The sequence below is a fragment of the Canis aureus genome, chromosome 30, assembly GCF_053574225.1.
Source record: "Canis aureus isolate CA01 chromosome 30, VMU_Caureus_v.1.0, whole genome shotgun sequence".
Classification (NCBI taxonomy): domain Eukaryota; kingdom Metazoa; phylum Chordata; class Mammalia; order Carnivora; family Canidae; genus Canis; species Canis aureus.
In genome coordinates, this window is record NC_135640.1 from 32,089,233 (window position 1) to 32,205,286 (window position 116,054).

General features: G+C 39.4%; 2 protein-coding genes and 1 pseudogene across 14 annotated transcripts; 1 reads left to right on the forward strand and 2 right to left on the reverse strand.

Moving 5' to 3' along the window:
• Positions 1–7,455: 7,455 nt before the first annotated feature.
• CFAP298 (cilia and flagella associated protein 298) lies at positions 7,456–16,540 on the reverse strand. Its single transcript, XM_077879024.1, has 7 exons — positions 15,865–16,540; positions 13,183–13,350; positions 11,920–11,987; positions 9,770–9,928; positions 8,912–9,043; positions 8,034–8,129; positions 7,456–7,749 (listed from the first exon to the last, which is right to left on the reverse strand). Exons 1-7 carry the CDS (start codon positions 16,001–16,003, stop codon positions 7,639–7,641), a joined length of 873 nt encoding a protein of 290 aa, XP_077735150.1. The 5' UTR covers positions 16,004–16,540; the 3' UTR covers positions 7,456–7,638.
• Positions 16,541–18,764: 2,224 nt separating this feature from the next.
• SYNJ1 (synaptojanin 1) lies at positions 18,765–110,100 on the reverse strand. 13 transcript variants are annotated; one of them, XM_077879020.1, is made up of 33 exons: positions 109,967–110,100; positions 108,765–108,910; positions 86,579–86,665; positions 84,831–85,098; positions 81,193–81,418; positions 80,023–80,106; positions 74,424–74,485; positions 71,889–71,985; positions 70,521–70,690; positions 69,279–69,360; positions 66,673–66,825; positions 63,521–63,677; positions 61,021–61,044; positions 58,080–58,271; positions 56,188–56,272; positions 51,224–51,364; positions 50,759–50,951; positions 50,163–50,321; positions 48,832–48,988; positions 48,021–48,138; positions 47,705–47,920; positions 43,752–43,830; positions 40,260–40,422; positions 36,643–36,852; positions 35,623–35,763; positions 35,021–35,059; positions 33,062–33,109; positions 31,747–31,785; positions 31,542–31,612; positions 28,913–29,021; positions 28,457–28,674; positions 24,504–24,527; positions 21,670–21,807 (listed from the first exon to the last, which is right to left on the reverse strand). In XM_077879020.1, exons 2-32 carry the CDS (start codon positions 108,886–108,888, stop codon positions 24,507–24,509), a joined length of 3,933 nt encoding a protein of 1,310 aa, XP_077735146.1. In that variant the 5' UTR covers positions 108,889–108,910; positions 109,967–110,100; the 3' UTR covers positions 21,670–21,807; positions 24,504–24,506. The 13 variants fall into 13 exon arrangements, with proteins under 13 accessions (XP_077735135.1, XP_077735139.1, XP_077735136.1 ...); XM_077879019.1 differs by having other exon boundaries at positions 24,504–24,524; positions 63,521–63,686; XM_077879017.1 differs by having other exon boundaries at positions 63,521–63,686.
• Positions 48,475–48,607, forward strand: LOC144302108 (U4 spliceosomal RNA; annotated as a pseudogene).
• Positions 110,101–116,054: the final 5,954 nt, after the last annotated feature.

A 116,054-nucleotide genomic window follows, 5' to 3' on the forward strand; every position in this document is an offset into this window, starting at 1 on the left:
ATGCTAGACCTTCTTCTAGATCCTGTTGTAGCACAATCATATGTTCTGTGCTGCTTTCACATCATTACTTTCTAGAAACTGTACAGCTTTGGAGGATCTCCTATCTCTCAAGGGGTTAGTGTGAATTTGTGGTTTGCACTATGATCAGGAAATGCTGTTTGTATTAATTATACTTTGGGGATTTTTTTATTTTTTTGGTGACTTTTCTATGTGTGAATCTATGTGTGAAACTTTTTTTTTTTTTTTTTAAGATTTGATTTATTGACTTGAGAGTGAGTGAGCTTGCAAGCAGGGGGAGGAGCAGAGGGAAAGGGAGAGACTGCACTGAGTGTGGAGCCTGACAAGGGGCTCCATCCCATGACCTCAAGATCATGGCCTGAGCAGAAATCAAGAGTCAGACGCCTAACCATCTGAGCCACTGAGGTGCCTCTGGTAAAACTTCTTTTTTTTTTTTTTTTTTTAAAGATTTATTTATTTATTCATGATAGACATAGAGAGAGAAAGAGGCAGAGACACAGGAGGAGGGAGAAGCAGGCTCCATGCACCGGGAGCCTGACGTGGGATTCGATCCCGGGTCTCCAGGATCGCGCCCTGGGCCAAAGGCAGGCGCCAAACCGCTGCGCCACCCAGGGATCCCAAAACTTCTTTTTTTGACAAAAAAAAGTTACAGAAAAAGTGATGTCTGGGCATTTCTTTAAAAGATTTCAATAGGGGCCACTGCGAGAACAGATTGCAAAGCATTGATCAACAAGGCACTGATAATTTTTGTAGCTGAATGGTGGGTACTTGGGAGTTCAACATGGTTTGGGTTTTTTTGTACTTTCCCAGTAAATTGCAATTTTCATGACAAAAAATTTTTAACACCTTCTCTCTGGAAGACGGTATTTTTTTTCTTAGAAGTTTATTTTTTGGCTAATCTCTACATCCAGCACGGGGCTCAAACTCATGACCCTGAGATCAAGAGTCACATGCTCTATCTTCTGGGTGCTTCTGGAGGATGGTATTTGATTTTGAAAATGTCCCTCCCCCCCCCCCACCTTAAATAGGCATTTTAAAAAGTCATGAAGAGCAAACCTGATCATTGGGTTCTGATCTAAAACCAGTCTGGGCTCCCGGGTGCTGGCTGGTGGAGCTTCTGCTCACCAGGAGGTCAGGGCTGCAGGGGCCCACAGGTGACTAGAAGTGGCCTCAGGGTGGGACAGTGCAGAGATGCATGGTCAGTGAGGTGGCCCTAGGAGGACAGGGCTAGAATTCAGCTGGAGTGAGGAAAGGCCTAAAGGAACAATTATCATGCAGCACACTGGCTGTTGTGAGGCCAAAAGGGGGCTCTAGGACCCCAAACTCTCTCAAGTGGAGGGTGCTCCATCCCGCATTTGGGAGATACAGTCCTGAGGGGGGGGGGTAGTGTGGGCGTCTACCTATCCAGCTTCACACGTCCCACCAGAAGCTTCTTAGAGACACTTCTCTTTTCCTACTTGCCATTTTTGCACGAAGGTTTGGTAGCTTTTCTGTTTGGTAGAATTTCTGTGGCCCTTCTGAGACACACAAAACCGGATGGAGGCCTCCAAGGACAGGAAGACCCTGCCCCATTTGGAGCTGTGTTGGGTGGCATGGATTCACTAGGATGCTGCTTGTTTTTTTTTTTTTTTTTTAAGTTAGCTGATCTCTTAAGGTGTGCTCTGTGTAGTAATAGGATTTCCTGGACTCTGCCAACGATTCCTCCTCTAAAATGCAGTTATGATCGTGTGACCACTTCCCCAATCAAGAAGGCTTTGAGACTGACCTTCCCTGAGGAAGTCTGCAGGCCTCCAAATCGGGTTGTGACAATGGCACACACGGTGGGCCAGAAAACAGCGCTCCACTAGGCACAGAGTGACCCACACTCCACCCTGCACCAGGAAATCCCACCTCAGCCACAGCCTGTGGAAGCAGGAGCATCCCTGACCCCGGCACGTGCTGACTGTGGACCGTCACTGACCTTGGAGCATGACCTTGTGGAGAATTTGCATCTCTCTCCCCCCTCCTAGCCCCATCGCTCCCTTTATCCCTAAGGGTAAAGGCAAAGCAGCCCCTGGTTGAGGAGAGAAGGCACCATCCTTTCACTGGTCCTGACATCAGCTTTGTCTTCTTTACAAGTGTCACAATACTTGCTTCTGAGGGAAAAGAACTAAATCTTAAGACAGTGCCCTGCCTCCAGAGCTCCCCGTCCGTCCAGGGTGACAGCCATTTAAGGGGACTACAATGACTAGCAGCCTGGAGGGAGGATGGGAAAGTGTAGCAGGCCAAGTGCAGGGACATTGGGAGAGGGGACAGAAGCCACTTCTCAGCCTCACTTGGGCTGGGGAAGTTAGGTGACAATCAGAGGGTTGTGTTACGTAGCTGATGCCTCAACTGAGAAAAATATTATAAACGAGAAGTATTTAAGTTTATAATTTTAAAAATATACTTACAGGCTGCCTTTGTAACTCTGGTGGCTCCCGAGTGAAAACTCGCAGGCTCGCTTCGCTGTCAGCCTCATGGACATCACCTTCTCAGGTAGCTGTGGGAGCACCGAGGGCCTGAGCTAAATGTGGGGCTCCTAGGAAGGTGTTTTGGTGACACAGTTCAATGGTTTCAGCAGAGGTTTCCTCTTTCTGGAAAATTCAAGGCAGCCTCTCTTTTAAAGAAATGCTCCCTAGATTTTTTAAGTAGGCTCCACACCCAATGTGGGGCTCAAACTCAGGACCACGAGATCAAGCATCACATGCTCTCCCAACTGAGCCAGCCAGGCGTCCCCCTTACCTGAAGGTTTTACTTTAAAAAATACATATATAAAATTCATAGTTTTACAAATCATGTACATGTCATCATCCTAATACAATTTATGATTTTACAAATTACAGAGAATATAATTTGCTTAATTTTGAAATTATATTTTGACAATGGCATTTCGGAAATGTAGTCCACTTTGAAAGAAAGAAAAATGTCTGACACTTTCTCAGTCTTAGATTTTTAAGTGTTTCAACAAGGACAGGGGATACACACACCCTAAAAATTCTGTTTTTTACCCCAAGCAAGTTGTTTGTTAAGCCAGGTAGGTTTCCTATCCTTTTCCTCCATCTCAGCTCAAGGCCAATCTTCCAATGTAGACAGCTTGGGTGAAATTTTCACAGGCCAAATAATCTTTGCTAATCAATTCGTGACATTTCTCTTCTATAGATGTCCACCAATCAGGGGGTCCCTATAGCATAAAGCTATTAAAATCCTATATTCAATCACGTAAATCATATTTACTTCCCAGGCAAAATCAAGAGCTATCCCCGCTCGAGAGCTCTTTCATCAGCTCAGTGTAAATTGCCTCTAGAAATGCCAAGAGTTTTCCGGCCCCGGAAACAGTTGCCAGAAAAGGTGGACGTGTGTTCATGTGAGCGGAGTTCATTTTGTGAAGGTCTAGTAGTTAAACTCAAAGCAGCTCTCCGGTTTGCGGCTTTGCTTTGCATATCAATGCCCTTAATTGTTTTATTTCCATTTCTTTTACTTTACAGCATAAGTGATTTAGTCATACCACCGGATTCGGATCAGATCGAAAGAATCAGATCAGATCGAAAGAGCTGAGTGCATTTTGTAGTTTGCAAATTTATCGCTAAAACCCAAATTGCCCTGAGCCTATGGGATCCATTCCAGCACAATGCAAATGGGATAACAAGAAATGAGAAGCCACAAGAATGAATAATGCTGCTATTGTGTCTGCCCAGTGTTGGGGGGGGTGGAGGGTTGGGGTGGGAGGGGCGATAAGCAGCCAGGGAGTCCAGGAGGCCTGTGGACATTTACTGCACCATGATCATGTCATCCGTGTCGCTCATACATGGCCTCGTCTTATTTCAGGAAGATGCAGATGGAGGGACAGAATGAAGGGCTCGGGTGTGTTCTCACCTTCATCAGCCTGGCGCTGACGGCCGCTGGGGTGCCCAGGGCATGTGGGCCTCTCCATGAGCCAACATAGCCAGCCATGGGATCGGGGACTCGGGTGACAAAACTGGTATGGGTTTCTTGGGTGCTTTCATTTTGTGTTTCAGGATGATCCTGCCTTGTGGTGGAAACAGCAAGACAGACGTGGCTGTTGGTTGCTTGGTCTGAATGAACAGACTTCAATCTATTCAAAGCAATGATGGGCCAGGACTTGGCCCGTGGGAATCTGTTCATCGCTGGCCTCTGCACCACTCTGGTGTGACCCAGAGTCCTGTGCGCAGTCTGTCTTCCAGCCAGGACATAACCCCTCACTCTTCCTTTCGTTTGGGGCGGCGGTTTTCCGAGTGGAGTCCAGCTTCTGTTTTGCTTATACCATTTTGATCAAGGGTGGGTGTGGGCATCTCTCCTCTTAAGTGACAGGTGAACCAGAGCGGTCTCAGGACCCACAGTCCCCCAACTGTTGCCTGAGGCATGAAAATAATTGCAGGTTGCCCTGTGTCCAATCAGGAGGGCCCCTCGGCTAGGTCCCGCACAAATGTGTGTTCCCTGGATGCCCCCGGCCTGCTGCTCACTAGCCCCTGGTTTCAGGTGTCAATAGAAGCTTCCCGTTAGAGCTAACACAGACTCTGGGACAAGCAGGTGGGGTTTTAGATCCTTCATCTTGGGCCAATGAACCTTTCTGGGCCTTGGTTTCCTTGTTTGTGAAATGACAACCATCCTGGTTTCTTCCTAATGTGGCTGTTGTGAGGTGTAAATGAGAAAATGTATGTGAAGCACTTAGTGTAGGCATCTGGGAAACAGTAGGGTGCCAGCGGCGGCTACCATTACCGTGACGTCTCGTACTGGACTTCTACTGGAAGTCCCACCATCTCTCTCCTTGAACTCAGGCCAGTAGAGCTTTCTGCAACAAGGAGTGATGACCCCAGGGACCTCCTGGCCATCACAGCGTGGTAGGGGCAGTTTTGGAGGCTTTGCAGGGGACCTCCACAGTGTGCGAGGCCGCTGTGCTCTAAGCATGTGGCTGTTAATTTCAAGCTTGATGGCACATTCTTTGCAGAGCAGTTGCCAAGGAACGCAGTAATCCTGTGACAGAAATACTGCCCAGAGTTTCAGTTTGCTAGTCCAAAGGGTTTTTAGGTGGTGTCAAATTTTATTACTAGCATTCCTGGTCTCCACGAAATAACCATATAAGAACACAAGTTACGTAAAAGGACAAAATTATGGGCCCAGCTTAGCATTGCAGTCAATAGGCACTTGGTTTCCTTTGGATACTGGTCTGAAGATGGGTTAAAAAAACAAAAAGGTAATAGCAAGATTGAGTTTGTAGGGTGGTCTGTAACCTCCTGTCTGGCCAGGTGACTTGCTGATAAACTGATTCCTGAGCAAGTCCTGAGTATGACCCCTCGGCTCCGCCCTCACTAGGAACGTGACCAAGGAGGACTCAGGTCACTGTCTCAGATGACCGCCAGCCTCCACGGTGGGTGATGCACAGTGACTGACTCCACATCAACACGGTGGGCACAGAGTGGGCACCAGTGACCGCCAGCCCCCTTGCTTTATGGACAGCTGCCAAGGGGCTGCTCTGTCTGAATAGAGAGCCTGGAGCTATTGAAGCAGCGAAGGGCAGAGAGGAGTGTTCTTTCTAACATGAGTATCCAACACAGAAGTGTAGTGTGATGTAGAAGTCTAGTGATTTCTATACCCCAAAGTGAGTGACTCTTTGGCTAATAACTTTGGATTATGTGAAGCCATAGAGTAACTATCATGGCCACTAAAGCATTTATATCCCATTGAGTCAATAAGAATTCCTAATGATGTAGAACAGTAGTTCTTGGAAAGATCTAGTATGATTGTGTGGCTTGCTAACATTTTTTTGCAAGTCTGGCACCGATGCAAAGCACATGAGCCATACATTGTCAAAGGCAGGATGCTCCTCAAATAAAATCATAGGATCTCATTGCAAACTTCATGTCATCCAATACAAAAACTCTTCATGGAGACGCTCAAAATTATAATCAAAAGGAAGAAGATACAGATTTGATTTTATGAAATTTGACAAACAGAAGAGTGAGGTGCAATCAAGACTTAGGGTGGGCTACAACCCACTTTAGGAAACTTTGCTTTGGGAACAGAAGGAACCTCAGGAGCCAGCTTGGGGGCAGCAGCTCTAAGTAACTGGAAATGGTGGGGAGGCTGAACATTTTGGGAGAAGAACCTGGATAGATGCTTGAGGTCCTTTCTGCTCTTGGGAAGCTAGTCTCTGCCAAGGACCCGATCCTTGCCTTGAGGTGGGAGCAGCGTCTTGGAGAATCTTGCTGCTGGAGATGGGCAGAGGGGGAAGTGACTAGCCCTGCTCTCCCCTGCCCCCCAGAAGCCTGCCCCTAAGCAGGTATAAAGCATATCCTCTCCGCTCGCCACCCCCCTTGCCATCTCAGCCCCATCTCTGTGGCCGACGGGGAGGAAGAGGAACGGTGGGCACAGGAGGGCCAGAGCAGGGGAAGTCCCTGTCACTTCGCAATTCCTCACGGTGAGCACACTGCAAGTCCTCCAACTAGGGGAACGGTCTCCTACAGACCCAAAGCTAAGCAGGACAGGATTTCTAGGCCACCCTGGCTGCCCAGGCAGTCCCAGAGATGAACTGAACTCAAGTCTCAGGGTCTGTGGGGATGATGGGTCGGGGTTTAAAATCAAAGGTGTGTTGGGCAGCCCGGGTGGCTCAGCAGTTTAGCACTGCCTTTAGCCCTGGGCCTGATCCTGGAGACCAGGGATCGAGTCCCGCATCAGGCTCCCTGCACGGAGCCTGCTCTCCCTCTGCCTGTGTCTCTGCCACTCTTGCTTTCTCTCTCTGTCTCTCTCATGAATAAAAAAAAAAAAAAAAAAGATTAAAAAAAAATAAAATCAAAGGTATCCTAGAAAACCCATCAGGATGGGTGGTCACCGACCCCAACGCCACTGTCAGCCTCAGGGGAAGCCTTGCCCATGGAGAGCTGCAGGCTGAGGCCACAAGGGACAAGCATCTGTTACGGGGTTTGCATTCGTTTTCAGGAAAAACCCAGCAATGCCAGAACTTGTTTCCAGGTCAGACAAGCTTGTTACCTGGTTTCCATCATGGGTGTAGCCTATACACCTGGAAGGCAAGGCCAGTCAGGTGTCAGCCAGGAGGCGAGCTTTACCTTGGAGGCTGGGCGATGCCTGGTGACTTACACTCTCAGTCAAATCACAGACACGGTGGATGGATCCGGGCTGCGGGTCCCACAGGTCGGCCCAGAGCAGCGAGCGGCAGGTGGCGGGCGGCCTCTAGTGGCCACTGCCGGCCAAGCTCCGCGGCGCACGCAGGGCTCGCAGGGAGAAGAGGAACTCCATCTCCTCCCCAAGGCAGTGGTGGTGAGAATATAAAACAAAGAAGTCCGAAAACCAAAAATGTTTGTCATTACATCCTTAGGACTCAGTCAAAGAAAAACCTCAGATACTAAATGGTTGGTTTGAAATAAAAATAATTGAGGCTGATTCTTCTGAGGATGTATTTATTAAGTTCTGAAACGTTGAATAATTTTTAAACATTCAAACTGAAAGAAAAATTAAGAAAACTAGAAATTCAACACCTTACTACCATTACTATTATTATTATTTTTATTTTGCTCAAATGAAAGGTGAGCTAGTATTTCTGACAGCATCGTCAGCTGGAGAACTTCATCTTGGCCTCCACTTGATGTCTTTTACTCCGTGGAAATGTCTTTTCAAAGCAGTGTTATCTGCCCACGGAGAATTTAAACAGGAGTCATCGTCATTTTCTTCCAATTTCTAGAAATAAATATGTTTTACTCAGGAAGGCATTTCTGCAAAGTGTTTTGCAACATAAACACAGGCTGAGGAAAGAACCTGTGTCGAAACTCCCACTCCCCGCCTGCCCAGAAGGGCGCTCCCAGACTCGGATGCAGGTGGGATGCTGCCAGGTGGGGTCCCCACGGCACTGGAGAGCTGGGAGCTGTAGCAGTGCCCCCTCCCCACATCCTGCACTTGGGTAAGGCCAGGGGGTGAATGCCCCTGGCGCCAGCTCCGCTGAAAACCTTCTGCCAACCCGATACCTTGAGCTCCTCTTGTCTTCTCTGATAGTACAGCATCAGCTGTTTCTGCTCCTCACTGCTGATCACTGGTTCTCGGGCTGGAGCTCCTTGTCCTCTCTGAAAGGAGGAGGGTGGAGCAGACTGTGGATTACAGCATTCTCACAGGGGCAATCAGGAGGTCACAGAGAATGTTTTACGACTGCCTTCGCCGACTGCTACACGGTGATCCATGCTGATTGGCACGGGAAGGTCTGGACTCCAGCAGCCCCTCGCCCTGGGCCCTCATGGTAGACGGAGACCAGAGGCCGGGCAGTGCTGTGTGCCGTGGCCATTCCCCAGGCAGCCACTGCAGGTCCAGTGGGGAACGGAGGGAGATCATGGAGGATCCCGTTTCCCCCAAATCATAGAAAAATGATTCATGACAGCATGTGACCAAAGCAGCCTTGTGGAGATACAGCTCTAGGCTACCTACATCCGTAAATGCTCCTGTTCACAGAGTATCAGTACTTTGAAAACTTGAAATCAGTCCTCTAGGCTCTAGTTTTCATTTCAAGAAACTGACAGTGTCCCCAGCTGGAGAACTTCATCTTGGCCTCCACTTGATTGAGGAAATATTTTTAGTTACTTATAGCCCATTTCTACAGTTGAAGTCAACAAGGCTTATCTACTCCCCTCCCCCACCCCCCGTTAAAACAAAACAAACTCCAGACAGTGTCAATCAATAATCCATCCACAGATTCTTGCAGTTTTCGCTGGTGCACAAAGAGTCTGACTTTAAGCCTGGACTAGTGGGATTCAAGTATTTGCAACTAGGAGGTAAAGTCAGACTTATTCAACATGTTTATCAGTTGGAAAATAATTAGTAAAAAGTTGTGACATGTTAAAGCACAAGTACTTACTTGCTGAATCTTGACGATAATTTTGGTTTTTTCATTTTTGCCCACATAGTCGGAAAGCGTCTTTGTTCTCCTTAGCTCCTTGGCCACCCACCACAGTTGGGCCTCTGATTCACGAATGACATTCAGTCCTGCCTGGGGCACAGCAAGAACCGGCTTTAAGGTTTATCAGGACACCGCCCCAAGTGTGTGATCCCACCCCTGATGTGTGCGCAGCCTGGCTGGTGCTCCCTGCCAGTGTGGGGCTGGCATTTCCACCCTCCACGTCCCACTCCCCACACAGGAAGAACCAACCCCTCCACCAAGTCAGACTGCCCTTTTTTTTTTTTTTTTTAAGAGGGGGAGAGAGAGAATCCCAAGCAGACTCAGTTGTCAATCTCACAACCCTGAGATCATGACCTGAGTTGAAATCAAGAGTCAGACATTTAACCAACTGAGCCCTCCAGGTGCCCTTGCCGTTGCTCATTTTGATGCCAACTCACTCCCTGACTCAGTTAACTTCTGGTTCTGGGAAGGGGAGAGTATCTGAGCTCATCTGCACCCTTCTCTGTGGATGGATTTTTAGGATACTGCCAAGAAGGAACATTGGAATCCTGCTGGGTTTTAAATACAGGCATAATGAGGCTGTTTTTGTGCTTCTGCATATACCACCTGTTTAAGGTGGCTCAGAGCCACGGATACTGCCCAGTAGGTTAAGAAATAAATGAGAAAAACAAGAAAATAACATGAAGCAAAAGGTAAACCGCAGCAGGGCGGGGGGGGGGGGGGGGGGGGGGGGAGCTGCATACAGAGCAGAATGCTATACCCAGAGGGGTCAAATGGGCGGTGATGCACCTCACAGAATGCCCACGAGCCACATACCTGAGTTCCAGACAAGTCTTCTTTATTTTCAAATTCCTTCCGGATGGGATCATAGGGAGGCAGCCCCATGGGGTAAACAATCATCACAGCACCTCGCAGCTGGTCCAGGGCAGCTTCCACCATCTCTATGGTAACGCAGACTCCAGCTTCCACTTGTTTCTGAAAGGACAAGGCCAGGCCTCATTGTTCACAAGGCGGCTAATCCATTCAGTAAATATTTAACAAGCTCTTTTAGGAGACTCTTGCCAGGTACTGCCAGCGTGACAATAAGGACTCCAACAGTGCTCGCTACCAAAGCCACTCCGTCTAAGTCTGGGGCTTCCATGCAACCACCATGGCCTAGACCATAAAGCTGACTCTGAGTGGGGCTCAGGACACTCAGCAGTACACACTGAAAGTCAGGCAGCACCTTGAAAGGAGGCAGCACAGGAGCAGGAGGGGTGAGTGACGGGGTGAAGACGGGAACTGAACGGGGTGCTGCGGGCCCAGCAGAAGCAGAAGGAAGCAGTGGAGAGCAGTGGGCTGTCTGCAGGGGGTGGAGGGACGGGACAGCCAGTGTTGGCCAGGGAGCTGGGGCTCAGGCCGGAAGGGCCATGGAGGCCAGGGTGCCTCTCCTGGGAAGGAGGGGGGCACCGGGAGCCTAACCTCATCTTGGGTGAAGAATGCCCTGGTTCAGGGAGGGCAGGTGGCAGGCTCAGCAGAGCTCAGGAGAGGATACAGTGGAGGATACATCTGCTCTCTGGCCCTGTTCTTGGCACAGGGGCTTCAAAATCCCCAGGGATTTCCTGAGTGGTAGGAATGTCTGTTGTTATTCATAATGAGTCCCTTTGGAGGCACCAGAGTTTATGCTAATGAGGTGACGGGGCGGGGGGGGGGGGGGGGGGGGGGGGGGGGGGCTTAGTTTAGAGGGAAAGGCTGGCCACTGGCCACTTGGGGGAGACCAAGCTGGGATTAGAGGGTTAGGTTAGAACTTCCATATCCAACCCCCATCACTACTACCCGCCCCTTGGGGGAGGGGAGAGCTGGAGAGGACTTAAATCACTGGCCAATAATTTGCCCATGTAATGAAAGTCTGATAAAAATTCTGGGTATTGAAGCTCAGTAGAGCTCCCTGGTTGGAGAACACACTGATATTTGAAGGAGAGGGTGGGGAAGCTCTGCAAGCCCCCAACCCCCCCAGACTTTGCCTTAAGTATCTCTTCCACCTGGCGGTTTCTGAGTTGTACCCTTGATACAAAACTATACTAGTAAGTATGCACTTGCAGTGTGTTCTGTGAGTTGTTCCAGCAAATTGGTGCATGTAGAGCGGGGGTCGTGGGAACATCCACATTCCACATTTAGGGCCAATTCGGAAGCAGTGTGGGCTACCTGGCGCCTGAACTAAGTGTGTGTGTGGGGGTCCTTCTGGGGCCTCGTCCTACCACTCGTGGGATCCGAGCTGATCCCAGTAGTTAGTGTCAAACTTGAACTCAGGCCACCTTGCTGGTGCCTGAAAGGCCTGCAATAAAACTGGCTGAGGTGAGGGACAAGGAACTGGGTCGGACAGGCATCCTCATGGGACCCACGCTGAGGCACCGGGGGCTCTGCTGCCACCAGGGGGAAATCTGCGGGAAGTGCTTCTTCCCGGGTCCAGAACACGGGGATGAGCAAGAAAATCAATGAGCTGTCCAGTCTAGGAGAGCTGAGATTGAAGTCCCGGCTGGCGGGCTTTCAGGGAGAACCACTTAGGAACCAGGTGGAAACTCAGGTGCAAAGGAAGGAAGGAGTCAGGGGAGGAGGCAGATCTGAGTTACCGCAGAGGTAAGCATGCATCTGGCAGAGGAGGGAAAACACTGAGAAGAGTAGAGAGGAGGGAGAGGAGGACCAAGGAGAAAGTTCTGTGTCTCCTAAATACTAAATGTACAAGGCAAGAGCAAGGACACCCAGGGGAGCTGGGAGGGAAAGGATAGGAGGATCCTCAATGTGCTCAAAGGCATCATCAGTGTCATCATCGCGGGAAGACAAAGCGAGGGGCCGCCCCAGGCATGCCGGTCTCCCTTGCCTCTGGAAGGCTTAACAGAAATCAAAGGCCGGTCCGAGGAGAACTCTGGAAGCCAGGAGTAGAGTCTGTTTCAAACGACAGGCTTTAGGGCATCATTTAAAAAGCTAACCTTCGATATTATTGCTTTGGCCTCTTCTATAGTCTTCTTTAAAATTTGCTTCATTTTTTCATTTGGAGCTGTGAAAATAAAACAGGGAAGAGGAAGAGAAATGGCCAACTTTAAAACGATTCTTAGTATCCTAATCCCTCCTGGCTGAGTCAGGGAGCAGGGAGATGAGAGAAGGACCTGCGTGGAATTCAGGTGAGGGACACGCGAAAGTGGACTGTGAGAAGTCAGGTAAGACTACCTCGAAGTTTAACTTCTTAATGAATAAAAGTGCTAATCAGGCAGTGCAAATGCTAGAAACCTAAAGCCCTGTTAGAGTAGAAATGGCTAATATAAGACAATACTGGTTTAAAGGTGAACCACAAACCATATTAACTGATTCTTCTGAGACACTATCACTATTATTTTTCTCACTGATGCAATTTCTTCTATAAAGCAAAGAATCTCTCCAAACTGACAAGGAGCCTATATACAAAAAGACGTGGAAGACAGCCAACCATTTTCCAGGCTAAAACTCAACGGAAATAATACAATTGCTATTATCTTCAAAATTTTTTTGCAAAAGTATTTTTTGAGGGTGTAAAGTCCTTGTAGGGACACTTCTCTATTTCTTTGGCTCCTAACAGTGTTTTAGGAGCACCGCAGATACTTAAGTGTTTGCTCAGTGATTAATTAGTCTTCTAAATGGAGCTTTCTCACAGGTTGAAAGGGATAAGCTATCAGAACGGGTTACCATCTTTCCTCCTTGAAATTCCACACGACCAAGCACACACTAAAGGGGGAATAATTTCAGAATTCTCTGACAGGTACTGAGCTGCTCTACGTCATGGAGAGGCATGCCTTCAATTCAAGGGGAGACCCGTGTGGCCACGTTAATTTCCTTCTTTCTCAAGGAATCTCTAAATAAACCCCGTTATCTGCAAAACCAAAACAGAACGGAACCTTCAATACATTTGCAATGACTTCCCCCAAAGGCAATTAGGTTGAACCACATGAAACTGCTGATTTTCACCATTTGTTACCTACAATAATGGTAGCTTCCAGTGGTTCACCTAACAGGTTTAAAAGCTAGCAGTGTCTTAGTAAAAGCAAGAAGACAGACGCTTCCTCTACCCGCCCAATTCATTCTGGATTTGCACTGCACCACAAGGGCTTAGCTACCCAGTGCAGCAGCATCTCCTAGGTTTGTACAGAAAACGGAGGTCAGTGTTTCAATGTAAAGAGCTGCTTGCACGTTGTGCCCACAGAAACAGCAGGCTGGATTACCTTGCCCATTTCTTCGGCCAATGTTGTCCTTTTTAAATACTGAGCCCCCACTGGGTACACACTTTTCACCCCATTCGTCCCTTAATTTCAGTTCTTCAATCTGGTCATCGGTCAGTCCTTGCATATTAGGAGGGAGAAATATGCCATGTTCTGCTAATTCTTCCATTTCTTAAAAATAAGAAAAAGTTAGACAGTATGTATCATGATTATCATCACAACACTTCGTACCCCAATGAAATGTAAGCTCCCTACAGGTCACCAGTCTTGCCCATTGGTTCCCTATTTAACATTAGATACCACTTGGTTTGTGCCAGACCTGTCCTTGACCTTTGACAAATGGTCATGGCTATGTCCTAGGTCACCAGCAGGACAGAGAATGTAGGAGCTCACTGTGGTCACAGGCAGCAGGGCTGCAGGTTCCTTGCTCTGATCCTCTGCTGGGTTGTACTTCCTGGCATTCAGGAGGCACAAATTAAAATTCACCGACACTCTGAACACACATCCACAAAGGGCGTTATAATTTCCAAGTGTGTTCACACTGATTTATTTAATTTCACCTTGTGAGGTAGGTGTGAGGTAGGCAGGTTTTTGGGAGAAAAACCATCAACATCCTCATCTCCCCTAATTTACACCTCTATCATCTGAGGCTTGTTCAGCGTTGCTATTTTATATACACACTTAAAAAATAATTTGGGTAAATCTGATTAGTGGGGAGGACTTAAGGCAGTTCACAGCCCTTCCAAAGTGGCTCTGGGACAAGACTTTGGTTTTCTAGTATCATGTTCAGTATTCAAAAGCATGGCTTTATACTTTTCCTATCCCATATATATTTACCCCAAAACTAATCCACATTTTATTTTCAAAAATATTTATTTGAGAGACAAAGTAAGCAAGCGAGAGAGCACACAAACAGGGGCAGAGAGAGAGGGAAAAGCAGGGTCCCCCGCTGAGCAGGGAACCTGATGCAGAGCTTGATCCCAGGGTCCTGAGATTGTGACCTGAGCCAGCAGGCAGATGCTTAATAGACTGAGCCACCACCAGGGCACCGCCTAATCCACATTTTAACCTTGCAAAATTGCGTGCACTTCCTTCCTTCCTGTAGAAAAGCACACAGATCTAGGTCTTCCCACAGTGCTGTAGAGGACACCAGATGGCGTGTAATAATACAGTACTACAAAACAAACGGTGTTAACTTCACGGGGTCTTTACCGTCTCTCTCCCCGCCAGAGTCTAAGTAGCTGGGGAAGGGGCTGGTCTGTGGCAGGCATAGCACTGGGGCCTGCCTGAACCGCAGTTGACAATGGGGGCTGCAGAACACATGAAGGAGTCACTGACATGACAATTAACATCTGGCATGTTTTTAACTGATTATTTTATAGAAAAAGAAATTGGGAGTCCCTTTTCTCCCCCAAATGCTTTAAGAAAAAAACAAACAAACATGTAATATTGAGCTTGTTTTGGTATCAGTAAATATCACCAAGAAACTACGTGTCTGCCTCCTAAAGGTAGACACCAAGACCCTTAAGGAGTTCTCCAGGGCACAAAAATCACAGAGTTCTAGAAACAGTAACATTCTAGATCACATCTGGAGTGTACCGTCCTGTCAAGTACTGTGCTGTCTACTGTGGTAGCTACCAGCCGGCACTCAACTCTTTTATTTAAGTCAAAATCGGGGCAGCCCGGGTGGCTCAGCGGTTTAGCGCCGCCTGCAGCCCAGGGCGTGATCCTGGGGACCCGGGGTCGGGTCCCGCGTCGGGCTCCCCGCGTGGAGCCTGCTTCTCCCTCTGCCTGGGTCTCTGCCTCCCTCTCTGTGTCTCTCATGAATAAATAAATAAAATCTTAAAAAAAAAAAAGATTAAAATAAAAATCGGGGCTCAGTCAGCTGGGCATCTGCCTTCAGCTCAGGTCCTGATCCCAGGGCCCTGGGATGGAGCCCCATGTCTGCTTCTCCCTCCGCCGCACCCCCTGCTCTTGCTCGCTCCCTCCCTCTCCAACAAATAAATAAAACCTAAATGAAAAAGAAATGCAATTAAAAACGCAGTTCCTGGGGTCGTGCTCGGCGGCCACACGTGCCAAGTGGGTGCCTTTACCGGACACACAAGTAGGGATCACCACCCTCCGGGGGGGGGGGGGAGTCTCCAGGCGGCGCTGCTCTAGATCATGGACAGAAGTGACCAAATGCTGTAATAATGAGAAAAAAGCTCGGGTTTCCTGGAGAAGGGCAGGGAACACCAAGCCCTGGGCCGGTCTTCCCACCCTGGGGGGCAGCATCCTGCAGGGAGGTGCTTCCCCCGCGCCCCCGGCGGGGGGGGGGGGGGCGTGCTCCACTGAAGTCTCAACCCGGTGCATTCAGGCTTTTTCAAGTAGGCTCCACACCCAGCGTGGAGCCCGGGGCAGGGTTTGAACTCCAAGCCCGAGGTCAGGACCTGAGCTGAGATCCAGTCCGACGCTTAAGGGACTGAGACGCGCAGGCGCGCCGCAGGTGAAAAGGCCCGGGGGCCGCCGCCCCTGCCCGCCCGCGCAGGTCCCGCGCACGCGCTCTGCCCAGCCTCCTCCTCGGGCACCTCGCGGGGACCCCGGCGATCCTTTCCAAGCCCGCCAGCCGCACGTCTTTGCAAATCTTTGCAGACCTGACACCCCGCCCCCGCCGCCCACTCTCCGCGTCGCGCCGCCGGGCCGCACCTGAGCAGATGCGCTGCACCTTGAGCCGCGCGTTGTAGACCTGGGCCACCCGCACCGTGATCTCCTCCAGCTTCGCGCTCCCCGGCGTCTGCAGCAGGAACTGGCTCTCGTCGCCCCGTTTCACGTGCAGCAGAACCATGGCGGCCCCGGAGACCCCGCCGCGGCGGCGAGGAGGCCCGGGAGGCCGTAACCCGAGGGGGACCCGCGACCACCGACTAACCGCTGCTTAGAGACCGGAACCCGGGGCTCGCGCGCCCGCCGCGGAGGGACGCGGAGGGGGGCGCACTCGCTCCCGGAAGTGGCTGTTGCCAGGAGCAACAGAGAAACACAGAGGCCCCCGCTCCAGTCAGAAGCGACGGTGGGGAGGCCGCAGGGCGCGAGGTCCGGCGTCGCGCTCCCGGAAGCAGGTGCTGCCTGGCAACGATCCACACAGCTCGACGCCGAGCCCCCCTTCCGGAAGTGCCTGTTGTCTGGGCAACCGCCCAACACAACGCAAGCCGCGGGAGGGGGACGCGGGACGTCCCGCCCGAGGTTCCACGCAGGGAGCTGGCTGCGACGGGAGGAGGCTGCTAGGTCGGGAGTGAGTGGGGCGGTGAGCACCTCCGGGCCCCGAGCGCCGCAGCGAGCCCCGTCCCCGTCCGCGCAGCACCGCCTCCGCCGTCCGCCCCACCACTTCCGGAAGTGCTGCCCGCGGCTTCCGGGCTGGAGGAGTTCGGGAAGTGCGCGCGGGGGCTGCTGGGTATGGGGCGGCCCTGGGCCGGGGCTGTCTCGGGGCCCGGTGCTGGGAGGCTCGGGCGGCTGCTGCCGCGGCGGCCGTCCCCAGACTGTCAGCCAGCCGTCGCCCGACAGGTTCCTACTGAGCGGGCGCTGTTCCCGGCGTCGCTGCGGTCCTGGAGCTCACAGTCCAGGGGAAGTGACAAAGAGAAAACAAAATACGGGGACAAGGCAATTCTCACAGGAGTCTAGAGGAAACCAAATAGGGCGACTGGCTCTTTAGACCTGCAGGGCCCCGTCGGGGAGGACGCTTGCACCGAGCCTGATAACGGTGCAAGGTTATCTCCTTCAGCGGCTGCCGAATAGGAATGGACTGGAAGGTTGCACCTGCTGCTTTGCACCTGCTGCTTTGTGTTCCTGAGACTTGGGCGCTCACCGTGGACACTTCATCCCTGGGGGGTGGGGGGGGCGTGCCGCGCGGGTGGTGTGTGACCGTGGACCCAGGGCCTCCCATGAAGAGGGCTACAGTGATGCTGCTCAGACAGCGTATGGAGCCCAGGGAGCAGAGGAGTTTTCATGTCCTGGGACGTGCACCAACGGCCAAGGTCTCTCTCCCCAGAGGGGGAAGGGGGCCTGCTGCGGCATCTGAGCTCCTCACTGCTGGCCATAAGGTCATCCCCCTGTTTATCCTGAGTCCCATTCTGTATCCATCAAGCCTACTGCTCAAAACCTGGTTGACAGTGAACTAACGTTCACACCAAAAACCTGTACAAGAATGTTCCTGGCCGCTTTATTTATAGCAGTCCCAAACCAGGAACAACCCAGATAGCCTTCAGTGGGTGGGTGAATGGTTAAGCCAGCCGTGGTACATCCATACCATGAGATACCACTTGGCAATAAAAAGGAATAGACAAAGGGCACGTAGGTGGCTCAGTGGGTTAAGGGTCTGACTGTTGATTTTGGCTCAGGTCGTATCTCCGGGTCCTGGAATCAAGCTTTCCACTCAGCGCAGAGACTGCTTGGGATTCTCTCTCTCTCTCTCTCCTTCTACTTGTGCTCTCAAATAAATAAAATCTTAAAAAAAAAAAAAAAAAGGGAATGTACTATTGACACATGCAGTCTAGATGAATCTCCCAAGGAATTATGCTGAGTAGAAAAAGTCACTCCCAAAAGGTCATCTACCACGATTCCATCTATATAATGCTCTTCAAGTGGCAGAATTATAGAAATGGAGAATAGATTGGTGGCTAAGGACAAGGGAGGGGAGATGGGATGCGACGGGAAGGCAGCAGGAAAAGGGCAACACAAGGATCTTTTCCCAGTGATGGGAATGTTTTGCATCAATGTTCACATCCTGGTTATACTATAGTTTTGTAAAATATTACCACTGTGGGGAACTGTGTAAAGGGTTCATGGAATCTCTCTAATATTTCTTACAACTGCATATATAGATAAATAGATATCTCAATCATCTTAAAATGCAAAGTTCCTTTAAAAAGCCTATTATTCTCTATAACTTCTTAGAGGTTAATGAACATAATCCAGTGGTTTAAGGATCAAGGTTAGGGGTGCTTGGGTGGCTCAGTTCGTTAAGTGTCCGACTCTTGGTTTTGGCTCAGGTCATGATCTGAGGGTTTTGGGATCAAGCCCTGCAGGGACTGTGCTTGAGTTTCCCTCTCCTTCTGCCCCTCCCCCACTCACGCTCTCCCTCTAAAATAAAGTCTTTAAAAAAAAAAAACAAGGTTTCTGTTCTGAATAGCAATCATGTAGTGCTGCATAAAGGCAATACTCAAGGGATCTACTGGCCTTGGCCTTGGCCTTTGGGTTCCTCAGGTCAGTGTCCTATGTCTGGCTGTCCTTGAGCCTATTTCCTTTCTACCCCCACTTGTTTATTTTGCTGTGGGTTAGAGAATCATCATTCCTCCTTCAGTGTTGTTTTCAAGCCAACAAGACTTTGAATGAGGGCCTGACAGAGTACATGCATGGACTTCTTAAATGATGATTTGTAGTCTCAGAATATCTTAGAGTATTATATAGAGAAGTGAAATGGATGAAGCAAGGTCTTGAATCAAAACACCTGACTTGACAATGAGTTAATTCCCAGATATCATTAAACTTGGATATAAAAAAGTTCAAGGAAAATGGCTTAGAAAAATTCTTCCCTCTTGAGCAAAGCAGTCAACACGGTAAAGACAGGTATATTTATTTCATATGACAGCACATTTCACAGGATATGTACAGAATGTTTGTATACCACTGACTTTAATACTGTACTTCTATAAAGTATATAGTTATAAATATTGTATGCCACATAAGCAATAAAATTCTTACATATAAACAGCAATCTACTATAGAGAACAAAGAATTCACAAAGAGATCCTTAGTGTCTAATTGCTCTGCTTTTAACAGAGCTGGTAAATATTTTAATAACACAGAATAATGGCTAGTTATTTGCAGCATACCTTTAACTTTCCTAACTCTGTGCCCTTTCAGCAACTTGCCAAATAATTTTCCTGATAAAGGCTGAGCTGCTGCACGATATGTATATTTTAGACAGTAGTTTATATTCAATAGGAAACATTGCTCACACAACTGCAATCTGCACTAGTGAAGTTTATAATGAATTCTTCTGCTAATGGACAGCAAATACCATATACACTAATCACATAGATGTTAAAGCCACAGTTTCAACAAGTTAATTCACATTCTGAAGCACACTGCTTATAGTAATACTGCTGTTTAAAATATACTACTGCTGAAATGATTAGAACCCCCAAAAAGCACAATATAAAACTCACAAGAGTTACTTCTAACAGCAAATCTGGGCTGTTAACAGAGAGGATTACTTCTATAAATATAGTATTTTGATAACATTTGAGCATTTAGAAAAGTGCTTTTTTCCTACTGGATTTGCTTTATGTATTTAAGTGCAATGCAGTTTGCTGTGCTTTTCCATTTTACATAATCTTAGCCATGAACTCTATTTTCTGATATTCTCCCAATGCACATCTCTAAAGGTTAAATGTGGACAACAGAATTTAGGTGGACATATACAACTCGTTTTATAAAAGCAACGTTAATATAACTCTTAACGGGTAAAGATGATTTTAACTAAAACCGACAACAAAACAACTACTGCCCGAGGAGTTTTCTGTTTGGAATTATTTAATGATATCAAAATACTACATTGTGTAAAAATTCTGTGAACTTCATAAAATTAACAAAAGCAGGATCAGTTGCATATTGGCAGTGCAGGAGACAAAATCCACAGCTGATTTGAGGGACGGCCTCTAAATATGTAAAGCAGCATCACAGATGTGTTGCATAGCCTCTCAAAGGGACAGAGCACACACACTTGAGTAGATCCCCAATTCCAAGCATTCTGAGGATTGCTGCCTTCCCTGCTAACGAAGTTCTAGAGTGGAAGCAGCAAAGACCAAGTGTGCGGTAGAAATGGGCAACATACACTTTAGTGCAGAGAGAGGGGAGTACATTTAGCTCTAATATTTCTCTTTGAACTTAGAGGTATGTGCCTTCCTGACAGATAAGGCCATAGTGCTTTTTTGTAAGGGCTGGAGTGTCCATCCACATCACAGTGTCCACACAATAGGCTGCTTCCAGCTTCAAGAACCTCCTCCCAGAGAGAAGCATATGGAAGTGTTGGAGGGCAAAGTAACATAGATGTGCATTATGTATGTGTTTGGGGGAGGGGGATGGAATGCTAGGAAAATCTGGTCTGTGGTGAGATTCTAGTTTTGGAAAGAAAATTAACAAAATGTCCAGATTTCAATTATAGCCATCCCTTTAATAAGAAAATATTGAAAAGATAACTCTGTTAGAACTTTTAGGTAAAATTTTGTCTGACTTATATCCTAGAATTTAATTTAGGAGTTTTACAAGTAGGAAGTGTATGTGTATATATATATATATATGCGTGTATGTGTGTACACACTGTACACACACGTTTTTTTTTTTTTTTAAAGCCATGCCTTTCCAAAATTGTTTCAGTATAACTTTGATAGCTCTTTGGTAAATACTTGGAAACACCAATTGTTAACAAGCACAAAAGAGCCGGCAGTAATGTCAGCTGGACATTATTTGGGCTTTTTGAGATTCTTCAGAGAAGACTGCCAATTTCTGAATAAGGACTATTTTCTCAAGTAGTTTTGAGCACGGTTTATGGCTACTACTCTCTCTGACTTATCCAAACAGAAACACACCAAAAACTCCAGTTAATAATGAGAAGGGTTTTTCCTTATTTCCAATATACACATATTCCAACTCTGTACACATTAAATAGTGGTATTTCATGACAACGTCAGTGCACTTAACAATTACTTATTGCACGTTATGAATAACTAATGCCCAATTTTTTTGGCTCTAACCTGCCCAACCTAAAAAACCAACAGTTTTCTACTGCGTTACTTATCTTTCTGTGAAGTCTAGTGTGGGTGATGCCTTAGATGCCAAGGTTGTGAAAGGAGCTACGGAAGGGGTGGTGCCAGATGGGAGCAGAGTGACAGGAGGTGGAGGTGGTCTTCTTGATGGCTGCACACAGAGAGGAACATCTGTACCTTTATTCCAGTCATCATCAAAGGTCATGCTGGAGCCAGAAAGTGAACTTGGCTGATGACCCAGTATGTCTAAGCAAGACGACTTTGACTTTCCTTTCACACCAAAGTCCTCTTCTTCCTCGAACGTTACCCATCCTTTTGGGTTGCTGACTTTTGCCATAGACTGGCCCTGCAGATCAAAATTGTCCTTAAAACCATCAAATGAAGATGAAGGCTTGCTATTGTTATAACCAAGAGGCTTCAGAGAAGGGAAAGGACTGTTAGCAACAGGCTCTTCTTTGGAAAGCCATGAAGTTAACTCAGATTCTTGAGACTCAGCTCTAAATGGGTTTCCAGGAGCGGCAGTCCTGTCCGTAAAAGGATTTGTGCTGGTCAAGCTCGTAATAAATGGGTTTGGAGAACATCGCATATTTTCCTGGGACTTACTCCGGGCTGGAATTGGAGGCATGCAACTTACAGAACTCAAAGTACTCATGTTACTTTGTGTTGCAGAAGGCAACTGAATCAACCCTTTTGGGTTTGGAGTTAGAACAGATGATGTTTGAACAGATAACTGAGCCTTTGATACAGCAAGCAGATTAAATGACAGATCTTCAAATGGGTCACTCTTTAATGGTGATTCCAGTCTGACAGCAGAGATTCCATTTGTTTTTACCTGAAAAAGAGAGCACTCAATAATAATAATAATAATAATAATAATAATAATAATAATAATAAAAGGTAATATATTACTTTTAACACCCCCCACTATGCTTCCTATCTCAATTATTCTTCATTTTGGGGGGAGACAAGTATACAAGTTTGAAAGTAAAAAGCAGCTTTGTATAGTTTGTTACTCTAGTGGCTTAGGAAAAACAACTAAAACCTTACTCTTTAAAAACTCCCTACTAAATAAACCCTTTTATTAAATACATTTTTTAAATCCCAAAGAAATTAGAAAGAGCCCATTTCATTCATGCAAGTTTTAATATGGTAAAATGGAGAATTTTACAGAATTAGCAAATGACTTTTGTTCATGCCCTATTCTATCAAATGTTAGCATGAACTTAAAAAAAACCTATACTCAGAACTCATGCTAAACTTATATATTAGACTTCCAACACCCATCTATGATGATGATGATGTGGTTTCATTTTTCTTTTAAATACACTTTTATTTAAAGTTAATGTTACTATGGAAATTCAACTTTATGAATGAAAATAGATTTCATTAGTATATTTGTATTCATAAGCTAAAGACAATGCATCTTTTCCTTTTCTACTTGGAAAAATGAATTTTCAAAGCATTCTTTGCCTTTTAAGTTCTCCTTACAGACTGAACTTTGTGAATAATGTGACAATATTCTTTAACTGACCTTCCCATCTTGTTAAAAAATGTTTCTAAACAGATATGCTTATTAATAATCATACACAATGATTGTTTGAACCCGGAGTGGGGGGCGGAAAGCCATTTTCTATTTGGTGTATTAATTCTAAGAGATGAGTGGGACAGTCCTTTCTATGTGACAGGGTTGGCAGTGAACTCGTAGGAGAGTGTTCTGAAGGACTTTATGGTCATAAAAAGTGTGCACTGGGATCCCTGGGTGGTGCAGCGGTTTGGCGCCTGCCTTTGGCCCAGGGCGCGATCCTGGAGACCCGGGATCGAATCCCACATCTGGCTCCCGGTGCATGGAGCCTGCTTCTCCTTCTGCCTGTGTCTCTGCCTCTCTCTCTCTCTCTCTCTCTGTGACTATCATAAATAAATAAAAATTTTAAAAAAAGTGTGCACTTAGGGTCTAGTCCATAGATGAGCCAGCTGGAAGTGGAGTGTGGCTGTGGGACTGAGCAAAGCCAACTTCTCTTATGGGAAAGAGGATGCTGGCTTTATGAGCAAATTAGTTCATATGCTTCATTTCAATTTAAAAAACCCCAGCAATTGTACACAATTATTGAAACTAAATAGATGACTTGGATATTGAGGCCAAATTTAAAGATAAGACTAATTTTGGGTTGGAAAGGGCAGGGAGGGAGAAATTTAGCTCAAGACCTACAATGTAACCAAATGGAGCACTACCCAAAATTAATTCACATAGTTGTTAAAGCAAAATAGCTACATGTTCATAAGCTGTGTTGAAAAAAAGAGCAGCAGCTCCCCCCTAAAGACATACTTGCATGTTATCAAGTATTAACTTGCTACTTTAACAGGGAAAACTGTTCATTTGTACAAGGAAATGGTGCATAACTTCATTAAGTGAGTAACTTTCAAGTGTCTGATTGTTTTATTCAATTGTCCTAGAACATACTTTATAATTGAATAAACAAGTATATTTTTCAACTGAATATGACCATAAATTTGTACAAAAATAGAATCTTTAATAGAATCAAAACTGTAGTCTAAGTGTATTGAAGGTAAGCAGGTTTATATATGGAAATCTGCCTAAAAGATCTATTATTGAATAAAAAACTACAATTAACTCTATATTACCAATAATCTCTGGATTATTTATGATTAATGCAACAAATGAAGTACCTGATTAGGTCTGGAACCCAATTCTCCCACAGCAGATAGAACAGTCCAAAAACACTGACACTATTTATAGGACAGGAGAATTTTATGCATTGCCCAACTTAGAATAGCAGGCCTTTGGCAAATAAATGCTATTTGTTTAAATACCTTTATTTTCATATAAAAAATTTTGTTTTCAAGAGATGTCAAAGGCAATTTGATTGAAGCAAGATCATTTTTCCCAATCAGACTTGAAATTACAATGAAAGCCACACCACTATTCACTGTATTAGAATTAATTTGTAATCTAAGCAGGACTTGTGATGAATTAACATTTTTTAAATGATGGTATCTTTACAGAGAAAGGTGTTGGAAGGACCTTTAAATAATCCTGTAATAGTATTCACTTTTATCTTTCCAAATCATCAGTTCTTCCTTACCAAAAATAATCTTGTTACTAAAATTCTTTGAAAAAAATTTCCCAAAAGAAACCTAAGAAAAAAAAGTTGAATTTTGTATTTATGTAATTATGCTATCATTAAAACCAGGACAGGGTTGGGTCTTGCCAAATAGACTTTCCAAAACCTAGAGCTTACCTTTTTGAAGTTACATTTTTTAGTTTTGTTAATTTTAATAAAAAAACAAAGCAAAAAATAATAAAGCATTAACAAGAACTAAAATGGTTCCTAAAAATTTGAAATACTAAGAAAAAAAAGCAAGTTTATGGTATGATAATAGAATTTATTAATGTGGACAGGTGGTTTTAAAAATGGGTGAAACCTTAGATGTATGAAGCCAAAAGATTCATACATCTAATGTGCTAAGACAGATGAAAAGCACAGATAAGATTGAGAAAGAATCCAATACCTGTTACCCTGATGGTTGCTCCTGCTTTGAGAAAGGGAACACAGACATCAAAGGAAAGAGTTAGGAGAACAATCTGAGACCAACCAGCAACCCTAAGAATTCTGTCTTCAAAATACTTTTATTTCTAGATTATACACAGAAGCTAAGCGTAGCAGTTATTTGTAGATCAAACCAAACCTTCAAGAGACAACTCCAATTTCTTTTGTAATTTTGAATAAAAAATGTACTGTTGAATTAGGGCTCAAGATTTAATTTTGTCAGAGGTTGATAACTATCTACTTCAAAGAAGTTTTTTACTACAAAAATAATATTCCAACTAGGTTTTTGGAGCTCTAAGATATTTTCAGCAATCTTTTACGGACTGAATGTTTGTGAGTCCCCTACCCTCAAATTCATATGGTGAAGCCCTAACCCTTAATGTGATGATATTTTAGAGGCATGGCCTTTGGGGGGTGACTGAGGTTAGATGAGGTCAGGAGAGTGGGGCCTCATGAGGGATTAGTGTCCCCTTGAAGGGACACATCAGAGAGCTTTCTCTCCCCCACTGGAAGCATGGAGGAAAGAGCATGTGAGCACACAGTGAGAAGGTAGCTGTCTGAAAGCTGGGAAAAACCCTCACCAAAACTCAGTTGTGTTGGCACCCTGATCTCAGACTACAAGCCTCCAGAGCTGTGAGAATACACATTTCTATTGTTTAAGCCACCCGTTTTATGGTATTTTTGTTATGGTAGCCCACGAAGAGTAGGACACAGCCACAAAGTAGCCTATGCATTTAGAAAATGTACAAAATGGCACCACTTTGCAAAAGCAGTACCCTACTGAAAAAATCAGTATTTATTTTAACAAAATGATCAGGAGCCAGGCATATTCCGTATCATGCAAATTTTCAGAAGTCACTATCACGACTTCACCAATTTATTAGCTGGAAGGTACAACAAAATAATGGACCCTATTTTTTGTTGTTTAAAAATGAAATCACCTTTCCATAATATAGCAGTATTTTTTTTAACACAACAGTCTCAAAAACAGTTTTGACCAACTCTTCCCCAATGTCTAAAGCTTACCTTATTTTAAAATACCAAAATTCAGTTTGACAATTGAGGGGGTCACATTCAGAAATATATTAAGCATGAACAGAGTTTCCTGCCTACGAACCACGAGATTCCTGAATTTAAGTGAATACTTTCTCGATGACGTCAGGGTTACGTTTATCAGCTTTGGTACTAACAGACAGAAGGTAAGAGGTATTGAACAGATCCAGAATGCTGAGATTTTCTACATGATCTCTTCCCTCTCCCTCTGTCAGCTCTCACAACGGTACAGCACTGAGGCTGTTCCTTTATCTTTTGTTGACTCTCCTAACTTCGGGTCCTTAGATGACAATCAGATGACTAAGATGCTACACGTCAGGCAGAGAAGTGAGGCATTTCTACATTTTGTACATGTTATATAATCATTTGAATTGGATGACTCCTTTTGACATAGAATTATAGAGTCAGAGAGCACTTAAATAATAATAAAAAGCAAAGCTGGGCCATATATGTTTTTATGTTTTAAATACCTCCATATTTTGGGCAGAATTAATAAAGACTTATAAAAATTGTTAAGTATGCAATTCTACGACGACTTCATATATCACCAAAATAGCAAATATATCATATTTTAAATTCTTATCCTTTTCAACCCAAGGCTCTGGAAGATATTTAAATTTTAGATATTTATTATTTTTTGAATAGGCATTATTCTTATGGTTCAAAATTCAAGAGGCACAAGAAGGTAAAATGCTGCCCTTCCTTCCATCCCTCCAACACTACTTAGAGGAAACTGTCAAACCACTCTGTGATCGTTCCCAAAGATGGTCTGCACACAAACAAGACCCCCACTCCCCCAAGAAATAAAAGTGTGTATGTAATGTTTGGAGGAATCTGATATCAATGACTGAGGTAAAAAGAATATTCAGAATTTAAAACGAACATCTTTGGTAATTTCAGTGAAGTGAATACTACAAGATTCGAGAACATCCTCTACCAAGCCAAACACAAAGCCCATGCTGTCGTCCACCAAATCACTACACCCATTCCAATCAAAAAGAGAAACCAAAATAATGAAAATGGCCTAAGAAAATGATAATGTGGTAGTCATGGGAATATTTGTCCTATAATACTCCTGTGTTAAGATTTTCTGTTATGATTTCCTACTGAAAATTGCAATCTTACTGGACAGTTGGCTCTTTCTCAAGTTTTTCAGAGTATTCTATGTTCATGTTGGTCTAAGAATACTTAAACCATTACAGACTTTTAGGAATTAAGGTTGACTTTTACATGAAATAGATGCTCCCTTTCTGTCTTAAAACAGTAGTAGAAAGCAATAGATGGCTAGGTTGAAAGTTTTTTTGCCTTCCAATTACATTAAAAATTTTTCTTAAAAGATTATTTTAGAGAGAGAAAGAGGCAGGAGAGGGGCAGAAGAAGAGGGGGAGAGAGAATCCTCAAGGAGACTTCCAGATGAGCATGGAGTCCGACGCGGGGCTCCATCTCAGGACTACAAGATCATGACCAGAGCCGAAATCAAGAGTTGTACACCAATCGACTAAGCCACCCAGCTGCTCCACCCCCCAATTACATTAAAAAAAAAAAATACAATAGAACATACAACAAGAATATTAGAAGAAAAAATCATGACTCACTAAAAGTGGATTGGCAGAAAGAAAAAAACAGTGGACATTTACTGTTTGAAGGATTTCTACAATTTTTATACACCACCAACATCCTCAATTTTCTGAACTAAAAAACATAGAATACTTTCTGATGTTAATCAGCTTATGAGAACATTTCATTTCTCTCAATTATGTATCCTTCTTCAGTTTTTACAAATGTGACCAATCATCTGAGAAAGTGCTAATTGCTAACAATATTCATTTTTAAGACTCATATTTACTCTATTATCTGTTTTTCACTATATAGAAGCATAAGAAGCTGTTAACTTCTCCCTACTAGCTGGACATCCCCAGATATCTGTAAAAATAGATATAAACTATTATTTATAAATGTGCTTACGGGGCATAGCCAATGTATAGTATCTGTGTATTTTAGAACTTTACAAAGTTAAAAGCAGACTCATAAAACTGTACACATTTCTTTGGCCTTGATGGCATTTTCAAGTTAAAACATCAGGATAAAATTGTGAGGTTATACAAGAAAAAAATGTTCTTACTAAACATAAATTTTATATTTACAATTTTACTAGAATGTACATAACAAAACAAAGTAGAACAGCACCCAATAAAAACAATTTAACTTGCATGACCATTGCTATATTAAAATAACTCTGTATGTATATGCTGAAGTTCTTCCAATATGAGGTCACACTGGCATAATAAAAGTCCTTATGATCCTATGATTTCACCCACTAAGGTAATGGCACTGCTTTCTGTGCAACACTAATGAGGTGACCTTATTTTTTTGATGGTTTCTACCAACCATTTGGCATAGCCAAACCATTTAAACTGGACCAATGACTGTCACGGAAATACCTGAGGATCCTAGGACCAGCTCCACCTCAGAAAAGAATGACTGCTTGTAGCTGGAGGGATAAAAGGATTATTCTCTGTTTACTGGAAATTGACCATACTGCCAATAGTGAGGAATTTCTCTCCAGGAAGTAAAAGCCAAATCTAATATATTAGCTATGAATGAGAAAAATAAACTATTGTTTATCCTCATATATTAACTGCCCAAAGTAAATTGTGCATTTTAAAAAAATGAAAAAGTTACAAACACTTTAAATGTAACCAAGATAAAACCACCTAGGAACCATTTGGAAAGTCCCTCAAGAACCTGGTTTTAGGCTCACTCTCTGAGAACCCCTGATCTCAGCAGAGTTAATTAAAGTAAGTCTGTTCAGAGACTACTGAAGGCATCAAAGATACTATCTTGTTCACAAGTGGGACTTACCTGTGGTTGTGATGAAGGCTCTGAAGGCAAGCTGTGGGACGACCGGCTCCGAGGGGGTGGCTGTGGCGGGGTTTCCAAGTTCGGCTGGGGGGCAGACTGAGGCAAAGGTGCTGCCACAGGGACAAGAGGCTCCTGCATCTTCTGAACAGGTGGGGGCAGAGAAGCCTGCACAGGAAGGGCAGCCTGAGGCTTCAGTGGTTCAGGAAGAAGAACTGGACCTAAACAATGAATTTTCAGATGTTAGGTATTTTCTTGAAAGCCACATTCTGTTCTTCCTTTCAGTGAGCTGTTGGGAGATTCTAGTCCCCTACTCCTCCACCTAGCAGCCTCATTTCTCAAGGCACATGGAAGGAAGGAAGGCTCTCCCTCCTTGAGTACATCGTGGAAAGTGAGAGGAGGGAAAAAGAGAAGTGAAAAAATTCAGAACAAAACTGGTATTTCTACAATAGGGTCTACCTTTTGGGACTTCTGATGGTTTGCTTTGGCTTTCAGGAGTCAATCTTCCAGCAGATGCCCGAGCATGGCTCTGGGGGGCACTGATCACTCCTGCACGGGGTGGAACAGTCTGAAAATGGGAAACATAACATTTGAGACATTTATTTATTTTTGATAGATAAGATTTTATAAATACGTTTGCTTTTGTATCTCATTTAGTCTCCTTTCTGGCATTAGCTCCCATCTTGTCATTTTAATTGCTTTCTATTTATAGTCAGATAGTTTTAAGTTTTAAAACCTTCCTTTTGGGGATCCCTGGGTGGCTCAGCAGTTTAGCGCCTGCCTTTGGCCTAGGACGCGATCCTGGAGTCCCGGGATCAAGTCCCACATCAGGCTCCTGGCGTGGAGCCTGCTTCTCCCTCTGCCTGTGTCTCTGCCTCTTTATGTCTATCATGAATAAATAAAATATTAAAAAAATAAATAAAACCTTCCTTTTTATTTTTGACTGTTATTTTGACTTTTTATGTGGCAAACATGATGTTAACTAAGCACTCTATATAGGTATTTCCATTTCATCTTCAAAATACCCCTCGAGATAGGTTTAGCTTCTCCATTTTATTTATTTATTTTTATTTTTTTCCATTTTATTTTGTTTTATGATTTTATTTCTTTGACAGGGAGAATGAGTGAGAGAGCCCAAGCAGGAGGAGGAGCAGAGGGAGAGGAAGAAGCAGGCTCCCCATTGAGCAGGGAGCCAGATAAGGGGCTCTATCCCAAAACCCTGGGATCATGACCTGAGCTGAAGGCAGATGCTTAACCAACTAAGTCACCCAGGTGCCCCTATCATCTCTATCTTATTTTTTTTTAAAGATTTTATTTATTTATTCGTGAGAGACATACAGAGAGAGGCAGAAACACAGACAGAGGGAGAAGGAAGCTCCGTGCAGGGAGCCTGATGTGGGATCGATCCCAAGACCCTGGATCATGACCTAAGCCAAAGGCAGACGCTCAGCCACTGAGTCACCCATGTGCCCTTACCAACTCTATTTTAAATTAAATTAAGATGAAGAAACGTATACAATTTTCTCAAGGCCACAAAGCTAGGAAGGAAAGCCAGGACCGGAGCTCAAGTGTCACAAATGGCAGGGCCACACCCTTCCCCTAAGCAATACCTTGATTGGAGCCAGGGATGCTGTGAAAGCTCAAGAGGAGATGGAGATACACAACTAAGACACTTAAGAAAATCCACACCCTGATATTTTTTTTTTTCAAACACAGATGTAAAAACTCCTGAATGACTAACTCAATGTGCTAAATTAAATACATTAAGACAGACACTGGTGAGAAATACGCTATTTTAATAAGTTTGCTGGAGGCGCTAAGCCCTCAATGGTTCTTATTTTTGGCATAAGTTATTATTGTAATCACAAAATCCTGACTTACCTTCCCTATTCTGATGGCATTAAACAGAATACATAAAGTGCTTGTGGGAAGTGGCTGGCAAAGTCAGTGAAGAGTGACTTTCCCTTTCTGAAAAAAGGGGAATGGGTAACAGATCCTCTAGCTGTGTCTGTATATCTGTATCTGTATCCCACACTTTATTTTTATTTATTTATTTTAGAGACAGAGATCATGAGCAGATGGGGAGGGGCAGAGGGAGAAAGAAAGGAAGAGAGAATTTTAAGGAGGCTCCACACCAGTGCAGAGCCTACCATGGGGCTTGATCTCATGATCCTGAGATCACAACTTGAGTTGAAATCAAGAGTCAGGCGCTCAACCAACTGAGCTACCCAGGGGCCCTGCTAAGACACTAATGTGGAGAGTAATATTATGTGGAGTAAAGGACTTTTAGGGTGGATGTTAACTAGACAGCTACAACAGGAAAGACAAAGATTTCTGTCTTAGAAATGTTATGACCATTTCTTATTAGGAATTAGAAGCAGTTTCATTAGAAGAGGCCCCTGCATTTCTTCTGAGAGTACCAGCTCCTGCTTCCACTCTTCAGCTAGAGGCACCTCGCTGGTGCTCCACCCCACCTCCTGGCATCCCAGGCGCCACTGGACAAGCCACTGATTCTGGTTTCCATTTTCTTTTATTATTTGTTAGATCCCAGAGAAAATTTTCATTTAGGTAAACATTAGAATAATTATGTATATAAGAGAAAATACGATAAACACAGAAAACCATAGATTTACAAGGAAGGGAGAAGCCCTGAAATGCCATCTGCTCTCCTACTTTTACTACCTTGAGAACCAGGTTTAGTATACGGACTCTTATTATAAACGTTTTCCCTGCAATCTAGTTTTTAAATCTTTCTTATTAAAGGATGACTTTATATCCTCATTAATTACTCAGATACTAAAAGCTTAAAATGCTGCCCAAATACATTGCCCTCTCATAAACTTTGAGATTCTAAGTTGCTTAGTGACCATAATTACTTAAGTATATCACTTTTATTCAAATAATAAAGTATATTTCATTCCTTTGAAGAGTGTGCTAAATGTTATAGTTGAAAGGTACCCTGGAGGCATCAAGTGCCATGCCCTCATTTTAGACAGGCCACAGGATTTCCCAACATAACACATATGACTAATAGCAAACTGGGACCTAGAACCAAAATGTCTTGGCTCATAGGCTAGGTGTTGCCTACCGGTCTGGCTGCACTGTATCCAGCAGGTCCTGGGCTTGTGAATCCTGCTTGAGGTGAAGGCTGATTGCGTCCTGAAACAAAGACATCACACCATGTATTTAGGGTATTTTTTAAAAAGAAAGAAACAAGAAGCCATGCACTTATATCCCCAAGTGTCTACATGGTCCAGTTTTAAAGTTAAGTAGCTAAATTCAAGTGTTTTTACCTATAGTATCTTTCCGTGTTGTTCCAGGGCTTTTGGGTGCTTTGAAGCAAGAAGGGGAAAAAAAAAAATGAGTCATAAGTAAACACTCAAGCAACACTGTGTAATATCCGTTGGCTGTTCTGTATCATTATCAGCACAAATGGGGGCGTGAGATGGGAACCAAAGGTACACTGCTTTGGATAATGATGAAGGCTATTATCAGCCCTGAAGAAAATGTCCCCAAAGAGAGAAAAATTAGTAGAATATGTAGAGTGACATTTATGAGAGACGACTTAGGTCTCAGGCTGATATATCAATCACAGAGCTACTTCTAAGGTGACCTTTCCAGAGTTCTCTCCTGTGAACCTCGAAAACATAAGGTCAGCTTATGTGAATGGTCATGAGACGGGACACGACTGCCTCTCAGAGCTTGGCAGACAAACTGCTCCTGAGCAAACAGCATTTTCCAAGTTACACAAGGGTGCTCCTAACAACCCAGTTTTAGAGCTTCATGCTCTAGATATCACTATGGATTAAGTAATCTTAAAAGGAGGTATTTCAGATTTCTGCAACAAAATCCTGTGACTAAGGTAGAAGGTAGGCATATCTTACAACTAAGTATTTGCCTTATGGGCGATAGTGTTAACACGTGGTTCAAATTCACAAGAAAGGTAATGGACAAATGAAATGAAATGAAATAAATCACTCCGGGGGTGAAAAGGCGGAGGGGGGCTGTTAAAGGTAGCATCTCAAATTTATTCTTTTTAAAAGGAAATTTAAGTGCCATTGTTACATTGAATACATCAGCCCTCTGGCAACTATAATCTTAATGAATGGCTTTGTCTTAATGGTCTTTTAAGCAAACTTAGTTCAGCATCATTATACATAAAAATTTATGTTATTTGAAATCACCCCCAAAGTACATAGTCTTGGGCCTGAATTAATAGGGTTTAATTATAAATTTTAATTAATTTGTAAAACTTCAGAGTTGGCATAGTACATTTCTAAACATCTGACTTCATAAAGTATTTTGAAAGGCATTCTTCTTAAAAAAACATTGTACAGTAATTCCACATCCTAAGTAGATATGAAATATATACAAAACAGAGTGCAAAATGACATAAGAATCGCAGGGAAATTAAATGGGGAACCCGTTAGAAACTACCCACAACACAGGATGGAAAGAGAAGAAGTACAAGATTACATGGTGTACACAAGAGAGGTGAGGAAGTTTACAGGTAGACTAAGGACAGGTTTAGTGTGCCTTTACACACGGGGGGCTGACATTTACAAGTGAGAGGAGAGGTCCATTTCTATGGTGTAGAAGTCTTGTTACCTTCCATCTCTCGCCTAGCTGCCCCAGGACTGGGAGGGGCTCCAACACCTTTTTAGAGAAAGAACAGAAGCTGTATATTGTTCAGGGCCCACAGCACAGAATGAAAGGCAGGCACACAAAACAATTTCTGCGTTCAACTGACTTTTGCAAAAAGATTCTTTTACTCCTTTACATTTCTTCAAAGATATCAATACAAACCAAAGCGACTTTCGATGCCTAGCCCAAACCCCAGTCCTCTCTTTCCTCAAACAGGATAGGAAGGGGATGACACTGTTCTTTTCACATCAGATTCACATAGATTACTAGCTGTACAGAATTTTAAAATATCTTAATGAAAGCTTTGGCTCTATGATCATCACATTATATTCACAGTTAAATCACTAATGAAAGCTCTAATATTTGACAGTCAAAGGTAGAAAAATCATAGTTTCAATTTCATTTTAAATTTCTATGAGACAGGGGCACCTGGGTGGCTCAGTGGTTAAGCATCTATCTTTGGCTCAGGTTGTGATCCTGGGATCAAGTCCCGCATCAGGCTCCCCACAGGGAGCCTGCTTCTGCCTCTGCCTATGTTCTGCCTCTCTCTGTGTGTCTCTCATCAGTAAATGAAACCTTTAAAAAAAAATTCTATGAGACTATATTAGTTTCTTAGAAGTTAGTTTTTGATGGATTATTTTAAGAAAACTCTAAGTAGTATAATGACTTTCTCTTAGTGACTGCCTTAGAAGAGTTATTGGTTTATAGTTATTGGTTATAGTTTAGTTTCAAAAAAATATGCTGCAAACATCCCTACAAAAGAATTATGAAAAGAAGCAACTTTAAAAAAATTCAGTCAGATTTCTAAGTTTGATATAATTTTTCACAAATTCACTTAAAAGTTTATTTTCTGTAGTTTTTTCTTTATTAAAGGAAGGGGATAAATAGAACTTAACATAAAAGTATAAATAAAAGCAGGAGTTTAAAATGGGAAAAATTAATTTTTTTGTAAGTTAATGGAAAAATTATCATCCAACAGTGTTCTGCAGAAGCTGTCATGCTAAAATAATCAAGCTATACTTTTCATACAAAGTCCTTAAAATCTATATACAAGCAAAGTCAACCTGTGATAACATGTGAATTGGCCAGCAATGGCATTAGGTAGCCAGAGCTGACATAGAACAACCACACATGCATAGTGAGTGAACCTTAACAATATTAATAGTGGATTTATAAATCTGTTCTTCTGCAGATCAATGATAATCAGCCTCAATCTCTCTTGAGAATTAGATTAAATGAACTTGTCAAAAGTATACCTCCAACTGATTTTTATGAGAAATTTTCATGTAAAACAAATGAAGTACACTTTTTAAAAAAGTGACCCATTTGTTAATAAAAATTTCCTTATTAAAAAAATTTCCTTATTGAAAAAAAATCATTGTTAAAAAAAGTGAAGCATGAGTTTTATGACAAGTTACAATAAAGCCATGCAAAATGAAAGATATATTTCAGATAATTATAACTTTAAGTTGCATTCCTAGGAAATTTTGCTAATCACTATATTTGCTAAGCTTCTAGAAAAGGAAAGTACCAGTGCATCACTAATCAAATACTTGGAAAATATTTACCATATTTACTATACCTGAATTCCTTTTAAAGTTAATGTGATTTGAGGGGAATTATATTTGCGTAACCAAACTAACTATATTTATTAAGAAAAAGTGTATCAGTCCTTGATGAGTAATTCAACTACGTCTACTCGGAGAATGGAAGCCTTTAATCAGTTCGGTTCACTAATAAAACTATAATCTTTTACTCAACAGGAATATAATGGAAGTTTGGCACTATTTTTAACTTGGAGTATAAATATCATTCACTTTGGCTTTTATCAAACAAATCTAAAATGTCTTTTCATTACACGGATCAAACTCTAAAACATAAATGAACCAAGAAGCATGTATTAGAACAAATATAAATGGTTACCTCCGAATTCTTTTCTAGCAGGTGCAGGACTCCTAGCCCCTTATAATTCATAAGAAAATATGCAGCAAGAAGGAAAGGACATTAAATAAAGAACTGTCAAATATTTACTATAGTATTCATGATGTTAAATATCATGTGGGAACTACATATTAGTATCTTGGTACTGTAAAAAAGCTATTATTTAATGCAAATACTTCTAACAATTTAAGTTTTAACTATACTTACTTAAAAAGAATATTTAAGCAAACATATAAAACTTGATCATAAATAAGTATATGTATGTTTGTTCCTTGGTTCTAACTATATATTTTACAGAAATTAGTACAACTACATCAAATTAGCAAAAACAAACCAAACATTTTGTGCACACCTGTAAGAAGGCAGCTAGAAAAACCTAATCTCTGAAATCCAGTTGGGAAACACTCTTTTTACCTGTTCTGTTGCTCCTACCACATTCCTGAGAGAAAAGCTCAGGTAGTAGCAACAATGACAGAAAAACAACAAAATCTAGAAGCTCGGGTTTGAAAAATGCAAGACTTTTTAAAAGAGAATGGAGGAATATTTTCCAGTCTGGCATTAGTGGAAATCAAACGGTTTGTTACCTGAAGGTGGAGGTGGTCTCTGGGGGGGCGCAGGGCGTGCGGGGGGAGCAATCGGGCGGGGAGGAGGTGGCCGTTTGGGCTCAAGGGGCTGGGAATCTCTTTGCTGTAGCTGTGTTGCTGGGAGAGTGTCGACAGGAGAACCTAGAAAAGTATGTTAAGTAAGATCAGATTCTACGTGGGTGTGAGCACAAAGATATGGTACTTACCAAGACATATGATATATTCACAATTTTGATCATTTTCTCCATTGGTACTATAGCACACTGACATGCATTTTTATTACCAATAACACAAGCAGTTCTGCCATTAAATTCCCCTTCGAGACCACAGAAGCAATAGCGCTAGCTAGCTCCATATGGACACCTCAGCTAGGCCCCAGGAGCACTGATTTACTGAGTGGCCCCATCAAGAGGGCAAAAGTGTTGGTTCAATGAGGTCATTTGCAGCCTGCTGGCCTATCCAGAGAAGAAAAAACACATCTCTTCTTTTCCCTATACCTATCTAATGAAGCCAGTCCTCTAAGAGTAGTAGTATGGAGAACTGGAGAAATTTATGAAATGGAAGACATTTTCTGGAGATGTTGGTAAGCATAGAACAGTGATTTAGTGATAGGATATAACAACTTCCAGAGACAAATCTTCCAATTTTGGAGGAGTAATGACTCTTAAATTTGAATTCAAAAAAATTCTTTGTCTCTCCTTGCTTCATACTATAATACAGGTTATGCATAGATAGATAGTTAAGCCCAGGTAGTTATGAGATCTTAATATACTGACCAAAAAAACATTGATTTTAAGATATGGATAAACCTAACCTCACAGAAGAAAAGGTTTAAGAAAAACTCTCATCTAATGAAAGCGATGATGAGTTTCCTTTCCATTCAGGGCTTACCATCTACAAGTTTCCTCTTTTGCATGCACAGAAAACATGGGACAGATCCAAAGGCATCAGAGATTTGACCACCTAAAATCAAATAGGTCAGCTAGGGAAAGTTACATAGAACTTTAAATAAATACCCACTTTGTGAGCTCGGGTGCCCAGGAGTTCTTGATGGTGCTCGGCTTGGTCTTACAGGAAGGGAAGGTACAGGGCCCTCCGATATGGTCGGTGACTGGCAGGGACTGGTCCGGGGTGAAGAGCCTGGGGAAGTGCCCAGGCCAGAACTTGAAGATGGCTGGAGGTGCTGGGGAAGAATTTCCTCCACTTCAGCACTGTAGTCATCGACATCACCTAAGGAAAGGAGGTTGTCAAAATCACCACCATTTTAACTTTCTCAGAGATTGTTTTCACCAATCCAGGTTTTAAGAGGTTCAATACACAAAATAAACGCTAACATTATGACATTGCAAACACGTACAGGTTAAACATGTAGACATATATGAAAAATGTATATGTATAGAACTAGAATGAGTATATACGCCCTTACAGAAAACTGTAAAGATAGCCCATTACCTCAGAGCAGAGGATGCCAGCAGTGCCTAACATCTGGAGCTGGGCTAACATGACGACTTTCAATATTCCACTGAGCAGCTATCTCAGTGCTGGCTGACTCAGAAGTTTACTACTCTCCTTCCAAACCTTCTTACTTGCTCCATGGAACCACTCCTTCCCCATTGCCCTCAGCTCCACTCCAGCCCTCACAGCCATGCACCCTTCGTCAGGTCTCCTCACCTGAGGCCTCCCAATCTCTCCACCTTTCCTCAGGGTTGGAGAGTAGAGGCAGGGTGCCCTTTGCAACCTGGTTCCAGTTTCAGAACACTAATCCTCCAATTCTGAACAAAAAGGTCTACTTCTTTGAGGCTATGCCAGCAGGAATTTATGTTAACGCCCTCCGCATCCCCTAGCTGCCATCATCTCCAACCTCCATCCTTCCAGTGACTTGAATCCACTCATCAAGGACTAAGCAGAGAGTAGGATGATGGTTGGGTCCTACCATCTTTCTGGGTGACCTCAAAATCCATGGAGACAGGACATCAACAACCATAATACCTTGGTCTTGTCCTTACATCCTCTTCCACTCAAACATACACAGCCCTCACAACTGCCCTCGCTCTGAAATAATACTCAAAAAACACTTCATTCTGATCACTACCTCCCAGCCTGCCAGTTCTCTCCCTCAGTGACTCTTGCCCCTTGTGACTTTATCAGGATCCAGGCCTTTGATCCCTCTGCTTTTGGTCCCTATCCCTTTCTGCTTCTCTGGATCTGTCCTCAGTTTCTATGGCACTTCACCTCGGCCACCCTCACGCACTACTCTTCTGTCCCAGCTGCAGCAGTTCCACTTTTAACCTCTCCATCACTGCACCAGGGCTGCTGAGTGCTGCTGCTGCTGCTGGAGAGAATCCCGTGGTGCCTATGATTGCAGTTGTATTAAATTTGCAATATTTAGCCTTCTCTGGGATCCCAAAGCTGCCTGGCAATTTCATGACTGGTTCTCCCCTGACTCCTTCTCAGGGGCTTTATCTCAAAGCTTCTCAACTCTCCAGACACTGTGGGTTATCCTACTGCCACAGATAACCTCAACTTTTAACACTTCTCAGAGGAAAAAGAAGTCCTAAGATGGGACCCCTATCCCCTTCAACAACCTGCTGCCAAGCTGTGTCCAATCCCACAGCTGCACTCAGGTCTTGTGGTTCTGCCCACCCCCGTTTTCCCCGTGACCTGTTCTATCACCACTTCTGCCCCGCTGGTCCCTAACATTGTCAGCCAACTCTCAAGCTTCTTTCATTTCAAATGGCACTCCCTGGATCCCCAATCTCCCTGGAGCAAGTGCCTCTCTCTCCCCAGCCCCATCTTCACTTCCCTAAAGAGCTGTGTAGAGACACACTCTCCACTTCCTCACCTTCTCTCCACACCTCAATTTACCACCATCTGCCTTCATCGCTGCACTGAAAGTACTCTCATGAGTGTTGCCAACAGCCTCCTTCATTGGTATTAAATCCAAAGGGCAAGTGGTGGTCTCCATATCTTCTCATCTCTCTGTGACACAGGACTCCTCTGACTATGCCTTCCTTGTTATCAGTTCTTTCCTTGATTTTTAGGCCAATCTCTTGGCTCTTTGACATTTATAGTTGTTTCTTTTTCATTTTCCCTTTGTGAGCGGCTGCCTTTTTCCTGACCTTAAAATCTGTTCATTCCCAGGACCAGTTTTTTCCCATCTCTATACAGTCCTTTTTACCAAGCTAATGAAAAAGCATGCCTTGAACTGCCATCAGAGCTGCCCTGTGAGCCCAGAGGTCTCTGCGGAGCACCAGGTCCACATACCCACAGCCTATATGTGGGCCCAGAAGGCTCCAAAGACACCTCAGTCCAACATGTTCCAAACCAAATTCATCTTCCACTCCACATCACTCCCCCCCCACCTGCTTTCTTTTCTCTCCCTTTATTTCCTCATGAGTGGAATACTTATGCAAGAACGTTAAGCCTTTTCCTCTTTTGGTTCCTGTATGTTCCTTCTTCCTGGTTCACTCTCTCTCTCTCCTTCATCTAATTCTCAAATTTCAATTTCTCTGGGAAACCTTTCCCAACTTCCCAAATCTGAGGTAGGCAACTGTCCTGTGCACTACCACAGCGTTGTTCATTACTGCATCTCTGTCACTAATTCTCACTGCTTGGTCACTTGTAACACCACTAAGCTAGGAGTTCTGGAAGGGCAGGATGACAGCTGTTGAATTTCTGGCACCTAGTATGCACTTGGCACATACAACGTAGGATATAAATGTATGGACTATGCCAATGAATGAACAGAGGAACGTGAAAGCTGGAGTTGTAAGGATTCAACTTTTAATTGTGTTAACTGGATATACATGGCCTCACAGTATGATATATTGTCATTTTTTAAACTAAGGGATGCACTGTCATGGGAAATATGCTAGAATAATACAGCATATAGCATGAGAAGGCACCTTCATTTCTTAATCACATTTAAGGAGGGACGCCTGGGTGGCTCAGCGGTTGAGCAGCATCTGCCTTTGGCTCAGGGCCTGATCCTGGATTCCTGGGATTGAGTCCCACCTCAGACTCCTTTGCATGGAGCCTGCTTCTCCTCCCTCTGCCTGTGTCTCTGCTTCTCTTTCTGTGTCTCTCATGAATAAATACATAACATCTTCAAAAAAAATCACATTTAAGGAAATTATTATCCAGATAACTGGATACTAAACACTAAATTTGAAATGGCTACATTTATATGGATCTATTTAAATGCATGTGTTCCTAGCCTTCTTGAGAATCCTTTAAAAATTACTTTGAAAAGGATCTTCTTTTGTTGTAACTACTTAGAACTCATTTCTGTTGTTAGAACACCCATTTTGAACTTCTACTTTTCTACCGTAACTGCAACTAGTAGGACCATAACCCCATACCAGAAATACCAATTCGTGCTCCTAGCACAGAAGGACATAAACCTACACTTGTAAAGATCTTAACCTTTAAATGGAAGAATGGCCAATACATTTGCAATCTGAAGTCTAGGTACAGGCAAAAGAGACACAATACAATGCAAAACAAATTTAATTAATACTGCTCTGTGTGTGGCGAGAAGATAGAGATGGATAAACTTGGAGACTAAGACTTCACCGATAGGAAGGACACTTATCTAGAAGCACAGAAGTCAAAGTCAATGTGTTCCATAAACAAACCTTCCATATCAAAATCTGCAGTGACCTCCGCATCTTCACCAAGCAGGGTGGAGCTTGTCGATGATGGCAATGCAACATTAATTTTCTCTAAACTCATTTCTTCCTCCAAATTTTTGATCCAGTCTGGACTTTTTAAAGTAATAGTTATAGTCCGACCCAATAACTAGTTGATAAAAAGAGATGGAAAATACAAAATCATTGGCATGAAAATTATCTTGGAAAAAAGCAACTGTTTTAGTTACACTATGCAATAATCTAGACTTCATTCAGCTAGATTCAATACAATGTATACTGTCTCATATATACTGAATTTTTAAGTACCTTAAACATTCCCAATCTTCGCTCTAAAAGACCGTGTTGCTAAATCTAAGGTCTTTCTTCTAAGATGCACACAGATCCAGGTTTCCTTTGCTGTAGCCAGTATCTTTCCCTGGCCAGATGTAAATTCACTGACGACTTTGCTACATAATTTTATACTTCCTTTGATTCTGATCCACAGGTTAAGTAACTGTTCTTACATGAAACAATTCTAGAAGAGAAGAATTGGCATTCTGCCTTTCCTATAACTGTGAGTGGCTTTTAGACAAAAGTATAATCTAAAACAAACACATTATAATTAAGTCACACCAGCCTGTTGATGTATTTAAAAAATAAATCTCAAAAAACTTGTAGACAGCCACAGACTCCCTGGTCTCAAACAGAGACGATGCACCAGAAAACCATTCTCATTTAAAATTCATACCATGTAACAAATTTGCTTTTTAAAATGTAAGCTCTCTCCTACATAGTTTCAACTCCCTTCATTTAAAGAGCTTCTGGAGTATATAAAATAAGTGAACTTTTCTGGTATTTCCAAATAAGCTGTGTAGCTGTGACCAACATGCTGAGAAGACAGCCGGCACCTCTGTGGGTACAGATCTTCCTTGGCTCCAAGTGCTATCGAATTAGAATTCCTTGAAGGCACAGAATGGAGACACTGAAAGCTGTTGGCCGGAGTGGTACGGTTTTTAATAGCAATTTAGAATCCACCCTGAGCTTTGAAGTTAGTGTTATAAGAAGCTAATCATCCTTCACCTGCCTATCAGAGCAAATCAATTCCATTTCAGAACTTGGCAACACGCGTCATAGGTCTTTCAAGAACATGCTCAAGAAGGTCATCTTTGGGGGCACCTGGGTGGGTCAGTGGTTGAGCATCTGCCTTTGGCTCAGGTCATGATTCATGATCCCGGGGTTCCGGGATCGAGTCCTGCATCAGGCTCCCAGTGAGGAGCCGGCTTCTCCCTCTGCCTATGTTTCTGCTTCTCTCTGTGTGTCTCATGAATAAATAAATAAAATCTTTAAAAAAAAAAAAAAAAGGTAATCCTTTAGGTTTACCCCATTTAAACTAACTTTTTCCAGATCCTCCCCTGGAATGGAAGAACTCTTATGATCTACATCCTAAAAGATCTGGGGCTGAAATAATGTTATTAACAAAGGCAGCAGACTAGACATTTGGAAATGTCTAACTTTCAAAAGGACAAATTAAACATTATTATGTACTTTCCATAAACATAATTTTTACAGAATTTTCAAAATATTTTTAGGGAGCTAAGAGAGGGTATTTCCTAAGAGCATAATGCAGATAACTAGATTTAAAGGTGAGAGGGCTGAATTAGAGGGGAAAAAATAAAACAAGGAAAATTAAACTATCAGAGAAAGGCAAAAGAAATACTCAGCAAGGGAGTAAGCTGGCAAGGTCAAATTGAGAGTTGCTCTTAAATATTTATATCCTTGGGGATGAGGACATGCTTTTGAAGAAACTAAAGCTAGAAGTTAAAAAATCTGTAATTTTCCATACAGTTAAGACACAATAAAGTTACAATACTGACAGGAATGTCTGCAGCACAAATGGAAAGGGACTGAACTTTACACCAAGGCTGCTTCAGAAGATGAATAAATACCCCAGGGAAAAATGGGTTAAGGACATAAACAGCTCATTTAGAAAGTACCAATGGCCAATAAATTAAGATAACCAGCAATCTGAATCTTCATGGAAATGACATACTATTTTTGGTTTTCTAGGTTGTCAAAGTTAGAAATTACCCAGCATCAATCAGGATGCAGATCTTAGGTAATCTGAGGCATTATATAATTAGATCTACACTTTCTGAAGAGCAATTAGGCAGCAAGCACCAAATTTTAATATGTCTATACTTTCTAATATAGCAAATTTAATATTTAGGGATTTATCCTAAGGTCAGGAATAACAGGAGAAGCACACAAAGTTGTAGTGTACACAGGATTTCCCTGGAGTGGTTTTAATAATTAAAAGTTGGATAAAATCTAGCTATTAATAAGAGTTTGTTAAATAAATTTATGTATTTATCCACATAATGAAATTAATGCAGACATTAACAATGACATATTTGCTCATAGAGAAAAATGTCCACGACATAGTCTCAAGTGAAGAGGTAGTGAGAAAACAGCATTTACAACACAATCTTGTTTGTGTCTGTGCATGTATGTATATGTGAACATGTATATCCCACTTGTGTTAATACACACACAAATGTATATGTAATCCCATTGGTTTTTATATACATGCATCCATGAAGGTTAAGAGAAATTATTTTGTAATGGTTGGATTAGTGTTCTTCTTTATCTTTCTTTACAATTTATTTTGCTTGGGTATGACTATTACACTAGGAAAAACTAGCATATAAAACCTCTTTCAAAAGCAATATATGTGTGGAAATTTTACTTTTATTCCAAGGAAACTCAAGTAATGTAATAGAAGAGGAAGCTCAGAGAAGTCCTTATGAGTTGCCTGCTCACTTTTGGGAGAAATTAGGCCTGGATTTTAGATCATCTAGTCTAGTGACCATATACTTAGTAATTTAGGATCTATCCAAAAGCATTCAGAAAAAATAGACACAGGACTTTATAGAAGTAAACTATTCTTGGTCACTGATGTAAATTTCTTCCATCAATAACATTTTTAAATCATAGGTTAGGAATACCTCCACTAATTGAAAGTTTCCAAAAATATTTCAGGGAGATGGATTTGTCATCTATGGGAATTATTTTACCTATACCTGAATAAGGTATCTGGGTACCATGATCTAAGCCAATAAAACAAGTTCCTAGGAATACAGTATATCTTCTTCCCCATGTTTTCTTGTAAATAAAGCATTTTCTTTATTTGATAGAAATCTTTCCTACAATGAATGAGCCACAATATGTATCTCAATTAATAAAGTTTCCATATAATAAAAATCCAATTAGGTGGTAAACACGTTTTCTTCTTAGTCTCTTACCAGTGGTTAGTATCTTTAGGGAGGATCAAAGTAATTCCAAGCCAGTCAGAAACCTAGTCTAAATAATAAATATTAAAACACACCATAAGGCTTTGTACTGGAAATACATTTAGATGATTTCGCTGCATGTCTATAAAAACATAATCTTCAGATACCTTATTTCAAAATGGTTTAGAAACAACAAATGTTACCTTACCTCTTTACCATTTAGGTTCAGAACACTCAAGGCAGAGCTTCCCTCCAAAAATGTGACCCACATTTTATCTTCCACAAATCTTCAAGAAAAAAAATAAACCATAAAAAATAATTAATACCTTATATATAACTAGCCCAATGACTATTGATTAATGTGCCCATAGAGGCCAGGAAGTGAAAAACAATGGGGAGAGCAACAGGATCACTGATGATCTGAAGAGGGCACTCTTCCTCTAAAAGCTTTCAAATTCAAATTTGTTTCAAATATTATGCTAATAAAGCAGGACCCGTGGACCTCCCATTTGTGATCCATGCTAATCTAATCCTTCACTTCACTGACAAGGGAAAAAAGGGCCAGAGGTTCTAAGTGGCTTGTTCAAAGTGACTCTAGAAGGATAATGAGTTACAGGGCTAGAATCCAAGTCCCCTATCCCTGTAGTCCAGAACTATATATTTTCACGGTCTCGATGACTTCCCTGAAGCAAATTTCCGTTGATCAAGAAATAAGCTAGGGAGTTGTCATTAGAATGTTTAAATCTGACTGGCCCTGAGCTGCCTTAGTTTGTTGTGGTCCTTGCCTTTATTCACTGACAGCCATTTACTCTCTTGGGACTTCAGTGGCCTTTGCTATGATTCTAAGTTTGTAATTTTGAAATAAACCCCAAAAGAAAAAATAAAAAGGACACTAAACAAGTTCTGAATAAGATGATCACTGACATGTAATAATGTTATGGTTTTTAAAAAAGAGGAAAACAAGAATAGTATCAGTCTTATTCATAGAAACAATTTTACACATTGAGCGACTCCCAATTATACAAATCAAGACCAGAAATCCCTGCAGATTTTTCAAAGGGGTAAATGTGTATATATGTACACGTGTACATACACACACTTAACCTAGGATTCAAAAGTATGGCCGATGTATATCAAGAGGAAGAGGCTAAAAAGCAGAAACATGAATAAGTACTTTATCCTGTCTAAATCAGAGGGCTGGAACAGATTCTACAATCACCCAAATATGACCAAGATAAGTGACTTAATTTCTTTGGCATAAAGTTACTAAGCTACAGGATGCCATCATTTGAAAGACACAGGGACATCATTCCCATCTGAATACCTGAATACCTCCATGTTGCCAATGGAGAAGATCCCTCCTCCAAAGGTTATACTCCACTACCATAAAGTTGCACTTATGCTCACCAGTCCCCCAACCTCAAACATTACAACAGCTCTCCTTCTATCCATGGGGGATACATTCCAAGAACCCCAGTGGATGCCTGAAACTGCAGATTGTACCAAACCCTGTCTATACTATGTTTTCTCTACATACATACTTACAATAAAGTTCAGTTTATAAATCAGGCACAGCAAGGGCTTTGCAATAATATTAAATAGAACAATTATGACAATATACCGTAATAAGTGTTATATGAATGTGGTCTCTCTCAAAATATCTTATTGGATTGTACTCACCCTTCTTGTGATGATGTGAGATGATGAAATGCCTACATGATAGATCAAGTGAAGGGAATGACATAGGCATTATGGAATAACATCAGGCTATTACTGACCTTCTGACCCTACCTCAGAGGGAGGATCATCTGCTTCCAGATCACAGATGACCTCACGTAACTGAAACCATGGATAAAGAGGGGTCCACAGTGTTTGTTCTTTGGTAGTAGAACCAAATCATTTGTGGTCATATGGCAAGGCTCATTTCTTGATCCTATCCTTAATTAGCAATGTGCTCCTTATGCATTTTTAACTTTAGCAAGACATTCTAGTTCCTTTTTTTCCCCAAAGATTTTATTTATTTGAGAGAGAGAGAGAGACCAAGCAAATGTGAGTAGGGGGAAGGTGGAAGAGGGAGAAGCAGGCTCCCTGATGAGCAGGGAGCCCAACATGGGGCTTGATCCCAGGACCCTGATATCAGGACCAGAGCTAAAGGCAGATGCTTAACTGACTGAACCACCCAGGTGCCCCCATGATTCTGGTTCTAATAACCATGGGCTTATGTAGATCTTTTCAGAAGCTGTGTTTTCTTCCTGTTTTCTACTACTAGGGTAAAAGCTTCTAGATTTTTCTCTCAATTAATAAAAGTATCTAAATTTGCCCGGTTTACATTTCCAGGGAATCTCTTATTTACAAATAAATGGGTTTACAGACTTTGGTCACTCCTGAATGGTTGTTTTATTCTAGACCAAAAGATAATGGTCAGTCTAGCTTTACTGGTGACAGTAGTCCTCTCCTTGTTTACTTCCATGTCTGCTCTTTCTATTCTAAGTTGGTTGTCCACAGGTATAACAATGAGAATATTCCATGTGTGGAGGAAATGCATAGTTTTATAATGTTAGGGTAATACCTTGTTTTGTTACCAATATTTTTTCTAATGATGACAAGTACTTTGGAGAAAACTTTTGACTCCAAATTTAATACCAAGTTCCTTTGAGACTGGGTTATAAAGAGGTTTTTCTTTATCAGAGTCTTTCATCCTTTATGTACACTTTGGATTCTTTTACGTTTGCTCATGAGGACACTTGTCTGCTACAATGCTGCCCACATGGCGCTCCTGATAATTTGGCTTTCTGTACTTGGCAAAGCTTACTTTCATCTGTAAACTTGGGAGATTTTACTACGTACTACCTAGTACCTTAGGATTTTAGAAATTTTTGTTTTATTTTAAAGCTCTGGGATGGATCTTTGTTAAAAAGTTTTGAGGGACATATAAATGCAATTTCTTCTCTATTTGCTCCTTTACTCTCTGAAAGGGCTCTAGGTTTCTTGGGCATTCTTCTTGCTCCACAGAAAGCACACCATCCTCAGTCTGTGGAGTACTTTGTTTAAGATCTAGGGAAGCCATTACACAATTCTGGTCTTCCCAACTAGATTATAAGCAAGAATAGTCTTCAATTCTCCTCTGCTCTTCCACAGTACCTAATACAGAGATCTAGCATCCAAATAGCTATAAAACATACCTAAATGAGTAGATGAAAAGCACAGAAAGGAATCAAACCTCTTCCCCATGAAATTCAAACACATACATGTCATTCAGTCTCTCAAAAACTGCTGAACACTTGGAAGAGAACATTTTTTTAAACAAGGAAAGAAGCATCTGGTTCTGCAAAAGGCAGATGGTTAAGTCAAGCCGGAAATGAAGACTGGAATGGATGACTCCTGACTATTCCTCCTGTGGTGCTGTTTCTCTGTTAGCTGGAAATTAAATGTACTTAAAATTTCTTAAAACATCAGATTTCTTAAACTGAGGGAGGAAAAGTCACTCTGCTTTACTCCTAGCTCTCCTAACAAAAATAAAACAGTGATCGTAGCTCCATTTTTGCCATGGGGTTGTGTTATACATTAGATTGTATGGGAGTCTTAAGATACCATATCTAAATGCGTACATATTTTTGTCATCAATTGTTCACACAAACTTTTGTTACTCAATTGCAAAGCTTTCTAACCACAATTTAGTTTCAAAACCTATGAATCCTTTGAATAACATTTCTATAGTATGATATTCCTGTAGTTTGGAAATAAAAATACAGTTGACCCTTGAACAACACAGGTTTGAACTGCACATGTCTGCTTATGTGGATTTTCCCCGATACATACAGTACTGTGTTTGCTCTCCTCCTTATGATTTTAATAACATTTTCTTTCCCCTAACTTACTTTATTTATTATAAGGATATATGACATATAACATATAAAATATGTTAATTGACTGTTTACCTTACTAGTAAGGCTTCCGATCAATAATAGGCTCTTAGTTTTGGGGGAGTCAAACTTCTTAGTGGATTTTTGGCTGCCTGGGGGTGGTCAGTGCCCCCAAATCCCACACTATTCAAGGGTCTACTATACTCCTATGCTATTCAAACAATAAAAAGGTAATTTCTGATACAGAAAAATACTCATGAGTCATGAGCTGCTTTTGGACACTAAATATCTTACTCACCTTATGAGGATAACTTCACCAAAATTTGTAAACTGCTGCAGAAGCTCATCAATCAAAGCATCATCGAAAAAATTATTTTCTTGGACAGAACTTTTGATTGAGACCAATACTGTACCATCTGGTGGGCCCTGAACTGCGATTACTTCTTTATAAATGTTTTGCCTCTCTTCAGCTTCAACTTCAAATATATCTATATCAATCAGGGCAACGACAGGCCTTGAGGCATAAAGGAAGATGAGTGTGTTAGAAATGTTTAAGAAAGGATGTATTTCAAATAAATTTCAAGCACCATTAGAAGTACCAAGACTATTTAAACCTATGGTCAGAAGTCTTCAGCTCAGCTCTTCCATAGTGCAGCAAAGTGCCAGGAGTCCATGTGTACAGGATTTTGCTTCCATCTTGAAAACTAGCATTTAGAAGATCTAAATCTTCAGCTGTAGTCAGAAATAAAAAGTACAAACACACACACACACACAAGAGAAGCTACATGAGCATGACAGATCATGGGGAGCAAGGAGCTAGCTGCTTTGCTTTATTGGCCTCAGTCACCCAAGGCTGGGATGCCTGATACACTTGTTAGTCAGCAGGAAGTCTAGATACCTTTAAGTTAGAGAGGTGTTTTGGTTAAATTATCATTGTATGCTTTACTTAGTAAAAATTAAGGCTTTACTTCTGAGATTAAAGGCCTGTGACCATATAGTGTTTCATAAGTAATTCAACAGACAAATGGCAGTTCATTATATTTATGAACCATATTAGTTATTCAAATTAGCTTTGCGCAGTGGCAGTATTGTAGCCAATGAGGTTTATCCGAGGTGCGATTATTGCTGTTATTCAAATTAAAAACCTTCATTAGCACTCCATTGAGATTTTCATAAAAATTTCAGAAAAGTGTTTCCTTGTTTCTTTTTATATGAATTTATGTCACTGAAAGAAAATAGACTAAAAAATTAAATTTTTATAAACAAGTCTGAGAATATTTTAAAAATTGTTTTATATTTTATCTCTTCTATTCTAGAAACCTTTGTTGAAAAAAAGCAGCCCTCCTCCCTTAACATTTATATCACTCCCTTCTTCCTCCTAAAATTCGCATTAGCAAATTTAAATGAGGAAGTCCATGTCCGAACCTGATCTGTCAAAAGGCCACTTCCTTCTTCTCCAGAGGACACGGTCTGTCCAAGCAGGGGTGCGGCACTTTTCACTGGTGTCATAGTCGTCAGAAAACAAGTCATATTTGTATGTCGGAGCAAAGGTCACTTTTCCTTCTAAAAATCCTCTAAAAATCTAAAACAAACACACGCAAAGTAAATTATTTGAAAAAAAAAAAGTTCTGTTTTCATTCAGACAGCCATTCATTAAATGTTTATTATGCGGTGGAGATTCACACAAAATTTGTGTCCATTAGATAAACACTTCTAACTGAATGGAACAAAGGTTAAAAAAAAAAAACAAAAAACCTAGGACTTGTTCATGCCACTTGTTTGACCTTTGATTAAACAAAGTACAAAAATGTGAATAAGGGAATTCTATCAGGCCTTTGAGTTCTAAGAGACAATTAAAACTATAGTGGATTTTTAGAAATCATATAGTCTGACATCTAATTATCAAATGAGGAAGTAAAGCCTAAAAAGTTAAGTGGGGCCCAAAGTGTTAGAATTTAAATCACATGATCAGAAAGGAACCATTTCAAGTGGCCTCGATTACCTCTTACTTAAAAAAAAAAAAAAATTATTTTAACCTTTTAAAATTTTGTGGCTGTAAGTTTTAAAAAACAGGTTTTAGAAATCTTTAGATGATATTAGAAACAAAAGAATAAAGTAGATTTTCACGGGATCTTAAAGGCAAAAAACTGGCTCTAAAGACTAAGATTCTAAATTCACTACTATTGAAAAAAGAAAGAACCAAAAATGTATACTCTTCTACTTGAAGGTGAATGTTACAGAGGCTTACCATATTTTTCCTCCTGGGAAATATGTGTCTTTTTTCTTTTCTTTTTTTATTCTTTAAGGAAAGGTAATTCAGTGTATGTTAAACTAGAGACATGTATTTAAGTATGAAGAGACTCCAAGAGGGGCACCTGGGTGGCTCGGTCGGTGAAGCATCTAACTCTTGATTTTGGCTCAGATTATGATTTCAGGGTTGTGAGATCGAGCCCCACTGTAGGGCTCCATACCCAGGGCTTGGGATTCTCTCTCTCCCTTTCCCTGTGCCCTCCACCTTTTCTCCCCCTCTGAAAGAAAGAAAAGAAAAGAAGAGGAAGGAAAAGAAGAGAAAAGAAAAGAAGAGAAAAGAAAAAAGAGAAGAGAAAAGAAAAACTCCAAGAGAATTTAAAAAAGGTGGGGAGGACACTATGATTAAGGAAAGCATGTCTCGTAATAAACGTCCCCTTCTTCTCAACACAAGAATCTTCTTTTTTTTTTTTTTTTCAACACAAGAATCTTCTTAAATATGTATGTACCTGTCCAGCATTTTTTTGATTGATAAGCTGATCTCCTGCTATAAGAGAATCCCAATTTTGCTGTCTTATGAGCTCTTTAACTTCTTCATTAGGGAGATCAATCCGATAGTTGAAATCACCACACCAAAATACGTAGTCATGGGAAAACAGCATCCTTCCCTGAAGGCAAGGAGAAGGGATTTTAGGTTCAAAAAAGTCAATCTAAAAAATGTTTTACAACTATTTCTTTGCTTCAGATATGCTTGCCTTCCTCTGGCCAGGCCCTATTTATTTGCCCCGAGACTAGTAACACATGAAACAACTATTTAGGTGACCACTGTTGATGTTTCTAGGAACTATCTTAAATTTTTAAAAACTGATAGAGAATTAGGGATAAATTAAAGTGCATTTCAAAGCTTCATCTTCAGGGAACCTGGATGGCTCAGTGGTTGAGCATCTGCCTTTGGCTCAAGGTATGCTTCTGGGGTCCTGGGATCACGTCCCATGTCGGGCTCCCCTCAAGGAACCTACTTCTCCCTCTCCCTATGCCTCTCATGAATAAATAAATAAAATCTTTAAAAAAGTTTCATCTTCAAGAACAATCAGTAAGAGCTTACCATTGGAAAACTCAACTTCCGTGCAATTTCTACAAAATCTTCATTTCTTTCTTTGACTTGTGATTGCCCTGCAGCAAAGTGGCTACAGACGAAGCAGAGGCTTGTTGTATGGAATAGCATTCGGATTGCAACTGCTCCCTTATTTCCAGTGGCACCTCCCATTCCAGTCTTCACAGTATCAACTGCAACATCCCTTTAAAACAAAGGACTCTAAATCAAAGATCAGAACTTCCAATATTTCTGTGCACATAAGAAATTAGGAATGTCTATGACATAAATATAAAACTAACAGTTTGAGAACAAGGCTGGGCAACAATATGGTAAAACTATTAATGACTCTTTAATTAAAAACACATTTAAAACCAAGATTCAAGAGCGTTTTCTCTGAAGCAACAAACATTCCAGGTCTTTTTCTTGTTACATGATAGTAGGATGTAGCCTTCCAAGAGTGCAGTGTTTACTGACCTGATGAAAGGAGCATGCTGTGGTCTGATAAAAACAAACAGGCAGACGCCCACCAGCTGCTCAGAAGCCAGCAGCACATACTTGTTGTCTCTGGAGATGGTCTTCTGCAGTTCCACAGCCCAGAGCTTCTGATTGGTTGTGCTACCAGAAAATATTAAAAAGGGAATCTTTTAATAGACATTTACAACACAGCCTACTTTATAAGGCAATTGTCAAATATATCTTTATATACTCAAATTTCATAAGACTACATGAGATCAAACAATTATGAGATCCATACCAACAGTGAAATATTTATGTAGGCTATCTTTTGTTTCCTTTAAAAAGAAAAACCTAAAATTTAGCCAAAAGAATAACATACTTCAAAGTCTATTACTCCTTTACAAAGAAAATCTGAGCATACTTATCAAATGAGTGCTCACCATTTGAGTAATCTACAGTTGTACTTTTTCCTTTAGTTTTCATTAGGATAACAGAGAAGTACATGCTTCCAGACATGCTTTCCACCTTTTTATTTTCCATACTATAATTAATATCTTTTTAAAACTTATCATGGAAAATTTTAAACATGTACAAAAAAGAGATAATCGTAAGATATAGCACCATAAACTTATTACCTCGCTTCAACAAGTAACATTTTGGCAATCTTTTTTCTTCTATCTCTCCTCACTTGTGTGTGTGCTCATGTGTATACACATGCATGAACCTAGAATATTTTAAACTAAATCTAAGACACATGCCATTTCACCTATATATACTTTAGTATGCACCATCTAATGCAATGGACATTTTAATTTTTACATAATCACAATTCTATTAGGATTAGGTCATGGTCTCAAGGTTGTGAGATAGAGCCCCGCATTGGGCTTTGTGCTCAGCAGGGAGTCTGCTTGAGCTTCTCTCCTTCTCCCTCTGCCCCTTCCCTCTCTCATATAAATAAAATCTTCAAGAAATAAAAATACAAATAAAACAGGGTCCATACAGGGCCCACACAATGCATTTGCTTGTTATATTTCTTGAATCTTTAATAGTCTCTCAATCTTCCCAGATCCATCCCCTTTCTAATGCTATTTATTTTTTTAAGAAGTTGGGCCATTTGTCTGTGAAATGTTCAACAGTCTGGATTTGACTGATGTGTCTTCACAGTATCTTAACTTGTTCCTCTAACACTCGTATTTGCTTTAAACTGGTTAATGCAGAAGCTTAAGGAACCCATTCAAATTTATTTATTTGTTTTGGCAAAAATAACCTAATGGCAAATACAGTCACCCTTGCATCAAAGCAGGAAGTACCTAATCTCTGTGCTGTTAAACCTGATCTGCTATGCAGACTCTGACAATCTAATCAACTCTTTATAATGAAAAGTTCTCCCATTAATCCTTTTAAGGTTTTAGTGTCTATTGATCACTGCCATTACTTCATTAAGGGTTGCACAATGTTGATTTTATAATTTCAGCATTCCATAGGCATTTGCAGTAAGTTAGAATTCTTCTATAAAGAACTTTTCTCAACTATTCAATTAGTCTGAAACACAGTTCATACAGAGAAGGTAGCATAAATGCTGGGGTCTTTATAGATTTTCAGAGTAATAAGTCTGAATCTCCAAAGAATGCCCAAGAACCTACAAGGAGAGCAAAAGAGTGTGTTTTTATAGTTCCAGGCCACACACATTATAAGTGGTGAGCCAGAACATGACCTCACGCCCATTTATCTAATCTAACCCTGCCATACCGACCCCAAAATACAAATCCAGCACATGGATTCTCCTCTACTACCTACCATAATCCTACCACTACAACTTGGATTCTAAGAAGAGAATGATGACTTTCTTCTATTTATCCAGCTCACTTCTCAGGTCCAGTGAACCCTACCCGATCATTCCATTGAAACTGCACAACACCACATGGCTGACCCTCTTTACTTCTGTTTACTTTCCATTCCACTTATCATCTTCTACCATGCTACATATAAGCACATCTTGTCTCACTGTGACTTGCTTTATTGTGCTTCCCAGATATTGTGGTTTTTACAAATTGAAGGTCTGTGGCATTCCTGTGTAAGCAAGCTTATCAGTGCCACTTTCCCAACAGCATTTGCTTACTTCCTGTCTCTGTCACATTTTGATAATTCTCACAATATTTCAAACTTTTCTTATTTTTATTATATTTGTTATGGTGATTGATTACAACTAGTGGAAAGCTCAGATGGTGACCAGCATTTTTTAGCAATGAAGTATTTTTTAATTAAGGGGTGTTTGTTGTTAGTTACACATAGTGCCATTGCACAGTTAGCAGACTATAGTATAGTGTACACTTAACTTTTATATGCATTGGAATTTGACTAGGTTTATTGTCCTATTTGCTTTAGTGCAGTGGTTGAGAACTGAACCTGTAAGATCTCCAAGGTATACCTGTAACTTAGTTACTACAGTTATTGTTTATTGCCTGTCTGTTCCACTAGAATAGAAGATTCATGGAAGTAGGGGTTCTTGCCTATCTTATTTACTAATATATCTTTAGTACCTAGAACAGGGCTCAATAGATACTGGTTGAATGAATGAATAATCACTTTACTTCAGAATAATTTGATTAGGGGCACCTAGGTGGCTTAGTGTTTGAGCATCTGCCTTTGGCTCAGGGTGTGATCCTGGTGTCCTGGGATCAAGTCCCCGCATTGGGCTCCCCTCAGGGAGCCTGCTTCTCCCTCTGCCTGTGTCTCTGCCTCTCTCTGTCTCTCATGAATAAATAAATAAATTTTTTTAAAAAAGAATAATTTGATTAAACTCACTTAGACAACCAACTGAACAATTTGGTAGTAGAAACTGTAAGAGTATGTTCTATTTTAAGACCTGAATATCTGTTTTCTTTTTTTTTAAGATAGATTTATTTATTTATTCATTCATTCATTCATTCATTCATGAGACATTGAGAGAGAGAGAGAGAGAGGCAGAGACATAGAAAGATGGAGAAGCAGGCACCACACGGGGAGCCTGATGTGGGACTCGATCCCCTGACCAGAGATCATGTGCTGAGCCCAAGGCAGATGCTCAACCACTAAGCCACCCAGTCGTCCCTAAAGATTTTTTTTTAATTACTTGACAGAGAGAGAAAAAGAGAGAACACAAGCATGGATAGTGGGAGAGGGAGAAGCAGATTCCTGTGGAGCAAAGAGCTAGAGGCGGCATTCGATCCCAGGATTCCAGGATCATGACCTCAGTCAGAGGTAGACACCTAACTGACTGAGCCACCAGGTGCCCTGTAGACCTGAATATCTATTTTCAAAAAAGAGATTCCAAACAGCAAAATGAATGAAATTGGACTTCTACTTCCCTATATGAATGCTATTCACTGCAGCTAAGAAAAAAAATGTAATCGTTTGCAAGATTGATGACTATACCATACTATTTCAGCCTATAATTTTATTCTGAAAATCTTAAAAAATGTCACAGAAGATGGGCAACTGCTCATTTAAAAGCAAGCATACTTTATTAAAATAAAACACTCAAGCTTTAAGTTCCACTTAAGTAATTTGCATTTGTAATAAGATTTCAGAACAATAGTTCTCAAAGTGTGGCCTGGGGTTCCCCCAAATCAATGAGGTCAAAATTATCTTCAGAATACTACTAAGACTTTTTTGTCTTCTTCAGTGTTGACTGACATTTGCATGATGATGCGAAAGCAACAATGAGTAAAAGTGCTGATGTTGCAGATGAATCCAGACACCAAATCGTACTAGGATTACATCAGTCTTCACCACCATGCACTTACATTTAAAATATTATCATTTCACCTCAGAATATCCTTGTTGAAGCAATAAATGTTATCAATCTGATCAAAGCTCAGTCTTGAGTCCTATCTTTTTCATATTCTATGTGATGAATAGGAAATACACACAAAGCACTTCTGCACAGATGGTTAGAAAAGCACTGGATAGTTTGAGTTGAGAACTAACTGCCACTCTTTTCATGGAAAAGCATTTTTATTTGAAAGAACTAATGACAAACTATGGTTATGCAGACTTAGAAGTTATTTTGACAAATATTTTTCAAATGAGCCAACATTTTTAAGGGAAACAACCAATAGTATTTATTTCCAATGATAAAAGTTGAATTTTCCAGCAAAAATTAGAATTTTGGAAAACTTGAATCTGCTACTGTGATCTTGGCAGCTTCCAAATATTTGAAGAATTTGCTGATGACACTGTAACGAGACTAACCAATATGATGCTTTGATATACAATGAAATGTGTCAAAATTTGGAAAATTTATATAACTCAGTGAACTAATATTTTCAAAATGACCAATACATGATGTTTCAAAATCATGCAAGGGTAAAAAATAGACCAATGAATTTTAGTGTAACAGAACACAAAAACAAGTTCATTGATGTGGTTTCAGACTCCATATTGAACTAACCTTTAAGAAACTATTTGTTGAGCTTTGGTGTAGCATCAGAGAAGAAAGTATCTGAAAAGGCTATTAAATTAGTTCCATTTCCAATGAAATATTTATATGATTTTCTTCATACACTTCAATCAAAACAACATACTGCAACAGACTAATATAGAAGTAAATGTGAGAATTCAGCTGTTTTAAGTCAGATATCAAAAGACTTGCAAAGGGGTGCCTGTGTGGCACAGTAGATTAAGCGATCGACTCTTGGTTTTCACTCAGGTCATGATCTCAGGGCTTATGAGACTGAGCCCTGAATCTGGCCCATGCTCAGTGTAGAGTCTGCTTAAGATTCTTTCTCCCTTTCCCTCTATTCCTATCTCTATCTATCTATCTATCTATCTATCTATCTATCTATCTCTATCTAAATAAATAAATAAATAAATAAATAAATCTATATCTCTTTAAAAAAAAAAAGCACCTTTACATATATTATCTCAATCTATCTTTGTAACAACTACTTAGTTATCTGCATTCTATGCCCCTCAACTAGACAATTACTTTGCTGGCTTACCTTGCATTCACGATGTTTCCAGCATTTAACTCAACCATTTCTTCAAAACCAATTGCAAATATATCTGTTGGCTTACTTCTTTTATCTACAATTAAGCATCCAAGAAAAACTTTTAAAATACAGCCTTAGTCAATTGGCACCCCTCTCACCCACCCAGCACAACTAAGATCAACACCAGATCTCATGAAAGTCCTTTTTTGGGTTTTACATTTAACCAAATTCAAATTATAGGCAAAAAAAATGATTGGGAAAAGTTATTTTAAAGTGAGCTTATATTTAGGCCTAAGTTTGCTTTTTTAAGACTGTTATTCATCAAGATCCTTAAGTTCTTTAAGAAATAATTTTCAACAAATTCTCGCTAAAGTCTATACCAAGGGTATCAGAGAAACAAGCCACTTCTCAAAGGCTGAAGTGAATAGATATTGGATAAAGGGATTCTTCTGAAAAGGCACAAAGTGGCTGTGCCTATCTCAAATTAGATAACAGGAGGGATTTTTCACATCCAAATTTGAAAACCAGAGGCTTGACCTTTTCACTATTTCCTTTTTACTATTTTTCTACTATTCCTAGAAGAATCCAAGAAAATTAATAGAGATCGAGGGTTTAGATATGCCCCCCTGTTTCAGCCATTCGCTCTCTCCTAACAGACAAGTAAAGAGAGAGAACAGAAGCTACTTGAGATAAGCAGCCCAGGGGTAGTTGGGCGGCCCAAGTATTCAGTAATGAGAGTAGCTAGAAAAAGGCTTATAAATAATATGAATAGAGAAATAAAACAAAAATATTTATTGACTGCTAATATGTGCAAGGATTATGCATGCCTCGTCTCATTTGCAACACACTTTATAAGAGATTATTTTTGTCCTTTAGTTACAGAGGAGAAACTGAGGCTTTGAAGAACCTAAGGAACTTGCCCAGAAATTTACGCAGTATGGCACAATGACCCCAAAACAAACTGCCTGAGTTCAAATCCTGACTTGCCATTACCAACCATGACCTTGGGCAGGTCACTTCCTCTGCTATGTCTCAGTTTCCTTATCTGTGAAATCAGAATAATAATAGTGTCTGTGCAGGTCTGTTATGAGGAATAAATGACTAGATGTGCACACTTAGAGAACTGTGGTGTTAGCTGTTATTTTACTACTATTACTACTATTTACTACTATTACTACTACTACGTATTATTTAGTACTATTATACTACTACGTATTATGACAACTACGATTTCAATTAGGTTCAATATAAGTGAAAAGGAGAATTTTAATAAAAGTCTGGGGAAAATCTTAGGGTTTAAGATGTGACTGATTACAGGTAACTAAGAAAAGAAAATCTGTACCTCACAATTTTTTCTGTGTATGTCACCTTTAAACATAATACTTGCTAGATGTGTATCATTTGAAAAGGAATTCAAAGTGAATTTTAAAAAAAGAAGGCAGCCTTAAATTTATGATTCTAATCAATTCTTAAAAGCATCCTCAGCTCAGTGTTTGGTTTGGGCTATTAAGAGGTTGGTGGCTGAATGGCAACTGGGTTTTTACAAGGATAAATCAGTACTGTTAAGTTATAGAGTACCAACAAATGTCACAACCAGTTTTGTAAGATTTTTCAAAATCCACCCCAAATTTCTTATCTTTGTAATTAACTAGAGAACTAGATTTAAAAAATGAAACACACTAGGCTTAAGAAATTATCAATTACAAAATAAGCTTGCTTTGTGTCAGTTTAAAAGAACAGAACCAGTTTTTCTTATATGTGTGGTTACCTATAAAGATTTGGCCTTCATACTTATAAATCCAAGTTTCTTTTATAAGGTAATGCACATTGTGAGGTGTTTTATAGACTAATAAAATCACAGTCAGGATTTATTAAGTGAATCCCTACTATAAAAAGCAGACCTTGAAATTCCTGGATGCCAGCTAACTTAGGTGCATCAAGAAGCCAGTCGGTGAGTGTCTGATTCTTAAAAGCTATACTGCGAAACTGCTTCCCACCATTCACGTTCCAGGTTCCAACACATACTCGAATTTTCTTGGGCTTTGAATACTTGTAGAAATTCTCACACATGCTCTTTAGTACTTTGGAAGATGCTAATCAAAAACAAAACATAACAAAATTTTAGCTGCATTAAACCACTTTTAGAAATTGAGTTTTATACCTGAGAAATAATGCTTGGAAAGTACAGCTATCACCATACACAAACAAGCAGAAGATACATGCAGAGCCCAGCATAATGCAAGTAATCAACACAATTTTTTAAAAAATTTGACATTTAATACAATAGTCATGGTAAAGATGCTCTTACAAAATTATTGCAACAACGTAAAACATGCAAAACAGTTCTGTTTCAGTGAAGTAAGTATACCATTTTTATAATGTACAAAACTAGAGACTACATTTTTAGGAATATAGCGATTGACTTTCATATAACTTTCATTTGAAGGCTGGAAAAAAATAAACCTATTTATTTCCAAACAAAAACATTTAAGAACCCTTACACTTAAGAATCTAGCTACTGACAGGTCGCTTGAAGAAAAATGGCTCCCTGACAAAAATATACATTATGTATGCTAATGAGGCTTCAGAGATTGAAGTCACTATGAAATTCTTTCCATCTCAGAGTAGAAGCCAAAGTCCTTAACAATGGTCTACAAGGCACTAAACAACGTGCATCACCATTCTGTCCTCATCTGTCTTCCCAGCTGGCTCACTGCAAAGCTGCTGACTCCCTGCTGTTTCAGTAAGAGGCCTGCCTGGTCCTACCAGGCGGCCTCTGCACTGACTTGCATGGACTGTCTCCACTGCCTGCAGTATTCTTTCCTCACCACCTTCCAGTCTTTACTTTCCAGCAAGGCTTTTCCTCACCATCTTCTTAAAATCTGCATTCTTTCCCTAACCTTCCATTTCCCTTCCTTGTTTTATTTTTCTCTATAGCATTTACCACCATTTATAGACTGCGAGTTTTATTTATTTATGCTGTCACTGTCATCTCCTGTCTCAAGAGTGGAGACAGACATGGAGAAGATCCACAAAGGCAGAAATGTTGGTCTGTTTTGTTTACTGCAGTATCTCTAGTGACTATAGAGTGCCTGGTGCACAGTAAGTGCTCAGTAAATCACTGTTAAATGAATGCTCAATACATTCGGATCTTCAATCTCTTTCCTGCATATTTTTTGACTACCATCCATCTTCCTTCTAAATCACACTTCATTTTGATTAAATTAAATTCTCGGCACTTAATGTAGCTAGAACCTTAACAGGACTTCAATCTAAAAACAGAGAATGAATACTTAATTGGTACTTAACTGGTAAGAGGAAAAGGAAATCACAATGATTCTCACCTTTTTATTATTCTCTATCAATGATTTTATTATTATTAATTATTTTATGATACTAAGAAACAGCAGACTTGTGAGAGAATGAAAGTGAAAAGGCAAATAGCATCCTAATATTAGAATGAAAATAGTTTGACCTGTGAACCTTCCGAGGGAACTGCTGTAGATATAGGGCCCATCCCACTGTTTCCAGGGACAAACATGTAGACTTCTAGTCTCTTGCTATTTGATCTGATTACTTGTATAAGGTGTTGGGTGGTAATGGAAGCAGATGATTTGCTCCGGTCTTTGGTATAGTTAATTGAAAGCTGGCTGTACCTAAAGAATCATTCTCTGTCTTTAGCACTGCCATTGCTATTATTATGAAAACTGCCTCTGTGATCCATTCTATATCAAAACACAAGTTCTGAAATGATTTAACAGCTTAAAATACTCAGCAAGACAAATAATGAATTGTGTGAAAACATGTTGCCATGTTGTGTGAATAAAGTCAAATCGGTTTATAAATGGAATAAGGCATTTTAAAAATTTTCTAGTGTATTCTTAACAGGCACCTTAATGTGCAGAAAGAAATGAGTCTGTGTTCAAGAAGATGTCCATTCCTAAATGCCATATCATTTCAGAAAATGGATTTCATTACCTAACTCAAAAATATATCCAAGTGCTCTCTTCAATCCTTCTCACAAGAATAACCAATAATGTCTTAGAACATTCTAAACAGTAAATAAGCAAAACAAATCTCAAGTGATACCAAATCTTAAGTGAAGGGAAGAAGAGATGTCTTTTCCTGCTAAATTTCTGGAAAGAGTTTAGCCTTTTTTTTCCTTTTTCCTGATTCATATTTAAGGACAAGTTCATGAATCTTGTCCAGAAAAGGAAGGCATGAGATTCTTAGAGGTAGGAAATGTGAGAAAAATAATGACCTTTAGGTCCTAATTACTTAACTCCTCTAACTTGGTTAGCAATCTTGATGCTTTTTAAAAGAGTTCAGATCACATTTTAGTGCAGGTCTTATGGTTACAAAAAAATAATTCCTCCATTGTATGAGAAAACAAGTCAAAGCTTTTTCAAATAATAACGTGTGAGAAATGCTGCTGAACAATCATCAATAGCACAGATAGTACTCCGAAATTAATCCCAAGTAGCCTCGTCTGGGTTTTTTCCATTAGCCTATTAAGAGTATAAGGTAGAACACTAACAATGTTTGTTCAATGAAATATAAAAGTGAAAATAAAACTAGATGAGCTATATTTAATTAGAATTAAGCATTTGCTACAGGAAGATAGACAGCATTACATATTTTCTTCTAAATGAGGTACTTAGTTTTCTCAACCTTAAAATTTTTTTCTCAGATTAAAACAAGATATTAATTTATCCTGTTAGAATCTGAGGGCAAAATAAGAGAAAGTTTCCATTTATATGGCTCTCTATATTTACAATACCAACTTTAGAAAAAAATAAAGAAAAATTTGCTTTTATTTACAGATCAGTTTCTATACTGTACCTGACTGTAATGTCTGTTCAGAAACTATGGATGCATCAAGAAGAAAACAAAGAATCATTAGTAAAACAACAAGTTACAATTAAAACCTAGAGTGTCATGACAATACATTCTAAGATGGCCTCATTTTTTTCTTTTAAGTCAATTTGATGCCTTTCGGACACCAAATATTAGAAATATATGACAATATCTGATGCAAACCCTCAGCATCTTAGAAAGATCCTACAGTGATTCAGTAATGTCCAGAGTTTCAATCAGGAAGTCCTTAGCCTGCTTTTCAGACTGCTCCTGTGTTTGTGTGTGCGCATGTGTACATGTGCACATACATGTGAGGGAGAGTACAAATCTGAAAACCTACTGAAATAGAGGATATTAAGCACATGAAAGATACTACCCTAATATCTACCTTTTAGTATTCTTTCTGGGACTCAGTTGATAAGTACAATCAGTTCAGTTATAATAAAACTATATACATTCCAAAAAATAATCATGCAGCGCCGAAATATACAAATTCCAATAGCCACAGAGCTTAGGGGGAAAATGGGTTTAGGGCACAGCACTCAAAACCTTCCAACAGAGACATACTAAAAAAGATGGGAACCTAATAAAAATAGTAGTACAGTTTTACACTGTTAAATAGCTTGAGAGGTATGAATTTAAGTATAGCACTTTGTGTTGAAAAAGACCTGAAGTTTGCTTGTAGAAGTGGGCATCAGGAGGTAGAGCTTGTAAGTAAGCTGACCCTTGAACACACAGGTCTGAAGTGCACCAGTCCAATCAATATGTAAATTTTTTTCAATAACTACAATGTTATAAATGTATCTTCTCTTCCTTGTGATTTTCTTAATGTTTTCTTTTTTCCAACTTATTTTATTGTAAGAATACAGTATATACTACATATAACATACATATAACATATATAACGTGTTAATTAACTGTTTATGTTATCAGTAAGGCTTATAATCCATAGTAAGTAATTAGTAGTTAAGTTTTTGAGGAATCAAAAGTTATACATGGATTTTCGACTCTAGGGGTGGGCACCTCAAGCCCTGTGTTGTTCTAGGGTCAACTGTAATTGTGAAAGATGGAAGACGGTTCTCTAAAATTGGGATGGTAATTGGTAATACCAGATGTGAATGGGTACATCTCATAACACATGTGGGGAACTGAGGTAGAGAAAGGTTTTAAGTGTATGCATTAGTCTATGTGTGCTTTGTATATTTCTACTCCTCTAAATTCTGCTAGGTGAAACCATTCATAAAATAATGCAGAACTGACATTATGCTCCAAATGTTCCCTCGTAGAGCGTCCATGTTGGAACAAATTCCCATTCTCAGAAGCATTATAGCGGAACTGACTGTACTTCTTTTTAAGCATATTTAACACATAGTAAAATGTGCAAGGATATTAAAAAAAAACTTATGATCAGGTTTGGGAATTCTTAACTTCCTTGCTTCTCCTCTTCAATTGTTTACTTTCAATTGTTATTTAGTAATGCCTCCATATCAAAGTAGGCACAGGAAAGAAGTGGTAAAATGCAAATTGGCCAAGTCTCCACTGCTGGGAGCCAGGAAGAAAGCCTGAAGTTAAAAGTGGTAGCTAAGATCAGACTTTTTTAGAGCTTTACTAGGGTCTCAGTCTCCCAGCTAACTGTAATCAACTACCAGTGCCATGCAGAATTCTGGAAGAATCCATGATAACCTATTTGACCAAGTAATTATCCAAGAGTTCATCATCTGACGGGGAACAATATCTCTTACATGGACAGGGAAAGGTTTGGTTTGGGGATAACAGAGAAGTAAAAATGCTCAAAGTGCTGAAAAGTTAAGACAGAAAAAATATGGAATTAAGGAAGTTAATTCACTAGTTCTACAATAATGCTGTTTTCCTGTGATACTAAATACATACTCAATGATATGAGCTCAGATTCATTTGATTTTAATAAAAGACTCAAAGATTAAAAGCCGCCCTGAAAGCCATATATTTATGTCAAATATTAAGCAATATTCTAAATTATTAATTCATATGATTTAATGCTTGTTCAAACAATAGCAAGATAAGATCAAGTTATAGAAATCTGGGGTTAGAAATTAGCAAAATAACCAATATAGGTACTATTTTTTTTCAATAAAGCATTTGTTTTCTACATAATTAGGTTATTAGATGTCCTGTTAAAAGGACTAAGTGAATATTCTATGAAATTCTGCCTTAGATATAGCAATACTTAAACCATATACCCCCTAATTATAGCTGTAAAGGAAAACATGCATGGGCCTCATTTTATAGTTTAGTAATACCATTGATGATAAAAACATTTCAAAAAAGATCAATTTCCTTTAGAGAATACAATTTTAAAAAATTACATTAATAGAAACTTCTCCCATAACTATTTTAATCAACTTGATCTAAAAAAATATTTATGTAAATAAATTTACATTTATTTCTTGGACTTTTAGAAGGGATATAAACAACATAAAGTAATCAAAATATAAAGTAGGCATACCACGCAAACTTCCTGTAGTTAGAAGTGCTCGAGCTTTGTCAGCTAAATCACTATTTAGAGTATTTCCCAGTAGTAAAACATCTATGGCCTCTTGCTTGGAGCTGTCAAAGAAGTTATTCTGAATCGTTCTAGTAACAGAACGAGCACCATCTTTTAACTTTCCAGCCTGTTGGGGAAAAAAAAAAAAAGAGCATGGATTTTTGTTATAAATAGTGTTGATTTTACTCACTAGGCATTCGGAAACTTTAAACCAGTTTTAAATGACTTTACTGCAATAAAAAGGACCTAATCATTCTATTTTGAATATCATATCGTCTTATTAAAATGGCTCAAGATGTCATTGTTTCTTCCTTTTGCGTAAGAGCTCTGCACAAAAAGATGTCAGAAAAAAAAAGCTCAATACTATAACCCCATCCACTAATGACATCGAGAGCTGTATATGTTTAAAATTGTTTACTATAAAGGAAATAAAGTGAAGTGTACTTATTTAAAACAAGAAAATTACTTTTTACACTGTAACTTTCAGAATTGGGGATGGCATGGGTGGGTGAAAGCAGAGGAGATCAAGGAGGATATGGTGTACTCACATGCTCTCAGAAAAACTTCAAAGTACTTTAACAGAAAACTAAAATTGGAATTGTTCCTAAATAATTCACATTAGTTAAAACCAAGACTGAATGAACACACGAATGAAGGACTAGTCTAAAAAGAAATTTATAATTACAGTTCATAAATAAATATTAAATGCAAACTAGTTTTTATATCTTAGGTCATTTATTTATGTAAATATAAATAATAAAAATAATAAACTGAAGCCCATTCCTACAGTGAGAGAGTTGATTATAGCTACTTTTTTGAGGACAGCTGATACACAATGTTATATTAGTGTAAGTGTCTAAAAGTGATTTGACAAGTTTATGCACTATGTTGTGTTCACTACAAGGGTAGCTACCTACCATTTGTCATTATACAATACTATTACAATACCATTGACTATATTCCCTATACTGTAGCTTTTATTCCCATGACTTATTCATTCCATAACTGGAAACCTGTATTTCCTGATTATAACTTTTAATGAATACATATTTTACTTAGCATGTTAGTTACCATAAAGATTTCCTTCCCTCTTACATATTTAACGACTGTTTAGAAAAAAAAAAAAAACTCTTGCCTTTTAGAAAAATACGTGTTTGTAATATATAATTTTCATTCCTTAGAGATTAGTAATTTGAAATGTCTTCCACATGACAACACAAACAAATTACATTATTTGAAAAGACACTCACCATTCATATTATCAGGCAATTAATCAAAAGGAACCCAGAGAAAGGAAAAGAAAGAGCAGTTCAGATGTTAGAGTTTAGTTCAATTCAGGCTATATTTAATACATGAAACTTCATTTCTATTATGTTAGAGACAAAAGACCACTGAAAATATATGTAACCTCTGTATATATATATATATATATATATAGTCTTAGTCACTCCAGAAACAAGAAGACAGAAGAACATAAAAGAATATTTTAAGCAACAGTTGTAAAGAATCGAGTTTTAACAGTAAGACTTAATATTTTCTATTTTAAAGGAATAATAAATGAGGTTTAACAATTTCAGGTTTTCAAAAAATAGGGCCCATTTAAGAAGCAAATATTTGTAAATGTCAACAAAATCACTTCTGTGAGTTGAACAAAAGAAGCTTTGCAGGTAAGGCCAATACCTCTGAACAGAGAGAGGCATGGCATTTTATGAGACATAGAAGAGGAAAAAGATTTAGACATTAAAAGAAGACTTAGAGGGATGCCTGAGTGGCTCAGTGGTTGAGTGTCTGCCTTTGGCTCAGGTCATGATCCCGGGGTCCTGGGATCAAGTCCCAGATAAGGCTCCCTGCAGGGAGCTGCTTCTCCCTCTCCCTATGTCTCTGCCTCTCTCTGTGTGTCTCTCATGAATAAATAAATACAAATCTTAAAAAAAAAAAAAAAAAAGACAACAACAACTTAGAGATGCAACAACTTAGAGATGATGCAACAACTAAGTGCAACAACTTAGAGATGATGAATGGTTTTCAAAGAACTTCAGGTACTGTTCTGAGGAGGCTAGAGAACTATAAAAATGATAAATTCCTTATTTCTACACCTGAGGTAATCTGAAGAATTGTAGGAATTTAAAAGTTAATAAAATCCAACCAAGAACAGAAGGCTTAAAAAGACAGTATGTAAATATATAAAATAATGAAAAATATCTCTAGTATGCTTTCAACATCCCTTAATACTAGAAGAGAAAGTGATCTGTAGATAATGCCAGTAATTAAAAAGTAACGATAAGGCACTGAATTATAAGTAAGTCCATCTCACACCTCGGTACATTTTGATAGCCTCCTTTTCAAGGTAAGATAAATAAAAGAATAGAAACTTAATAACCAAGCTCTAAAGGTATTGGGCATATAGTAAGTGCTGCATAAATTGTCAAGGGACTTGTTCATCCATCCAGTAATTTGTCACAATTCTAATTAAACAGTAGGCACTGCATCAAGTGCTAGGAGCACAAAGCCAAATGTGATAGAATCCTTTATTAGGATGACTATGGTTAAAATAAGTCATATTTATAATCCAAATAAACAACATAAAAAGTAAAATAGATATGTAAGGGAAAATCATGAAAAAAATTCAAGCAATACATACATAGGCCTAGTGGATTATCACTAAATGACTAAATACAACATATGTAATGCCCCCCAGACCGAAGGAAATAACTCTCTTCCATCCAATGACTAGTATTCGCTACAGAAGGAAGTACTAAAGAGGATATGAAGGTATGATAAAATAGAATTCTGAAACAGATACCTAAAAAACCCAACTATTAATTAATTTTTTAATGATTTAATTATTTTAGAGTGAGAGTGTAGGCAGGGGAGGGGCAGAGGGAGAAAATCCCAAGCAGATTCCCTCTTGAGCGTAGAGCCTACAAGGAGGGGTGTGTGTGTTGGATCTCAGGACCTATACGATCATGACCTGAGCCAAAACCCAGATTTGATCGCTTAACCAACTGAGCCACCCAGGCGCCACCAATTATTAATTTAAAAAGAGATGATTTAAAAGCTTATTAAAAGGAAAATAAAGACATTTTATAACATTATGATAAATCTATATCTACCTTAGCCTTTCCTTCAAGAGCTCCAGTCCCTGCATATATCTTACTGATGGAATCACCATTCACAGACCACATTGACCGAAAAACTTCTTGAAAGCGAGTCACCAACTGAGGCTTTTCAGCCAAGCCGAGAGCTTCCAGCTGTTTAGCTAGCATCTAAAACAGCAAGAGAAACTTTTATTTTTTTAATTTATTTTATTATTTTTTTAATTGAAGTTCGAGTTGCCAACATATAATACCCAGTGCTCATCCCTTCAAATGCCTCCCTCAGTGCCCGTCACCCAGTCACCCCATCCCCCCACCCAAAGAAGAAACTTTTATAAGTATATTAATACATTGTGATGTGACTTTTTAAGAACTACAAGAATCAAAATTTATAGTTTATAGCACTACATGGGACTAGATTCTGAAAATCTACCAGTTTACCAAGCTGTGTTCTGTCTCACCATTTCAATTTTAAAGTAAATATCACATCAGTGAAGCTTACAAGTACCTTAATATTCCCATATAGCAATAAGAACTTCTTTCTGGTTAAATGATAAAATTAACCTTATTAAAAAAAATTAACCTTATTAGAATGCCTCTATAAATCAGACTGGCTTACCTTGTTCACTAAAAGAACTGATTATTCAACTGCATGCAATAGGGCACAGAAAATATCTACCTAGGTTATTTAAATATATATAGAAATAACTAATTTTCTTTATTTTTTGGATTGGTTTCTACACATTTGGGTGATTAAAATCAGGAAATTATGAGAAAAGTAGAGTTGCTCTTGAACTGTCACAGAATTAAATAAATTAGTCCTATTTCTGAATAAAGTCATGACCGTCTGATTTAATGCATAAAATCTATATTGGCAAAGTCTATAAAGGGAAACTAGAGGGGAAATACATCATGCAAGAATGTATGGTCTTTAGGCTACCACAACTCCTTCATCATAGATAACAATAAACGTGTTTAGAAGAGTCATTGGTCTTTGTATGAACTTTGGCCTCTGACAGTCAAACCAATGCATAATTCTCACCCAGTCTATGTTTTATTTGGAATCCAGTCATATTTTATGCCTTGTGTTTTTACTTACCTCCTTCCCGTTTGTGTTTCTTTTTATCTATAAGTATCACGATTATCCATATTTATAGAGAGATTAAAAAAAACTAAAATAATATAAAAAAACCACTAAACTAGGTTCATTTGATTACCTAAGGACTGATCCAGAGCTGTTCTTCATTAGTGTGAAGAAAACAATATTAGCCTCCAGGACCTCCTTTATCATTTATGGGTCCCTCTCTTCAAGGAAAAACTAACTTTCACTCCTAGTTTGGCTTTGCCTACTAGCAGTAAATTTCGTAACCAGGCAACCAATTGCTATTTTAGAGGGAGTACACTCTCACACCTAACTACCAACAGTGGATAGTCACCTAACTCAGATTCTGAGAACTAATACTTGTTATACGTTTCATGAAGACTTTTAAATAAACATATTCAGCCACTTAAAAACACAACTCAAAACAAATCCAAGCCATGTGGTAAATGCCATTCAAATGACCAAAAGCTTTTCACTTTTCTTGTCTCTGTCATATTTTCTATATAAACTATAATGATAAGACTCAATGATAGAGTTTTTAAAAAGGCAAAACAGTAAAATTCATTTAGCTACATAAGGCTGCATTTCTGTAGCAGAGAAGAAATGCAGAAGAACTCTACACCCTGTGTTCTGCTTTTTGAGATAGAAAGGACCTCAGCTGCAAAATAACTAATTAACCAATGTCCTGGCCAAATTTAAGATCATTATCTAAAAGAAGTAAGAACATGTTATTTCCTATTCCTGTTTTTATAGTATTTGAGAACGATGCTAAGTTCCTATGTAAGTAAATGAAGACCCAACGGCAGCCTTATGACCCCTATTGCTGCATAACAGGAAAGACTTAGAAAGCTCAGCATTGTAAGTTTGTCATATAGTTGAGACTATATTACACTGAATAGCATAGGTGGTAAAGGAAAAGTTTTAAACAAAGACGGTTACAGAAGCCGAGTCTCATTCACTTTCATTCTCACTAACAAAGACATTTTCACTGATCCTGGTTTTTGTAGCTACTGATTTGAATACCATGCAAATTGTACTGGGTTACAGACTCTCAAAACTATAATCCGATAGATTTGCACATGTGGAAAAGATCCTCCCCAATTCTGAAGAAATTACACAAAGAACAAAGGCCAATATATAAACATTGTGTGTGTGTGTGTGTGTATATACCCATATCTATATATATTTTATTCTTCCAAAAGGCAAAAGAAGTAATTATTGGAATAGTATAAATAGCAGTTTTTAAGGGAAAGTGAGGGAAAAATACAGTGAAATATCACCTATCTAAAAAGAGTATTTGAAACAAGTAAGGGAATTATTTAAATGAAAAGGAATTTTTTTTTTTGGGGGGGGGGGGACCCAGTAAGAGAAGAAACGCCTTTACTGAAGCATAATTTCATTTTATGAAAACCAGTAAGAAACATGAATATTACAAGAACATTGAAAGAAAAGAGGCTTTTGATACAAGTCACATACATACATACATTTCAACTTTTTTTTTTTTTTTTTTTTTTTTTTTTACCTCTAAGCCAAGGAATGCCTGCACACTATTTGTTCTATCAAGACAGTCCAAGCAGTTTGTTCGAACAGTACCACTCTGGCATCTGCAACAAATTCAGTAAAGTTTAACAGCTAGTTTCAAACAAAAATAATGAAGCTAAAACAAAATGAGAAAAACTAAGGTGATTAAAATATAGCATCTACTTTCTATCCCCAACTTTTTATTACCACAATTTCAAACACACAAAAAAGATGAAGGAATTTTACAGCAAACATCTATAATACCCACCATCTAGATTCTACAACCAGTCATCTTCTGTCATATATTCTTTTTCACATATCTGTTTTATCTACACCCACTTATTTTTAATTAGGTCAGTAGTCAGGAGCTAAATATGTATTCAGATTTATAATCCCATAGCTCTTTGCACATAAAAGATAAATATTTATGGAAGAAAATTTAAAAACCTACGATCTGTTCTCTCTACTGACCTTTACAATTTCTATGGCATTGATGCTAAATATTTCACAAATTGAAAAAAAATGAAAGTTTGAGCTTTATCCACTAAAGTTTACCTCATCCTATACTCTGATCTTAATTTTTTCAATACTTATTTTCCTCCTCTACTTCATAATAAAAAACTGAAGATTTAAATTATACTAAAGCAGACAATAAGCAATGTCTTTCACTTCTATTGGCATTTTTAAACGTCCTTACTGAGGTGAAGAAATAATGAAGATGGTTAATGGTATCTGTGCCTCCCAACACTGGGAATGTCAGCATGATGAACTTGGTTTAAGAGAAAAATAGTGTTAATAAAATTGCAGCTTGCAGTTAAAAAAAAAAAAGAAATATTAAAAGATTAGTTTAAAGAGAGAAGTGGGAATACCTCTCAGAGCATGAGGTCTGGAGCCAGATAATCCTAGCTCTAACACTTCTTAGCTTTGTGATTTGGGCAAATTATTGCCTATGCCTCAGTCGCCTCAAATGTAAATGGAGATAATATAGTACCTACTCCTACAATTGTTGCTATAAATAGATGTAAAGACTACGTACACTACCTGGCTCATAATATGTGCCCAATAATATAAGCTATTATTAATATTACTTGTTCAACTGTAAAGAAAAACAAGCCTAAAAATCAAGTATAATATTTTATTTTATTATAAACTTTGATATAAAGAAAATTTAAAAGTTCAATGTTAAGAATAACTTTTACAATAACCAAAGTGCCAACTCAAAGAAAAGAGAAATAGAGCAAACCTTTGGACTTCACTTCCATTGAAATAAAAAAATCCATAATCTACAAACTTTTGGACTTGAGGTTTAAGAACACTATGCAATTTTTCTGCCTTTCCTCCTTTAACCATTTGATGATAGTCAAAATTCACCATGTGGATATCAGCAACGTGTTCAGAAGCTTTCAAATGACTCTGAAAGTAAAAAAGGCAAATACTCATCTAAATGTTAACTAAATATGACCTTACCAAGTAACATTAAAACAGAACCTTACATTTTATTTTTTTATTTTTATTTATTTTATTTTTATTTTTGGAACCTTACATTTTAAATTTAAAGCTCAGCATTGTCCCTCGAAACCTCACTGATCGCACACAAAGCTTGCATCAATACTAGCAGTAAAATGGAAAATTACTTGCTGATATCCAATAACATCTTTTTTTGTAAAAGCTCACACATTGCCCCCGAGAGATGAGGTGACATAATTAACATCAGAGAACTTAAATAATATTCTCATCTGGTTTAGAAAATTAAAAATTATTTCTAACCCTAGCACTTCATTTTTTACAATGTATCTGTTATAGAATCTCAAAATAAAGTAACTGATTTCAGACAAAACCTATTAAAGACTTAAAAATTCATTTTTTATAATATAATATCATTCAAGTGTTTTAAGTCATTCTCTCAAGTATAATCTGTTTATTAACAAGATTTATTTCACAAACTTAAAACAGAACAGTCACATAATTAAGTTACTTCCAGACTTCATTAGATTGAACTTCAGAAAATACTCTCAAACCATTTTTAAGCTTACAATCTTATTACACCATTATTTACATTAATTCATTATTGATTCAATAAGTATTTATGAAGAATACTTTGGTTTTAGAAGTTGGACATATAAAAAAAAAGAAGTTGGACATATCTTTGGATTCTTTTTTACTCGAAATTCTCAGGTTTTCTCTCATCAATACAAGAAGGCATAGCCTTGCAGTTATACAAATGCATTATTCACCATTTCATTTCAGGTTTAAAACAATGACGATGGTTTCTAGGAAATAGGCAAGGCAATGAACAGATGAAGGAGGAAACTGCCTGGTATCTTTTTATCAGTGACAGATGAATATTTTTCAGAGGGGAGGATATTCTTCTGCTTCTCCACAGCATAAATAAGCATATTTCAGAAAACAGCTTCAATTGCTTTGAAAGCTTTCCATATCCCAATTTCAGCAACATTATACAAGACTGTTTCTTAGTAGCCCAAAGAGGTAATGGTTCCAACAAGTACCCAGTCTTTTTCTAGAAAGTAATTTCATTATTGTATTATATTATTTTTAAATATTGTTCTATATGTCTGTGGGCCAGAACAGAAGAAAAAATGATCATGCCTACCTGGAAAGCCTTACTTAGCATATGTTCACCTTCCTTAGATCCAAGCAAATTTACTATTATTTGTTTACCATATAAATTCTTAAGTGTTCTAAAATGCCTATTAAAGAAAAAAAGAAATAAGCATGTATCAAGTGATAAGCTTAATTTTTAAAAAAGATTTTATTTATTTGACAGAGAGAAGAGAGAGAGAATGAGTACACAAACAGGAGGAGCACCAGACAGAGAGAGAGGGAGGAGACTCCCCACTGAGCATTGAGCCAGAGGTGGAGCTCAATCCCAGGACCCTACGATCATGACAGAGTCAAAAGCAGATATTTAACCTACTGAGCACAGGGGCCTGTAAGCTAATTTTTTTTTTTTTTTTTTTTTTGGACAATCAGAAATCCATTAAATAGAAACTTCAAGGCAGTTTTCTAAACTCCTAGAATTGGCAAAACTGGATACAAATTCATTGCACCAAATCATTCTTCTCAAAACTCTGAATTTATGAAAATTCAGTTAATGCCCATTTCCTCTGATTCATCAATGCTGAGACTTCCACCTGTGCTGGAGCTGCTGGACCCACCCTCTTCAACATGTGAGGCTGGTGCCAGACAAGCACAGAGAGAATACAAGCCATCCAACTTGGGGATGGCAGCCACTTAGGAGGGTTGCACCTCATATGTGAGGACATCACATACCCCATGGGTATTCAGGGAGATCTCCTTAACAGTTCTAGTCTTAAGAAAAATAGGCCCCAAATATGAGGGGTTTTTTCTCTCTAGCTTCTAATCATTCCAGGTGCTATAGAGCAATGCCATCCTAAGGAAATATAACAGGAACAGACATAATTACAAACATAATTTTAAATTTTCTAGAAGGTACATTAAGAAAAGCAAAAATAAACAATGAAAATAATTTATATTTTTTTATTTAACCCAATATAGCTAAAATATCATTTCAATATGTAATATATTAATAAGATATTTTACATTTTGCATTTTTAAAAATATTTTTAAAATTTAAATTCAATTTAGTTAACATATAGTGTAAGTATTACTTTCAGGGGTAGAATTCAGTGACTCATCAGTTACATATAACACCCAGTGCTCATTACCATCAAATGCCCTCCTTAATGCCCATCACCCCGTTACCCCATCTCCCTACTCACCCCCCTCCAGCAAACCTCAGTTTGTTCCCTAGAGTTAAGAGTCTCTTATAGTTTGCCTCCCTCTCTGTTTTCATCTTATTTTTCCTTCTCTCCCTCTATGTTAATCAGTTTTGTTTCTTAAATTCCACCAGTGAAATCATTTGGTATTTTTCTCTGACTGACTTATTTCACTTAGCATAATACCCTCTAGTTTCATACATATCACTGCAAATGGTAAGATTTCATTTTTTGGATGACTAATATATATATATATGTTACCAAGTATATATACATATAACATATATTTATATTTTTTATATATATGTAATATATATAAATATAATCATCACACCTTTTTTATCCATTCATCTGTTGATGGGCATCTGGGCTCTTTCCATGGTTCGGCTATTGTGGACATTGCTGCTATAAACACTGGGATGCATGTGCTCCTTTGAATCACTATGTTTGTATCCTTCGGATAAATACCTAGTAGTGCAATTGCTGGGTTGTAGGGAAGTTCCATTTTTAACTTTTTGAGGAACCTCCACACTGTCTTCCAGAGTGGCTGTACCAGTTTGCATTCCCACCAACTATGTAAGAGGGTTCCCCCTTCTCTGCATCCTCACCAACATCTGTTGTTTTCTGAGTTAATTTTAGCCATTCTGACTGGTGTGAGATGGTATCTCATTGTAGTGTTGATTTGTATTTCCCTGATGAGTGATTTTGAGCATTTTTTCATGTGTCTATTAGCCATTCGTATGTCTTCTTTGGAGAAATGTCTGTTCATGTATTCTGCTCATTTCTTGACTGGATTTTTTGTTTTGGAGATGTTGAGGTTGATAAGTTCTTTACATATTTTGGATACTAGCCCTTTAACTGAGAAGTCATTTACAAATATTTTCTCCCATCCTGTAGGTTGCCTTTTAGTTTTGATGACTATTTTCCTTGCTGTGCAAAAGCTATTTGGATGAAGTCCCAATAGTTCATTTTTGCTTTTGTTTCTCTTGCTTTGGAGACATGTCTAGCAAGAAGCTGCCGTGGCTGAGGTCAAAGAAGTTGCTGTGCTCTAAGTCTCTGAAACCTAGTTTGTATTTTATACTTACAGTACATCTCAAATTGAATTTCATGTGCTCAATTGCTATACGTGGCTAGTGGCTACCCTATCAGACAGCACATCCAAAGATGTGGCTTTAAGGCCAGGAGATCAAGACCACAACCTAGTGGTACCAACCCCAGAAGTCCAAAACTAGGTATCACTTTCTTCTGATTAAATTAGTAGTCAGAAAAAATTCTACTTACAGCCAAAGCAAGCTGAAATGAATCAGTAAAATATAATAACTAGATTTGCTGTTTAACAACACTTTTAATCAAAACTTATAGCATTATGTAAAAATAATCAGTTTTACCTATCAAAAGCAGGTGCATTGGCTTCAAATCCCCTTGACATACGAACACGATGAGATCCCACCTACACAAGAGAAATACATTTAATTATACTAGAAGCCAACATGTAGACAAAGGAAAACTGTTCATAATATGTAGTAATTCATTTGCTGAACATACAACAGTAAATTGAATAATTGATTTTCATTCATATTATTGTTTAAAAAAATTCAAAGGGTTTCCTTTTCCTTTATTTTTAAAAACATGACTTCTCGGGCACCTGAGTGGTTCAGTTGGTTAAGCATCTGCCTTTGGCTTAGGTCATGATCCTAGAATCCTGGGACCAACCTGTATCGGGCTCCCTGCTCAGTGGGGAGTCTCTTTCTCCCTCTTTTCTCCCTAGCTTGTCTGCCCTCTCTCTTTCTCAAATAAGTAAATCTTAAAAAAACAAAAACAAAAACAAAAAAAAACATGATGTTATAAAAAAAAAGAAGTTATAAAACACTTACAAAATAACAAGAATTTTTACTTATGAAAGATATTTTTAAGAGGTCTTTCATATACATTATCTTTTTTAAAACTCAAACTATATGCCCTGTGTAAGTTAACATATTACTGCCATTTGGGCAATAAAAAAACTGAAATTCAGACAAGTGAAATAACTTGTCCTCTTAGGTCAACAGAATTCCAAAAAACAATTCACATGGGAATTTAGGTCTTCTGAACTAAATTCCTACTCTTCCAAGCTGACTACAAGTACAAGGTCTACAAATTTCTTTGTTACACTAAATGCTTTATTCACTTCACCTACATCAAGTCAACAAATTAAAAACAATACTGTACCTGGAAAAACTGGCTTTCCAAGGCAGTCTCACAGTCACACACACACACAGAATCAGAAAATATGGGTTAAGAGAATTAAACAAAATGGAAAATATCTGCCTTTCTGTTTTGTTACAGTTTTTCTGTTCTCACAAAGGAGAGTAGCAGAAAGATGAGAAAAAATTAAGAAAGATACAAGAGATGCCAAGACGAAATATAAAAGTAACACCAGATTATTTCCCTGAGCTTCACTTTTAAACATCTCCCTCTGAACCTCTGAGATCAAAGTTCCCCAGAATTCATTCTCCCTAATCTGGACAAAGTGACTTTAAAGGGGCATGGGAACATTAGAAACAACAAATACCCAGCATTTGCTTCATGTGGATGGAACTGGAGGGTATTATGCTGAATGAAGTAAGTCGATCGGAGAAGGACAAACATTATATCGTCTCATTCATTTGGGGAATATAAAAAATAGTGAAAGGGAATAAAGGGGAAAGGAGAGAAAATGAGTGGGAAATATCAGTGAGGGTGACGGAACATGAGAGACTCCTAACTCTGGGAAACGAACAAGGGGTAGTGGAAGGGGAGGTGGGCGGTGGGTTGGGGTAACTGGGTGATGGGCACTGAGGTGGGCAGTGGAAGGGATGAGCACTGGGTGTTATGCTATATATTGGCAAATCGAACTCCAATAAAAAATCAATCAATCAATAATAAAGGGGCATGGGAAGAAGGCTACCAAATCAGTCATGCAGTTCAATGGATAAAATCAGAAAATAAATTCTAACACGCTCATCCAATTTGAAAATTAAATTAACAGTATTATTCATTCATCATTCTTCTCTCCTGATAAGCAAGACAACCTACTAACTCTCCTGATAATCAGTATCCTCTCTTTAATGTTTTTTCTTTTTTTAAAGATTTTTAAAATTTACTCATGAGAGGCACAGAGAGAGAGGCAGACACATAGGCAGAGGGAAAAGCAGGCTCCCTGTGGGGAGGCTGATGCGGGACTGAACCCCAGGACCGGGGGATGCCAGGACCAAGGGTTCACGACCTGAGCCAAAGGCAGACGTTCAACCACTGAGCCACCCACATGCCCTTTGTTTTTTCTTTTCAATAAGAAATAGATTAACCTAATGTTATGCCTATATTCAATTTTACTTTATAGTGCTTAGTAGTCTTCATGAAAATTTTAAAATTTGAAAGATGTGTACCCCAGGACATTAAGCATTTTAGACTGGAGAAAATTCAGCAGAAGTCGATACCTCTTCATTGGAGTACTCTCAGGTAATTGCCTATAACTCTGTAAAAATCCAAGACTTAGCATTTTGTCTATTGATTAATATTTATCTTGAACAGTACTGCCAACTATCAGGAAGGTAAAACAAAATACAAGTTCTGTTTTTCAAGCAATGGCTGGGGTTGTTCCCCATCATCCTGCTATAACACACAACTAGCCACACATCATACTCTAATAGTAATATATTGGTTAAACTAGATTGATTTTATTACTAAAGTTTTAGGACAATTGCCTAAAAAAATTCTATAATAAAAGAGCTCTTATATTAATTATGATAAAAGTAGTACTCCAGAAAGTTTTAAGGCTTAAAATAAGCACAAATTTATCCAATTTTTTAAAAAAGTTGTATCAAAGATATTTTTTAAAAAAACATTTAATTGGATGGTATGGGACATCATTTTCCATCAATATTATTGCTTCATGTTCATGTATTTCTAAAACTTCAATTCGACCAAAAATCGTTGCACACTCAATACTAGACATAGATCTGATGATGTTTACCATCTTTTAAGGCTAATTTAAGCTAGAACATACTGTCAGAGTAACAGTGTAAATTGTAAATGTTAAATAATTTCAAAGAAACAAAGTCATAAGTAAAATGAATGAGTTGCTACCACTTAAAATATCATTCTTACTTGTGTAGCACCTTATGACAACTCCTATAATTCCTCTAATTCATACTGACATTTGCTTTTTCTATAAAAGGCCTGCCTCTCCAAACAGATGGTAAGCTCTCTCTGAAGCATCAGTACAGTCTTTGAATCTCTCATAGTATACAACACTATACACTATACACTATTCTATACACCCAGTATAGAATAATATACATCGGGGAAGTATTAAGTATTTAATGAAGAGATCAGTGTGGAGGGGGGACTGACTCCATTCAAGGAGATCTGAATGGCCTATATTGAAGGATGACAACTTTATTTGGGGAGCAAAGGACACCTGTTAGAAGACAGGAAGGCATGAGGTTAGATAGGTAGAGGAAAGCAGAGGAAGACAGATTGTGAAGAAAAGGGCATCTTGTAGATCTGATGAACATAATATATCAAAAGCCGGGAAAAGTGCCAGAGAGCTGGGAGGAGACCAGTTAGAAAACTGTGAGAGTCTTCTGGGCAAGAAGAAATGAGAAGACCCTAACTGGGATGATAGCAGTGGGAACTGAAAGAAAGGGAGAGTCCCAGTGCCTAGGAGAACGCTGGGCTAAGTGTCACAGGGCAGGCTACCTTTGCTGGTTCAGGACTGGCTGTTGGAACAGATAGGCTTGGAGCTGCTTGAAGGTCAACAGACCTTAGAGATGCTTAAAGAATAGCAGAATAGCATCATGTACACAGAAGTTCTCAAATGTGAATGGTAGGGAACCTGGTTAAAAATACATATTGCTGGCCCCATTCCAAGAGGCTCTATTTCATATTTCAGCTGATGTGAAGTTGAGGCCATGAAAGGTGATTCCTTCAAAATCTTACAATTAAAAAACCTCTGAGGAATTAACTGTGGAGGATAAAAGGCAAGTCAAGGAACAACTCCTAAGGATTCTCTGCCCGTGCCTTCTGAAGTGGGACATCTCACTAGGTAACACTGACTTCAAGGAACCCCAAAATTAATTCCAGTCTTGAGAATACACAGGATACCTAACAATCGTTTTCAACCAGTCTCTGTCAAAAGCCGTTCTTTGTCTTCTAAGGGAAAATAAATTTGGGGACTTGGCATTTTTTTATTTTTAAAAATTAATGTCTATTTTTCAGTTTTTAAAAATTGATAAAATATTTTCATTCCTCTATTACCAATTCTTAGAATGATGGGGAGAATGTTTTTCTGTAAAAGATACTTATAAAAATAATCCATTTCTGTTCCATAAAAGGCTGACTTTAAAAACTACTAAGCTAAATAATTGAGAATCACTTAGTCCTCAACTCAAGACAATAGGCCAGCTCCATGACAATTTAGTAGAACTGCTGGACTGTTTCAACGTCTTAAAAATTATTATTTCTATCAAGAAATGCATAATTTAAAAATCCACAGTTCTCAGCCCATAAACAAGATGACATTAGCCAGACAGAAACTGTGTGGGCCAGCCACAGATCACAGCAGGAGGGAGGAGGGTAGCCTCATCCATCAATGTGACTACTCAACATCCGACCATCTTGAATGGTCAAACACTGTAATTCTGAGCTTCTAATAAAATATCACAGAGAGTGGCAAATACAGAGCCCATAAATAGATCACTACCATTTCTTATACTCCTCTGTCTCTAAAGCAAAAGCATTCACCTTGCATCAAAACAAGGCTTTAGGAATGTTCTTGAATATTCTAAACACCCATCGCTGATCACAAAGGTTTAGAGGAAGTGGAATAGGGTTGGGATTCTTTCCCAAAAGAGACTTGGCGAGAGATATATCTACTTAAGTTATCCCTACATGCCAAAGAGAAAACCTGCATAAGTTAAAATTCTTGACAAGAACTCAGGAATTGTAACTGCTTTTAATCCTTGTTAATTCTTGGCCTGTCTTATATAAATTGCAGTATTGCAAAGGTTCAATTGGCCTGCAATCATTCTCCATAACAGCCATCCTAAAATGTGAGCTAAAAGGAAGCTGTGAGCTAAAAGGAAGCAAGATTTTTTTCTGTCCATTTTCTTAGTACTATAGGCTAAGGCATAAAACTTACTAGACAATACACACTAGAAGCCTAAAATGAAAATAATGTATACTTTAGGGACTAAATATTTTGTAATAAAAATAAAATGCAAAGTCACGCTATTATGGGCAATCTAATGTTATGAACTTACATGAAAAAAATCTTTTATTTTAAAGATTAGATATTTATATCAACAAAATTAAAAAGAAACCATCAGGAAGCAAACCAAAGAACATACTACAGATGATTGGTCCCTACAAATCATAAAGTAAAATTTCAGTATCAGATATATTACTGATTACGACAATAGCTAACCCTTACAACAGTGTTGCCTGTGGGTACCAAGCACTGGTTTTAATATTTTTCATTTTATCTTTACAACCCTATGAAGAGGAACTACTAATATTATCATTCCCATTTTACAGATAAGCAAATTGAGACACAGAGGGGTTAAACCACTTGCCCATGAACACACAGCTAGTAGTGGCAGAGTAAGGATCCAAACTGAGAAGTCTCGTTTCAGATGCCTTTTTAACTACTACATTCTCCTACCTAAAGGGGCAAAATTGTTATATAAAGATACAGAGATAGTAAATATGAAACACTAAATATCAACGTGCTATGGAAACATTAAAATTTTAATATTAAAAACAGCAGTTGAATTTCTATGGACATCTGAAAGAATATTAAACAAAAATATCTAAGACAATTCCAAGAATGCTTGTATTTAGACCCTCATTTGTGTATCTAGCTAATATTACTAAACTGAATAACTAACTAATGAAGTAATGAACTACCCTGAGAGGTTAGAAAACATTCAAGAGAAAACACAAGACAAAACAATGTTGTACAGATACCTGCAACCCTGGTTGCTCCCAGAACAAAGGAACGGATCCCCGGATTTGTATGAAAGAAGAAACAGAGTCATCTAAGTATACAACCTACAGAGAAAAATAACATATAAAATATTTCCACAAAGTTACTACCTCTACATTACAAAGACAAATATACTAACATCTCTTGCATGCTAGTTTTATCTTATAACCAACTCACATCTAATTGTCCTAACAAAATATCCAGAAAAGGCCACCAAATAAGTGTGATTTTTCTCTTAACTAGTGATAGTTTTTCCATAAATTAACCAAAAAAATAGTAAAAATATAAGCATAAAAATCACTTTTAGAATGCCTTCTGAATCTCAATATTTTACACACATACTTTTATATTTATTTTTTTTCTTTAGCTTTTTATATTTTCTAAAACTAATTTGAAGTACTGAGTTGGGCTGGGGGGAGGCCTGAATGTACAATAATATAGTTTCAGAGCCAAAAAAAATGTTTTTAATTCAAATATAATGAACAGTGTTATATTAGTCTCAGGCATATGATATAATGATTGAACAATTCTATACATTTCTTAGTGCTCATCAAGATAAGTGTACTCTTAATCTCCTTCATCTATTTCATCCAGCCCCACTCCCCCACCTCCCCTCTGGCAACCACCAATTTGTTCTCTGTATTTAAGAGTACTTTTGTTTGTTTGTTTCTTTTTTTGTTTTGTTTCTTAAATCCCACATATGAGTGAAATCATATGGTATCTGTCTTTCTCTGACTGCAAATGTCATAACTTACTTTTAGTTGGTATATATATCTACCTTTAAGAGCTGGGCTTGATTTAATTTTTTTTATTTATTTATTTTTTATTTAATTTCACACAAGAAAACATTTTATTAAATTATCTAGCTCTCTAATTGAGGATTTTTAAATTCAATACCAAAACGTATAGCACTGACATCATGCTAATTAGTAAAAATCTTGTTACTCATTTGAAGAGTCATACCGAAGTTTGTTTATAAATAAGTTTGTCTTAGGGAAGTCTTTCTTAAGGCTAGTAAGCAGCCAAGAACAACCACAAAATGACATGACAGATGTGAAAAGGAGTTTTGAATCCAGTAGAAATCTATGGATCTATTATTTTCTGAGCCTCTCTTCTAATACATGAATCAAGCAATATAAAACACCATGTACCTGTTCTGTTTCTACAAAATTAGCAACGTGACCATCATCATTTGTTCCTCGGACATTAAACCTGGTCCCAGCTCGTTCACAGCTGAGTCTGGAAATGAGGCAAGCCTTTGCCTGCTTATGAGCAGCATAAATTGTTCTGATTTCTACTCCCCCACACATGAGGCGTAATAACCAGTCATCACAATTCACACCATAGTGCTTGAGATGCAAATGCAAAGACTGATTCCTAGCAGAAAAAAAAATAACTCATTAGCTTACTGAGTACCAGATAATACAGCATAAGTTTTAAAACAGTGCTCCTGAAACATTAATTTAATGTCATTCAATTAAAAGGCCCTACAAATAAGTCAATTCATTTACATTTACCATGCTAGGAATCAAAAGATGAGGCTATAAAATGTGATCCTCCGGCATATGATCTATGGTTCAAAGAAAAGAAACATATCTTTTATGTTTTTAGTATCTGTGCTCCATTCTGTTGTCTTTTCATATAATGCATATATAACCTAACTTTCCCCCAAAAAAGGATTTCATACAAATACTCCCACCCCACTTTATAAAGCTCTACTCTTAACGTTTGACTTTAATAAGGCTCTAAATAGCCAACTGAACTAGTAGCTACCATATTAATACATGTCTAGATTTTTCCATTACTCTGAATGGTTTAGTGGGGGCCTCGTTTTCAAATTTTTTCAGAGCAAAAAGTTTTATTAAAATAAACATACAGAAGCCCAATGAGTAGGAAACTCACCAGAGCTGAGTCACTATGGCTAAAGCAGGGATAGGGGCTGGAATCCTGCCAGGTTGGCTACCTTCTGATCCTGCTGACTGCCTCTTCTGGGCTCTATACTGGACTCTAGCCCTCCAAAGAATGCATATGGAATATCCTAACAATTTATCACCAAAGGAAATATATTGTTGTGCAGAAAAACTTACTGGCTGGCTTTTCAGAGAACCAGGAGTCTCATAAAAGTGAATTTTCTATAATACTGAAGCTTGGTTCTCAAGTTTTAAAACTCCCCTGTTTTAGGTAGAAATTTTTCTTAAGTACTCTGCACTATCTCGCTGTCTTAGTCTCATTAATACACAGCACTACTGCTAGACCAGCAGCTGCCCAGCCCTCCTCCTCAGGGTATAGGTGATGGTAGAGATAAGACAGCTGGTGGGCATGTGCAGTTCTGATAAACCATCTACGTAAGTGAATGGTGAGATTACTATTAGACTAACACTCAATCCAATGGCCATTAAGTATTTTCAAAATATGACATAAGCCTCCATACTCTACTATTGCCTATACTGATCTGAGGTGAAGTTCAAATGACTGTGATCCAGTATGTCCAGATACCATAGAGAGTCCCATGTCATGGCAGAGGTATAAGCAATATACCTGTCTCCATTTAAATACAAGTGGGATCCTATGTATTTGTTCAGGTAGTTTCTCTCTCTACCATCAGTTTTCATTTCTCTTTGCTGTCAATGAATTGCTGTCTTAATTCTATTTAAATTCATAAACAACTCTCAACTGGCCGCAGCTTCAAATCTCCAAAGGAATAAATGAGTGGAGTTTTTGTGATAGGTGTTTGTGACTCTGGAAACAAAACTTACTTGGCTGTATCCTGGAAAATATTTCTACTAAGCTACAAGAGTATGCATAATACATTCATAAAGCTTTCATTTTTCTATGCAAGGTGAAGCTCAAGAATGCCAATCCTTGGAAAAATTGTAGAAAGCATAAAATTACCAAAACTCATTTTTGGTGTTTTAGTCTCCCTTTTGTTCAACCTGTCTCCTATTCAATAAACCCCTTCAAAATAAAAATTTAAAAAAAAAAAAAAAAAAAAAGGGATCCCTGGGTGGCGCAGCGGTTTGGCGCCTGCCTTTGGCCCAGGGCACGATCCTGGAGACCTGGGATCGAATCCCACATCGGGCTCCCGGTGCATGGAGCCTGCTTCTCCCTCTGCCTGTGTCTCTGCCTCTCTCTCTCTCTGTAACTATCATAAATAAATAAAAATTAAAAAAAATAAATAAATAAACCCCTTCAGTCTGTTAGGTAAACTGTTGCCACCTCCACCCTTAAGTAAATGAAATAAATAAATAAATTACTCCTACTGGTTAAACTTAGCAAATGTGCTTAACTGCTGATCATTGGAGCCAATGCATCCACACCTGCTTAAACTTCTAATTATTGGCAAGAAAATTTTTATCTCTTAATCTAAGATATTTGGGGTTAGAATGACCAGAGTGGGGAGAAAAAAGTCAGGGCAGCTGCCCTGCCCATCTGCGCCACCTTAACTTTTCAGGGATTTCCATGTCTCTTCCATCAGAAAAAGTGTGGGGCTGACCTCTAGGCCCACTTAATTGCCCTATTAACCATTCCTTCCCAGCCCTTCATTGTCTCCTCCTTTGTGAGGTTCCAAGTCTCTAGGATGCTGGAGTCTTTTTTTCATTCTGCCTCGTTTCTCCTCTGTATTACTATGCTGGGCCAAAAAAAACTTGCACATTAGCTAAAAAGCTTCCTCTAAAGTTTGTTTCTTATCCTAAGGTTTTGTTGACTTTGAGCCCTCTGACACCCAAGACAGATAGGTCAGACTAAACGGGCCACTCAAGGACTATAGGTAGATGGTGCAAGTGGGAGGAAAAGAAAATATCCAGAACACCTTGAATCTGACCTACTGAGGGAGACCCAAGGGCAGAGAGTCCTGGACTGCGGTCTTAGAACGTGCAAACATAATGAAATATAATTGCTACATGATGTTAGGGGAAAATGTCCACAGCAATGCTGACTGTGGACAAGAGAAGCAATATCCTAGAAAACTGGTCAGCTCCAATAAAGCAGCACTAATTATAGTTACATGTGCTTACCTTTGTGCATACTATAGTACAGTTTATGCATAATCATGAAATATCCATTACCTACTTAAGTCTTACTTTATTATAGTACTAACCTTTATCCTAGCATATCACTTCTTCACAGTCCATTGCTCTTAAATCAAGATTATGCACCTATTACCTTTAAATTAAAAATGAGGGGATCCCTGGGTGGCGCAGCGGTTTGGCGCCTGCCTTTGGCCCAGGGCACGATCGTGGAGACCCGGGATCGAATCCCACATCAGACTCCCGGTGCATGGAGCCAGCTTCTCCCTCTGCCTGTGTCTCTGCCTCTCTCTCTCTCTGTGACTATCATAAATAAATAAAAAATTAAAAAAAAAAAATGAGGCAATGCTGTCTTAGAAAAACAGTACTAAAAAAAAAAAGAAAAAGAAAAAAGAAAAACAGTACTGCCAGAAACAAGATCTCAAAACTATGAACAGTAAATATGAGTATCACAACTTGATTACAACTAATTCATTCTTAATTTTAAAATAAATATCTTAAATATATTTCAGAAACGAAAGGTCAGTTTAGATTGGGCAGAGCAAATGGGTTGCATGTCACATGGGAACTTCAATAAGCTGACACTGGCTGCCTGCTATGCTCTGCTGAGGATTCTGGAGCAGGAGACAGTGGGGTGCTCAATCAGCAATGCCCATCCTTGCTATCTTTGGAAATAACTGATGAACACACTATGCACCAAATCACCAAACTATTGCACAGCAAGCACATGATTACCAAGGGAAAAAACGTTAACACAAACTCACCAGAAAAATCTATTATCAGTTGTGTGTTCTTGCATGCTACGATGTGCATTAAGACTTAGATCTAAACTGATTCCAGATGCAGACCATGCAAAATAAAAGTTTCCTGAATTCAAAACTTTTCGCACTTCTGAAATGCGATCCTCTTCTGAAGAATCAATTCGTAGTGATATGAATTCAGTAGAAGTAACTCGGAAAACTTCAGATTCTTGAATTTTTCCAACAGACATACATCCAGTGACTAAAACCAGATAATGTAACATGGTATCACCTGCAAAAACCAAAGAATTCATCGGATGAAAAGTCCCTGAATTCCCAATATTTTTCAAGTTATTCAAAATTTCCTCCAACTTTCTTGTCATGTTTCCAACTTTTAAAATCTGACAGCATGCTTATTTTAAACTGACATGGACATGTTTACATTTACAACTGGATTTTTGCAAAAGTTGAAAAAAATCCTTGATTAAACACATTTAGATCCATGAACCATTTAAACATTAACAGAATAATCTCACATTGATGAAATTATTCCTTTGATTAATCTGATATTAAAAAATTTATCAAGTAAAAAAATAATCTATATGTTATCTTCCCCATCTTTCCTTTATGTTTGTCAGGAAATCCACATAAGACAATAAATGTGGGAGCTCTTTGTAAATAGCACAGTTCAAAGAAATGGAAAAAATATAAATGTGAGCTGCTGTTGTCGACATATGAACAGAAAGCCCTTGATAACAATTTATAAAGCAATTTGGTTTACAAAAACTTTCATAGATATTTTCACTAATTTTGGCAAAAATCCCATGAAATTAGCATGAAGGCGAAATTCAGTGGTGGTGTACTTTGACAGGCAGAAGTGGCCCTGAATCTTGGCTCTGCCACTTATTATCTAGACCAACTTTAGTGTGCTAACAGAACCAACCTGAGATACACTCCCTCACAAACCAGGATTAAAATAAACCTCACTGGACTGTGAGGGTTACCTGAGGCAATATTAGCTAAGCACCTAGGCATAGTGCTTTACATGTGATAGATTCATAACAAATGACAAATCTCCACTTTACACCAGTCCTCCTCAAAGTTTGGCCCATGGACTGTCACAGTGAGAAAGGTGCATGTTCCAGAATGGAAATCAATTACCTCACTAAATTCACTGTTCAGTTTAGCTGACTTTTTTTGCATAGTAAGACTCTATCAACCAAGGGAGCCATGTGTTGATTTGCATGATGGTGCAAGCTCCTTATCTCATCACATACCAATAACAAAATGGTTCACAGACTGGTACCAGGCCTTGGGCCACACTTCCAGCTACGCAGTCACAAGGGTTACTCTGCAGCCTGCGGTGACATTAAGTGGCAGGGATGGACTCAAGCTGTGACCTTTTAAATACAAAGCAGATGTCCTTTCTACTATAAACCAGAGCAATCAGTGTGGTTCTAAGATGTCTTTTTTTAAAGCACTGGAACAAACAAAAAAAGACAATGCCCTGATTTTCTCTTTTAACAACTGATACCAATCTTAAAGTGTTCATATAGGATAATGTCTCTGAAACTTAAAATCACAACAGCTTGAGTATGTCACATGCCTTTTCAACTGACATTTTCCCAAGATTAGCATAATTAGGGTTTAAAAGATGTTACCATGCTTTTAGCTCAAATATGGAATATGAAATGATATATAAGCAATCTCTCAAATCCTTAGAATTAATAGAGATAAAAAAGATTATTAATTATACTGAATAATAAACTTACCAAGATTTAATCGTAAAACACCTAAAAGTCCATATGCATCCAGTACTTTGGAGTATGTACCCTTGATTGCCTCTTTTTCTGCAGATGCTACAAAAAAAGTTCCAGGGTTATTTAGTTATAAAGCCAGAGTTTCAAACAAAAATCTAAATACAACATACATACATATACATATACATACATATATATGTGTGTGTGTGTGTGTGTGTGTATATATATATATATATATTTTTTTTTTTTTTAAGTAGGCTCCATGCACAGTGTGGAGCCCAATGCAGGGCTTGAATTCATGACTTGGAGATCTAGACCTGAACTGGGATCAGGAGTCAGATGCTTAACCTACTGAGCCACCCAGGCATCCCTAAACCTGATATTCTTAATATAAATATATCAAATAAAATATTTCCTCAGCTAGTAACTTAATTGTCCTTCTCAAAGAGTCAACAAATTTTTCCAGCACCACTGATGAATAAATCCAGCCTCTCCCAATGATCTGAAGTACTGCCCTAAATAATACTCATGTTTTGGAGACTTTTTTGTTTTTAAAGATTTTATTTATTTATTCATGAGAGACACACAGAGAGAGGCAGAGAGAGAGAAGCAGGCTCCACGCAGGGCGCCGGATGCGGGACTCGATCCGGGACCTCTGGGATCACACCCTGAGGCGAAGGCACACGCTCAACCACTGACTGAGCCACCCAGGCATTCCCCCCCTTTTTTTAAAAGATTTTATTTATTTGGAGATTGTTTTTGAATCTTCTCTGTCCCACTCACCTGTTTGCCCATGTCTACTACCAGCACTGCCCTGTGTTATCACACCTCTAGTAGACAACATCCAACTCCTTCACCAGCAATCTTTCAGAATGTGGCCTCAACCTCCTCTTTCTGCTTCATTTTTCAATTACTTTCCCCCTCCTTCCGCCCCCCCCTTCTATGCTCTCATCACATTAAACTGTCACTAATTGCCCCCAAAGCACTCTTTTACATTCCTGCACCTTTGCACAGCAATCTAGCTTTCTGTCTACAAGGCTCTACCTGACCACCTTATGTAAACATCACACAAAGTTACTTTCTGGAAACCTTTCTCTAACCTCTACAGGCACACTTCTTTCACAGAGCTCCCTCTTCATGTTGTCAAAACATTTTATATAGACCCATCACTTCTCTTTCCCATTAACCAGCCCAATCCTTGAAGGCAATAATGTTGTCCTATGCATCCTTTTATCCCTGACATTTAGAATAGTGCTTGAAACATAGAAGATGACAAATGTTTAAATGATAAAAGCTAACAGCAACACTTGACTGCAGAGTTTAGCAGAGGAACGGATATCTTCAGTTGCACCTTTGTCTTGATTCATTTCTTCTGCTATCAAGTTAATGTTATCTTGCTGATGAATACAATCCACAGAATAATATCCCTAGGTCAGGTGTTATGGTTACTCTGTTGAAAAACAAAAACAAATCCTGAAACTTTAAAGGAAAACTCTTCCCAGTTCTTAGCAAATATTAAAAAATTTACCAAAAACACCCGAAGAAATTTAAGCCATAATTTGTAACTCAATGGACAATTCCAAATAATTCTAAAGTCTACAAATCCAGAAAGGTGTGATCCTCTTTCTCATTCTGTCCTTTCTCTTCTATTTCTTTCCTTCTTTACTGTTCTCCCCTTCCACTCTCTATTCCACACTCCCCAACTCACCTCCTGACTGACTGGTTCATTCCTTATTTACCCTAATCTCTTGTGCCTGACCCCTTTCTCCTTTCCTCATTCATCTACAATACAGAATTATAATACAGTTTGGCAACAGTATGTGTTCCACATTAGAAAAGTATGTTATGGGGCCCCTGGACGGCTCAGTAGGTTAAGCGTCTGCCTTTGCCTAGATCAGGATCTCAGGGTCCTGGGATCAAGCCCAGAGTAGAGCTCCACTCTTCTTCCTGCTCAGTGGGGAGCCTGCTTCTCCATCTCCCTCTGCCCCTATCCCTGGTTTGTGTTCTTTCTCTCCCTCTAATAAACACATAAAATCTTAAAGAAAAGAAAAGGAAAGCATATTATCAGATCCTTAATGCCTTCCAACTTGTCAATCTTTATTTACAGCCAACAAAAGGGCTATCTTCTCAGCCTACTACTTTGCCTAATATTCCTTAGTACTTTGTATTAGAGAACTTTTCCTTTGCCCCCAAGCTCTTCTCCAGGGTTCTAATTGTTCAGGGGGGGAAATGATGAGGGAACAGAGGACTATCTGAGGACAAAGCACAAGCCCAGGGCAGCACACTGAAAAGTCTTGAAGCAGGTAGAGGGACATTCCTCTACTGACTCAACTGCCTCAATGGATGTTAATACTTTGCTGAGGGCAGAAGGCAATCTTAGCCCGACCCCCAGGATCCTGTAAGTCTACTTTAACATATAAAAATTCCTTTAGAAACCTCCTTTATCTCTAAACACCCCCCCCCCAAGATACATATTGGCAATCATCCCCCAAGCACATGGCACACCGATATACCTCTGAAGGGTCTCATGACTAAGGTTTTATTAGATGGTAATAAAAGACCTTTTCCCAACAATAGCTAGGCCCTTCAAGATCCTGGAAACCTTGCTTCCAGAATTCCTTGGACAGTATGCCCCTCCCAACTCTCAGGTATATGATCAGTCACTCCTCACAAGCCGGGGCAGCAGCTCTTCCTGCCCACAGGTCCTGTCCCCGTGCTTTAATAAAACCACCATTTGGAACACCTGTCTCTGCCTCTCTCTCTGTGTGTGTGTCTCTCATGAATGAATAAATAAAATCTTCAAACAAACAAACAAAAAACCCCACCATTTTGCACCAAAGACGTCTCAAGAATTCTTTCCTGGTCGTTGGCTCCGGACCTCACCCCACCAAACTTCACCTATATTCCAAAACTTCATCAATCTCATCTTCCTTGCCCGATACACCTCTTTTTGGACTATCTACTCATAAGCCTTCTTCCTAGTTAACCCACTTCTGCCTTGGAATGAGTTGTGCTCTGCTAGCTGGCAGCACAGGCAAAAACTAAATTACTCAATTAATCACTCAATTAGCTGATACTGTCATAATTCTCTAGCATGCTCATTATTCAGTGAGGCCTTTACCTTTATCAAAGCTGCCTATACAAAATTAGAGAGTAAGATTTCACCCAGCCATTAAAGTTATGAGGATTTGTATTTCCTTCTGCATTCCCAGAGTTCTTCTTCTCCTTATTACAACATATGCTTAAGTAACTGTTACTCCTAACATTAAATGACAAATGACACAAATATAAAATGTCACATTAATTTTAATTATATTTTATAAAGTAAATCAGGATCCTATCCCTAAATACTGCCTCATTAAGAGTACCACATATACATTAAAGCAAACGTTAGAGACTTGTTACATCTCTGATGACAGAAGGCATGGCTTCCAGGGCAAATGTTAGTTTTAGAGCATACATGCTCTATGTATTTAAATACCATCACTAATATAGTAATATAGATATTACCAGATATTTACCCTAATCTCTTGTGCCTGACTCTTCTGGTACATGGTCACTCTTCTAGTCATGTATAATAATTATCTTTTCATTGACTGTGCTCCAAATATATGAATATGTTGTGTCTCTCAGGCCCCATGAAAACCTATTAAACTGTCATCTGATTCAAACATTGCCAACAAATGTCATGCTGCTTATTTACACTTTTATATTATATTCTAAGACTCAGGAAACAGGACACACACACACAGGCATACAATTTAAACTAAAGTGCCTATTCCTAGATAAAAGTATGCTTAAGGAAAGGAAAAATAATTTGAAGAGCAGATATCACTTTATTTCCCAGGAATGTTTTGCTTTCTCCTCAAACTATTAAATGAAATTTTATTTTTTATTTTTTATTTTTTTTATTAAATGAAATTTTAAAATAAGTTTTAGAGTGATAAATGATGCTGCAGTTGAAGTATCTGTATATTGTTTCTGTGATGATTATGACAGTAACACATATTATTTAATTTTCACAAGAATCCCATCAGCAAAATTACGACTATTTCCATCTGACATGAGGAAACGGGGTTAGAGAGGTGATCAATTTGTTATTAACAAACTGATAACCTCTTAAACAGCCCCAAAGAATGCAGCTTCAGAAGGAAGGGATTTTTTTTTAGGATTTTATTTATTTATTCATAAGAGACACACACACACACAGAGGCAGAAACACAGGCAGAGGGAAAAGCAGGCTCCATGCAGGGAGTCTGACGTGGGACTCGATCCCGGGACCCCAGGATCATACCCTGGGCCGAAGACAGGCGCTGAACCGCTGAGCCACCCAGGGATCCCCGGAAGGAAGGGATTTGGCCTAGCCCACTGCTCTATCCCCAGTGGCAGAGCTCAGTGCCCGGCGCTCAGTAGGAGTTCAAAGATATTATGTCAAATGAATTTGTGAATGAAATTTCAGAGCCATATGCAATTTTAATTCCAGACACTTTCAATTCCCTAAGAGAACATAGTGTTTTCTTCCTAAACATTTTTTTATGTAAAGGACTGTAGATGTTTTCTTATTCTTCCATATACGCTTCAGAGGTTTGGGGTAGAATTGAGGGAGGTCTTTTGCAGGTTGTCAGAGCCCAAGCAGAGTAAGAACAATGGCTCTGTGCATGGATTTGAAGCCAGAGGCAGGGAGAGAGGGCACTCATTTGGGGGGAGGACAGCCTGGGATAAGACAAGTCTCAGTAGGGTGAGGAGGGTGGTGCCCACCCAGGGATGTTGGGAGAGGCCTGGTATGGCAGGTTGAAGCTTGGGCAGGGTGGGGAGGGCAGGGTGCACTGAAGGGAAGCCCAGGGCAGGGTGCTGGAGGCCCTGTAGGCTGAGGAAGGCACCCACACGGTGGAGGCAGCTTCAGTGGCAACAGGAAAGTGGTTGATCATAAGGGGAATGATCAGGATAATGGGAACCAGGTTCCTCACTGTCAGTGAATGAGCGTACAAATATGGAAGGAGAGAAAACTAGAATGGGCACTGCAGTGTTGATAGGAATTAGAGTTACCAATGTGAACTCCTAGTTTTCTAGATAGACAGATGGACAGACATAGATATAAATGAGTGTGTATAACTATATATATACATATTCACACATAATTACACATTCTCCTTAGTTCTATCCATTGACAGGGCCTGAGATCAGCAGTACTCCAATAGCAATGGCCACACCTAGCACCCAGACTTTGCTTTCTAATACCACTGTCCACTATTAAGGATTCCTTGGAAAAATGGCTATTCTAGGGCAAAGGCAGAGACAAGAGGAGCCTGGAACATATTCTTGTGTCACAACAGGAATACTCAAAGAATAATGGAGAAATGTCACAGAAATAAGAAACCAGCCTCAAGGGGCGTCTACTAGAGAAATCTGGAACAATCTGAAGCATCAAAACAAATTAAAATAGTTAACAGATTACAACCCACTGAATAAGCCCATCAACTGAAAGTGTGATGAGTCATGGGGAAGTTTACATGTTCTCGAAGTACCTTGCCTCAAAACACTTTTTATACAAGGAGTCTGCCAGAGACCACCTAAATCAAATAATCAGAATAAATACCAACAGTAATGGGACAAGTCAAAACTGTGTGCCCCCTGACAGGATATAATGGAAAGGACACAGCACCACTTCTGTAATATTCCTGCCAGGACATATCACCCGAATCTGAGCACAAGGAACCATGAGACAAACTCAAAGTGAGGTACATTCTACAAAACAACTGGCCTTCATCTTCAGAAGTTTCAAGGCCGTAAACATCAAAGACTGAAGAACTTTTCCAGATTTAAAAGGGAATAAAGAGGGAGGCCAACAAATAAAATGATAAATCTAAACTGGATCGTTTTACTATGAGTCGTTGGGACAGTTGGTGAACTTGAATGGAGTCTGAGGATTAGACAGATGTACAATGTTAACTTTTTTATGGTTATATTGTAGTTATGAAGGAGCAATTCTTTCTAGGAAATAAGTAACAGTATTTGTGGGTGACTGAACATTATTATGTCAGCAATATTCTCCAATAAATCAGAGAAAAGTTCTTTGTACTGAACTTCAGCTTTTCTGTATCTTTGACAATGCTTCAAATTAAAAAAAAAAATGAAATGCAACCATCAAAAATAAAATTTAAACACATGCACATTCCTAAATTAAGAAGCTTTTATCTCTACAAAGCACTAAGATAAATGCTTAGAGTATCATGTTACCTCCTCCCCAAACATTTTTTTAATGGGGAAAGAATTCTCTTATTTTATGAAACTCCATGAAATAGAAGTACATGATGTAAGAGGGAGAGACTTAATTAAATTATTGTTCTATTTCTCTGGTAACTTTTAATTCTTGAAAATAGTTTGGGAATCTTCCACTACAAAGAGATTACTTAAATTAAAAAGCCATAGTACTTTAAAATACTGTGTATAACCTTTAGATAAAACACAAAATGTACCAATTTTCACTCTCTCATCCCCATCTTTCCTTTTTCCTCATACTTTCCCCTGGCATCCTACACTGCAGCCAAAATGAATAAAAAATGAATAATGGGTGGCTCCTTCTGTGTGCTCCACATTGTTTTCCCTTTGTTCACAGTGTTCTTTCCATCTGGAACACGGTTTAGTCATCTCTCTGTTTCCAAATATTACCCATCCTTCAATACCTAACTCAAATGCTTTCCTTGATCATGCCGGAAGTAAATCTTCCTTCTCGTTATTTTATACCTCATTCCCTGTATACGAATAGCAACAGAAATGGCCTCATTTTTTAAAAAGGATTTATTTACTTACTTATGAGAATGAGAGAGAGAGAGAGAGAGCACGTAAGCACACAAATGGGGAGAAGAGCAGAAGGAGAGAACGGGGGGGGGGGGGAATCTCAAACAGACTCCTCACTGAATGGGGAGCCCAGAACAGGGGCTCCATCTCATGACCCTGATACCATGACCTAAGCTGAAATCAAAGGGTCAGTTGCTTAACCACCTGAGTGCCCAGGTGCCCCTCATTTCTTTTTATCTCAACACAATACCAACCTAACCAGAGACACTGAACACTGCGATTGTTAAGTATTCATCTAATAGACCAAAACAAATTAAGAGGTTATAGCACAGAAGGGAATGTGCTGTGAGTTTTTAAATAATGTAGAAAAAGATAAACATTTAACCTTACTACCAATAGCATCTGAATGCTCTAAAGTCTGACTTTTCCTCACAGTGACGTCTGGAAATTTTCCAATATGATGTCTATCTATGGTGGATGTCTCTGGGGGTGTGAGGTTGGGAGTGGGCAACACAGGCCTTGTTAAATGATTTCTAACCAGAGCTTAAACTAGTGGAGTTTATGGAATGGTAGGATGTATGGAGAGCCCCAAGGAAAACAGAGTGAAAGAATGAAAGGAATGAGAGTTCAGCAGGTGTGGTGATACGGAGGTTCAGGTTCCTCCTTGCCCCTGGGGCTGTCTTTCAAGGTATCTACTGGGTTTTCAATCAGGGGAACAGACTGCTCTGTATTTTTTTTCTCCTGTTTATGTTGATGTTGTTAAGCAAACAGGATGCTAGGAAAAACAAACCTTTCTTTTTAAAAGTTACTTATTTCTAACCACCATCAAGACCCGTAGCAGCTCAACTCAGGTAGAGCTGGACTTCTCTGGCTCATCTGTTCAACATGTAAAGTAAGGCAGGGCCTGACTCCCCAAGTTACTACTGGAATACCTCAGGGTTCAACAGTACCCAACTTCCTCTAAGGCTTATCTTAAAGAGAAAAGCTCTTTTTCCCTTGTCACACCCAACACTGCCTTTCACTTACGCTTTCAATTTTTTCTTAATTTACCATCTAATGCGAACATGCAGTTCCGGAGAACATGGGGCTATTTTACAATATATCCACACCTCTATAGAACTGATCATCTGAAAGTCTTCTGATTTTAATCCTAGTAAGTATGTGAATACGAATAAGATCATAGAATAGAATTTAAAACAAAAGAAAATATGTGCCATAAACATTTATTCTCTTTTAAAAAAAAAGATTTTATTTATTTATTCATGAGAGACACAGCAAGAGAGGCACAGAATAGAATTTAAAACAAAAGAAAATATGTGCCATAAACATTTATTCTTTAAAAAAAAAAGATTTTATTTATTTATTCATGAGAGACACAGCAAGAGAGGCAGAGACACAGGCAGAGGAGAAGCAGGCTCCATGCAGGGAGCCCAATGTGGAACTTGATCCCGGGCTCCAGGATCATGCCCTGGGCCGAATGCAGGCACCAAACCGCTGAGCCACCGAGGCTACCCAACATTTATTCTCATAAGAATATTTATAGATGAAATTACATGACATCTGGTATTCACTTTAAAATAAATAGGGAGGGGGAACTAGTAGATAGGGATATAGATAAACACAAGTGTCCATGAGTTGATAATCATGGAGGTTGGGTGACAGATACATGGAGTACAATGACATTAGTCTCCCTTTTTTGATGCATGTTTGAGACTTCCCAAAATAAAATGATAAAAAAAACTTATTCTGACAACATTCTTTGGCATGCTGGATAAGTTCAGAAAGAAGAGAAGGCAAGATAACTCTGGCCAGTCAGTGAGAGCAGGGGCTACTGGAATTCTAAGTAATCTGAGAGGTACTTTCCTCCAATTACCTTCAACCAAAGGTATACTAATCAAAAGCTCAATGGGCATCTGGACTTTTAGAACTTGAAAGGAAGCCGTAAGTCCTACTGCCTTTAGAAAGACCCGTAGCGGGTGTCTGGGTGGTGGTTAGGCAACCAACTCTTGATTTCAGCTCAGATCATGATCTCAGGGTTGTGGGATAGAGCCCCATGTCCACCTACACACTCAGTGTGGAGTCTGCTTGAGATTCTCTCTCTCTCCCTCTTCCTCTACCCCCCTCCTATACACAGGTACACATGCTCTCTCTCAAATAAAAAAGTAAATAAAATATTAAAAAAAAAATGACCCCATAGCCCACTCTAAGGCCATCATATAATCATCAAATGATAAATATATAATAAATTGGGAAGGAAAACTCAGCGATTCCAGAATGGAGACCCCAGGAAGGGTAAATAATGCTGTACTCCGCCATAAATGTTTTCCTTACATTCATCTTAAATAACTTAGCTTTAGTATCCTCCTCTCTTGAAAACAGTCTTGGAGAATAACAAGCTGGCCCTGGCTCATCACAGGAGAGGTTGAGGAATACTGAAAACTATACTAAGCCATGAGGTAGTGACATCCAACACCTTTATTCAAGTGACTTAACTCACTCAGCTGTTTTAGCTCTGTACTGCTTTCAAAGTTCTTTTAACTGAACAAATTCAGGACAGCAAGGAGGCCTAACCTATGTTTCCTACTGAAGCAACAGAAAGTAATGAAAATAGAAGCTGAAGAGGTGATCTATTTATAGACTACAGAAAACACTCAAAAGTATACATGTATCAATTGGTCTTCATCAAAATTTAACATACTAATTGTCCTCTAGCACATTGCTCAGCACCCTCCTTTGCTGGAGTGGCTTGCTTTTGTAGGATTATATCATACGACATAACTGACATTATTCAGCATTATTGGTATCACACCTTCTCTTCTCAAATTAGAATGTTAAGCAAATAATGAAGCATAACATCATCTATAGAAAGTCAGATGAAAACATAATCATATCCCTATTTCTTGATTTTCATGAGTGTGACTCTAAAACAGAGGCTTACTAAACAGAGAATAACTGGTGATCAGACCTGCATTGCTAACTCTACCATCTGAACAGAAAGAAACAAAATTAACTTATTACCTAAGATCACAAGATAATTACAAAGTCATTTATTTTAAATTTAAATGGTATTGAGGATTAAGTTTATAGGAAAATTTCTCTGACTTCTTAGAATTACAATAATTCAAATTAAACAATTAAAGCTACCTAATGAAGGTCCTGCTACCCAATGTCAACATTCTACTGTGACTCAAACCTTCCAGTTGGGCAGTAGACTTTCTTCAGCTGATAAGACCAAACTAAAAAAAGTCATTAAGAATGTGAAAACAAGATTACAAATTAGCATGCTCTTCCTAGAATCACAATTTGCCTGTGGTTGCATGCACTGCAGTTTGTGGTCAGCTTATTTGCATACAGGTAGCACTTTGGTGTAGAATGAGAGAGCCTCTAGTCAAAGGATCCTGGAGATCATGCAAAACAAGCTACTCATTTTCAAAAGGAAAAAACACTAAGAGTTTAGATGATTCATTCAAGATCATATAACTACCTGGCAGTAAAGCCACTTTCCATTTTACCATACATTAAAACAAAAATTATTTTAAAAGGAAAAGGTTCTCTTTGTATAATTAAATAATTAAAATTCCAGCTGAAAGACATTAAACTATCCAAATTAATGTTCTGTATAAACTGCAAATCCCAATCTTGACAACATTTCAAAATAATAATAACCTTTCACTCATTCATGTAACCAGTCTACTGAATGCTTACTATGTACCAGCACTCTAGCAAAGTTCTACAAATAAAAAAAGTCAGTGTTCTAATACTTTCCATTGGGAAGATAGCCATTATATAACTACACAAATGCAAAATTCTAAGTGGTAGTAAGTACTATGATGGAGTTCCAATAAGACTACAACAGGAGGAACTCATTTAAAATTGTTAGGGGAAGAGCAACGGTTAGGATAAGCCTGCCTGCAGAAGTGACCTTTACAAGGAAACCTGAAGAATAAACAGAAAGCTAGCCAAATGAAGAGTGGAGGTAAAAACATTCCAAACAAATAATAATAATAATAATAATAATAATAATAATAATAATAATAAAAACATTCCAGGCAACATACAAATACTCTATGACCCAGAAATTCCATTCCTAAAAATATATCCAACAGAAATGTGTACATATATGCACCAAAAGACACGGATAAGCATGTCATACTAGTGTCATTCATAACAGACAAAATTAGAAATAAATGTCAACAGAACAAATACTGGAAAAATTATACAATGGAATACTACTTGACAATGAAAACTACTGCAACATGCTACAACATAGATAATCTCTCATATAGAACATTGAGAGAAAGAAGCCAGATCCAACGGAATACATATTGAATGATTCCATTTACATTAGGTTAAAAACCAGATAAAACTAATCTGTGATTGTATGAAATCAGGCAGTGAATATCTCTGCAAATCATGGTTGAGATAATAATTGGGGAAGAATGTGAGGGAATCTTCTAGAAAGCCAGTAATGTTTATTTCTCAACCTGGCAGTGGTAACATGCATATGTTCACTCTAATAATTCATCACATTCTACATTTATGATTTCTGTATTTTTCTACATGCATGAGTAAATGTATTTTTTAAAATAAATATCGAATAGAAGAAACAGCATATGTGAAGGCTCTGAGATCAGAAATAATTTGGTACATTCAGAACTAAAAGAAGGCCGAAGTGGCTGGGACACAAAAACCAAGAGGCAAAATAATCTAAGACTGAAGAGGGAGGCAGGGACTCAATGATTTAATGCAGATCATTTTAAAGAGCTTGGATTTTAAGTCAGTGGTCAACCACAAAAAGGTTTTAATCAGGGAAATAATAATCATCTAAATTGTTTTTAAAGAGACTGGACAGTGGGTAAGAGGAGTGGAAACAAGGAGATCAGTTAAGGAGGCTATAGTAATGGTCCATGAAAGGGACTATAGTGGCTTGGCAGTGGTAGAACCAGCTAAATGGTGAATCGCATGGATTCTCAGTGAAATTAGAAGGTTGAGTATACTGGACATGGTAGTAGATTGAACGTGTGAAGTTGGAGAGAAGGAAATGTAGAGAATGATTCTTCTGGTTTAAACAACAAGGCAGGATGGATTGCAATCCACTAAGATAAGGAAGAGCAGGTTTGAGGGAGTGCAGAGATCGATGTGACTATAAACCCAGTATCTATTCCAACCTTTCTGTACTGTGTAGCCACCATACAGATTGGGGTATCATGGAAACCTAGACAATGATAGTAATTTCTACCTTATTTTGCTAATCAACAGCCCAATGCAAATTGCATATGAAACCCCTACAGCCACAGCATTTGAATCAGGAAAGGATACAAAACTCAATTTGATCCAGTGCAACAGAAAGTTCATGTTCATTTTGTGTGTTCCAATCCATTCCCTTAGATTTCAATTGTGTCATCCAACATAAGTATTATTCTACCCAGCTCTGTATCAGTCCCACACAGCTTTGCAACATCTACAAGTCTGGTAAACTATACTTTCCACCTATTCTCCAAGAGAATGATGAACTCATCCAACAAAATAAGCCAAAGACTAGACCCAATGTGGACCAAGCACAGATCACTAATGAGCACTAATGTACAATTAGCTAGGAATTTACTTAATTATAAGATTCATTCTTCCTATACTTCACACAAAGTTCATAGGATTAAAAGACTTTGTGTATCTACATTTCAGTAAGGTACTCAAAAGACTACAGCATCCTATGGTCTACTAGTAAGCAGAAGGAAACACAACTCATAATAAATATTTATTGGTAAGACCTAGTTTATATAAGTAAACACACTTTATATATAATGTTATATAAAAACTATGATAAAATGGAAATGAAGATTTTAATAAATATAACATTCAATACATAGTAATATATAATGTTTAAGCCTACAATTTAACCCAAAATATTTTTTTCCTTCCTTTTCTTTCCCTTCCTTTTCTTTTCTTATTTCAAAATCATCCAGAAATTTAAAGAGCATATCTTTCAACCTAAACTAAAAGAGTGATTAAAAAGTGTCCAACTGACCAACATGTTAATTCATCTCCCCAAATGCCACATTTACTCACAAGAATGTGACTAGTTCAGTGGCTGTGAAATGCACTCCAATGTGAGCACCTGCTTATATCATGTAATACAACAAGAGGAACAACGATGGCTTACCCTTGCAAACTCTGTTTTAGTAGAAAAAGATAAAAACACAAATTCTTATTTACAACCATTAAAAAACTCAAGCAGATATAATCTGTCACCAATAAAAGTACAGTATTCAATTTTTAAGTTCTGTCTCCTTTTGGCACTCGAATTACAAGACTAACCCCAAATGCACTAGTCCACCCTCCTTCTTATGTTTAACTAACTTATGTTTAACTTTGTATGGTAACTAAGTGATAAAATTTCACTGAGTCAGACTTTATCACCATTGTTGAACATGTTGGTACTAGATGCAAAGAAAAGCTATACTATTTAAACTGCTACCCACATAATTGGCTCATATTTTTTCAGCTTTGGGGTATCTGAAAAAGTCTTTACATCATCTTAATTGTGGTTGGGCACAGAAACCTGGGTGTACAGTTTTATTTTCTTCTTCTTTCAGTACTTTCAAGATGTTGTTCCACATCCACTGGCTTGGATTGTTTCTGAAGAACAGTCTATCATTATTCATCTCATGTCTTCTTTCTTCAGTAGGTTATGTCTTTTTTCTTGGCCTGTTTTTAAGATTTCTCTCCATATCACTGGTTTTAAGCAATTTGATAAAGTATCTAGGTGTAGTTTGTGTCATGTTTCTTCTGCTTGGGGTTCACTTAGCTTCTTGGATCTATGGATTTATAGTTTTCACCAAATTTGGAAAACATCAGCTGTTATTTCTTCAAAAATTTTTCTGCTTCAATCCCCTTCTTCTAGGATTCCAATTACACATATATAAGCCATATAACGTTGCTGCCCAGGCCATTGATGGCTCTGTTTATCAATTTTAGTCTTTTCTCTGTGTTTCATTTTGAATACTTTCTATTATTATGTCTTCAAATTCACAATCATTTATTTTGCAGTGTCTAATCTACTAATCCCTATCAGTGTATTTTTTTTCATTTCAGATAATTATTTTCATTTCTATTTGGTTTAGGTCTTTCACATTTTTGTCTTTTTAAGATTTATCTGAGAGTCAGAGAGAGAACAGAGGGAGAGTGAGAGGGAGAAGCAGATTCCTGCTGAGCAGAGTCTGACACAGGAATTGATCCCAGGACCCTGAGATCACCACTAGGCAGAAGGCAGACACCCAACTGACAGTGTCACCCAGGTACCCCTCATGTCTCTCTTTAACATGTTTATTCTCTCCTCTACTTCTTAGAAATATGAAGTATATTTTCAAGAACTGTTATTGATTTTTTTTAAAGAGAGAGCATGTGTGGGAGGGGCAGAGGAAAGGGAGAGAGAATCTAACTCCATGTTCAGGGCAGAGCCGAAATCATGACCTGAGCCGAAATCAAGAGTCAGATACTTAACGCACTGAGCTACCCAGGTGCCCCTCCTTGTTTATTAATTTTAACATCTGTGTTTACAGATTGACTTTTCTCCTCATTATGGGGTGTGTTTTCTTGTTTCTTTCCATGTATGGCAATTTTTAATTGAATGCCAGACATTGTGAATTTTACAGAGTCAAATACTGGATATATGGATATCTATTTTGTATTCCTATATTCTTAAACTTTGTTCTAGGGTACAGTGAAGATTTTTAGAAATTAGGTTATTTGGAAACAGCTTGATCCCTTTAGGTCTTGCTTTTAAGCTTTGTCAGATAGGACCACAGAAGCCTTTAGTCTAGAGCTACTCTGCCCCACTACTGAAGCAATATACCCTTCTGAATATTCAACTGAGTTCCCAGAGTACTATAATATTTTTTCATTCTGGAAGCTGTTAACAGCTTAACTATTTCCAGCCCTGGGTGAGGTCCAGGAATATTTCTTACTGCTCCTTTTTGCTGGTTCTTTCCTTGCCTTGGACAGTTTCAGTGCTCAGCTGAAATCTCAAGTGGAACCCTCAGCACATCTTTAAAACTGTGCAGCTACCTCCTCTTCGGTACTAGCCCTGAGAATTCTCATTGACTTGGCTTCCACAAATTCCTTACTCTGTCTCCTCAACTCAGGAGACTGCCAGGCTTTCTTTGGGCGCATCTCACTGCTACTGCAGCCTGGAAGTACTCAAGGTAGTAAGCAGAGTGATCTGCTAGAGCAATCATAAGGCTCACTTCTTTGTTTCCCCTCCCTCAAGGATCAGTGTCTCATGCCACCTGCTTGTTGTTCATGTCTGAAAACTGCTTCATTCTAGTTGTTTTGTTGTTATGTAAAGTAAAAGGGTAAACCCAGTTCCTGTTATAACATCATGATCAGAAGAAAAACTCTATTATGGATTTGTACTAGTTATAAGACAAGTTAGAACATCTGGTAAACCTGAAGTTACATAATAAAAGTCACATAATGGGGGTTCACTGTTCAATAAGAGACACACTGTGCTTCACCTTTTATTTTCTCATAGCAAAGTTAAGTGGTAGAGAAAGGAAATCACTCAGGAACTACTACTTTGGCCCTATATTAACAAGCTAATCCCGCTCTCTGGCCCAGGAGTAAAAGGTTAGGCTAAATTTTTTCTTTTTAAGCATAGATATTTAAGTTGCTGTTTACTTTTTCTATCAAATAGAACATTCCAAAAATTACTTACAAAATGAAAATGCATTTTTGCAACCCTAACACAAAGTGATATATAACAAGTCTAAATTTCATCATTCTGTGCAGAAAAGGTCAACTATAAAAAAGTCACTTCTTCCCTCAACTTGAAATTTTTCTTAAAAAGAGATAGGATACTGCAACTTATCTAAAGGGTAAGCATGCTGACTGCCAGCATTTGGCAATTAAGGAAAAAAAAAAAAAAAAAAAACTATGCACAGTGCTTGTCATCACCACCTACTATACTTGTTATCCAAAATTTCAGAACCTGACATTTAACTTGGCTCAGCACAGCAACTTTGTTTTAATGACCTAACTCTAAATCAAATCAGCAACTTTGTTTTAATGACCTAACTCTAAATCAAATCATGTTCCCTAATATATTAATAGTTTGTAGGCAAAAACACAGCAAGTTTAACACTTCCCTCATTAGAAAATGCTACCAATTTCACTCTTAACTTCTACTTGCATTCCCTTATTTTTGCTCTTCATTCCCTAACTCCCAAAATAATCACCACCACTCTCACAGCAAAATAATAATCATTAAAGTGAAAAAAATAAAATGGTTAGATTACATCATTAGACCAGTTATTCTGTCTCTCTAAGCCTCAGTTTGCACATCTGTGAAATGGAGATGAAAGCATAATCCACAGAATTAAATGAAATAAAGGATGTCTATGACCACATCTCCTTAGGCTGAAATGCTCCAGGACATGTCAACAAACTCCCATAAGAGCTGCAGGAGATTTTAAATCGAAAGAAACACAGAGATACTCAACAGATGCTGCCTAGCTCAAACTATGAGCTTGAGGTAGTTCAGAGTTTTCACATTAGATTCCTTTAATGGTACCATATCTTTGTAATGCTGTGTTTTCAGTACTTGCTGTGACAAAAAGCAAGTACCACTCTAAAATCAACAGGAAATGAGGGTGGAGCTGTCCAGTCTGATTCTAAGGTTTGAAAAGCTGCTCAATGCTCAACATGTACATATCACATTAGTAAGTAACTGGTTATTTATGAAAGAAATAGATTATGTTCCATTTACCTGCATCATTTTTTCAAATAGCCACTGGGGTTGTTATGACAGACATATTTAACATTTAGACCTAATTATTTAAGAAACAGAACTGTGGCCTGGGGGTGCTGTGAAAAACTTAATGAGACACATAAAAAAATAAGGTTTTGGAACTTCTGGCTTCATGTCGTGACTGGCAGAGGGAGATCCCAGGAAATGGCAACTATTATTTCTATTATTACTCCTTTATGGTCATAGAAAAGGCAGTGTAATTCACATTCTGTGACAAAGATCACCAGAATGTTGTCCTATAGTTTTATGGCTCATATTTCCATAAAGAAAAAATTAGATATATGAAGAAATTCAGATGGACAACCTGGAGTAAAACTAGATCCAGAGTACAGTGAGATGGGCTTGCTGTCTAGTAAGTACATGATTTGAGTCCTGAGTTGGAAAACCTGAAAATAATCTTACCACTAGACAGAAGCAATTAATCCTTACTTCCATACTAGCATATACTGAAAAGAGCAAAAGCTCTAATAGTAAAAGTAAGGAATTTATATTACCACTTTCCATCTCATCTGTTTTGTGTTTTGTTTTTTTAAGATTTTATTTATTTATTCATGAGACACAGAGAGAGAGAGGCAGAGACACGGGCAGAGGGAGAAGTAGGCTCCCTGCAGGGAGCCCAATGCGGAACTTGATCCCAGGTCTCCAGGATCAGGCCCTGAGCCGAAGGTGGTGTTAAACCACTGAGCCACCTGGGCTGCCCTCCATCTCATCTTTTAAACAGATATTCATAATTTGTTTTTAGAATCATCCTTCATTTCCCATCTGTTGCCCTTCCCTTCCCTTTCTTTTCTACTTAGAATACAATTATGAAGTAAATTATTTACCTCTCCTGAAGCAGGAGATGGGATGAAAAATAATGGGACAGCTTGTGAATTTCATGCATGCATTGGTCAGACTGGCTACTTGTCCTTCTCCTGTTGCAGTCTTTCTGTGCGAATAACTTTAGAAAGATGAGGAAAACTGAACCTGACTCAAAACTAGTAGATGTGGGGATCCCTAGGTGGCTAAGTGGTTTGGCACCTGCCTTCGGCCCAGGGCATGATCCTAGAGTCCTGGGATTGAGTCCCACATCAGGGTCCCTGCATGGAGCCTGTTCCTCCTCTGCCTGTGTCTCTCCCTCTCTCTCTTTCTCTCTGTGACTCTCATGAATAAATAAATAAATTTTAAAAATCTTAAAACAAAAACTAGTAGATGTTTTCTTTAATCTATTAGTTTCCAAGAAAAAATAGTGTTATAACTTGCCCATCACACTTGCTGCTTATTATACTGGTCCAGACATAGTATACTGGACACAGAGAATCCACTTGCTACACTGAACCACTGGCTCCACGGACATCGAATTTCAGTTTAATTGGTTTTCTGGACTGATAATTTTTATGTCTTTTATATCAGCAGTTCTGTCAAATAGCATTCTTTAAAAGATTTTAAAAAATTTTTAGAGAAAAAGGTACCGTACTTTCAAACACAGAATACTATATTTTTGTCAACTTTGTAAGCTAGTTTAGGTTAATCTCCACTCCCCCTCAAGGCACTAATTTAGCTATTTATTCTGTAAGCATGAGTAAAACACTGAACTAAGCAGTAGAGATGTAAAGATTACTAAGATATGGATCTTTTTTTCAAGGAGTACAGTGCCCAGGCACAGAAGTTCCACTGAAGGCACTGTATCAAAAGTATTTATGGGATCATTAGCAATTGGTTCAGGCTGAAGGTTTCAAGAAAACTAGCTACTGGCCCATAATAGTCAATAATAGCATTAAAATTTTGGAAATGTGGCTACTTTGGATAAAATTTGCAAGCTAAAAAGTTGTCTCATAATCTATCCTAAAAAGGCCTATATAAATTATGCTCAGAACGATCACCACAACCTAATTACAACAGAATCTCTAGGGAGCTGGAGCCCAGGCAGCAGCATTTGTAAACCCCCACCGGTGATTACAATGTGCCTCCAAGGCTGAAAACCACTGGCTCACTAATTGATTAAGTCATAGTATCATGGCTGATTTAAGTTTAGAAACTTAGCAACATAAAGACAGAGTCCTGAGGCTAGATTAGTAGACACTCAGGATCTACAAAGATCCATGACCTGAAATTGTTTTTACTGTGTTTTCACTTGCACCTCATTTTTTGATATGTGCTAATAATACACAATTATATTGTGTATAAGGTTTCCTGTTGGGTATCTCATGGCACTTTTGGCATAAGCCAAAAAAATTAAGTGATTGTCAATCCAATATGTACTGCCTAAGATGTCTGAGTTTTTAAACTTTAAAGCCAGGACAACTGAGGCCTGTAGAAACCATCAGCTTATGGGGCACGACTACTTCCTGCAAGGGTCACTTTTACCATCTACTTTCAAAAAGATCACCTGCACATAAGAATCACAAACCCGCACATAAAAAAAAAGGGTTATTCTGCAAAACAGACTGGATTCTAGCAAAATGAAGAAAAGAAAGAGACAAGAGATGGATTGGGCGGGTGGGCAGATTCTCAGGAAGGAAGAAGGCTTGAGCGAGAATGAAAGAGCTTGAATTAGAAAGAGGAGATCCCTGGGTGGCTCAGCAGTTTGGCACCTATCATCCCCCAGGGCGTGATCCCTGGCCCAGTCCCGGCCGGTGGAGTCAGGCTCCCAGCATGGAGCCTGCTTCTCCCTCTGCCAGTGTCTCTCTGCCTCTCTCTCTATGTCTATCACGAATAAATAAATAAAATCTTAAAAAAAGAAAGAGAAGAGCATTCTAGCAGCCATGAAGGAAGAAGGTGCAATAGGAACAGCATGATGAAGGGGGAAAAAAAGCATGGTAACTTGGGAAAACACTGAGAAAAAGTAAGTCTCCTTGAAGGAGACCAATATTGACACTGGACACACAGGGTGGGGCCGAGTTACGGAAGGCCTTGATGGACAAGTTGAAGACTTTAAACTTAATCTTACTGAAAAACTGGTTTAATGTCCAACATGTTTTGAAAAGATTCTTCTTACATATTAATAAGCAGAATGTCTTGAGATTCAAGGGGCTGGGAGTGTTAAAGAGAAAAAGAACATCTCAGTATCTTCCAAGCACAGTTCCCTGAATATAACAGGCCTTTAAGAAATGTAATGTTTTAAAAATGAATACTCTACAGCACAATATGCACCTTGGTATTGCTCCCAAATGAATGTCAAATTAATTTTATAAGTAAAGGATTTATAAATAGGTCTGTTAGCTCTTCATAGTAATATTTTAAGTTGTTACAATAGAGTTTATTTTAGGAAAGCTAATAACATATCCAAAAAATTATACATCCATTTATGCTACTTTTACTGAGAAAGGCATTATTGAACTTTTTTCTCCTGAATTGTTTATATAGTCTAAATCTAATGAAAATAAATACACTCAATAATGTTAAGACAGTATTTTTAATATTTTCTTCCTTAAAGTAAATGTTAATGCCAAAATGGATCGTTTAGGTCGTTTGCTTTTTTAACCATTATTTGATATAAAAGAGAGCCATTAGAGGTTTAGAAGTATGATTATTCTCAGGTTTCCTGAGAGTAAAATATAGCAATAATTCTAATAACTATGGCTTATATATACTGGATAACTGAGAATTTGACTCCCTATTATTACCAGTAATCACAACTGAAGAAACATTTAAAATTTAGACAAATTAGAAAATCAGGTAACATCACAAACAAAAACCCGCAAGCAGCTAAAAAGTATTTCACAACTAAACCACACCATTCCCCCCAGATATTAAGAATTCATGAGTATAAGAACTATGTTTGTAGTATGAAAAAAAACCCGCAAATTAATATTATAGCAAGATATATTTCAGTTTATTTAAATATAAAAAAACTTTGAATTAAGTCCATAAAGTATAACTCATTAATACTTGTTTCTTAGAACCCAAATAGCTCTTCTTGCTCACTCAAGCCATGTTACTGTATGTACCAAAAATATATACATTTCTTTTTTTTTTTTTTTAATTTTTTTTTTTAATATTTTATTTATTTATGGCAGATACAGAGAGAGAGAGAGAGAGAGAGAGAGGCAGAGACACAGGCAGAGGGAGAAGCAGGCTCCATGCACCGGGAGCCCGATGTGGGATTCGATCCCGGGTCTCCAGGATCACGCCCTGGGCCAAAGGCAGGCGCCAAACCGCTGCGCCACCCAGGGATCCCCAAAAATATATACATTTCTTATACATTAACTTTGCTTAAGGTTTTTCATTATGTCACCACTCTCTTTTCCCCAATCAGGATAAAATTTTACTATTTTAGAATATTAAGATCAGGTTAACATTTTATCAGGTTAATGTTCTATATGCAAAAGTTAGGGCCTTACGTATGCTCTTCACTTACTGAATCTGAACAAAGTTTAACAATTTAAAATATCTAGGGGCTTATATTTGTAAGTATGACTTTTTTGTTTTTAAAGGTTTATTTAGTTATTTGAGGGAGAGGAGTGAGAGAGAAAGGATGCCTGCATGGGAGCAGGAGGTGCAGAGGGAGAGAAAGAATCTCAAGCAGACTCTGCAATGAGTGCAGAGTCCAACACAGGGCTGGATCCCACAACCCTGAGACTATGACCTAGGCCAATATCAAGAGCTGAATGCTTAACCAACAGCGCCACCCAGGCACCCCTGTAAGTATGACCTTCAAACACTATTTTTAATTCATAAAATATGACCAGTAGCTAAACTGATGCTAACAAAGCAAAAACATGACAAAAAAAAAAAAAAAAGTAGTTATCACTAATAAAAGCCTTTAAAAACACAATCGCAAAAAAAAAAAAACAAAAAAACAAAACAAAAAAAAACCACAATCGCATTTCAAATAACTCCAAGCTGGAGTTATCTGCCAAAATCTTAGATTATGAAAGAAAATTAATATTCAAATTAGTATTTTTATTTTTAACTTCATCCATCTGCCCAAAAATAACCTACACCATACCAATCTGCTATTTTCCTTGTGGTACAGTAGTCCTTTTCTTTAGACTTATCAAGAAAAATTTTTTTTTAAATAATATGAACCCAATCACATATCCCACATAAGCTTTTAGAAGTTTACATACAGTTTTCTTAATAAAAAATGTAAGGGCCTCAACATAAGATATTCCGAAAAGATCAGATAAATAAGCACCCTGGTAGTTCATTATGATAACTGATATATAAGAAATGCCATTCATTACAGTAAAGATGTCAAGCAAGCCTTTATGGGTTAATGTGATGTGATATAAACTGTAACTATATGTGTGTGTGTGTGTGTGTGTGTGTGTGTGTATAATATATATATATGGTTTTGTTTTGTTTTTGGAAAGAAAGATTTACTGTTATGAGCAGCCAAAGAACCCAAGAAAGCAAAAACCTGTAACCAAACTTGCATTCTCCGGCCCACCCCACCCCCAAACCTCCTAAAGAAACCTGTAGCAGGGGGCAGGATAGAAAGTCAAAGTTTAAAATAAGGTCTGATGAAAGGAAAATTAGAGCATAATCTGCTTAGCAAAATACAGTGAAGGAAAGGGGTTGCCAGGGGTGTCCTCCAAAGAACCGGCTGCATCGGAATGGTTTCAAATCAAAACAGAGACACGATCAGTTGGGCCATGACAGATGACTTACAAAGCACAGCTACAGCCCCAGACTCGAACATGAGACATTCCTCCTTATGCCTAGTTTCCACTATGAGACTGAAAGGTGGGGGGTCCAGTTTGTGATAGATCCGAAATCCTTTGCTGAACGCCATTCTCCTTTCTTCAGAGGCAGCCCTGCAAAAAAAACAAGCAAAAAACGAATAAATGAAGCTAACGTTTCCTTCTGCAGCAAGGACTGCAAGGCGTCCAGAAGTCCTCCTTGCCAGGTTTTGATGGGGGGGGGGGGGGGAGGATGGAAAGAAAAGAAAAAAGAAAAAGAAAAAAAAGGGGGGGGTAGAGAATGGTTCATTCCAAAAAAAAAAAAAAAAAAAGAAGCCGTCACTTAATTTCATCAAAAAAAAAAAAAAAAAGCCGGAGGAGAGAAAAGCTAACCGATTCTCCCTGCAAACGCAACGTAAGGTTGAATTAACTCTAAGTCCACGAGCGGTTTTTGGTTCGGAGGAGTTACTCGTTTACTTTATGTTTGCAAAAAAAAAAAAAGAAAAAGAAAGAAAGAAAAGAAAAAAAAAAAAAAAGATAAGATTTTTGAGCGTATTTCGTCCGGAGTTGTTTATCAGCTTCCTGCTTCGGGGTTTGTCACTAACGTTGAAAGGGAACCGATTCGGGAACCGATTCGGAAACTTCAAGCCGTTCGGCGGCCCGGGAGGGGGGTGGGGAGGCGAGCGAGGCGGCCTCCAAAGCTCCTTAGGGGGCAGGAGGAGGGGAGAGGATTAATCCGACGCCAGAGGCTCGCCCGGGGGCGGCAGAGAAGGGCAGGCGGGGGGGGCGGCGCGGTGCCGCCCGCAGGCCCCCGGGAGCGCTGAGCACCCGGACCCGACCGCGGCTCCTCGGGGGGTCCCGGGAAAGCCGCTCCCTCCCCGGCGGACGAGGCGGCCCGGCCGCCGGCTCCCTCCACGATGCGCCAGAGGCGATGACCCCGCGCCCCGACGCGCTGGGCTCCGCCGCCGCCGGGCTGACAGCGCTGTCACCGCAGCCCCCCGCCCCACGCACGCCCCGCGGGCTCCCCGCTCCCGGCCCCGCGCTGCCCGCGGTCGCCCCTCACCGTTCCCGCCCGCGCTGCGGCGGCGGAGGCTGCCCGGGAGGCGTCCGCCCGCGCGCCCGGCTGCCGGTGGGTCTGGCCGCGGCCGCCGCCGCTCCCGCTCCCCGCCCCCCCGCCGCCGGCTTGCTCACCTCTCCCTCCGGCTCCTCCTCCTCCTTCACCCGCAGCCGCCGCCGCCACAGCCGCCGCAGGCGTCACTTCCGCTCCGGCGGGCCCCTCTCTTCCGCATTGCGCCGCGGCCGGGGGCGGAAGGCCCGCCCCTCGGGGGGCGGGGCGGGGCGGCAGGCCACGCCCACCCGAGCCCTACCGCGGGTCTCTACCTTCTCGGCGCGCGCGCGGCCACCCGCGTCGAGAGCCGCCCTGGGGTCCCGGCGGGAGTCGCGGGTCGCCCCGCTGGGAGGCGGGGACAGGAGGCTCGGCCTCCCCCGGCCCGCCCGCGTGGGCTTCTTCAGAGCGTACCAACCGTCCCCGCGGGCGCCAGGGAAAGCTCTGGGGCGCGGGGACTGGCGCGTGCCCGGCCGGGTGTCCCGCGGGGCGGCGGAGGCTCGGGCGGCGCCCGGAGAGCTGTCCATGGTGCCTCCCCGCCCGCAGCGCCCGGTGCCTGCGCCGAGCGTGTCTGGGTGGGCAGCAGAAGCGGAACGAATGCCTGCCCTGCAGCAACTCCGTGGGCTGCCTTCTCTTCTGGAGGGTTCCACTGTGAGACGGCGCCGAGCCGTGGACACCGGGAGGGGCGGGGGTCACACGCCGGGACCTCAAGGCCCGGAGGCAGCTGTGGTTGGCAGGGAATGGCCGACAGCTTGGGTCAACCGTGGAATTTAATAGGCAAAGGCATCTAACCCGTTCCGTGTACTCATTTCTCAACAAAGCACGCTACGTGGCCATCAGTGTGTCCCACGGACTTCTCCTTCTGCTTCCACCTATCAGACCCAAATATGGGAATGAAGTCAAAGCCAACGGGGCCAAAGGGAATTGAAACCCTGAAGAACCCAGCACTCTGATACTCTGAGAAACCGTCCCTGCTTGCTTTCGTTTTTTTTTTCCTTTTTTCTTTTTTTTTTTTTACCTCTTCCCCTTCTTGCTTTTATTTCAGCAGCGAAAGCAGAATTTAAATTTGTTATATTGCACAAACTCATTTCCCCCCTCCTTGCAGGCCCTGTGTCACGCGGCTTGATTTAACATTTCTTCATCCGTTTTAGAGAAGCTGGACCCACCCTGGTTTCAGGATACTAAAGAAGCTCTCATTCACTAGAAGAGAAGCCATTTCTTTTCTAAAAGGACAGTATGCAAAGACACGTTTTAGTTCTGAGAACTGGAGAGGATTTCTCATTTAGTACTATTGACTTAGAAAAAGGTGTTTGAAAAAAAAAAGAAGAAAAAGGTGTTTGGCTCTCAGTAGTGGTGACTGAGAATTAAACTTAAATGAAGATTTTCTGCTGGACTGGGGTTGCTTCCACCCCCACCCCCCCACCCCACCCCCTACCCCTGAAGAATCCATTTCAATTAGAGATTGCATTTGACAGAGGAAAGTACATGGGAGTGGGTGGGAATGGAAATTTTCTTATTTGCCTATTCAATTATAATGCCTCTCTAGCCCTGAAGGAATACCAGATGTATGCACCAGAAAAACATATGGAAGGATATCGCTCCAGGAGAGATGTTGATGTTATTGAACACTTTGCTTGGGAGTTGTTTTTTTTTTTTTTTTTTTTTTTTTAATGTCAGCTGAAATGCAGAAAAGATGAGTTGTTAAAATTTACTGAATTTCAAGTGGAATTGGGACCTGAAACCAAACGTGCCCACCCCTAATCTAAGACGACTTCCACCATGCCTATCCACGAGGCTACACTGGGAACCCCTCCTTCTCAGAGTGGCAATTATGGGAGCTGGGCTCTTTTAGGAGTAGATGTTCTTTTTCTGATTTCCTTGGAGTCTGGACTAAGGAGATTAAGGTCAAAGTTTCTTGGATATGGGTTTAAACTGTTGTTTCTTTGGAATGAACTGGGGGTGGGAGTGAGGGTAAGCAGGACTCATTATCAGAGTTGTCAGAAGGCAAGGATTTTTCCAAAGCCTTTCAAAATTATTTTAGTCAAGAAATAAGCACATGCCCTTGAACACAAGGGCCATTTTACTAGTGACTTTCATAAAATTTTATTCCTTCCTTTTCTTGTCCCTCCTTATTACTTATACTTGTTACAGCACATGAAAATAGCTGGACAGAGTTTCACCAGATTTGAAAAGTGTCAGGGGTTGGGGTGGCTGACTTAAAATACATGTTAAGGGGCACCCACAAACTTCTTAATGAGGTCTTAAGGACCCACAGAGATGTGCTGACACTTTCTTTTCCCTTGAAAATGAGCAATGAGGCCTGTGGTAGGCTGAAAAAAATATGTCCTAATCCCTGGAACATGTGAACGTTAATTTGTAGGGAAAACAAAGCCTTTGCTAATGTGATCTGAGATTATTTTGCATTATCTGGGTAGGCCCTAAATGTAATCACAGCTGTCCTTAAAGGGTAGCAGAGAGAAATTAGACTCACAGACACAATGTGAAGACAGAAGAGACTGGAGCAATGTGGCCACTAGCCAAGGAATGTCTGTAGCCACCTCTAGAAGCCACCAGAGAGAGCAGATAGGATTCTTCCCTAGAGCCTTTGGAGGAGCATGGCCTTGCCACCACCTTGATTGTGAACTTCTGGATTCCAGAACTGTGAGAGAATTTCTATTGTTTAAAATTACCCAGTTTGTGATAATTTGTTACAATAGCCCCAGGCAATCAATGCAAGTCTTTTATGACTTCCCATCAGGAGAGAAACTGAGAAGACCAAAAACAGTCCCAGATAGATGATTCAGATACGAGCTTCAATAGCATCAACAAATTGACGGCAAACACTCTTGAGTTTTAAATGTTGATTTTTGACCAAATTATTTCTCCTATGGTCAATTCTCTGTATCAAGTTAATATATGCACTCATCATTTCTATTAAGTCCAAAATACTCCTATAGGGAACTATAAATGGCTCAATCTAATAGTCTGTCCCCAGTACACTCTAGCTAGGGTTAATTTAGAAATAACATATTATTCCCAAGAGATTTTTAAAAACTATGTACCAGGTTACTAGATCACGAATTTTGACAGATGTCTAAAATACAAATTAGTAGTAGGGTCTACTTTTCCTTATAGCCTGAGTTTTATCAAAAATACTAGAAAACCTTTGGCAAACTTGGGGAATATTAACAGCCTGATCCAGTTATCTCTAACAGGCTCTTGTTCAGGTTACATAGACTAGAGCTGTATCAGATTCTGCAGAGCTATTAGTGTATAGAAAGGGACAGCTCCCTGAGAGGCAGCACAACAGTAGCTTCCAAATAGCATTAACCACGTGCTTAGAGTAAGTTTGTAGCAATCAGCAAAGGAAAAGATTTTAAAATGGAAAATGGAAACCCTGTAAGTAGGATACATACTAAGCTTGAGAGCAAAATCATTGTGAAAATAAAATCAAAAACTTTTCAAAGACTGAAAAATTGCTCACACATAGCATAGATAAGGACATTACTCCTGTGATGAACAGGAAACTTGAGTGTGCCAAAAAGTTTTCATTTGGAATAACAGACCAACTCACGGAGTGAGTGAAGGGGTTTGTTTTAATGATACACAAGGATTGTTATGGAAACGGAAGGACCAGAGCAAAGGGAGGGCTCAGCCTCATTGAGATCAGAGCTGGAGGGTGTTCATGTCAACCTAGCTCTTGGTCCTTGAGCAGCAGGTGTCTCTGGAATTTCAACACCTATGGCTACAAAAGGTAAGCTTTTATGGGCAAAGTGCCTTTTGTAGAGTAGCTTAACATGGCTAAGAATTTGACAAATCTTTCACCCTTTACCCTGTGTTTTGAATCATCAAGCTCAGGATATTAGTTTCCTGAAAATCTTTTTTTTTTTTTTTTAAGATTTTATTTATTTATTCATGAGAGACAGAGAGAGAGAGGCAGACGTAGGCAGAGGGAGAAGTAGGCTCCATGCAGGGAGCCTGACGTGGGACTCGATCCCAGGACTCCAGGATCATGCTCTGGGCCGAAGGCAGGCACTAAACCGCTGAGCCACCCAGGTGTCCCTCTGAAGATCTTTTTAAGTAAAAGGCCCTAAACTAAGGACCATAGTATATCTTCCAAGAAATGTGCTAGGCATTCTCATTGAGCTGGAGGATTGTTAACATCCAAACCCCTCCGAGTTAGGGCTGCAGGCCTAGGGTTAAGCCAGCATAAATTACTGAGGCCTGGAGGTCCAGAAGCAGACCAGAGGCCAGTCAACATTGTACATCAAAACCAATTCCATAAACTTTTAGCCTGTCTGCCTTTGCCAGTTAAGTCTGAAGCCTCTCCCAGCAACTGTGAACCCATTATCCATAATTTCCATTGTGAAGGACAGTCTCCAAAACATTTTGGACAATGAGAGCCGTATCAAAGCATCAGGCCTCCCAAACATTCAGACATTTTACATTGTTCTTACTACATGTATAAGTTCTTCTAGTGCTTTAATTTACCTGAAACAATAGACCAAAATGTTGTTACAATTGGTGATGGCGAATCCCTTTACCGTATGGCTATCACATTAGAGATGAGTTCTTGTAACCATACAGAATCACTACAGTGTAGCACCTTACACATTGCACTTTGCAGCTCTACAACCTCTGACCATTTTTAGGATTTCCTGGTCTTGAGGGAAATTAGCTTTTAAAACAAAATGAGGCACTTGTCAGAACTCACTGACCAGTAATGCACGTAAGTTTAAGAGGGCAAACTTTACTGTTTATAACTTATACCTCAATAAATCTAGCTTTAAAGGTATTAGGCAATTTTACATTTTAGGATACTCTCATGAGGAAGGGACTCACGGTGAGGCTGTACAATTTGGGGCCAATTCAGAGTAATGAGGTTATCATCACTGCCGGCAACTATGATTCAAGCCAGCTGAAGCCCTCTGGGAGACGATGACGAACATACTGGAGAGATTAGGAACTGGTGTGATGAGGCACTTGGGTGGCTGCCAGCACAGCATCTTCCTTCAGCTCAGATCATGATCCCAGGGTCCTTGGATGGAGTCCTGCTCAGCAGGGAGCCTGCTGCTCCTTCTGCTTGTGCTCACTCTGACTCGCTCTCAAATAAGTAAGAAACTGGTGTGTGTGGTTGGTATGGTAGACCTGAAATCGTGCCTTCCCAGTCTCCCACAAAGAGACCCTGGGCACCAATGACTGAGTGTAGTGGGGAGACAAAGGCAGGCTAGCTCCTAGAGACATGAAGTCCCTCAAAGAACTGTGACTCTGGGTTGAGGAGTTCCTGTCAGGCCTGCTGAGACCTTCTTAACTGTTGCATCTGAGACTTCATTCCTCCCATTTCTGCTTCAGAGGTCCTGCCTGCCTCATGAACTCTCAATTCTCAGGCTCTCCTGGTCTCGTCCAGCTCCTTCTCTTTTCCCTATCAAAAACCTCCTGCATTATCTAATGTTACCTCAGCGACTGCCTCCCCAGAGGACCCGGACTACTGAGTATTTCTTTTCCTGTTCCCTTCTTTGGCTGAGGGCTGTTCCCTGGGACATTATCTGGTGGGCACTCCAGTGTACTGCACAGGCCAAAGGAAAGCCCTCAGGCAGACCTGCAGGACACCAGAGCATCCACAGGGGTAAGGGTGGGGCACCGCCGTCACATGGTAAAACATAGCCATAAGTCTTTATGACTGGTTTATATTGTTTCAATAAAATAACTTTCCTTTTCAAAAACCTTTCTCACCTATCTTGGAGTTAATTCAGAAGACTGAACAAAAGGAAAAATTGAAGCAGCAAACCTTTAGCTTTATTAAAATGTCACCCTCTATTTATCTTTTGCCAATTCCCTTCATAAGGATGTACTTAAGCTCTTTCAGGAACAAAACCTTTTCCGGCTGAGACAGGAGAACTCTTGTTTTATGCACTACACTCAATTCACTTCACATCAAGGTCCCTATGTGGTATGCAAACCCAATCCTGAAACCAAAACAGCCTGAGGGATTGCACAGGATAAAAAAGTCTCCAAGCTTACTCCAAGAGTCCTTCAAAGTAGATACAGGAAAAGTCACCAGTCTAATGGAGTTGGAAACACAAACTTAAGGCACAAATGATGTGAATGTTGTAACTATCCATGTGTATATGTGTTATTCCACTGAGGTTCTCATTTTAATCCTGTTCACTAGGC

Bases quoted from the DNA above. Each gene is read 5' to 3' on its own strand.
- SYNJ1 (XM_077879009.1), bottom strand. From the start codon at position 108,888: ATGGCGTTCAGCAAAGGATTTCGGATCTATCACAAACTGGACCCCCCA. The intron at 71,986-74,423 runs GTAAAACTGATT...TTTCTTTAATAG, and splicing joins AATGCACCTGCTTTTGATAG to GCATTTTAGAACACTTAAGA. The intron at 28,675-28,912 runs GTAGACCCTATT...TTCATTGTTTAG, and splicing joins ACCATCAGAAGTCCCAAAAG to GTCCAGTTCTTCTTCCTGAA.
- CFAP298 (XM_077879024.1), bottom strand. From the start codon at position 16,003: ATGGTTCTGCTGCACGTGAAACGGGGCGACGAGAGCCAGTTCCTGCTG. The intron at 13,351-15,864 runs GTGCGGCCCGGC...CTTATTTTTAAG, and splicing joins GGTGCAGCGCATCTGCTCAG to AAATGGAAGAATTAGCAGAA. The intron at 9,044-9,769 runs GTATGTGGCTCG...GCTGTGCCCCAG, and splicing joins AAGACTTGTCTGGAACTCAG to GCAGGACTGAATGTCATTCG.